The 123,732-nt window shown below is 45.2% G+C and overlaps 4 protein-coding genes across 14 annotated transcripts; 3 read left to right on the plus strand and 1 right to left on the minus strand.

Moving 5' to 3' along the window:
• Window positions 1-1,955: 1,955 nt before the first annotated feature.
• On the plus strand, window positions 1,956-10,279 carry BIRC7 (baculoviral IAP repeat containing 7). 2 transcript variants are annotated; one of them, XM_059480778.1, is made up of 8 exons: window positions 1,956-2,071; window positions 4,230-4,752; window positions 5,726-5,825; window positions 6,411-6,492; window positions 6,582-6,627; window positions 7,529-7,747; window positions 8,575-8,640; window positions 9,139-10,279. In XM_059480778.1, the coding sequence occupies exons 1-8, from the start codon at window positions 2,036-2,038 to the stop codon at window positions 9,336-9,338; spliced, it is 1,272 nt and encodes a 423-aa protein (XP_059336761.1). In that variant the 5' UTR covers window positions 1,956-2,035; the 3' UTR covers window positions 9,339-10,279. The 2 variants fall into 2 exon arrangements, with proteins under 2 accessions (XP_059336761.1, XP_059336762.1); XM_059480779.1 differs by lacking the exon at window positions 7,529-7,747.
• Window positions 10,280-12,873: 2,594 nt separating this feature from the next.
• NKAIN4 (sodium/potassium transporting ATPase interacting 4) lies at window positions 12,874-63,747 on the minus strand. Of its 3 annotated transcripts, XR_009419289.1 has the most exons (8): window positions 63,530-63,747; window positions 38,535-38,672; window positions 38,006-38,086; window positions 29,329-29,526; window positions 21,011-21,071; window positions 17,901-17,985; window positions 14,604-14,676; window positions 12,874-14,152 (listed from the first exon to the last, which is right to left on the minus strand). XR_009419289.1 is itself a non-coding variant. In XM_059480936.1 (7 exons), exons 1-7 carry the CDS (start codon window positions 63,581-63,583, stop codon window positions 14,143-14,145), a joined length of 627 nt encoding a protein of 208 aa, XP_059336919.1. In that variant the 5' UTR covers window positions 63,584-63,747; the 3' UTR covers window positions 12,874-14,142. The 3 variants fall into 3 exon arrangements, 2 of the variants coding, with proteins under 2 accessions (XP_059336919.1, XP_059336920.1); XM_059480936.1 differs by lacking the exon at window positions 14,604-14,676; XM_059480937.1 differs by lacking the exons at window positions 14,604-14,676; window positions 17,901-17,985.
• Window positions 63,748-73,902: 10,155 nt separating this feature from the next.
• ARFGAP1 (ADP ribosylation factor GTPase activating protein 1) lies at window positions 73,903-93,909 on the plus strand. Of its 8 annotated transcripts, none has more exons than XM_059480495.1 (15): window positions 73,903-74,000; window positions 74,219-74,356; window positions 77,722-77,785; window positions 78,629-78,738; window positions 79,535-79,706; window positions 80,610-80,710; window positions 81,388-81,474; window positions 81,976-82,072; window positions 83,431-83,487; window positions 83,681-83,713; window positions 84,895-84,924; window positions 86,707-86,763; window positions 88,061-88,120; window positions 89,210-89,286; window positions 89,695-93,909. In XM_059480495.1, exons 3-15 carry the CDS (start codon window positions 77,726-77,728, stop codon window positions 90,023-90,025), a joined length of 1,272 nt encoding a protein of 423 aa, XP_059336478.1. In that variant the 5' UTR covers window positions 73,903-74,000; window positions 74,219-74,356; window positions 77,722-77,725; the 3' UTR covers window positions 90,026-93,909. The 8 variants fall into 8 exon arrangements, with proteins under 8 accessions (XP_059336478.1, XP_059336479.1, XP_059336482.1 ...); XM_059480496.1 differs by having other exon boundaries at window positions 89,698-93,909; XM_059480499.1 differs by lacking the exon at window positions 88,061-88,120 and having other exon boundaries at window positions 89,216-89,286.
• A 7,787-nt stretch (window positions 93,910-101,696) lies between these two features.
• Window positions 101,697-118,828, plus strand: LOC132078618 (DEP domain-containing mTOR-interacting protein-like). Its single transcript, XM_059480872.1, has 9 exons — window positions 101,697-101,872; window positions 108,454-108,632; window positions 112,104-112,227; window positions 113,522-113,700; window positions 114,682-114,867; window positions 115,231-115,371; window positions 115,652-115,722; window positions 117,402-117,506; window positions 118,585-118,828. Exons 1-9 carry the CDS (start codon window positions 101,787-101,789, stop codon window positions 118,708-118,710), a joined length of 1,197 nt encoding a protein of 398 aa, XP_059336855.1. The 5' UTR covers window positions 101,697-101,786; the 3' UTR covers window positions 118,711-118,828.
• The last annotated feature ends 4,904 nt before the right edge of the window (window positions 118,829-123,732 follow it).

The raw sequence follows: 123,732 nt of genomic DNA on the forward strand, positions 1-123,732 counted from the left end.
AGTGCTTTCAAGCCCTTCATTATGCTGTCTCCAGATATATTCTGCCCCTTGTATTTATTGATTGTTTTCCTTCCAAATCAGGTTGATAATAGCAACCAGATTTTTGGTTAATTATGTTTATATTACTTTCTTCATCAAGTGTTTCCAATCACTGTCTAGTGATGGCAGTGTTGATCATTATCACTGATCTGTCCTGGACTCTGATTGATGTTTACTGAGTCCCACATTTGTTTATCATTAGCTCATGACACTCCTCATTTTAAGAAGCATTCAGAAGTTCAGTAGGACATCTTAGTGCTCTGAAAAGAAACTGAAAATGTATGACTTGCTAAAAAAGACCAGTATAAGTTGCATACAACAGATTACTGAATATGTTATTTGCTTTCCAAATTTTAATGTGCTAAAATAAAACCCTATCGTTTATACATGGTGACTTGTTTTTACTTGCTCTCAGCACCACACTTGGAGTCATTTCATCTTCTTCTGCTACAGTCATCTCACTGGTGGTCCTCAGCTCTCCTTTGTTAGTGAAATGTTCCCCCCAAAACCACATGAGTGTATCCCCTCAGATAATCAAACTTAAACCTGTCCTGGAAGTTTTTATGATAGAAGAATGTTATGTATACAAGAAAAACCCCAAAACAAATAACCCCTACCAGAAACAGACCAATGTTGTCAATTGACTTAGAAGCTGCTTTTGAGATTTATACAGCTTTCTCCTCTTTAACATTTAGGCTGGGACTTCTCCTAAAACAGGTGGAATTGTGCACACCTTTGAAAAGCCAGGTGGTTATAAGCAGTAGAAGATGAGGTTATTGTTTGTAAAATGCTTGTAAAATTCAGAATTATCAATCACTCTTATTGATTAACAGGTGATTTGCTACAACCCATCAGTAGACCCCAAACAGCCTCTGCAGGAGGGATTTTGTTAACTCTGTCCCTTGGAATTTTAGGATGCATTCTTCAAAAATCAGCATAGACTTAGAAAGGATAGGATCCACAGAGTAGAAGATAATGTGCAATTATCTTTATATGTATTTTATTACAGAGAATTTCACTAGGGAGAATAGAATCACCTCCCCAGCACATTCTCTTGTTACAGCATTCTCTAAATGTCATATAAAAGCACTGCCCTCTACTGCTCAGAGGCTTTCATTAGCAAGTATTTAATTAGCAAAAAACCCAACACTTCTTTTTAATGAGAATGATTGTATGGGGTTGCCTGTAAAAAAAAAAAAGGACTCTAGATCTTTGTATCAAAAGAAAAATGCTAATTTATAATTTCTGAGAAACACAAATCACCTATGTTCTTATGTTTATATGGAGAACTGATATTTTTCAAGAGTTTAGAAGAAGCTTTATGCATCTTCTCAGACAGTGGTAAAGGAGAACACATTTTCAAGTAATTGCACCTTTTAAAACTGTCATAAAAAGCCTCCATTTTGTGGAATTGTGGCCACAGGAAGGCAAAGGAATAGGAAGATTTCAAGTTGTGAAGATGCAATTGCAGAAAAAAAAACTTGATTCCTAAAGTAAAGGCAATGCAATCTGTCCAAGCTCTCTGGAGAAAATTCTTGTTGCTATTTATCTGCTAATTTTACAGTACATTTTATTAAGAAACTTAAGGTGCAAAACATGTGAAAACAAGCTGAAAAATATACAGAAATACTGTCAATAGAGTTACAGCAAAATAGGGATGTGACAGCCATTATATCATGGGAGTCAGGATGTCACACCTGGCACTAGACTAGATTTTAACAAGATCTAGTATTTTCTGGAGAAAATTTGAGCTTAACTTTATATCTTTGCTTTGTGACTCCATTTTATAAAGATGAAATTTGGTCTCATTAGCCAATAGAGATTAGAAATTAGCTCATTAGCCCATCCCAACCAACTGGGGGCAACTCAGCATTATATAAATGGCCTCTGAGGCAGGTGGGCTCACTTACTCCTCAGCAGTGCTCTGCTTTGGGGGAGCCATCTGAGGAGAGAAGATTTTTGTGTGAAGCTTGTGATGCTGAGAGAGTTTTAAATTATGGAAGCTTTCTGGGGTTTAGTTAGCATGTTTCAGGTAAAGTTGGGGTTTTTTTAAGGAATTTTTTTATTGTGCTAATTGTTGGTATGAGCTATAATGATATTTTCGCTTTCTATTCCTGTATAAGTAGTGGGTTGTGGTAGAACATTGGGTTTTAGTGGTGTTATAGCTGTTTAAAATTTTAATTTTGTTTGGGGAGTCTCATTAGCAAAGCTAATGAATCTTCTGCACAGTATATGAATGTGCAGGTGAACCATAATGGGCTTCTTAATAAGCAAAACATAAATATATTTGTTCTCCTGCATTGCACCTCATATTAAAAAAAGCCTTTTCTGGAAGAAATAATTTTCTTTGTGAAGACATAAAGCAAAATCTGTGAAGCTTGCTCTCAAGGGCTTTCTAGGTGGAGGAAGGCTAACATAACCTTGCCATCATCTCTGTGCAACCCAAAATTTGTTGTAGCTTAAGAGTTACAGCTTTTCCTTTGTTAAGTCTCAAGATGAGAGCAGCACTGCATATGGAGCTGTGCCTGATGAACAAGCTTCTGTGTTCTGGGAGCAAAATCTGCTGTGAAGGCAAACAATCTGCCTCTCCTCAGGCTGCTTAGCTTGCAGATTCTGCTGGGCATCAGTGACTGATGGCCTCTGAGCTTGTTTCTCTATGGACTTCTCCATATACCAGTGACACAGTTCTTGAGTAGCTTCTTTATTGTATCGAGCAAAGCACAGTTTCTGAAACAGACTTCTAGAGCCTTTTCTTCCAGCCCTGGGTTCTGTCCCTGTCATTATAAAAGGGATTTCTGGTTGCTGATGAACATTCTCTTCCTTGCTACCTTTTATTATAAGAGGCATGTGGTTGAGTAAGTTTGATTTTGCTTTTAAAATCTCACAAAATGTGTAATACCTTGCGAGATTTGCGACTAAAATGATCTGTAAGCTTTTTCTTTCCCTAAATGTGCTGCAGCCCTTAATTAAGAGAAACAGCTCTTCAGAGAGGCCTGAGTGTTTTTTAAGCCTCCTCAGAATCTCTGTGCTGGTGTTTGCTGCAGAGTAGCTGCTGTATCTGTGGTCTCCTCTTGTTTGCGTTTTACTGTGCGCTGCTGTAGTTATCTGTTATTTTAATGTGCTGTACCAGCCTCAAAAAATTGTACCTTTTAACAGTGTGTATTTATATTTTCTTTTCCTGTGTGATGTCTTTCGGTTTGTGCTCTAATAATGCTTAGCCCTGATAACCAGTAAATAGGAAGTTGCACTTCCTTGAGTTGAACTCACCTATTGAGTTGGGTGGGGAAGGGATTTGGAGGGTTCTTAATTTAAAAAAAGAGGGATTGATTGCACCTTTCACTTAAATCACATTGTGTAGGGACTTCTCTCTAAAGGAATTAGATTGTTCCTGGTCCTCAGTTGTGTCACTGTAGGGCCTTTTGAAAGTGTCTTTGCCAGCCACAGGGAAAGTGTTGGAAGCAGTGGCTGAGCTGCAGTTCAATCACCCAGGGAAGGGCTGTGACCTTGAGCAGGGTGAGAGCTTGGAGAATCAAGCACTTGGTAACTCCTTTAATTTCCCCCTTCCTCTTGCATGGAAGTAGCACAGGCAGAATATGACAAAAACTAGAAAATTCTTGATTTAAGTACGCCACCTCATAGAAACTGTACCTAATTATTTTAGGCTTGGAAAAATTCTCTTTTATAGAGCTCTTTCTAGATAATCATTGCTTAATAATCATGACAATAAAAACATGAGAAATGTGATGTTTTGTGTGGTAAATGGGTGATGGAAACATTATTTGTTTGGGTGTGGCTGTTCTCTGTTTTGTCATGACATGCCTGGTTTAGAGAATAAAAAGCAGAGCCTTTTTCATGCTAGTTTAAACAGCTTAGCAAAATGGCTGGGGATATATTTTGCCAAAGGTTCAGCTTGGGAGGCAGCACAGGTTTTTTTTGCCCTCCCCTCTCTGTTCCATCTTTCCTGTAAATTGGCAGAGAGCCTTGGAAAGCTCTGGACTCTTCCCACCAGACACCAGTGAAGGCTCAGCAAAACTCCAACAGCAAAGCACAGAAACACCAGATCTGTGACTGGGCTGCCATTCCCAAACAAGCTGGGCTTTGTTGTGAGCAGGAGCTTTCTGGAATGGGCAACAATAGCACGGGCTGGGAATGCAGCTGACTGCCCTGGGCTCTCCCATCCTCTCTTGCAGAGCACGGCCATGGGGGATGCAGCACCAGCAGAGGAGCCCAGGGCTGCTCGCTGCAGGCTCTTCAATTCCAGCATGAGGAGCGTGGCCAGCAGGCTCAGGACCTTCCAGCAGTGGCCCCGCACTGCCCCTGTGTCTGCCCAGGACCTGGTGGATGCTGGATTTTTCTACGTGGGCCCTGGGGATGAAGTGCAGTGTTTCTGCTGTGGTGGTGTCCTGAAGGACTGGAGACCTGGGGATTGCCCCCTCATAGAGCACATGCATTTCTTCCCTTCCTGTAAATACATCCGTGGGGAGAGTGCTGGGAACCAGGAGCTGCTGTCCCTGCAGGAGATCTTTGACACTGTGGATGGGCAGTTCCTGAGTGTCCTGCAGGGGATAGTCAGTGAGGAGACAGCCATGCCCAATGAGCCAGAGTACCCTGAGATGGTGACAGAGGAGATGAGACTGTCTACATTTGAGAACTGGCCACAAAATTCCAGCATTCATCCAGAGCAACTGGCTAGAGCAGGGTTCTTTTACACAGGTAGGTACTCTGGGGAAATGTTCTTAACTCTTATTTGAGTTAACTTTTGAAAGCTTCACTGTTGCTTTTACAAATACCTGTATGCACATGTATTGTAGTTAAAAACCACATCCTTCCTTCGGCCTGTGCTGTTTCTCTTGCTGCTTGTGCAGAATTTGTTTCAACATTTAACTCCTGTTTGAGTACTGAGGGTCCACTAGTAAATACCTCCTTGCCAGCAGGAGAGGAAAAGGTGATGTGTTTTAAACAGAATGGTGATGTTTTACAAACAGAAAAGTCTGTGCTTTAAGGTCCATTGAGTGTATTTATTCCTTGCATTTTTAAAAGGACTTGAGGAGCTTGCTTGGTGTGCCATGTTTTGGATAGGCTGTGTCTTGCACTGAAGCCTCTTCTCAAAACCCCAAACCTGAGTGAACAGCTGCATGGAGTCAGCCCTTCTGGCTGTGGCTTGTTCCTCTAAGGACTCTTAATTTGAAATACAAAAATCAGATACTTTTTTTGGTTGAGGAAAATTGGCAATATTTATTGTAATCACATACATGTGAATATCAGTATAATAATATTATTTCCTGGTGAGAATGCTTTGCAGGTTAGGTAATGGGTTTGAAGAAATACTCCTCTCTGAATTAACCAGCCAGAGGAAATATTTGCACAATGGCAGATTGTGGTTAGTGAGCAAAGTGTGTTCACAGGTGTAACTAATTACAGCTCTGCTCCAAATGCAGGCTGGGGGGGTTGTGCTTTGGGGCTTAGCTGCTCCCATGGATGCTGCCTGTGAGCTTGTGATCCCCTTCTGGAATCATCTCAGCCAGCTCTGGGAGCTCAGCCTGAGTTCCTGCCCCTGTACAATGTGCACTGTGTTAGTAAATTGTCATGTGTTCATCAGCCTGTGTTTTGTGCTGGGTCTCACCCAGGGTTAGTGTAGGGCATGTGGTGTCTCAGGTGTCACATAATCTCTTGCTCTCCCTTTCAGGACGAGGAGATGTAGTGAGGTGTTTTTACTGTGATGGAGGTGTGAGGAGCTGGTCCTTGGGAGATGATCCTTGGAGGGAACATGCCAAATGGTACCCAGAGTAAGTCAGTTTTGGTTAAAAAATACCCCAAAAAATAGGTCATGCATTTCACACTGATACTTTCTTTCATAGGATAAAAATGTTTATATCCTCTCACCTTAAAAGCAAAATAAAATGCTCAAGCTCAGGTAGAATTGCACAGTTCAGACCTGAGATTCTCTAATTTGACCTAGAGTTCACCATCTAAGAGTTCAATTAAATAACTTTCTTTGGCATCAAAGAAGAGCTTTTATTACTCCTGCTCTGAGGTACAAGAAGAAATGTACTGTAAGCCTTGGTTTTCTGCAGCAGTTCTTGTTTCTTTCCTGTGAACTGCTCTCTCATCACAGTTCCTGTGGTCTGCTCTAAAGCATGTTACAACTGAGCTCCTCTTGGGCCAAAATGAAGACTGAATTAAGGGGGAGGGATCATGATGCTCTTACTGTCAGCCTTTGTGCAAGAGGTGGTGAAACACCTGATACCCTGTCTTTAATGGACACATAGAGGTTTGCTCATTGCCCAACACACCCTTTGCTTAGAAATTTCAAACTGCAACTTTCACTTGGGGGAGCCTGTACTAATGCATTTCAACTTTTCTGCTCCTAGGTGTGAATTTTTACTGCACTCAAGGGGGAGAGAATTTGTTAACAGCATTCAGGGAACCCTTTCTGGCACCCTGCTGGCTCCTGTGAGTCATGAACATTTTGTGTGTAGTGGATTAGGTTTGGTAGATGGGAGAGTCCTGAACACAGGCTTCTCTTTTTGTATCATATTCAGAGACATTCCTGGGACCAGACTGAGCAAGACTCCTCTCCCTCCCAAGGTCAGTGCTGTAATTCCACGGTGTTTTATATTCTGAATGTGGTGTAGTCTGAATTCCACCAGCCCACCTCAGCTGCTCTGCCCTCTGTAGACATGGTGCTTGTGAGATGTTTTGATATTCTAGAAGAGGTTTCACTTTGGTTTTAAGAAGTGGTCTCTAGCTCAAGAAACAAAATTGTTCTTATGGGGCCTCATAGTGAAAGGCCAGGCACACTTATCTAGTCTGGATAATCATGTGAATTTTGAGTACTTACCTCACTTTTCTTTGGCTTTTGATGCTCTTGCTGCTGATGTCTGTTTGTAAAGCCCTTCACTACAACACTTCAAACATGCTTGATAAGAAACCAGAGAACAGTAGAGGGTCTAGATGTTCATGAAAATGTTGTTGCTGGGATTTATCCCATTTATCAGTCGCTCCCAGAAATGTAAGTAGGTGAAGTTTGGCTATATAAGCTCAAGCAGGACTCGAGCCTTTGAAGACACTGCCAGCTGAATTTCCTTCTTCTGTTGTTACTGATGAATGGTTGAGGTAGGAGAGGCTTCAATTGGGATGTTCCACTTGATGCTTATGAAAGCAGTTCTGAGGCTTCTGTTCTGGGATGTGAAAACAGAGATAAGGATTCTGGACTGATGCCAAACACAGGAGACTGTTCACTGATAAAGTGAAATAAACCATCCAAAATAAGTGTCTGGGCTTTTATAAAAATGGCTTTGATTAACTTCCTTGTGAATAATGATTTGAAGTAAAAAAATAAATGTGGAAGTTAATCTAGCTAAGGGGATAGCTTGAGGATCGTTCTAGGGTATACAATGCCATTTTATGTAGAACACCTTCAAGGAATGTCACACTTTTTGTCCAAAGCTCTGCCTTTTTGGTAAGGTACCTGTTCACTGCTTTACAGATCCTCTGAGGAACTGGGAATTGCTGGCTCATCCTTCTGAGGATCAGAGTCTCGTAGTGCAGAATGTCCTGCAGATGGGCTTTGACCCCAGCTGGGTGGCAAACCTGGTAGAGAATAAATTTGCGCTGACTGGGACTTTCTACCTGTCTGAGTCTGAGCTGATTTCAGACCTGCTGCAGGCAGGCTGGGGGGCCAGCAGCAGTGCAGGAGGGAGGAGAGGTAGGCCTGACTCACACCTGGGTGTTTCACCTCTTCCTCTCTGCACCTGGAGCGCTGCTGGGAGTGTCCTGAGGGTCTGCTGGAATTAAGAGGGATAATGCCCCCAAGCCTGCCTTTCCTTGGGAGCCTGAGCAATGAGGCTCTGAGTTAAAGAAACCTGGAGGAGCTGTGGTTGCTGGGATGTCAGTGGCTCTATCTGGCTGTGCTGGGTTTCCTTGGTGTTTCTTACTTCCCTCAGACCTGCAGAAAGTGGCACTCCATGATGTGCAGGCTTGTGCACAAATTCACAGCTGATCCAGGCAGAGGCAGGTGTCTGAAGCAAAGCTCCTGTGATGGATGATCACTCCAAGCCCATTTAAAATGGGAGTCAATAACCTGTTTAGAAGTAGCCATAGTTCTTGTCTAGATAAAATATATTTTCCTTAACTTCTGCCTTTTGTTATCTGTTTTGTGAAGTCTGTTTGCTAAGTTGAAGATTCCAAAGCTCCTGCCTCCACAGCATGGTCTGCCACTTCTGTAGCTAACATGGAAAAAATTCCACAAAACTGAAATTTTGATTAAATAGTAGCACAGGAATGGCCAGCTGATGTGATAGATAAACCACCTTTGAGGAGAGAATGTGATGTGGACAGACAGGCCTGCGCAAGGAGGTGAACTTAAACAGCTGCTGAAACACCGCAGAGAACATCAGCCACGCCAGGCTGAGAATAAGACATTTTTAACCAAATGCTTCTGAGGTCCAGAGTATTTCTGGTTTCCACACAGCACTGTCAGGATAGGGATAAAGGAGGGAGCATTGAATGCCATCTTCTTTTCTGGTTCTACAGGTGCTGTTCAGAGAGAGACTGGAACATCAAGACAAGAAATACGATCTGTGCAGCAGAAGGAACCAGGTGCTCTGGGCTGGCAGTGTGGGGAACTGAGCTTAAGCATGATTGGGAGGAGTTCTAGAATGACAGTATCAGTAGTCATTATGCTAACTCATTTTTTAAATTTTGAAGAGGACTGCTTGCTAGTTTGAGTGGTACCTGAGCACAGGAACCCTTATTTGGGGATTGGAGTGCCCCTGGGAAGCAGCTGTTACCAAAAAATCCACTTTATGGGGATAATTTATGTACCACAGTAAATGCTGTTGATCTGTGTCCCTGCTCAGCCCAGTGAGTGTAGATAAGCTGAACCTTGTGTAGATAAGCCAGTCTACAATAGCTGGAGTTCTTCAGCTTAAATGAAACTTGCCTGAGAGGTACTTTTGCCATCTTCACAGTCTCTGAACAGAACAATGGGCAAGTTGCAGCAGTGTGACTTCTTAAGCTGTCACAACTGGCACTCTGGAGCTGTGACAAAACACTCAAAATTTGGGCTCTTGTTTTTTTTTGTTTGTTTTTTGGTAGAGTCTCAGCTGAGCACGGAAGAACAGCTGCGGCGCCTGCAGGAGGAGAGGATGTGCAAAGTGTGCATGGACAGAGATGTGTCTGTTGTGTTTGTTCCCTGTGGCCACCTGGTAGCCTGTGAAGCATGTGCCCTCAACCTGAGGCTGTGTCCCATCTGCAGAGCCACCATCCGGGGCAGTGTGAGAGCCTTCATGTCCTGAGCCATGCTGCACCCAGGGGGAAAGATAAGTCCATACAACTCATTGGTAACTCAGCAGAGGGAGAAAATAAGTAAATAATTTGCTGGAGCAGTCTCATTTGTAGGGTGGCTTGGCATAAGTGTAAAAACTCACTGCATGTGTCTCCCGTGCACAGTGTTTGTAGGAAGAACTGCTGGTTTGATCTCCTCTTGATTTAGGGCTGCTCCAGGAGAACTCTGCTGGGTTCTTTTGCCCTCCAAAATGAGGCTTTTATTGACAGAGATTCTCTCTCTCCACATTGTGTTCTCAAGTGAATCTTTGCTCTGTGTTGAAATCAAAGACTGTTTTCAGCAGACTTTTTTTTCTCACTTAGCATTTGTCTAGAGATTATTCTCTTAGGGATTCCTTCAGGAAGTTTGATTGAAAATGGGATTATTTTTTGTACAAAATGCATTCCATTGGGACTAGAATACTCAGCAACAATGTGTTATGGGGGAGGGACAATCTACCTTTTTCTCCCCTTTTTGCTGTCTTTCTTTTTTCTCCCCTTTTTGTTGAATTTTCAACAACTGATGAAATGTTTCAGTAATACTCAAATTTGCATAACTAAGTGGAACAGTCTGGCCTAACTCTCCAAGCTCTCTGCTCTCAGCTGACCTCCCCTGGTGGAAGGCTCTGTGCTCAGGGTCACTGGATGGTCTCCTGGAAGCTTCTTATGGAGCTCTTCCCTGGCTGTTGGGTATTATCCTGGTAGAAAACAGCTCTGGAAATATACCTTTTTAGAAGATATCTTTGCTGGCTAAAGTGGTGATTCTTATTTAAAATGGAATACTCTATCATGTAGCCAAAAAGAGTAAGTTTCATCCATGCTGTGCCTTGTTAAGTGAAGGGAAAGGAAATAAGTTTTTAAAAATAAACTGTTCTTTTTCATGGAATAAAATTTTTCCTTTATTTAACTTCAAGGTCTGAGTATCTGATTTGAGTACAATTCCCTACTAGGGGAGGGGTGTGGTGGTGTCCTAAGCTATTGGCGTGACATCAGGTCGTAAACAACATCTGTCCTTCTGTATTAGATGGGCATGAGTAAGAAAAGCAGCTGTTTTACCACCCATCAGTGTCCTTTGGAATTTACCAGACAGCATGTGGGTCATAGAGCCTTAGAATGGTTTGGTTGGAAGGGACCTTGAAACTCATCTCATTCCATCTCCTGCCATGGCCAGGGACACCTTCCACTGTCCCAGGTTGCTCCAAGCCCTGTCCAGCCTGGCCCTGGGCACTGCCAGGGATCCAGGGGCAGCCACAGCTGCTCTGGGCACCCTATGCCAGGGCCTCAGCACCCTCGTGGGGAGAATTTGGCTCCTCAGAATTCTCTTAAACTGCAAAAGAAGGGATAAGGATGAAGGAGAAGGAGGATCTGATACATGAAACTGTGCAAATGCAGAATAATTCTGATCGGAACTCTTTGTAGAGTTTTGGTAGGTGGCTCTTTTTAGTGTATTTGTGGCTCTGGAGCTGCTTCCCTTTGGTTCCAGCTCTGGTTACTAAACAGCTTAGGGGTTGCCTGGGAGTCACTTTAAGGTGTCAGTTATCTGTGGATCCCATGGGAGGACAGCTCTCTTCATCCCTGCCTTCAGAGGAAGGGAGTATTAGCACAGTTCTTGGCAAAGATGAGAGAAATTAAGACTTGAGTGGTTTAAACTCTGCAGCTCTTGGAGGAATTGGTTGGGTCTCTGCCAGACAGCAGCTTTGCTAGGGAACAGAATGTCACCACCATGCCAAATTAGGTCTTGTCTGGGTTCAGGGTATCCTTGGCTTTGTTTTGCCTCTATAAATACAGCACAAACCTACAGTTTAAATAGATGTGCTAATCTGAGGAGGGAAAACACCAGCCCAGTGCTGGAACAGTGTTATTTCCTCCAAACTCACCTGAGTGTGACTGGAACTGAGCAAGGCTGGAACTGCACCAGCTCTTTCTGGAGCTAACCCTATTGAACTGTGTGAAAATGGTGAATGGCTTTTCCAGCCCAGGGAAAGGGAGGAGCTGCTTTGTTTTCCTGCAGGGAAATGTCCCTTCGGAACCAGGTGCCACGTTATTTGGGAAGCATCTCCAGGGATGCCTGTCCCCAACAGAGGGCACTCCGAAACTGGAGAGAAGGGATCCCATCACCTTCAGCTGGGCATGGCAAGGGTGGGGTGGAACGGACTGGCAGCCCCTGCCCTCACAGAGCAGGGTCACTCTGTCACCCTGAGGTACTCAGAGTGAGTCTAGCACAAGCAGACCATGAAAGAGAGAGGAGTTCTCAGGAATGGCTCTGCTAATGAAACACGGAGAAGATAATGAAGTGTGGAATATGACCCTTGGTAGCTTTGTTTCTTCTCAGACCCGTTTTTTTTTGTTTTATGATTAATGTCTGTCGTTGATACTGCGTCTTATAGGCTTACCTGAACACGGGCTTGGTGTTTATTTTACTTCTGTTAATTGGTGCTTTATGCTACAATGAGCACAGGGAATTGAGTGGTAGTTCTGAAGTGACTCAGTCATCACACTTTTATTTCATTGAGCTTTACCAGTGTGTATGAAAGCTCAGGGGCAGTGCTGTTGAGTGCAGAATTTGATGCTTTATCTCTTTAGAGTGCTTGGCAAGTGGTTTTCATCAGTTTAATTGGTGAAAGTGGCATCAGAGCTTGGTCAGTTGGAGAGGTGTAGTGTTAAAAACATGTAGACCTCAACTCATAAAGTTCCCTCCTCTTCCTTCCCTCTCAATTGCTTCCTGGAACTACTAGTAAAATGTTTCAGGCATTCAGAGCTGAAACTGTCCTTTTCCCACCACCTGTGCTGAATTTTGATTGCTCCCAAACAAGGCTGACAAAGACTGCTGGTATCTGATTGATAATATTCTCTCTGAGGAAAAGAAATCATATTAAACCCAAAATGTGTGAACTCAGTGCTTAATGAGAAAAGGAAAGATTAATTTGAAAAGGCCCAAACAAATGAAATCTTTAATGGGAAAATATCATTGAATAGAGGATGTGTATTCTTTTTGTTTTTCTGCCTTTCCAGGGAACATCAGGTGGACAGACAGGAATGACAGTGATCCATAAAGAAAGCAAATAAAGGAGAGGTGGAGAAAGCATTCTAAATGTGTGCACACTATGTGTGATCTCAAAATGGAGAGTAGCTTGTGTTTTATTGGTATTTTTTAATTTGGTAGTGACACAATGTTAATAATAAAGGAGGTACTTGTCTTTTGTCATGCAGAGCTGTCAGGGCTGAGCTTTTTTCTTTGAGGTATTAAACAAGGATGAAACTAGTTGTCTGTTTTGCTCAGTCAGAAGCTGTGGATTTCAGTGCCTTAAAGAAAGGGAAAAAACCACTCTACAGAAAACAACATTTTTACTTGCAGCTGCACCCAAGCAGAACTTGGGATGTGTGAGTATCTGGAATAGAAGTTGCACAGAGGTAAAAAATACTCTCTCAGTGCCTATGCATTTGGGTTTATAAAAGAGGATTTTGCTTCCTGGGCCCTGTGGAATGAGACCAAAGAAAGCTGCATCATTCTGTCTTTGATTTAGCACTTAATGTTTTTATTTTTGTTTTTAATTCTTCCCTCACACTTCTCCCCAGCATGGCTTCAAGCTTGACCCTTCTGGAAAGCATTTCTCAAAAAATGCCAAGTAATCCCAAACAAATTAGGCAAGACAATAATGAATTACAACAGCACTTGAAGTATCAGCCCAAATATGCCAGGGCTGGCTGACAACTGCTCCTTCTCTGCTTTTGACACTTCACATGCTGGGAGACACAGCTAACAAAACTGACTTGGTTTTGTTCTTTGTTTTAATCAACTGCTGCAGCTCATTAATGCAACTTAATTACACTGGCATTCCCCCTTCAGCCCTTTCCCTCCCCTCAAAAAGCCTGTCAGAAATGAAACTCTCCCACCAGGCTGTCACCATGGAATAGGTGTGGCTCTAGGTGAAGAAGGCAGGTGCAAACCCACCTCTGCTCCATAAGGAACTGGGCTTTTTCCAGGGCCTGCAGCAGCATCCAGCCACACCAGGGTTAATTTAATGTAGCTGGGCAGACCCAGATTAGGCTACAGCTGCTCCAGGGACGGCTGGGCTGGTTGGATGTGGGGTGAAGCTGCATGCTGAGTGAGGAGCTGGTGGCTGCAGTGGTTTTCAGCTGTTCAGCATTACAGGAGCCAGGCCACACTGAGCTCCAGGACAAAAGCCTACTGCCATGTCTACAGAGAACGAGCAAGGGGGTCCTGGCTGGGGGCACAAAGGGGGGAAAAGTTCTCACCTATCACTTAGAACCCAACAATGCCTAAGTAACTCGAGTGTAAAGAGCCCCCACCTCATGTTATGCAGGCAGGGAGGAGATGAAGTTGTGTTAGGGGATTTAGGCTCTGTTCAGAAAAAAGGAGGAGACTAACTACAGAAAATATGAAATGTCCCAGGGTGTTGTGCAGTGCTTCCTTCTTTCTGGATCCATGGCACAAGGAAGCAGCTCCAGCTTCAACTGCAGCTCTTGAGAGAGGCTCTTGGTGAACTTGGTCTTTAGGCCTGTGCCATTTCTGGGCCAGTACCAGCAGACTGTGGTAGGAAAGGTTCGTCAGGGCACTTGGAGGATTAAAAACCAACGGTGTGGCCGTTCTTTGATGTACATTCATTGCATTTGAAAAGAAGACAAGGAACCGGAAAATGGAGTGGAGTTCACCATCCTGCATTTCCTCTGCCAAAGATCCAGGCCCCAGGGGACTGTTTCCTGCAGCACCTTTGGTGGAGTGCAAGGTTCATCCATCCTCTGGCTCCTCTTCACTTACGCAGGCCTAGAAGAGAGGGAAAAAGATGAAGGCAGGATGTGAGTGTGGAGCAAGAACTCAATTGATTTCTTTATGTGACAGAAATGGTGTGGAAATAATGAGGACAAATTTTTCTTTCCTCTTCTGAACTTTTAAATGTGATTGACTACAGATGAGGAATAGGATTGAGAGCTCACAAGTAATGTGGTTAAGTAGTCTTCAAGGCTGGAAAGAATGCAATGCACATGTCAGACCTGAATATGCTGCAGTTAGGCTCAAGTGTTAGATCTATGGATCCTCAGCGTTTGGAGCTGCATAAAATGTGGTTAGAAACTTAAAAAGCTAAGGGTCATCTCTAGGATAAAGGAGCTGCTTGAAATTGCAGTGATGTGCTGTTGGTGTAGGTGCAGCAGGATAAGCAGATCTACTTTTGGAGCCAGCAGTAAAGGTGAGTGAACGCTTTTGGCTGAAACATCACCTCTTACACATGCAGCTTCAGGATGATCAAAAGAGTTTGCAAATTCATGTTGTTTGTTTGGGAAAAAGTCTACCTAGAAAGAGAAGCAGAAGTGTTTTGTTGTGTGTTTTTTCTCTCCTCAGAACAAAGTGGAATTTTTTCCTGTTTAAGTTTCCTTTGTAAATTACTCTGCTTGTCAAAATTTGGAGGAGACAGGTGAGAAAACAATTCTAAAGGAGTTTTCCTCCCTCTCCTTCTTATTCCAATGTTTCAGTCTTGGACTTTGGATCTTTGACTAAATGTTCTTTGTGTGCTTGTACATATTGGTGTATTGAAGAACCCACTTTAGGCCAGTAGGGGATGATGGCTGTATGGGGACAAGTCCCTTAATGCTCACAGCTCTTCGTGCCTCTGGCCAGCAGACAGTGGCCCACAAAGATTGATCAGGGAGCATTAAGGTGAGAAATTGCCAACTGGAGCCTCGGATCCCTCAATTAACCAATACCTCCTGTTGCTGCCCTGTCAATACTGAGGTCTCCATCAGAAAAAAGTCACACCCTGTGCCAAAACAGGGCCCTTTCCACTGGGAGATCTGAGGGAAGGAAAGTCCATAAAATCTGGCTCCACAAGTCAAATTAAAGCTCTGAAGCCCCTGAAGTGATGCAGGACTTGAGGTGGAGATCAGCTTTAGGGGCTGGAGCCTCACAAAGGTGCAGCTCACTGCTTGGCCTTGCAAACACAGCCTTGAAAGGCAGGAAGACCTAGTGCTTGTCCCTGTACCTTTTAAATAAACAGAGAGCACCTCCTGCCATCCAGCAGGCTCTGGATTTAGCATTACCTTGTGTACAAAATCACACTTTGAGGCCATTCTGCTTTATAATTGAGATTGCACAGTGCTGCTTTCCAAAACAAATCTGGAGAGTGATGTCAGGAAACTGAAAGGATGCAGCAGGCAGGAGGGGCTGACAAATGCTCAGGATGCTCTGGGTACTTGGCAGGTGGTGCAGGGCCTTGGAGGGAACAGCTTGAGTGAGAAATGTCAAAGCTGGCTTGGCCAGCACTTCCAGCTATTGGTGCAAAAATGCTTTTTTGCCTCAAGTGATGAGAATTCTGTTACTACAAATGAACAAACAAGAAGAAAAGCAACCCAGAGCTGAGGTCCTGAGCTGGGCAGCACAAGGGGGGACAATGGTGCCAGCAGGCACAACCTGTGCCTGTGTTCCAGTTCAGGGAGGAGAAAGAGTTCAACCCTCTCTTCCTAAAAACTCACTGAAAATACTCTCTTTTAGCCTCAGGTAAGCAACTTTGCCTTCCCACAAGTGATTTAGTGTCCTTTGGATAAGTAACACAGAAACTCAGGCACTGAAGGCTTTAACCTATCTTCTATCACAAGTGCTAATACATTATTATTAAATAATTAGTGTGTTGCCTTGATTGGCAAAATTAATTGATTGGTTCACAGTTTGAATACTGAATTTAGCAGCTCATGTCATTGCACTGTGGAGCCTCAGATCTCTAAAATCTCATAAATTCTGTGATATGAAAAAGAGAGACTTGAGAAAAATGCAGGAAAGGGGACAGTGGGAGGAAGGAATGGGATCTCATCAGAAAAGGATAGGTAAAACTGGAGTGAATAGGATAATTCCATTAGGAATGAAGGAAAGTGATCCTGTTAGAGAAGTCTGGCAGCCCAGAAAATGCATCTGACTGCAGCCAAGGGGGTGATGCCATCCTAAAATGAAGGTTCCTGCTTGTAGTCAGCTCCAAGTGATCAGTTGTAGAAGAAATTTGGTTTCATTCAGCATTTCCCTCAACAAAAATGAGTTCAAACCAGAAACCCTATGTCCCTGATCCTTAGCCCTTCTTAAATTTTAAATAAATTGGATGTATTTGTTGTTTCACATCTTCTTGAAGAGAATATAAAAAAACTCAACCTGCCTTCAAGTCATCACTAAATGATTTTCACAGCTGGACAAGGGCATGTGGCAGTCAGTGCCCCAGCCTGCAACACTCCATGGCACCATAACCTGGGAATGAATTATCCCTCACTCCCATTCACACACATGGAGAAGAGGCAAAAGGCTGAAATAAATAATCAAAAATTGCTATTTGGTGGCTGCTGAAGTTTACAGAGGGTCACATTATCTACAGCTCAGCAGCTGTTTTCACCTTCTGTTAGTCTGGAAGAAATATTATTTAGTGCTGGCAGAAGATACCAACAGAGAAGTGATGGGCTAAAGAAAGGGAGGGAGGAGCAACAAAATGATCTGTGGACTTGAGCAGCAGCTTCCCCTCTTACTGAGGCCCTGGAAGAAAGTTTTACATTGCTAACTTCTCTTCATATTACAATCTCCCCATATAGGAATCTTCATTTAGAAGTGATAGCTTCTTTCACAAGCAGAATTGGTCATTTTAAGAAAAAAGCAGCCCAAACCCTGTGCTGTAAAAATGTGATGCTTCTTCAGCACGCTGCTGCATCCAGCCAGTAAATCAGGGAGCTGCTTAAAGGTGCACAGCTTCTGCAGACTATGAAAAATTCCACCCCACTGTGACAAAATGAGAGAGAAATCAATATTTAATCTCCTGTAGCATCCCTTGTAGTAACACTAGAGAACCCCCAAAGTTACAGGGAATTCAGTGGCTTTGCAGAAATTATTTTATTCCTGATCTTTTGCTGCAGTGACAAAGTGGGCAGTAAGTCCTTATGAAATCAGAGGGGCACATCTACCACTCTACCTCAGGGAAGTTTTTCTTCCCTCAGCCCCACTCTTTTCCACCATCCTCACATTCCTCTTTTTGGCAGGATTCTGGTACCATTGTTCCTGAAAAACAGCCTCCCTCAGCAGCTGCTGTAAAAAACTTCCATGTGTTGAACTGCTTCCTGCGGATCAATTTAAGGAAAATAAAATCAGATCTCAGTGCTGCTTTAAACAGACAGAATTGGCCTTTGTGTTTGAGAAGCTCATTAAGAACCAGCTTTTAAGTGGACAGAGTGAAGTTGTGATCTTGTGCCTCAGGGCAGAAATGAGAATTCAACAGTGGCCCTTCATTATTGGGAGGAGAAAAGCTGCTGTGGACAGCTCCCCTTTCTGCTCTCAGCTGAACTTTTGGGCCCAGTTCTTGGAAGCAACAGAATTTAAAATTATTTTGGAACTGAGAAAGGGCAGCTTCACCCCTTTTGGTGTCCATTTGTTCATTCCTTCCATGCCTGAGAAGCCTGTTGGAGAAATCAACCTACAAAAGGAGGGAAATACCCAAACCTGTGGCACCCTTGAAACCAAGAAGCACATGGAGTCTCTTAGCACAGGTGATACTTACAGGTATGTCTGCTTGAACAAAAGGTTGGTGGGTTTTTCATTGACATGGTAGAGAGGAAATGGATCAAATCCACCAATGAAATCAACTGAAAAAAAATCAGAACTCAAATAAACAAACAAACATGGCCAGAAAGTTGAAATGAAATGAAAGGAAGGCTTGGTGAATGTCATGGCATAAACACAAAAATTAGTGACAGAACAGAAAAGTGATTTTTTTCAGGTATGGATCTCTGAGATCTCCTGGGATGGGCAAGCAAGCCAAAGAGGAGATTTCAGCCAACACAAAACTTAAAGCAGAGCTAACAAAGACTCCAGAAAAGCCTCCTTGGGTATTGCCACCATAGTGTGGTGCATGTGAGAGGAGCAGACAAAGCCAGAGGCGAGGGGAGGAAGCTGAGGAGCAGCTCCTGAGCCAGTGCCAGGGAGAGGTTTGGCAGCACAGCCCTCCCTGAGAAGGTTACACACTCAAGTGGGAATTTTCTTGCCCCACTTGTCTTTCCTGCAAGACAACAGCAGCTTTGGAAAACTGCAACCAGCTCATTATCTCCAGCTCTGGTATTTTTTTTGCATCTCCTCTGCCAAGTGAATTTCTTTGAATTGTGCACAAACAGGAACAAAGCCTCCCTTCTCCAGGGCTCACCAGGGCAGCGGGGAGAGCTCCCAGTGACAATTCCCTCAGTCACCGGGCAAGAATTTTCCAGGGCTGGAAAATTCTCAGTTCCCTGGACTCCAGGCCAAGCCTGCAGCCCAGAGCTGGCCAGCACAGGCAGGGCAGGAGGGCGTCAGGGGCTGGGATTTGTCACTGACCTTGCAGAACCCTTTAAAACTGACCCAGTTTGGATCATTTTTTGGTGCCAAGTTAGTACATTTTGTATGGAAGTGTGAAAACCATCCTGTCCAACTGCCATTTATAAATAACTGGAGAGTTTGATTAACTATTTAAGTGCCTGTTTATTTTTCTTTCCTGAAGGTGGCACTATTATTTTAAATTTAAGCTGAAGAGGTTTGAGGTTTTTTTGCTGATCAAATAATAGAAAAAAATATTTACTAATATACTGGATGTGAAAAAATCCAACCTGTTAAAATATATTTAGAAACCTAAGGACAACAGATTCTGACAAATTCCATCTTGATGGACAGCTTCAGGCTGATACTGCAATTTTGGGACAACTGAAGGTAATGGGTGAAATCTGAAGAGATTTTAAGTTAATTGTGGGGATAATTCCCAAATAGTTCCAGTGAAACTTTACCTTTTCTCAACCACTTCTGAAAGTGTTTGAGTACTCTAAAATCAAAACAGGCAGCCATTTTAAACAAAACCAAGATATTAACTTTATCACCTCAGGTGTGGAATGCCTAAATTGGGAAACTTTAAAGAACTGCAATTTTCAGTAACTACTGAGTACCTTGAACAAACACAATTCTTATCATCTGAACACACAAGCATAAGGGCACTCAAAATCCAAGACACTTTAAAAAGATAAATCTTAAGTGTGGTTCCTTGTGATTCAATACACTGCATTAGCACATCTAAAATATTCTTGCCCACAATTCAGCATTAGTAGGTCCCTACTGCTGTGTTTTCTCATGAAAATCACGTTAGCATGAGCTTCCTGATTAATGTGCCTCTGCACTTATAATTACTTCATGCTGCATATCAAAGCAACATTTAAAGGAAACCACAAATGGAAGAGAAAATTAAAACGCAGCTCAAATTTATTCAGGTCACTGGAAGGATCTACCCCTGTGAGTGTGAAATATTGATGGTTTGTCATTGTTAATTATTCAAGCTGGCATTTTAACTCCAAGCTGGGAAACTGGGAGGGAAAGTGAATTTGTTAGGGGGAAAAAAAAATACATATCCTGAAATTACCAGCTCTGTGTTGCCTAGATAAAGCTTCCTCCCATGTTGTTGCCTCTCCTAACAGATCCCTACTATAAAAATTAGCTCTGTCAAGTTATTGCTTTACAATATTCAGCAGGGGCTCAGAACTGGAGCTATTTAGCTAATACAAGAGCTATAGCCTAATTTAAAAAATATTACTATAATGTAGCACCTTTCTCTAAGTGCACTGCCAAGCTCTACAGAAATGATCAATAAAGCCAGGAGAATGAGTTCAGCCAGGAAGGAAGGAAGAAAAAAACCTATGGACAAGGCAGATAAGTAATGCATCTCCTCTCGCTCCTATGAAAACACATTCTTCACGTACTTTCAAATACTCAGTTCAAAGCTGTTGTTTTCCAGCTCTCCTCCATGCCAGCTGCTCTTTAAAACAACAAAGCTGCTTGCACAAACCTAATCAATGCCTTAAAAGAATTGATACTTGGATGTAAAACCTTTGGATGAGATCCTTTGCTGGAATAATCTGGCCTCAACCCAACACATTGCCAAACAAATCTAACTTTGCATTTACTTCATGCAGCCATTTTCTGTTTGTAAAATCATTGCTCTCAAAGGGCTTTTTAGAGGGGCAAAGCAATCCAGGAGCAGTGGGATACCTGCACAGGTCCCGCAGGCCTGTGGGTTTTTGCCCTGACAGGTGTCACAGTGACTGTCACCGAGGAGATTTGTGTACCCAACACGAGGGAGCTGGCTCCTTCCTCCTCGTAACTCAAACACAGCACTTCCTCTGCTCTTAAATTAAGTGCTCAGATTGCTTCTTGGCAAGAACTCTCATGATCTGCTTCATCCTCAGCTGGTGGCACATGAGACTCTGCAGGTCTCCCACTTGAGCCCTGGGCTGAGAGCTTTGTTGTAGGTGCTTTTAATCACAGCAGTAATATTTCAGAGCCATTATTCTCAGGCTACATGAGCTTGACAACAGAGGCAGCTGCCCAGTTTCTCTAAGGCTCAGTCCAGCTGAGAAGCCAAAACCAAGCTCTTTCTGTGCTCTAAGTGTAGCAGAACTACAGCACCTAACACAGAGTGACATGGGGGAAAAAACCCTTACAGCAAAAATAGCTGATCCTTGAGGGTTAGTTAGTGCCATAACACACAGAGGCAGAGATGGAGAGAAGTCTGATGGCAGCTCAGTCCTGACAGACAAACATCTGAGAGAGAAACAAAATTTACTAAAACCTTTGCCAAGGGATCTGTTGATAAATACTTACAGCTGTCTTCTTCTTCTGTAAAAACACTAACCACGTAACAGGCGTACACAAAGCCCACCAGCTGGAAAAGAGAGAGAATAAATCATCAGCCAGGGTGAGCCTGGTCAGAACCCACTGGGCACAACTTCAGCAGGCACTATTTACACTCAGTTGGCAGCATTTCTGTGACTGTGGAGCCAAGCCATATCAGGTGTGGCTGTCAGGGAAGGCACTGATGGAGCACACCCAAAGCTTCAGAAGGAAAACTTGTAAGAGCCATCCTCACCTTCAGAGCAGCACCTTCAGCTGCTTGAATGATTGGCAAGAACGTGGGTTGGCTTTGTTGAAACTGAAACTGCTAAGTTAAGTCTCTGTAGGAAGTGATGGGAATGCCTTGTGGGACAGACAACAATGCACAGGGGACACAGAGTTGGAATGACAAAAACTCATAAACTCAGCATTCCTGTCCTACAGGGTAAATTACCAATTAGAGGTGAGTAGTTTTTATGCAGATGAGATAGAAAATTAGTTAACCATAAGAATGGTGCTGTACTGGCAGAAATGTTCAGACACCAAAATCTTTAGTAACTGGGTAGTTTCTAGAAGCTCTAAAGCATCAGAGCTGCCTCCTTCCTTCAGGCTCACTATCAAGGTGTTCCTCAGCCTAAACAGAAAAACAAACTCCTGCTACTATGGGAATTCCAGATGCAGCAGGGTCTTATTTTGCTTTGCCTTCTTCCTGTTAATCAAATATCCTCTCCATCCTTCATTTCACATCTTTACATAACACCCCACTTAGCGAGATCTTGGTTGACAGTAACTGCATTAGTAAAGTTATTGTGAGGCATAATTGTTTTCCACTGTGAACTCAATTCCTAGGAACAAGAGTCAGCCTGTAACACACAGTGACTCACTCCAAGTGGAGACAGAATGATGCATGGGAAGGCTTGAAAAGTAGAGTCCATTCATTTCTAATATGACAGAAAAATACATCACACCCGAAAACAAAAGGCAGGATAATGAGATTTCTGCTGGGGACTTTTACAATATTTGTGGTTTCTCCAGCTCTCCCTGACAAAACATAACTTGTTGGGAGGAAATTGAATGTTTTTGCAGCATCACTAAACCCTGCTTTTCCTCTGAAGATTTTTGTATAAAAATCTGAAAGGCAGCTCACCGCTTTCCTCTTGGGTCAGCCTGATGGGAGCACATCCCAGAAACTCAGTGGAGGAAGGGCAGCTCTGGGGACTCCCTCATTCCTCTGCTGGGCTTCAGGATAAACTCCTGTGAGCTACAGAGAAACGTAAATCCTCTGGCCACATGCAATGGCCAATCTAATTGCACTTTTAGAATTGTCTCAGAATGGAACTACCATTGTTTAAGGCAGACAAATCAAAACCAAACAAAATTTTAGAGATTTTTCCTTTATCCTATGTAATATAAACCTGGATTTATTTTTTTTTCCTGAAGTTTGTGGCAGTTTTTGGGCAGGTCAGATCAAAAAATCTGGGGAGGGGTCTGGAACACAAGCTTGGTGAGGAATGGCTGAGGAGGCTCAGGAGAAAAGGAGGCTGAGGAAGGACCTTAATGCTCCCTGTACCTGCCTGGAAGGAGGCTGTAGCCCAGGTAAGGGCTTTCTTCCTCCCAAGAAACAAGCAGACAATAGGAATTGACCTCCAGCTGTGCCAGGGGAGGTCTAGATTGGATATTGGGGAACATTTCATAATTAAATAGGTTATCCAGTGATGGAGTCACCATCCCTGGAGGCATTTAAAAGACAAGCAGACGTGGCACTGGGGGACAGGTTCGGTGGTGGGCTCGGGCAGCTCTCCCAGCCCCAAGGACCGCGGGGCTCCCGGCCCAGCCCGGGCTCTGGCCGTGGTGCTGAAGCCCCGGGGCCGCTCCCCGGAGCCACCGCTCCTCCCTGGGCTAACCCTAACCCTGACCCAGGGGCTCTTGGTAAAACCAGAGTGCTGCCTGCACGTCTCAGCACTCCGAGAGATGTCCAACCAACCTTCTGATCTCCAGCATAAAGGCATCTGAACCCAAGTGACAAATTCGGAGTGCGCTCACACACATCCTCTGCACTTGCTCATGCAGCTCTATAATTGCAAGATCCAGCCTCTTACATCAAATTACACACACACAAATATCCAGGCAGAAAGGTGCACCCTGAATACACCCCCTGATTCCAAGGGAACTCTAGGACCATTCTCTCCCTCCCCAGATTTCCCATCACCTCTCAGAGGAGGAACTTTGGGTTAACAGCCATGCAAAGTGGAAGCCCTAAATCCCCTCACTGCAATTATGCTCTATAACAGGTAGACACAAATCTTATGTGGTACCTGTGTCAGGAAACTCTGGCTAGAATTACCAATGAAAGTGATTTACCTGCCCAGTTTATGAGCAGAGTCAGGAGCCATTATCAGCTGTACTGTCACAGCAAACCTGATAAGGCTCTGGGCATTTTTCATGGTTCAGAAGCACCAAGCAATGTGATTGACTTGGGAAGTTTGTTTTGCACAGAAATTAATGCTCCATAACCCTCCACCATCATTCTGCTCACCCCACACATTTTTCACTTTATGACTCAGGTGACTTTTTTTGCATTCAGAAAAACAAACCAACCAATCAAAACCTAGTGAATTAAGTGAACTTTCCTAAATCTCTAATCCCAGCTTCACTGGAGTGGAGGGTTTTCTTTTTTAACTCCTTCCATCTCCTGGCTTTGTTTCAAAATCATCTGCTTGGTGTTTAAAATTTACTTTTTATTGACTTTATAATCCATTCCTTCTTTAGATGCATTTCAGCAATAAAAAAGCTTGTTAATTTAGTGGAACCTTTTATTCAGAGAAGGTTTGTATTGTGATCTGGCCAGAACAGGAGAGTCTCAATGGCAAGGGGGGGAAAAGATGCACACTATAAATATGAATTCCAGTTTTTTTATGTGCTGACCTTACTAAATACTCTAAGGGATTAATCTACAATTAAATAACCTCAAATTAAATAATCTCAAGGATTAACCGAACTCATGGCAATCCCCATGTCTCACCTTCAGAATAAATTAGGAATTAAATAGAGCTAAGGAGGAGAAATGCTGCTCCTGTTGTCCAGTCTTTCCCCTGGAAGAGTCTGCTGCAGTGTGGAACGAGCAGTCTCCAAGAAACACCTGAAATTCCCTTCTGACTGCATCTTTGATAACGATGTGTCAAACCCCCAAACATCACCCACTTTATCAGCAATTAACACACAACAAGAAGCTTCACAGAAGCCAACAATTTGGAATAATTTCACCCTTGCTCCAAGTGCCATCCTGGCTGCTGATTTCAGTGCAAAGGAGGGGTTTAAGCTCTGTATCCCAGGGAAATACCAATAATTCCTGGATCTTTGCAAATTACATCGGGGAGGTGGAAGAGGAGGGAAAACGTCAGCGATGTAAAATGACACTAAGCCACTGCTCTAATTCCCCAAAGAATGTTCTAGGGCTTTAGCCTCTGCTGCTGTTTCTCTGCTTGTTCTGCATGTGCAGTACCAGCTTCCCCAAGCTGCAGAAGGATCTGATTAAGCCTTTTTATGAGGAACACATGTTGAGGGCAGGTGTGTTGTGTCAGCCTGGGAACGCATACGCTGCCCCAAGCACTCTGCAGGCAAACAGAGGGGGAAAGACAGGGAGAGACAAGGGTGCCCCAAGGGAATGGGGGAAACATATGCCTGAGCATCCCCCTGCCCCTCAGCCCTCTGGAGTGAACTTTTTAATAGAGTTGAAAACTGTTCATCAAACAGCAGCGTTGAGTGAAGGCGCTGGAGCCGGAAAAAGTAAATTAGAGAAAAACCTGGAGAAAGGGACCAGCTGGCTGCAAGTGTGCAAAATACACAAAGGATGGGGAGGCAAATTTTAGGAGGTGTTACTGTTACTTGTGTAAGATCTTGGCTTTAGTCTGCCTCTGTCCTAGTGAAGATTCTCCAACTCTTCTCTCAAAATAGACAAACTTGCCACTGCTTTTTCCACCAGAGAATAGGTGCAAAGGCTCTTCCTTCAGGCACATGCATTCTAGGTTTCACTTCTAATCAGAGCTAATGAAAGGTGCACACTGACATCAGTGCAAGAGGGGGAAATGAAGGACGTCTGCTATGAGAAAGCAAAAATCCAGCTTGTGAATGAGCTATTGTGACCAGATAGCCAAAGAAAGGCAATCAAAATCCTTTAATTCCTTGACCTTCTTTACTCTTTGGATGCAATTACAACCACTGAAAATCTACCTTCTGCCAAGAGCAAGGCATCTCTTGCACACTGGTTCTCACATAACATCTGCTGTCAAGGCTTGCCTTGCTGCCTCCCTGGGAACCTTCCAACCTGTCAGTCTGAGTGAAAACAACAGGCAGGCAGGCAGGCAGTGAGTTCTGGCACCTGGGAAGACATTTCCAATTTCTACTCCATTCAGTGGAGCCTCAGGAAAAGCCCAAGCCTCCCCACTCCCAGAAGCACCATATGGAGAGCCCAGAGCTATGCCAGGTATTTCAGAGCTGGGAATCACTCCTCTCCCTGCTGGCTGGCGAGCTGGGGACGTGCAAGATGAATCCTTGCTAAGGGAAAAGCAAAGCAGATTCTTATCTTGACAAAGAAGTTGCTGCTGCATTTCCTACCTGGGTTTGTAGGATTATCTTTACAGTTCATTTCTATACCAGGACAGAATTTTAGATGTTGCCCCGATGAGCTTTTACCTCTCAATTTTGATTGCCTCTCTTTGGCTATCTGTTGTTTTACCTCTGATGTGTTTTGTGCTAAAGCATTGAGAAAGATTTTCAAACTGGGCCCTACAGCAACTTGTATCACGTGTGGTGACTAATATGCCCAAGTTTGATTGCATTCCAGATTAAAGGAATTGCTTTTGCCTTCAAGGAGTACAGACAAGCTCTGAGCAAAAGCAGACTGAGACCTTCTGTATCCTCAAATGTATGCCCAGGAGCAGGATGATATAATCAGCAGGAGTCAAGCTGACAGCCAACACTGTGCTCACCAGATGGATCCAGGTTTGCCTTCCCTCTCCTTTGGCATGCAAGACTGAGTTCAGGGAGCCTTGCCCCAGGTAAACAACACAGCACTACAGTCCCTCAGTATTCCCTCAAGGAATTGGAACTTCCAGAAAAAAAAAATAAAATGCTCACCAATAAAGTTGGGTATTGCATATTCAAACAGAGTTGATTTCACAGTGCTGTATCTGGGGTGAAAACCAAACCAAGCAGAACACACTACCCACCCCACAACTTCTAAAAAACATTAGACAGAGAAAAACCAAACTACTGAAAGCACAATTTTGCCTGTCCCTTGCCCTTCCTAACAGGGAACTGACGACTGTGGTCTCAGACGAGGAGGGAACGAGGTCACATCTCTTGCTGCATCCCCTGAGCCCTCCAGTTGCTGGTTGTGTTTTTGTGCTATTGATCTGTGTCCCTGCCTGTCTGCAGCACTGTACCTGCCAGCACTCTGGGGACAGCTGCCCGTAATAAAACCTGCCTCAAAGTGAGATAAAGAGAACAGAAAAAGAAACTGGCAGGGATCAAAGACTTTGACCCTCAGAGAGTAAAATGGGAGAGAACTGGCTGACTGCTTTCAGGCAAGGTCTGAGGGAGAAAGACTTGCTTTCTGCCTGACCTCAAAGAAGAGGGGAAAAGCTCCATTCCTTCCACTACATGACAAAATTACATGAGCATTTCAGAACTAGCAGCAGTTACAGACCTGGGGCTTCAATACTGTGCTTTTATTACAGGACAAGTAGAAATTTAGTTCACTGCATAGCTCAGCCCATATGGGTTTCTTGCCTACAAGTATTTTAACCCCATTTTTCAGGGTTTAGGACTCAAAAATTTATTGCACCTTAAATATCAGGGTGAAAGAGAAAGAAAGTATTTCCCTAAATCCTATTTTGTCTTACAGTCCCCTCCTGCCTCCCCATCTGGCCCTTAGTGATGTTTTGCAGATGCACAGAGAATATTGTCATGTGCCTTTGGGAAGAAGCAAAGGAAAAGCCACTGTCAGAGACAGAGTTCTATACATCAGAGTGATCACTTAGCCCAGGGCCATGTGCCTAAGTCAGGAAGCTGCCAAAAACCAAAGATCTACTCCAAACAAACTCAGGAGCATTTGCTGGCTCAACCTCTGGCCCAGGGCACAGGGGCTGTGCCAGCTCAGGAGTTCAGGAAGGATGCTAAGAGTGGGAAATCTCTGTGCTCTAAAAGAGGATGGTATGACTGCAAAGTCTGCCCCTGTTTCACCAAACTCAGGTACAGTTCTGTTCCACCTAAAAGCCCTCTCTGAAGACAGCAGGCTGTATTCTGCTGGACACACAGGTTTGCCTCTCTCACACAGGGGCATGGCAGCAGCTCTCAGACAGATCCATGCAGATCATTTGGCCCCAAGGAGAGCTGAGGGGATATTAACAGCCAGCACACGAGCCAGGGAGCTCATCCAAGCCAGGAAACAGGAGCTTCTGCCCCTTCTCTGACAGGGCAAGAAAGGGGCCTGAGCCTTCCCCCTCCCTGCAGTTCCCTGGGTCACACACAGCCCAGCTAATAGGAAATGCAGGATCAGGACAGCACCAAAAACGTGCAGAGAAGTACTTGGCACTCTAGAAACTTGAAAAATCACTGTAATCCTTCAGCATTTAAACAGGGCAAGGTGCCTTTCTTTTTTAAGCCAAAACTGAAAGCCAGAATGTGAATGGTTCCGCAGTTCATGTTTTTGCCTAAAGCTATTAACCCCAAAGTAACAATCCAAAGCAGATTAGAGATGGGGGCTACAAAATGTAAGAGCAGCACCAAAGTGAGGAGCACAATGGATATTTTGTGTTAATTTCACAGAAAAGTGAGAAACAATGAACAGTAAATGTTAGGGATGCTGCATTTTTACAGAGTACTTTCAAAAGCCTGAGGAAGACTGTGATGAGGAAAGAGTGGATGAAAACATTTAGTGGCTATATCTTGGGTATCAGCAGAAGGAAAATAAGCTGCTTACTGCCTCCTAAAACGTGATTTCATTTTCTGGGGATTGTTCACAACAAATGTGCAGGTGTTTGCTCCACCACCCATCACTGAGCCATGGGGAGTAACAGCAATCTTTCACAGAAACATGGAATTAAGGTTGGAAGAAGCCTTTTAAAGCTTCAAGTCAATCATCAACGCAGCATCACCACTACATTCATCACTAAACCATGTCCTCAAGTGCCAAATCCACACAGTTTTTGAACGCTTCCAGGTGTGGTGGCTCCACCACTTCCCTGAGCAGTCTGTTCCAGTGCTTTACAACCCTTTATGTGCAGAAATTGTCCCCCAGTATCCAAACTAAACCTCCCTGGTGCCATTTGGTGCCATTTCCTCTTGTGCTGTCAAAACCTTTTCTTTTAACCCTCCTCCAGAAGGGTCAACATATGAATTCCCACACCCCAACAGAGATTCAGAACCCTTTGTTACTGCATGGTTGCACAGATGCATTACTTCAAGCATCAGGTTGCTGATACCCATTTCCAACAGAAGAATCACAGAATCACAGAAGTTCAAGACTGGAAGAGACCTATAAGATCATCAAGTCCAGCCGATGTTCTAACTGTTCACTAGATCATGGCAGCAAGTGCCACATCCAGTCTTTTTTTGAACTCTTCAAGGGATGATGACTCCACCACCTCACTGGGTAAATGATTCCAGTATCTGACCACTCTTTCTGTGAAATATTTCCTTCTTAATTCTAACTTACATCTCGCTTGACGCAGCTTGAGACTGTGTCCTCTTGTTCTATCCGTTGTCGCCCGGAGAAAGAGACCGACCCCCAGCTCACCACAGCCACCCTTCAGGAAGTTGTAGAGAGCGATGAGGTCGCCCCTTAGTCTCCTTTTCTCTAGGCTAAACAACCCCAGCTCCCTCAGTCGCTCTTCGTATGACTTGTGCTCCAAGCCCCTTACTAGTCTCGTTGCACTCCTCTGGACACGCTCAAGTAACTCGATGTCCCTCCTAAAGTGAGGGGCCCAGAACTGGATACAATACTCCAAGTGAGGCCTCACCAGTGCCGAGTACAGGGGAAGAATGACCTCCCTGCTCCTGCTGGCCACTCCATTTCTGATACTGGCCAGGATGGCATTGGCCCTCTTGGCTACCTGGGCACACTGTTGCCAGCAGTATTTTTCATAAGAGAGAAGAGCAGAACAATCCAACAAAACACATTTACAGTGGCTTTTGCAATCAGGCAATACAAAAAGCGGTGAAAAACCACAGCCCAAGCTCTGTACCTGGCAAAGAACAAAACCAAAGCAGCATCTCCTGGGGAGCTGCTCCTCTCGTGAGGCACTCACCGCGATGAGGATCTGGAAGGAGCTGTGCATGACCTCGATGTAGCGATACTCCAGGGCACAGCCGATGACAGAGATGTAGGAATGGCTATCCAGCCCCTTGATGCCAGACATTGGAGCCTCCTTCCTCACACAGCCAGGGCCATTCTCACTCCACCACGACTGGTGCCGGGAGATGTTGAATGTCAGCAGCTCACTGTCCTAAAGGGAAAAGTTGCAAAGAGAGCTTTGTTTACTCTGAGAGTGTTTCAACCTCAGAGGGCAGCTCCTTTGGGGCAGCTCCCCTTAGAGTCAAAAGGAAAAACAGATTCTGTTGTGGTGTTGGGTCCCCAGGAGGAGGTGAGAGATAGGAATCTGACTCCAAGTTTTCAGAAGGCTGAATATAATAATATAATATAATATAATATAATATAATATAATATAATATAATATAATATAATATAATATAATATAATATAAGTAATCTATATTATATTACATATTATATATATGATTATATTATATACATATGATATATTATATACTATTATATATTATATTATATACTATTATATACTATACTATTATATTATATATAATAATACAACACAAAGCGTTGTTGTTATAATAAACCAACACAAGCACCTGGAAAATATGAACTCCATAACCCCAAAGTGAGTTTCAAAACCCAACAGATCTTCCTCTGTTCCTAGCTTTTAACACATCTGACAAGATCCCGCACCATTTTTATCTGATTTCCTTCCACACTCTTCACATCTGGTGCTTCTGCATCTCCTGTCAGCCTACTCTGCCCAGCTGACCTCACAGTGCTGACTGCAGCTCCTTGTAAACCCTCCCTTGCAATTTCTTATCAACTTCACCTCGAGAGGCTCTTTGTTTTGCTCCCTTGTCTTTCCTAGGTAAATACTTTGAACATGAGGCGGTCACAGAGTGAAATGCCACACAAGGAGTGCAGGGCTTTGGTGTGCAGCCAGGTGCTTATTTTAACATGACCACACTTTCCTCACACTTGAGAAAAGCTCAGTATTTATGGGAACACTCAGAAGAGCTTTGGGATTTTGAGCCTGCAGGACACGGCAAAGGTAAAAGACAAACTCAGGGCTGGCTGAACAGCTGCAACCCTTCATGGATGAGTGCCAAGTGCTGGCTACCCCTGGAGGCCTCTCAGGGCACTTTGATGCAGAATCAACAACTCCTTTTGACCACAAAACAAGGCAAGGGGTTGGAAGTTTTATTCTGAAAAACAGATTTCAAAATTTGAAGGCAAAGAATTTGTATTTCTACAGAGAGGGATGAATGCTGGATATACACACATCACCCACCCATAAGTAAAGGTTTTAGCACCTATCCATAAACTATTTCACACTGCTCATGCCAGTGTCCTACACAGTCCCAGGAGGAAAGCTGTGGCTCCCAGAACAGCAGCAGTCAGAGTTTGGGGTATTCATACTTCCCAACATGGAAAACCTCACACGGCAGCTCCTTTCTGTCAGCTCCCCGTGGAGTCAAAAGGAAAAACAGATTCAGAGCAGCCTATCCAAGCCCCTGCTCCAAATTCCCCTCCAGAGAGAGGGCCTGTCTCCTCAGCCAGCACAGGAGCCAAGCCAGGCAGTCCTGCAGATATCAAACAGACACTGAAAAGCAGATCCAGGGCCAAACTCGAGTCACAGGGCCAGGAACATGAATGCCAGCCAGAGAATCAGTGAACAGCCCCAGCTGCCCCACTCTGCACCTTGTGTGGGGACCCTCCTTGCACTACAGCCACCCCAAACCAGCCTGCAGAGCCCTTATTCCAATCTGCTGCAGGAAGCACGTGCTGAGAAATGTGGACAATGAAGTGAGGAGACAGCTGCCAAGCTCCTGACATAATCACCACAGCAGATGGCATGTGCTGGGCAGGAGATGGAGCAGGGCGCTGGGGCAGCTGAGACAATGGGGAAAACCCTACTAACAGTTGGGAGTTTAGCCCTCTCCTGGGCTTCACCCTTCAGTGGCCCACACATAGCTCAGGAAGGCACCAAATCACATCTTTTCTGCAAAGCTTGCTCTTTTTCTCCCAAGTTTGTGTGTTATGGGCTGATGGATTTTCCCCAGCCAAAGCCAGGCCTCCAGGCTGGGCCCTTCTCCCTCTCACAAGGCACTCGCTGCTTTGGCTGGGGAAAGAAACAAACAAACAGAAATAAACCTCCAGAACAACCAAAAATCCCCCAAGTGAACTCCTGTTTCTTTGCCTGGGGCTCCCCCCATTAGCACTGAAGCAAAGCTGTTCCCAGGGCACCACAGCATCTCCTCTCACCCTCAGTCCCCAGGGTTTTCCTCTCCCAGCTCACAGATGGTGCCTTCCCAAACCTTCTGCCTCACAGAGCCCTCAGTGTCCTCTCCGCTCCTCACAGAGGTAGCAGTGTGTGCTTGGCAAGGCAAGGAACAGGCTGCTTTCCTTCCAGAATCTCCCTTTTGTCAGCCTGCAGAGATTTGGCTCTGCCTTAACTTTGCTGCTCAACTTGTAAATTCAGGCTGGAAAAGCAGAGCAGGTGTGGCTGGAGGTGGGCAGGTGGAGGAACAGGAGGCCCCAACCAGCCCTCACTGCTTTTTGCCTACAATCACACTCCAGCTCTGAGCAAAAAAAAAAAAAGGAAAAAAAAAAATTAAGAAGTTGTACATCAGTGAAGAGCAGATTGGAAAAACGGAGCACATTTGGATTCTAAAAGCACCACAATGCTTTGAACCCATGAGCCATCCATCCCACAGATGTAAAGTGAATACTGATTGCACACTGGGATCAGGGAAAGCCTCTGTGCCCAGAGCCACCTTCCTGAACCTCTGTCTGGGGCAAGGGCAGCACCACAGGGTCTCAACAAGCAAAGCAGAGCTGTTCCTCTGCCCTCGGGGGATACCTGTGTCATGGGGCACAATAAAAAGAGCACTCAGGAAAATCCCTTAATTGACCTCCCGTTGCTCAGAGCTCGATGGGAGACTGCAATAACAACTCCAGGATGTCTCCTGTGGTTTGCCAGCTCCGTTTGTGAGAATGCAGTCGGAGGGAAGTGAGACCATGAACAGAACAGCACAGAAAAATCAGGAGAAAAGAGCCCGTTTTAAGAAGGTTTAGGGAACAGCTGTTTCCCAAAAGCTTTCTGCAATACATGTGAAATCTAAACACACTGAAATGCTCTCAGAAGTGGAATGTGGGCTGGGAGATGTTAATCAGCCCCAGCAGTGAGGCAGCCCTGGTGCAGGGACAGGGATCTGTGTGTGCCTGGCCCCTGCTCATCCCTTGCCAGGGCTGTCACTGCCTCCTTGTGAAAAATGCATGTATTTTATGATTGGCTTTTCGCTAATATTGAAATGAGTATGTGTTGTGTTAGAAAGTAATGCTGTATTAATTCTCTTAAGTACAGTGTTAAATATAGTTTTAGTTTATAAAAATTGTTAAAATAGAAACGATGCTATGTAGGATACTTTTTTTAAAGAAAGGATTTGCAGTGAAATAGCAGCCACAGGACACCTGAATCTTTCAGAGAAAAAGAATTTATCGCCCTCTTATCAGAAGCAATGAACTTCTTCCCGCCTCGAAGGCGCTGTTAGGATTCCGAGGAAGAAGCTGACGATGACCAGACACAATCCTGTATTTGAATGGAATTTATGCATCATGTATGAGGTGTATGAATATGCAACAAGCTATTGCTTTTAAGGGTTAATCCTTTGTTAACTGTGTCCTTTTTCAGGCTCATGCTGCCCATAAAAAGGTACCCGGAGTGTCCGTAACTCTTTGTCTCTATTGTCTCATATTTTCCTAATTCAAATCGTCCAAATTATTATTACTCTAATTTTATTACTATTTTTATAACCATTTTATTACTATTAAACTTTTAAAATTTTAAAAACAAGTGATTGGCGTTTTTCACACTCCTTGACCTCCAGCCTGGGGGGAAACACGAGCCAGGAGCGACCCAAGCACCTTAAAGCCAGGTAAAAACATCACACCTCACTCTGAACTGCTGCAGCACCTGGCTGCCACCCGTGTGCCACCAGGGTGAGAGGGAGACAGGAGCACTGAAACTGCAGCACCCCCATTTCCCAGAGCCTGCCCACGGGAAACTCACACCTACCTCCCACACCCACGGAGCCAGCTGTGCTCCTGTGCTAAAATAGCCTCCTGAAAGCTGCTCTGAAATTATTTGCTAAGGGACACTACCAGAGATGGTTTTACTTCTTGTTGTTAACAGCCTTCTGAACTGCCTCCCCCAAATTTCCTTAATTATCAGGCAAAACCACACTAGGACAGCTCCGGAATAAACTGAACTTCGTTTGGGAGCCACCAGAGCTTGACAGCAGAATCATTTTGAATCTCTTTAGATGGAAATATTTCTTATTAAAATAGGAAATATCATGTTCATCTTTCAGTCCTGCATCACCTTGAGACACAGAGAAACACTCCCAGTGTCTCTCAGTGGGCTTGTTGACAAAGCCACAGCATTTAAAGCCAAATCCCAAACTTCCAAGTTCTACATTTAGAAGGAGGTGAGGGACAGTTTTACATACACATAAATTTATCCATCCTCCTGGTGTTTTAACCAGGTACAAAGCCATCCCAAGATGCCACCCAGATTCTCTGAAATACAAATAACCCCTGTTTGACTCACAAGGGCTGCTTCCATTTCAACAGGAGATTTAGACCACCACGACTCTGGATTCAGATCAAAGCAGTGCATAGACAAGAAAGATTATAAAGGAATGATAAAAAAAAAAAAAATTATAAATCACCATTCAAGAAGAATAATTCCAGAGGGAAAAGACAAAGGAACACATTGAAATACAGGACACCAGTTCCTCAAACCAATTTGAATATTTCTCAAGCACATGATGAAGAGTCAGTCAGCATGGCAGCTGGACAGACATATGCTCACATGTCTTAACGGCAGGATTTTAATAATTAACTCAGACTGAGGGGTTGCAGGAGGGATGTGTTTCACGCTCGACTAGACAGGGAGAAGCTTTACACATTATTGCAAACCCAGCCTGGAAACTGCAGAGCCAGCTCCCAGCAATTCACCTACCCAGATGGACATGGGAAAAGAGGGAGATGGGGCAGGAGGAGGAACAGCAACCTGGAAATTGGGCTGTGAGCAGTGGCACAGCACTTGGAGCTGCAAGTGTGCTCAGGAGTGTGGGCAGAGCCTGTCAGCAAGGCAAGGCTGCCAGGAGCTGCTCAGAGCACATCACCACCTCCTGCCAGTGCTGAGCAGCAGCCCTGCAAACCCAGCCTGCTCCAGCACCCACTGGCATGGCACTTCCAGCAAAGCTGGCATGGGCTGTGTGCCTGGGGAGGCCCTTCCAGCAGCAGGGGAAGAGCTTCCTCAGACACTTGTGCTGATCCACCTGTGCCTGGCCAGCCAAGGAAGTTCTGCTGGGCCATATTTCAACACTCTTACTCCTGCTAAGAGAAGATTCCAAGATAAAAAACCCTGGCAGGATAGAAAGACAGAAATCAAGTCAGTTTAGCTCTTCCAAGAAGTAGGGAATAGATTCAGTGATCAGTAGAATTTTCCTTTCCAACTAAAAATTCAGCATAACTAGTGATTGGTAGCTGGTTAGTAATTAGTTATAACTCCCTGAGCAGGGATGACCAGAACAGCATCTTCAGCAATTCCATGGCCAGGGGACATGGAAGGGACATGCTGGAATAATCTGGAGGACAAAGGAGCACTTCAAGAAATGTGAAAGACAGGAGGAAAGAGAGGGTGAGAACTGGAGGAAAGATACATCAGAGAGCAATTCCTGGTAAGGGAAAGCCAAGAGCCAAACTGCACCTACCAGCCTTTATTCTACTGATGACCTGGAATTTATAACTTAGAGATTGTCCCAACCCCTTTGCCAAACCACCCATGGGCTGACATGGGACTGTGGGGTCCCTGGTTTCTGTTCATTAGGTCAGCCAGGCACCCAAAGCAAGGGGGGCACAACAACAACATCCCATTTTTGTGAACAGCACATCCCTGCTCCCATCCTGTATCCCCTCACCACTGTGAAATCACACCTAGGCAGCAGAGCACAAAGAATTGTTTGCAATGAGTGCACATACCTGCTTCCTCATCTTTTCAATTCCCTGGGCTTTTCTGAAATCTGTTAAATCAGAAACACTTGAATCCTTTCTGTCCTGTCTCGCCCCACCTGAGTTATCCCCTGTCCCAGCTGCACTGGGCTGTCATTACCAGGCACCAAGTTACCAAACTCCATTCTCTGGAGTTCCCTGCCCTTCCTGCATTCTCCCACTGTCAATAAGCTGCTGACAGAGCCTGCCCTGGGAGGCTGCCCTTGTCAGAGCACAGCAGGGTCAGTGCAGGGCTGGCAGCACTGCCACTCCCCCATTCCCCCAGCAATCACACAGGAACAGCACCCTGAACACCTCCAGAGCTCTCAGCCCCCTCAGGGACTTGCACAACCCTGCCCAAGCACTCCAGTGTGTTCATTATTAGAATGAGTTTGTGTTTATCAGACCAGCTCCATCAGCCTCCCTCCACCAAAGCTCTTCTCCCAATATTTGCAGTTTCCCTGCCTGCTGCCAAGCTCATGATGAGCTTTGACTTTGACTCCTGGTCAGGACTGGAGGGCAGCCCCTATCCCCTGTGGGCACCCAGAGGTACCTGCAGCCCTGCTGCCATCCACTCCCAGCTGGCACTGCCCTGTACAGCCAAGCCCAGGTGTCCTTCTGGGGTCTGATCCCACGACCGACATCAATAAAACACCTGCTGCCTTTGGATCAGCTTTCCAGAGATGCAGCCTGTGAAGTGTCCTACAGAAAGTGTCCTGAAGTGTCCTACAGAAATGTCCTGTCCTGAAGTATCCTACAGAAACCTCAGCTCCTGCTCCAGGTGGATCTTTTGGTCTCTTGTGGAAGCAAAGATTTGTTTTGCCACTACAAAGACCCAAATTACTTCAGTGAGAGTGGAGGAGGATGGAAAGCAGCACCATTAGTTTTCCTTACAAAACAGCTTTTTAAAGTGAGAATAACTCATTAAGAACAGAGGCAAGGCTGTCAACTGCTTTACAGCCAAACAAGCACAAATTCTCTCTTGGTTTTGCTGGTTGCCATGAAATGAACTAATTTCTCATTGCAGCATGCAAGTCCACTGAGTCAGTAACAACTTACACTGCAGCCCAACTCTATAAAAAATGTCCCCAGTCACAAGTGTCACCCTGTAGGCTAAATAAAACCTCTCTGTGTGCTGGCTTGGCTAAAATGAGCCCCAGCACAGAGCAAGGTTACCAGGGGAAGCTCCTCTGTGGCACAAAAAAAGGAGTTTGTGGTGCTGTTTGAACTGCAGAACAGCAACCTGATGTGTTGCAGTGCAGGTTGGGATTAGCAAACATGAGGATCCAGCTGGCTGGAAGCAAACACTGGCTCTGAGAAGCTCCCAGAGCAGTTTATCAAGCCAACATTTTCTCTGCAGAAGGGAGCATATAAATAGTTACATAAAATTCTTTTTTTTTTCAGTTGGTCACAGCCAACATCGAGATCATCTCAGGCTGAGATTTCAGATTATGAATAATCACTGTTTTGGGCAAGAACTCCCTCAAAGTTTATTGAGTTAATTGAGAGGGTGAATGAAGATGAATTGAGACATCGGGAAGTCACATTTTCTTATCTGCAAAGGATTTAGGCCTGATAAAACCACAGGGCTATTCCAATTATGAGTGCAACCCCAATGCATGACCTGGAATTTAGGCCAGATGTGGAGTGCTCTGAAATGAACCTGCATCCCACAGTCTGAGCCTGCTGTGCTCCAGCAACACTCATAATTCATAGCTTACAGCCCAGCCTTAATTTAGGGCCTGCCTCCCATTTTTATTTTTTCTGACTCACTCCTCATTAGGCAGACAGCAATATTTAGCTAATCTACTCTTCAAAGAGCTTTGCATATTAACTCACAACAGCCTGGCCAGCAGCCATGGGTAACTACCACTGTACTTAAAAAGGAAGAAATGAGGCAGGGAAAGCATCCCAAGGAGATGAGGCAGATCCCTCTGGGGAGGGATGTTCTCTGTTCTGCAGACAGAGGAGCCTCTCCCCAAAGGTACAACAGGAAACATCTTGCCTGCTGTGGCAAAAACCAGGTATTTATCCCTGCTGCTGGAATGCAGCAAGGCTTCAGCAGGACTGGGAAGCACAGAAACATCAAGAGAGGGGCAGGTGTAGAGCTCCAGCAAAGTCCTTGGGGCAGCTCAACCCAGCCAGCCCCTGCTGCAGCCCTTCCCTGGGACACACTCAGTGCACACATCACACACCTTCTTGCCAAGGTGGGCTCAGATCCCAAGAGGATCAGCTGCAATCTGGGGATCTCCCAGCCTTCCTCATCCTCCTCAGCATCACTGCTGGGAACCTGCCCTCAAACCCCCTCTCCCCTCAGGATGGCTCTGTCCATGTATTATATCACTTATGGCTCTGCTGCCAGTCCTGCTCTCACCTCTGGAAAGCAAATGCACTGCACCTGCTGTGAGGGCAGGGTTTGTTCCAGCCACCACCTGCACCAACCAACCAAGAGCTCCAGGAATCAGCAGTGGCTCCTCAGTTTCCCATGCAAGCAGCAGTACTGCCCATCCCTGGTAAAGCAGCCCCTCCACAGGCAGGATCTGCTCCCAGCCCTGCCCTCCCCACTCAGCTGCACAGCCTGACACTCACCTTTGAGAGCCCTCCCACTTCTAAGTAGAAGCAGATGATGAAGATGTTCCAGGTGACCCAGACTGCAGTCCAGATGGCATACTGGGAAGGAATGGGGAGGGGGAGAGAGAAGCAATAATCATTAGGAAGTCACTGGAATTATTGTGTGTATATATATATATTTATATTGATGTATGTGTGCTCTAGCTGGGGGCAGTGGAATGCCCTGAGTCAGCACTGAAATCCTTTTCCCTCTGTTTGTGTTCCGTATTCAGATGCTCTCTTGCCTGAAAAGCCACATAGGAGTCTGGAGGGCTTTCCAGTTTCTGTGCTGCATTTGTGCAGCCCCTCACCCTCCCTCTCTGCTGGGCAGCCTTTGGGCACAGAGAGAATGATCAGAAACCTCCCCAGCTTGGCACAGGCAGATTGCTGAGCACAGCCAGGCCCTCCTGCTGGAACAGCACGCAGGGCCTGATCCCCCAGGGGCTCTGCCCTGTCCCCATCTCGTGGCACACCCCCAGGGCACAGGCTGTGGGCGTCCCTCACTCACCACCACGATGTAGCGCGGCCGGTACTGGATGGTGCCGAAGAGCCCCAGGATGACGATGATGATGTGCAGGAAGTTGGCGAGGATTGGAGCCCACTGGTAGCCCAAGAAGTCGAACACTTGCCTCTCCAGAGCAGCCAGCTGGAAGGGAGAAGGACAAGGAGAGTCAGAGTCGTGTACCCACTGTGTTTGTGCCCAAGGTTTTCACAAGCTCCCTGAGCAAAGCCCCGCAGCAGCTGAAGGTGGGACTCGGTTCCCAAAGCAATCTGAACCAGGTCAGTAGCACACAAGGCTTGTTCACACATCCCCCTTCCCCTCTGCTCCCATCCCAGCTCCTCTGATGGCTGAGCTCCAGTGCTGTGTGGTGTCGCTGTCATATTTGCTGAAAAATCCCTTCGTCGGGATTTCTTCTCCTGGGAAGCTGAGAAGCCTCAGAGAAAAATGAAAACAATAATTATCTGATTGCTTCTCCTGTGTTTGGCTGCTTTGGAATGTGGTCTGGAGATTGTTTATCCAACAGATGAATGTTTGATTGGTTTAATGTGAATTGTTTTTACTTAATGACCAATCACAGCCAGCTGTGTCAGACTCTGAGGAGTCAGTCGTGAGTTTTCATTATCATTCTTTGTAACCTTCTGTCTGTATCCTTTCTCTATTCTTTAGTATAGTTTTAGTATTTTATAGTATTTAGTATTTTATAGTATTCTTTAGTATAGTTTTACTATAGCATGTAATATAATTTATTATAATATAAAATATATAATTATATTATATATGATAGATATATATTTTATTAAAAGTATTATATTATATTATATTATATTATATTATATTATATTATATTATATTATATTATATTATATTATATTATATTATATTATATTATATTATATTATATTATGTTATGTTATATTACATTATATTGGCCTTCTAAGAACATGCAGTCAGATTCTCAATTCCTCCTTCATCCAGGGGACCCCAAAAATCCCACAGTGTGGGGCATTCCTCTGTGGTGTGCTCTGTGGGGCTCAGGCAGAGGACAGAGGGGAGCAGAGGGATGGTGACATCTTAAATCCTGGATGTGAAATACGTCCACAAAGATGTCAGTGTAACTTACTAGAGCTCGTTTGTAAGAGCCTTCAGCATCCCTCCATCATTCCTGACACCTCCTGCGTCTGCTCTCCAGCACACATCCATCAAAGTGAGGGAGAGGAGGAAACTCTCTCCTCCACCTTCGCCCCTCAGAAAATGCTGCCACCAGTAAGGAAATTCTGCCAGCACATCAGTTTTGCAGGACAGGCTGTGCTCCTCTCCAGCACTAATAACATGGTTCAAGGCTAGTACTGGGTTCTAGGCATAAAACTCCATTGCTGTTGGAGTGCTGGGGCAGATTTTCAAACCACATCTGCATAAATATGTGTTTTTTACCTACAGCCATCATCTGTGTATCAGACAACAGCTGGTACCCTGGCCCTGAGCCCCTGTGCAGCTGAAAGCACACAATGCAATTGTTTGCTCTCCTTTGCATGCCCACAGCCTTTAAATGATATATCTATAGGAGAAATATAGTGAGTGTAGGGGGAAAACTGCTAATGCAGGTTTTTCTGCTGTGCCCAGCCTTGCATGGAGAGATCTTTTCTTTTTTTTTGCTTTATTAACACAGTGCAAGCCCCTCTATGGACCTGTGTCTTCCCTGTCAGTACAAGATTTGAAAATATGTTTAATTATCACAGTAGGCCACAGGGATTGCATTATGACATTTCATATTTATTTTTGGCTAAATAAATAATTACAATTTACTATCGACAGTCAATATTCATTTAACTCCTAATCAGGCATTAACCATGAGTAATCCTGGTCTGCTGTGTGTAATCAGCTCTGTGACACCTTTTCCTGGCTGGGATCTAAGCAGCAGTGCTTCTGTGATGGCTTAAAGCATTTAAGGATGTCAGTGGCTGCAGGTTCCTCTCCAGCCCCAGGATGAGAGAAGCCACATCCATTAAATGGCCATTATTCCTCCTTCTTCCTGGCTCAGGGGGGAAATTGCCTTCACACCTCTCTTGGGCTAGGAAGGTATTGCAATTCCCAACACTGCTTTGAAAGTTCAATGAAAATCTGTATTTCAAAGGAATCTGTGGTTAAAGGCAATCAGTCAGGGAGGGGGCAGGCAGCTTTCCCTCTACAATATCTGATTCCCAAATAAAGAAGGACAGAGGGTGGGGAAGCAATGGAGGCAGTCACCAAATCTCTCTCTTCTGCCAAATAATCTTCCCTTAGAAGCAGCACCCTCTGATCCCTCTGCAGCACTTGGGGATGCTGTGGGGCGAGTGCTGCCCCCCCAGCACAGCAGGTTTGCCACACCAGCCACAGGTTAAACACTTAATCCTTCAGGAGGGATTAACACACATACCTCAACGGCACTGGGGCATTTGGGATCCTGACTGGCTGGCAACGGGCCCCTCGACCGTGCCTGCTTCATCCAATCAGGCATTTAATTGGCTTTGTGTGCTGCAGGAGGAGTGGGAGAGGCTCACCCAGCCAGGGACACAATGGGTGCTCGCTGAACCTGCCCTGCCTCCCCTCCTGCTGCAGGCTCTGAAAATCAGGATGAGCACAGATCCCCCTGCCCAGCCTCTGCCATGAGCTCCCCACTCCAGAATCAGGGCAAGCCCTGTCTGCAGGAGTGTTTTCTTCTCCATTCTCCACCAGTATTTGTCATTAGGCTGTATAAATTCATCCTGCCACAGCCTGGTGATGTCTCCTGGTTTGTTTGAACCACAGAGATTGGGCTGTGAGTGACAGATGAATGACCACCCTGGAGATGGACCTGCCAATCTACACAGCTTCAGATTTGGGCACAGATCCTTGAGAAGTCTCTGGATTTTCCCCATAACCCTGAAAATTATCTTCACACCATGCTTCCTTCTCCCTCACCTTCCTTATCTCCAGGTTCTTTCCATCCTCATTTCCTTTCTTGTGCCACCTTCCCAGCATTATTAAACTGGTTTTGTGTACCTGGGAGCTGCAGGCAAGACTCAGCTGCTCCAGAGATGGGCTGTGCCCATCTGCTGGCTCAGGGAAGGAGAGGGGATGTGGGATGTGCGAGCTCACACAAGCTGTTTCCTCATCTATAAAAAAAATAATTCTGATTTTCTGTAAAACATGTTGGTGACAAGCAAATGCTGCTGATGAAACTCCAACACTGTGTTAGTGACAGGCAGGGAGTGAGTGTGCTGCAATCCAACCATTGGAAATGCAGCCTGAAGTTATCCTGGGCTTCCCCCTGTTCCCTCAGGAACTTACCATAATGAAGGAAATATTTGCTGGAAACAAATTGATAAACAGCCCTTTCACTCATTACTCTGCAGGTCTGTGTGCACAGCTTACTCCCAAAGTGCTGCTGAGATTTGCAGGCAAACAGGGCTGGTGCTGGGGCTGTGCTGGCCTTGCTTTGGGGCTGGCATGTGAAGAATGTCACAGTGTCCTTCAGCCCTGGTCCTTCCAGCCCTGCTCAGAGATGGCAGGGTCAGGGCTTGCCCTGATCTATCTGTGCTGAGCCTCTCTGGGTGCCTCTTGCTGAGCAGGGAATTGCCATCCTTCTCTTGTGCTGCCAGGTCTGTGCACAGCAATATCCTCGCCGTGGTGCTCCTACAATGATTCACAGGGTCCTATTGAGAAAGCCTATTATATTCCAGAGATACTGGTTGTAAAGAGGAATGTCACAGATTGTGGCACAGGTTTCAACCCACTCAAAGCTGACAGGACCTTTCCATCAGGGAGGACAAATTTTTCTTCTTTATGACTGTTCTTATTAAAACCAGGATTCCTTCTGCTCCTTTTGCTTCTCTAACCCATAGTATACTTTTACCTTTCATCCTTTTAAATTAAATGATTTATTGCAGCACTAAAATCAGAAGAGTTGTGGCAGAATTTTCTCTCCTGAAATAAACCCCGTTTCTGCTGATCTGAGTGAAACTGGAGTAGCAAATAACCACGTGAAGCAATTGTTAGCCAGGCACAGGACACAAGCCAAAACTCTCTCTTGGGCCATCACTCATTTATACAGCTGGGGAAGAGCTGAAAGGCACAGGGATGTTCTGCAGCTCATGGAGCCCATCCCACAGCCCACACACAGGAGCACAGAGAGCTCTGGATGTGCTCAGGGCCATCACAACATAAAACTTCTCCTGAGAGGGAAGCTGAGATGAAAGGGTGTTCACAGCAAAATAGCAAAAAAGTCCTAGAAAACACCACAAAACATGGGACAGTTTCTTTTTAGGGGTTGAAACCTTTTCAATGGCTCTGGCAGGATGGTGTCACTGGCAGGTGTCACTGCCAGCAGGACACTCCAAGCTGGTTCAGCATGGCCAGGGGGTGCTTGTTTGAATTCCAGTCCCTCAAATCTTTTCTATCCCCTCAACTTGGTCTTCTGTTGCTCCTCCCCTGCTGATAAGCTGGAGAGTCCAGCCTGCTCCCCTGTGCCCCATAGTGCTGAGGAGGAAGGGAGGCTGTGAACAGTCAGGCACCTGTAATTCCTTAACTCCCTGTCCTTTATAGCCTGCTATCAAAGCCATGTTATCAGCTAGATTTGCTCTTCTTAATTTATTAAGCTTTTAAAGCCTTTAATCTTATTTGGTTTGTATCTGTGTCTTCCACTGCATTTCTGAAATCAATTGGGACACAAAAGAAAAAATGTCAGTCTCAAGAAACGTTGATGCGACTCACACAGACACAGGAAAGGTGCTCAGAAAAGCCCACAACAGGTCCAGTCACACATCCATTTGTATCTGTTTCTGTAAGCAAACCTGCTCTCAACCTTTCCAAGTTAAGCTTAAAAATGTTAGAAATAAATATCCAAGTGGGGAATAAAGGGAACAAATAGGAAAGGCTGATCTTACTGCTGAATAAAAGAAAAAAACCAAAAAACCCCAAATAAAACAAAAAAAAAAAAAAAAGAAGAAAAAATGTTTTACCCCAAAACCCAGGCAATTTTCCACTTGACCTATAAGAAAACAACCTGAAAACTCCTTTGCTACTCCTTGTCTCTCAGTGCTGTGAGGACACAGCAGCTCCAGCTCTTGCTCCTCCTCCAGCTTCAGCTGGGACTAAATTTCCACTTAACCCCCTGTGTGTCCTTTATCTCAGCCTGAGCCCAGCAGAGCCTCAGCTGCAGCCCTGGTCCCCCCTGCCCTGCTGGGATGCTGCTCTGGCTCCTGGCTGATCCCAACGCCCTGATCCAGGGTTTGATTTCCTGCCAAGTGGCTTCACTTTTTAAGATGCTCTTTCTTTGTCTGCTGTGCAAACACCATCACAGCTTTCACTGGAAAAGGCCTTTTCCTGAGGAAAAATCTGCACTGGTTTCCTGAGGTATTTTGGCCATGGGATGTGATGGCTTGAGCTCAGGGCAAAGTCTCAGTGCTATGACCCCAATGATGGAAATTTACATCCTGCTACCTGAAACAGCAGGAAGAAATTTAAAAGTCTCAGATTGTATAATTTGGAAAATATATCTATTTAGGTTTTGAACACAAATATCTTTCTTTTGGTTCTTCCATATGGTTTAAGTTTGGCAATACCAAAGACCTGTCTGCAGTTTATCATTATTAATATATTGGTATTATTATGATATAATGTTTAATTCTACACAGCTTTCTGTATAATTCCTTTGACTTTGTAAATGCTGAGACAATGCTAGAACTAAAGAATCCTAAACCCAAGCTGTTGTGTGCTGAAACTATCAGAAGTGAGCAAAAAAAATCCCTTCTGTGCCAGTGCTTATTCAAGGTAGAGAAGATTCTGTGAGTAGAAAAACAATTAAACAATGTCTGCTTTTACCACAGTGGCTGCACTTCTAAATAAATACGAATGGTTTCAATAGCTGTTTAATTAAGTTTATCTGGAAAAGCAGCTCAGTGAGCCATTATTTCCCATCCCCAAATGGAGGGGCTGGTTCTGTGAGGTGCCACGTCCTTGTCTCTCCCAAAGTCAGCCTCTCAGTGCCCACACCCGCTGCATTCATGAAATCTCATTTTTCTTCAGTAAGTGTTGTCAAGGAAACCTTCCTTGGGGCCTTGTGATCCACAGCTCCTTTCCCAGCATCCCTCTCCCCACCACAGAGGTCAAGAGACTAATTGCACAGGAGGTCTCTGTTTGTCACTCGGTCTCTCAGGCAGCCTTGGTCACTCTGGCCACTGTGTACAATGTGCCCCATCCTCTGCTCCTCTGCTCTGCTTTCTCCCCAGAAGCTGCTGAAACCTCTTCTGTTCACACAGACATCAGAGGGGCCTCCAACAGCAGGGCTGATACCTTGAAGTCATTTATACTATATTTATATTTATATTTATATTTATATTTATATTTATATTTATATTTATATTTATATTTATATTTATATTTATATTTATATTTATATTTATCGCCCTGATTTTTTAAGATTTTCTAAGCTTTGTTGACATTCTTGGAGGGAACATTCTCACACACCTTCTGTAAATAACTCATTGTTTTGCATTCCTTTATAGAAGAAGAGAGAGTTGATAGACTGTCAGTTTGACCAGTGTCATTGGAGAGGTGGCACTGTCACCCTCCAATCCGTTGTCACTTTTGGAAAACTATAAATGTCGAAGTCAGAAAATCAACTTCCCTTTTTTCCTTCACCTTGAGAACAGTGGTGTGTGCTTGTGTTCTTTCGTGTCCTATAGTGACATATATATTTATATTTATATTTATATTTATATTTATATTTATATTTATATTTATATTTATATTTATATTTATATTTATATTTATATTTATATTTATATTTTGGAGGAAAGCTGGTCACTGTGCTGGCCCTGCCAAAGGGCCCCACGGGGCAGCAGGTGCAGTCCCCATCATGGTCCCACACCAGGTCACTCCCTGCAGCTCTCCAGCAAACACAATTTTTAGGCTGCCTTGTGCCACATGCAAGGATCAGGACTTCTCCCAGCCCAGAACCACCCTGTGCAGAGCCTGGGCAGGGGTAAAACCCTCCCTGTGTTCATCACAATTTCTCTGCTGAAGCCTGGAGCGTGCTGCTGTTAACCATGCTGAGCCCTCACCTGCTTATTGCCCCTGGGCTGGCACCTCTGAGCTCTCCCCTCCCAGCATCATCCTGTGTGTGAGCAGTGCCACTCTCAGCAGTGCCACTGCTGTGACCTTGAGCCCTGAGCTTTCTGCTGCCAGAGCCTCCCAGAAACATCTGAGCTGCAAAGATATGCCACTGCTCAGTCCCACACGCCCAAATGCTGCTTAGCATTCCAGGGAAGGCACAGTGCTGCTGAACAGAAGGGATGAGACTGGCACTGAGCAGTGCAGAAGGCTGGTTGTGTCTGGAGCTGAGGTTTCCTGAGTGCATCTCAGAACCACCAGCTCTGCTCAGCTGAGACATGGGCCAGGCACAGCAATTCACAGAATCATGGGGTCCTTTAGGCTGGAAAAGCCCTTTGAGATCACTGAGTCCAACTGTTCCCTCAGCACTGCCAAGCCCACCACCAACCCACGTCCCCAAGTGCCACATTTGAACATCTTTTAAATCCCCCCACAAACAGTGACTCCAACACTGCCCTGAGCAGCCTGTTCCAATGCTTGACAACCCTCTTGGTGAAGAAATTGTTCCTCATTTCCACTCTAAACCTTCCCTGGAACAATCTGAGGCACACATCCAAGCAAACCTCTTAAGCCTTTTTACTCCAAGTGCTGGACTGTGCCACGGAACTGGCAAAGCATCAGGAGCTGGCAGTACTTTTTGTAGCAAGGGAGCACAGCCCATGGCACATCCACAGGGGCTCTCTCCTGATCCACAGCCTTCTCAGCAAGACAGTGAATTAGCTGAGGTTCTGAATGGTGCTCAGAATCCAGCTCCTGGCAAAAAGCAGGAGGAATGCTTCCTAGGAGGAATGCTTCAGGAAAATTATTGCTCTGGATTGCCTAGGCTTCTCCCAAATCAGGGCCAGTCTGATGAGGCCTGTGCTCTGTTCCCCTCACAGCCTCTGGCCTGTCTGGTTTATGGATCCCACAGGTGCAGGCAGCACTGGGTATGGGAGCTGCTGTTCCCTGTGTCTCCTGTATCACCTCAGCTCTGCTGTGATTGCTGATTGCTGAGAGCAGCAACCAGGCTCAATTCATAACCAGGTGCCTTTGTGATCCAGGCAGAAAAGCACTCTGACAGGAATGACAAACTTGTTTTATTTGCAACCCACATCAACACTCCAACCTAAGTTGCCCAAACATGATTAAATTAATCTGTTATGCCCACAATGTTCTCCTCCCTCAGTTTCATGGCTCAGCTTTGAGTCTCCAGCTTTGGGACAGAGAGAAGAGGCATTGGGCTGGAGGGATGTGACTGCATTTGCAACTGACATAAACCCAGGGAGTTTCTTCAAGTGCCTGACATTTTTATCAGGCTCCACACTCCTGGCTTCCCCATACCTGTTGAAAACTTGCTGAGCTATCTTATCCCACCTCACGCTGCTGATCCTGGGCAAAAATCCCAGCTGCTCCCCTGAACAGCATCCTGAGTGTGGCTGACAGCTTCAGCTCTGGGGGAAACCTCTCCCACCAGGAGCACAAATTTCCCTTTTGCATGAAATAATATATATTAAATGTGTGCCATTAACTCAGCAGCCATTTCCCTCTGGAGATCTGCTAGCAGTTATGAACCCATCTAAACACTCCAAAGGCTGTGAGGCAGAGCAGTGCTGGAGATCAGCAGGAATTTAATTTTCTAATAGAGAGATTTATTCCCTACCAACGGGGCTTTATATTGTGTGATCCCTGCCTCTGCTTATGAAGGCTATCTGAAGTTTGGGCTTGTTCCCACGAAAGGGATGCAGGGAAAAAAGTGAAAATACTTGAAAATTAGCCAAGGGCTTGTTGTGTTTAGGGAATATAACCTATATCCTTTTGACCTGCTATCCTAGGCATCACCTGCTTAGCTAACAGAGGGAAACCATTGACAGGGATGGCACAGAAGGCACAAGCTGCCCTGGAGCAGTGCTTGGGCCAGCACTGCCCAGCCCTGTCCTCTCCTGATGCAGACTCTGGAATCTCCTGGGTGTGGGAGCAGCAGAGTGCAAAGAGCTCAGAGATCCCATGAACTCTCAAGTGTCCCAGAAAGACTTTCAATTATTCAGGGGTCTGACCAAAACTCTCAGTGTGTATAAAGCCCATGAGACACCAGCTGGACTCACGCAGTTTAGAAAAAAATCTGTTTCTCTTTGCTGTTTTATAGGCACTTACTGCAAACTGCAATTTTATTTCACTGCTGTTTACCCCAAAGCAGAACTGTGGCTGTAAATACACCACTGGCAGCTTCCCCAGGGGAGCAGTAACTCTTGCCTCAGGCTCAAAAAGCCAAGCTCAGTTTTCCCTCTGTCCTGTCCACACACAGCCTGACTAAAGACTCACTGTGACAAAGTGACACTGAGACCACCCCCTGCTTTTGGCTTTCAGAACAGGAATGTTCACTGGCCAGTCTAATTCATGGCTGGCACCTTCTCTTCAGGAAGGGTCAGCTGTGGCCTGAGTGACAAAAAGGGAAAACACCTGCAGAAAGCCACCTGAAGCCCTCTTTTCTCATACAGCAGAAGATGAGGGTGAGAGTTTTTTGGTGGCCATGGAGCACAGCCAGCAAAGCCCCACTCTCTGCACAGGTCTGTGTCACAGCAGCCCTCAGGATGCTCCCAGCACATGGGGAAAATGGCTCCTGCGCTGATGGACTTTTGAAAGAACAAAGGATCACTTTTGTAGGACCCCTTGTGAGCCCCAGGTCCGTGCTGTGTCCCCTCCCTGCACCCCCAGCTCGTTCCTGCACATGGCACTGGGAGCTCCAGCAGCTGATCCCCTTAATTAGGTCACAAATGGATCACGTGTAGAACACTTGCACCAGCCAGATCTTCTGGAGGAAAAACACGCAAACCCTGCAACCGGGGTAAAAGCTGGGGAGAGGAAAGATGCCAAAGCTGAAATTACTCCTCAAAACTTTCTCTGGAGGAGCCTTGCTTCAGTTTCTGCTCGACAGCTGGGCCCTGCTCCCTGACACTGGAGCTAAGTGGTAGCTTTGCTTTAATTTCCTCTTGCTTCTGCTGCAATGCCAAATTGCTTGGATATTCGTAAACAGAAGGAATTTAATGAAAATTATAATTAGAGCCCTGCGGTGCTCTCGCAGGTCGCCTTTACACTGGGCTGCCTATTTACATTACAAATCAGGCTGGTGTCACTGCAGAGTCTACAGCAAGAGAGGAGAATTCATTAAAAGGGAAGCACAGGGTGGGTGAGAAATAGGGAAGAGAAAGAAAATGATATTGTTGTTATTAATAATCTATGAAATTGGGATCTGCCACTGGCTTGCTGCAGCTCTGCTGCTCGAAGGAAAGCTCGTCCTAATCAGCCTGGAGCAGGAGGGGACACAGCACAGTCACCCAGAGACTTGCATGGCAATTACTGTACAAATGGAGCCTTTCTTCATAGAGCAAGGCTTTCTCACCTCACCATGACACAGAGAAGTGCTCTTAGCACCTAGCCGTCAATTTGGGGTGTTAGGAAGAGACAACCTGAAGCCAAAGGGATGTAATTCCCATTATTTTGCAGCTTTCCCTTTCCACCTACCAGCAGCTCCTTATGATGCTTTTTGCCTCCTGTAATGCAGCAGCTCCTGCTCCAGCTCCTTCCACCAAAGCCCTCCAGCACAGCTGGGGACTCTCTGTCTTCCCATCTATGCAGTGAAATTAGGAATAACAACCTCATTTTACACAGAGGATTGCTGGAGGCTTGCAAAAAGGTTCTGCAACATTCCACACCAACAATTCTGCCTCAGCATTAAAAGCATCTTCACTGCCATTGTGGTTTTTTGGACACCTACCTGCCTGTGATGGCAAAAACAGATGGCTTGGGAACTTCCCATAATGACAGCAGTACCAATCCTAACCCCTCACCTTTCCCTTCACTGTCACATTCTCAGCATAGAGAGGTGAATTCCCATGCCTGCATCCCCCAGATGAGAAGCTGGAGGTATTTTAGAAGTTGGGCTGCAAATAGGCCAAGTGGTTTGTTTGCATTTCATCCACACTATCATCATATAAAGTGACCCATATTGTGACAGCTGGGTTTTAATCATCACCAGTAACACTGATGTTTGTGCTTTCCCAAAAAAAAACCTCCAACCAAACACAAAAATGTGTTTATATCAGTTAAGAAAAAAGACGAAATGAAAAATTATAGTTGAAAAAACATGTAGACATTTTTTCAGCTGAAAAATAGATATCAGTGAAGAAATACTGACCAACTCTCCCCTAATGAATGTACCAGCAAATTTCCAGGCCTGTCATCAGAGCATGAAATAAAAAAAGAACTGGGAAGAAAATAGTATTTTGGAGAAGAAAGACATTTAGCATTTCAGCTTCTGGTTCCAGTAAAATGCTTCTGACAGGAAGAGTTTTAAATTGGAACAAACAGGAAAACAACGATTTTGTTCAAAACAGGGATTGTCAGAGGCTTTCAGGGTATTGCAGGAATTTTCCAATAACCACAATCCCCACAAAGAACTTCCCTCTAAGAAGTGGATAGAAAATGAATCAATCACTATTGATTCTCATCATCTGGTTGCTTCTCTGGAAGAAAATCAGTCCTACTTAAGCAATTGATTCGTTACCTTAGCAATTGCAAGTAAAAACCCTGGCTTTCCTTGCCTCCTTCAAGGCATGCCAACTAGGGATATTCCAGTTTTCCAGCCATTTCAGGAGGCAGAGCCAATTTTATGTGATCAAAGATGAGTTCTGAGATGTCACCAGCACCCTCAGCATGGTCCCTCATAGGTTGGGCAGCTCCTGGGCTTCCTCTTCAGCTGCACCTCCCCACGAGCACTGCTGATGCAGAGCTGAACCCCAGCTCTGTTTTCCTCTAATAAAAGCAAGAAAACAGAGACACACAAAGTGCTCAAACACATTAATCAACTAAATACCTAAAGAGGGAGCTGGCAAAAAGTTTAGGCATGATTTGAGGCTGAAAATGTGCCTCTCTCTTTCACGGGTGATGGAGCAGTTTGGGAACTGCAGTCTGCTCTGGGCAGCCACGGGAGGGTGAGGGCACAGCTCTGCTGCAAAACATGTCTGAGTGCTGGGAATCAGGGCTCCAGGGTGGATTTTCTGGGATTCACAGCGTGAGAGTGGCTGTGGGGGAAGTCACTGTGGTTTTCTCATGCCCACTGTCCCCTGCACCGCTGTGTTTCTGCTAGACTTGAAAGGAGCTCAGCAAAACCAAAGATCCTCATCAGGGATTTACCAGCAATACAGAATCATGCTGAAAACCCACTAAGGTTTACCAGATCTCCCACTGGCGCTGACACCATTGACCACCTCACTTTTGGTGCTGCATGCCCTTTGTTTTCCCCTCAGCCCAAGTGGATGATGAAATGAGAGCCGTGACGTTCACTTTGATGGAGGGAGCTGCTGGCTCTCCAACAGGGTAAACAGGGATTCAGTGCCTTTTAAAAAGCATGATTTTTAAAGGAAAGCCCTTTTGAGTGAGGGCTAGAATGGGGTTATTTTCCACATGACCAAGCACCAAAAGGAAAGCAGCAGCCCAGTCCATGCTCTTATCACCCTCCCTGAGTCACCCACTGGATAGATTTGTCACAAGGTGAAATAAGAGCAAGTCCTCAATTTATTATAATTTTCTACTTGTCCTCCTTAATGCAGTTCCTGCCAGGATGAGTTTGCTGTGGGAAAGTGGAATGAAACCAGGCCTTTCAGTTTGCTGCTAAATGGGACTGGGGGGAGGAGGCTTCAGGGGGGAGGGAAAATCTTCCTCATTAGAAGGGGAAAATGTGCAACGCAGAGTTTTCATCAGATGCTGCCCAGCCTCCCAATTAGGGTGGTTGGGACAAACAGTGGTGTTATTATATGTAACTGTTTATCCAGTGCCACTCAGCCATTGTTTATTTCATGAGCATAATTTATCTCCTCCGTTGTGCTACCCAATTTGTTTGCACTTTCAGTCCACTCGAGTGTCTCTCTTTCATTGTACACATCTTTTGGCCTCCCACCAACCAACTCTCCAAGTTTCCAGGAGTGTCACACAATGGCCAGGCCCCTCCTGTGTTTCATTTTTCGCATGACATTTTTGTCCCCTTATTTCTGCGCTGCCCCTGCCCCTCCCCTGCTGCAGACTCGCAGCTCCTCAATGGCTCATGATTTATTCAACAGCAAAGCTGAATTTCTCTTTTCCTTCTCTTTCTCCACTTTCCCCTCCTTTTGGAAGCAGAGGCTGGTCAATAGATGCCACTCTGGCAGCTCTGGAGAACAAAGTTCACTTGCAGCAAATCTTTGTGATCGTGTCTCCACAGGGCAAGAGTTTGGTGACCCTGAGGGGGCTGAGTCCCAACCAGCAGCTCACCCATGGGGCCCCCACAGCCTCCTGTGTCTCCTTCAGCCGTGAGAAGGGACAAAGACTTGTCCTCTATTAGTTTGTGACACCAAAGCTTCATCCACAGCTCTGCTTGGAGGTGTGAGATGATTCCTCATCCCTGGAACAATGGCATCTTTGGTTTGCTCCTACTCCAAACTTCCCGAATTTTTCCCCCCCAAGTCCTCTGATCTCCCTGCTTCTGGGTCTGACTGCAAGGATTAGCTAAAATAGAAAAGTGCTAATCCCCATTATAGAAATTCAAATCCTTGCTGCTACATTAAGTAATTTCAGGGAGGTTTAATCTGGCAGGACTCGGAGGTGGCTCCAGACAGAGACAACACCACCTGTGAATCACCTCTTCCTCCAGCCTGGTGACACTGCAGCAGGAAGATGCATTTTCCTCCTCCTTGTAGCAGAACCCAATTTCTGATGGGTTCTGATGAGCTCTCAGCCCTGGCCTGTAGCTGAACCTGGGGTTTCCTGCTTCAGCATCCCCATTGAGTGTGCCAGGATTGGGATTCTGGGATTTCTGATAGAAAATCTGGACAGTATCTCAGCACCAAACCCTGGAGCTCCATCTGAAATGCCCTTTGTTTATAGATTAGTGGCCAAAACTGGGAGTGAGGAACTTTCCATAGCCCAGGGAGACTTCATGAGGAAAAAAAAAGCTGGCAGCCATGAAACCTGGGCTGCATCTCATGCAAGGAAAGCATCCTACAGGACCCTGCCCTGCCACCTCCTGTCACTGTGAGCTGCTCCAGAAATTCATCGTACTCGAAATGATTCACTCAAGTGTCCATTCAGTCCCAGTTCATGGATTGCAGAGCCTTTATTGCACACCCATATATTTAGCACTGGGATGGTTCTCAGCAGTTCTAACAGCCCTGTCATCTAAGGAATAGAACAAAGAGCCATTATTCATCACAAGGGAGACACAGTCTTTATCGTCTGGAGCCATGGCAGAGTTCTTCTATCACCCTATCTATTCTTTCTCACTGTCACACAATTCAGCTTTAAGCTGTCTCAGTGGCAGCCCTGGAAGCCCAAATGTTTTGCAGTTTCTCCCAGAGAAGTGCCCAGATAATGTTGTGTTGGACTGACCACAGGAACGACCCCGAGCTTCCAGGAGCAGGAGGGGGAACCTTTCTAGAAAAGCTTGAGGTGGACATTCATCTCTGCTAGGTCAGGAGTAAAAGGCAAGCAGGGTTATTTAAAGACATGGGGAAGCACAGCTACAAGGAGAGATGGATGGATGTGAATTTTGGGCACTGATTACACCCACAATTTCTGGGTTCGGCCCTGGCTGATGGCAGAGCTGTGCTGGCTGTAGGACACACCAAGCTGTGCACATCACCTGTCCCAGCCTCCCTGCAGCCCTCCCAAACAGCCTCAGGGCTTCCTTGGTGGACCTGTGTCCAGCACACAGCTGGAGGAGCCAGCCTGGATCTCTGGATCTGGATATGTGGGGATTAATACCTTAGGACCTAAGCATGAACCACCCTCCATGCTTAGCATCTGCCTGACTTGCTCTGTGCCTCTGGGAAAAGCAGGCCAGATTTGGGGCTACAAAACCCCCTCAGGCCAGATTTGGGGCCACAAGACCCCCTCAGTGGTGCAGATGAGCCTATTAAATGCAAACAAAGCAGCACCATTCAAAGAACCAACTACATCATGGTCTCCACAGGCTTCAGGAGCATTTGAGGTTGTGCCTGGCTCAGCACAAGGCAGAACAAGGAGTAGAACCCTCTGAGAAGGTGCTGTGTGGGGGCTCTCGCCGGCTGTTTGCAGTAAGGCAAATTCATCCTTCCCCTGGATGTCTCTGCTCAAAATAATGAGATGGGAAACTTGGAGACCCACAATTCTAAAAAGTGTCAGACATCTGAAAAAAAAAATTGCACTTTCCCAGCTTTTTAAGTTGTTTTAAGGTTAGCAGTCACATCTCCAAGCATCCAAGCTCACTTTTCTCCACATGCCCAGACAGCAAAGGGCACAAAACCTGTGAACTCCCATCACACTTCTCCCAGCACCCGCTCTGCTCCCTGCTGAACAGGCAGCAATCTCCCAGGCTAATTAGCCAAACGGTATTCTGCACATATTTAGCATTTCTGAGTAATTAGGATAATCAGATTTCTCCCCTAATTCTGTACATCCACAGTATAAGCAGGTGTGCTGCCTTTCCCACATTGATACCACAGAAGAGTGTTTGCCTGCCAGAGCCAGGGGTGCCAGCAGCCTGGCAGCGCCCACCCCAATCTCCCACATGGTCACGGATTACCAGCAGCCATGGGGAATTGGGAACTGGCTTTGTGTTGGCTGAGCAACCAGAAATTCAGATATCCATGCAAGTTATCTAAATGCACAGTCCTCAAACCTGGCCAGAGATCCAACGTTCCCTGCACCATCCTCAGGGATTGGCTGCGGGAGGTGTTTTGTGATGCACTGAACAGCAGCAGGTGCTTGGCCCAGAACCTCTGAGGTGTTTTGGGTTCTGGGGAGGTTCTGGGAGTCTGCCCAACACTCAGGACTCGGGTCTTGGTCATTCTCCATGAGATCTCATCAGCCCATGGGCCTGGTCCTTATCTCTGTGAAACTGTGAGCTGGCAACCACTCATCTGTGTCTGTGCCACTTCCAAGGTCTCCTGAAATGAGTGACCTTAAATGAAGGCCCAAGACGGTCAGGCCAGGCCAGCTTTTCTTGTCCTGCTGAGGTTGGTCTTTGATTCAAGAGGAGATTTGCTTCCAGCCAGCTTCACTCAGTAATCCCTTCTCAGGGAAGCAGAAAAATTTTGTTTGTTTTTTTTTTTTAAGTGCCCATGAATATATCCTGGTTCAAGGAGCATTCAGATGTGGTGCTTCCACAAAAGTGGGAGTTCTTAAAGGAGTATCAATGATCTAGCATCTCTCAAAGAAGGAAAGGTTGCTCCCAAGCCCCACAGCACAGAGTTACACTCTCCCAAGTATCTGGACCATGGCAGTATCTGCTGAGCTTCAGGTAGAGAAGAAGTTTGCTTGGAGACCTTAGAGTAGATCCCAGTGTACTCTCAACTCGAAGTTTCTAACATGCAGGACAATGTTCTTGTAGTAGTACTTTACAATAACATCCAAACTTCCTAAATATAAACAAACCTGAGTTTGTTTAAGGCCAGGACTTAAGATTTCTCCTGATCTCCAAGTAGGTGAACCATGCTAGTACTGAGATTGAGCTTTGGTTACTACAGAGGTAATGCTCAGGTGGAGCTGAAGATAGACAGTGACAAACTGTTAATTGTGGGGAGCCTGTTTACCCATGATGGATGACCACAGCACTCAGAGCACGCCATGCAAGGCTACACTCAATATTCTATAAGTTGAGTGTGGGTAATAAAATGCTCCATCCCCTTCTTTAGTGTTCTCTATCTCACTTTCCTGTTCAGATGAAATGGTGCTCACAGATGAACTGCCCCCAGGGAACAGCATTTAGAAAATATAAATCGGCACCAAATTCTTTAATGGGTCCAAGGCTGTTGTGAGGTCACCACACGCACAAAACAGGTCCCTGGTCCCCTGAGAGGTGTCACAGGAGGCATCTTCCCAGGCTTTGTATATTTGCTGTAACTGTGTTTTCATCTGAGCATCTGAATCCAATTTTTGTAGAGGTTTTAGGACTTCAGGAGAAATGGAAGTGAACTATCCTCAGTACTGTTCAATTCTTGCTCTTTCCTCTTAGCCCAGGTGACCAGCAGGCCAAGTGCTCACCAAGGAAGGACTGAGTGTGTCCTGTATCATTCTGACTCAGGTCAGTGATGTCCCATGTCACAGGAGTGGCACAATGACACACAACCCAGACGGCTGGGCACAGGGATGGCTCTGCTGCTGAAACAGGAGCAGCCTGTGCTCCCACACCCCTGGACATCAGGGCTGGGCACACATCTGTGTGCTTGCTCCACTGGTTCAAAAGAACACCATGAGGATCCTGGTTTTCTTGAGTTTTGAGCATTGGACTGAAAAAATGAAAGGTTAAAAAACAAAGGAAAGAGGGAAGAAAGCAGATATTTTGCTGGACAAAGAGAGCCTGGGGAGCAGGTGGGAAGCTGCCTGCAGGGCTGGCCAGGAGCTGAGAGGTGGCAAAGGAAGCTGGCACAGCAAGTCCTGACGTCTGCCCGCCTCGAGCAGGTGATGAAGACAAGCTGCTGCCTCAATTCCCACAGTATATTTTCATTAGGCCCAGGCAGATGGCAGCTGAGGTCACTGCTTCCACACCATCATCCTTTCAGCCCAAAGGTGTCAGGGAATCTGACATCTCAATTACTAAACCTGGAGTCACCCAAGCAGCACCTGATGGATGATTGGGGAGAGGGGATCAGAAAAGCTGCGCTCCTGATTTCCATGAATTCTCATCTTTGAGAGAAAATCTGGGACGTGCACTTCCCTGATAAACAACATATTTGTGTCCAATGTTCTGACACAAAAGCAGCTGTGCTAAGAATGAGCCACGGACACCAGGAAAATGGCAATTAAGCCCTTGTGGAAAACAGACCAAAAAGCACCCCTTGGAAAAGACATTTGATGTTAATGAGCTACAGCAAAGTCAAGGGAGGAGATATTGATCTTGCCCCAGCAGAGATCTGCTGCTCGCTCCTCCATAGCTGGTGAAGCTTCAGAACACAGAGCAAAATAAAACTTCTGTTCTTCACAAGGACTCTCAGACGTGGGGCCAGGGCTTAGCTAAGGCAGGAGGAGCCAGAGCAACACCACCATTGACTTTTCTGTGCTCAAGGTGAGACACAGTTCTGACAAACTGGTGAGAAGCAGCAGCTCTGCTGAAGCATCATCTCAGAGATTTCTGCCAAATACTTCACTCATTTCAGCTCTTCTCCTCCCTGTTATTACCACCTACTCTCCTATTATTACTTTACTACTACTGATTCTCAACTTTTTACTCCTGTTAATCCATACTTTTGTAATCCCTACAATTATCCCCACCAAGAAGAAGATGAAATAAGATTCTGACTCTTACCAAAGATCAATAAGCGAAAAAAGCAGAAGTTGTTTATTCCTAGTCTGAAATCTCATGAACTTTAAGGTAATATTATGACTCTGGAATGATTACAAAATATCTCAGATTCCAATTTCCACAGGGCGTTTATTCATTGAGTTTCCTTCTGCAACAAAAATACCCCAAACCACTGTGAGCAGATGAGTCACTGCAGCAAAGCACCACCCTGAGCAACACCCAAACCTGTGCTTTCCCCTTGAGGATTTTTCTCCTTAAATCCCACCATGAGCTGGGTTTGGGGGAGACATGATGATGTCAGAGATATTTGAAAGGTGAAAACATCCAGGGTGCACAACCCCAATGGAAAAAAACAACAAACAACCAACTTCTTTTTGGGGAGACTTTTCAGCTGTTTTCAGCAGTGTTTTCAAGCTTCTGTAAAAGTTCAAAATATTTGGGGTTTGGCACAATGAACACCCCCATCATTTTCAGCAAACGTTGCTAAATGCCAGGGTATTTTCTTCCTTTTTTGTCCAGAAATGTCATTTTTTCCCTCCTCATGTTCTTTAGACAGGGAAGAGGTGAAGAATGTGCTGCTTCAGAGACAAAAGTTTCCACTTGGTTAAAAACTCTCTTTCTACCAAACTGAAATACAGAGACACAACCTGTGCAGTTGGCTGTGCTCATCACATGTACTGTGGGAGAAGTGGGAAAAAGGGAACACTAAATCACAAATTATCCCTGGTTTTGGGGGGTGTTTTCACAAGAAAGAAAGGTTCAGTTCTACTGACCTCAGACACAACGTTTTGTTAATGGGAAAGGCAATGCTACAGCTGGGGCACTTGCTGCTCCCTGGATAATCTGCATTTTCTTAAGTGCTCAAAAAGCAATGGGCTAGTCCAGAGTTTTCCTGGAGGAAAAAAGATCACAATCTGGCCTTTGTTATCCAGTTTGTTCTCCAAGAGTTCATACTTGAGGGCCCCTGGAGCGGATTCTTGGAAAAGCTCCACTTTGCACCCCAGCCAAAATGATCTGAGTTTCCATATATTATTAGCACACAATGGAGCAACGTCAGCTCCCTTAACCCCACACCAGCCAGAGGGAGAGGGTCCCCATCAGGGAAAACCAGATCCTTCTCTTCTTCTACTGAGAGGAAAAGGGGAAGCCAAAGGAGCAGAGAGCGACCGGGAAAAATCAAAGTGGTCAACAAAGTCACTGTGTCAGCCGAAATAAAACCCCAGTTCTCCAAGGAGAGTTGACTTCAACACCACCCTGCCCTCAGCTGCTTTTTTGGCTTGGCTTTGGCCAAATTTCATTGCTGGTCTGAGTGGGTTTGGTTAGAGGACACAGTTCCTGTGAGTCATCTGCAATCTCCAGCACCACCATAGGAAAGGCGGATGTGGGGAGCCAGGAGACCTGGGCACGTCTGAAACACAGACCCCAAACTGCTCCTCCCTTGTTTGTCCCTTGGGCTGCAGGGTACTGACTCCAGCTGCTCAGGAAAAACAGGGGGGAAAAAAAGAAATATCTCATGCAAAAATTCAACTTTTTGTAAGAAAAGCTCCACCACTCCAAAATTAAAAATGTTTGCCAGCACAGCAAACATTTGCCAGCACATTTTTGACTTTTTGCCAAAATATTCTGGCCAAAACTTGGGAGAAAAAGTCAGGATTGTCTATGGAAAGCAGATACTTCTCATGAAAATATTCATTTAGTTAAATCCCCAGGTTTCTACTGAAAGTCAGCTTCAGTGGAAAATGCTGACGAGCTCTATTATTGGCACAGCTTTAATTTTCCTTTGTCTGGAACAGACACGGAGAAGACAGCATCTGTCAAACGCAGCCTTTAGTCTTACGTTATTATTTAGCCTGGAATATTGTTCAAGGACTTCAGGATAGGCTTGAGCCATCACAGAGCTGGGTGCTGGGCACATCCACCAAAGATGGCCCTATCCCTGGAGGGATGGTTAGGATTTAAGCACAAGCCATGGAGAAGAAGATAAGCAGCTGGGGAGAGCACAAGGTAATTTTGGAGGGGTCCTGAGCAGCGTGATGAGCCAAGGGATGCTGTGCTTCCCCTTGCACCTGCTCTTCCCCCCAAGGCTTTGTGCTCAGCCACATGGCAGCTGTGCAGGCTCACAGCTCCCTCAGGGCAGCCCGACTCTGCCCTGGCTCCAGAGGCAGCTGCAGAGGAGGGGAGAGACAAGCCCTGCTCTCCTCTCCCAGCCTCCAGCCCAGATGATCCCTGGGGTGGAGAGGAGAAAGCCAAGCAAGTGATTTCTATAGCTCCCAGACACTGCAGTCCTGTCTCCTCCTCACCCTGCAGAGGGCCATGCTCTGCCACCCTCCCCACTGCAGCCCACGTGTGCTGAGGGATCAAGTCAGAAAATCGGGATCACAGAACCCAGGTTTGGGCTGGAAGGGACCTTAGATCATCTCACTGCCACCCCCTGCCAGGGCAGGGACACCTTACACTGACCCAGGCTGCTCCAAGCTCCATCCAGCCTGGCCTGGGGCACTGCCAGGCATGGGGCAGCCACAGCTTCTCAGGGGCTCACTACCCTCAAAGGAGAGAATTTCTTCCCAAAATCCAATCTAAACGTACTCTCTTTCAATTTATAGCTATTGCCCCTTGTCCTATTACCATATACCCTTGTAAAAAATCCCATTATTCCAACTATTTTAAATCACACTACATTTGTGCCCAGATCCAGCCTTTCCAGGGCATCCCACTGCCAGTCTGCCACACTCCCCTTCTGCCCTCACTCCTCACGTGCCCTGCATCATTTTATGCTTCAACCAAACCAATACAACCACTTCCAGAGAGCAGTTAGAGAAGGATCTGTGCTGTTTCAAACAGCTTCCAGAACTGGTCACCCTCTTCTGTAAGAGATTAAAAAGGAATCACTAAGAAAGGATGGAGGCAGAAAAGAAATAAATAAATAAATAAATAAATAAATAAATGTATCTAGTTACTTTTGGTTAGCTGGTTGTGCAGTCCCATCCCAGGGCGCCTTGTTCTGCGCTCATTTGAAATATTAGCCACTTTTTCCATTAGAAGCTGTTATTCTAGGGGGATTTATAATGTATCTGTAAAATTGTCTCCAGGCTTTGCCTGGCATCTGAGCTCTCAATCCATGGACAGAATGTAAAGAAACTAGAGTTGTTTGATTTATAGGGACAGGGCACGGGGAGCCAGGGAATTTTTCCATGCTCAGTGGAAATAAATTCACATAGTGCCTCCGGTGCACAGGCACTTACTGCTCCAGAAAATTCACCAGTTGGGTGCAATCTCACACTGGCCGAGAGGAAAGCAGCAAATCAATTATTATTTCATATCTCCCTGCCTCAGACCCAGCCCTGGTCTGTGGCTCCCCACCAGGACCCACCCAGCCCACTGGTGGGTGTGACAGCCTCATTCCACTCGGGTTCGGAAATCCTGCCCTCGGCAAACCCTTTTCAATTCTAATTCCAACACAGGGCATTTCTTAACCCACCACACAGGCTCCCTGATAGAGAACCTCATGATTTTTTCCTGGGGCGGCCTATGGCTCATTTAAACTTTGCTCTTGTTTCTTAATAAGCATCTGCCCAAAGGTTGGGAGGGATGAGGAAGGGCTGGTGGTTTGCTGTAGGTGACAACAGCTCCTGGATGGCAGAGGTGTTTGGGCAAAGTGAGAATGGGGAGGGGGCAACCCCTTTGGGAATCACAAACCCTGGAAAAACACCCCAACACTTTGTTGATGGTCATCCTCTGTGCCATCCATGGCTGAGGAGAAGCTGTTTTGCAGGGTAGCCCTGACCTGGGCCAACTTTCACCCAAACTGCTGCAGGAGGTAGGACTGGACTGGGAAAAAGGGAAGGATTAGGGACAGGGATGCACACCAGGACAGAGGGAGGGAGAGCCAGAACCTTCTTGCAGCTTCCCTGCAGCACCGCTCAGCAAAGCACCGAGCCTAGCGTGGACGCTTCAAGGAAACAATAATCTAAAATTGGAGCACGGCAAATTATTTATTCAAACTACAGCCTTCCCTCCCCCCTTGATTAGCAAACCGCTGGGGAGTCAGCCCTGATTTTCCTCAGACAGATGCAAACGCTCTCCTCTCTCCCTGTGCCACGGCTCAGCCCGTGGGGGGCTGAGGAGCTCGTTGGTATTCGCATTGTGTAGCAGCTCCTTCAATTCACACGTTGTTCTGCTCTCCGGCTGGAGCACAAACTTTTTCTTTGGGAGCACACACTGCAAATGATGAATTTGTTTGTTTTCTGCCTTTTTTTTTTTTTTTTTTTTTTTCCCAGGGAAACATTTATACTGCAGTGTGCAAACACTTCCCCGCACGCTCACTCAACTATTTGCACCTAATAATAAAACGATTCATATGAAGCATTGCAACTCAGAGTGCCTGAGTCGAGTTTTTTGGGGGGTTGCTCATGTTTCCATTCATCATTTATATGAAGAGCCCTGTGAAGCTTTGAGGAACAGACACCAGAGCATGTAACACATCTCAGGGGTGTGCTGCAGAACTGAAGTGGGAGATCCCAGCACTGAAATCCTCCCTCCACTTGACTCAGAGGTAAAACGTCCACACAAGAGCCAGAATTTCACCCCTGGGACTCCAGCAGTGGGAGACCCAGAGCTTGGCAACAAACAGGGAAGGCTGTGAAGGGTTCAAAGTATCAAATGAGGCTGAGCAGAGACATGAGATGAACAAAGGAAGTTCACGTCATTATAATTTATTGATGATCTCGGCCTGATTGCTTCAGTGTTTTGTCTTAGCAGAGCCCACCCCGGGCAGCAGCGAGCCCTGCACGTCGCTTGGCCGTGCGGATGTGGAAGTGATGTGATGATTTACAGACAAAGTTTGCTCAATTAAATAAGAACATAAATAACAAAGCACCACGCTGGATCTCACCCTCACCCAAGCTCTTGTTGGGAACTGGCCAGCATCTCCTGACCTCACCCCCCACCAGAGCACAGCCCCAGAAATTCCCTCACCATAGTTCACATTTTTCCAGCTCTACCAATTCACCCAGCAAGTGCCATGGGAAATCGCTACGGCTTGAGGCATCCAAACTTGCTTAAGAATGAGCCAAACTGATTCTTTTCTTCAAGAAGGAGGGTCTTAAGGAAAATAAAATGCTGGGGGTTCTTTGTCCCCGTATCTTGGATACAAGAAAACTCCCACGCTTGTCAGAAATCAGAACAGCACCAGCAGTTCATGGCTTTTTCTTTTTCTCATTCCCTCCCTTTCTTTTCCCCCCAGTGTGTGAGTGTGTGCTTAGAGCAGGATGACACAGTGATGGGTTTAAGAGACAGTGAGTGCTGAGACACCAATTTCTAATGTAATACAGGGTGCAGCTTCTTCCTTGTGTCATCACGGGTGAAAAATCAAAAGAAATAATCCAGGAGACTAAACACACTCCCCAGCCATTCAACTCACTCATAAATATGCTGAGCAAGATGCTTTGTGCAAGAAAACCCCATCGCTTCTATTCTGTATTTTGTTTAATGATGAGTCAAATCCTCCACACTCGTCTTCCAACTGTGCCAGTCTGGGTTCACAGGGGTGCATTCCCACCCTCTTTCCTTGCAATTTTAGGCTGTTGGGTATCATTTCCAAACTAGCAGGTTCCCAGTTTTCCTCTCCCACCTTCAGTCCTGGGTCTGCTCCCTGACTCTATGCAGGAAAAGAAATGTTGTCACAGCACCCAACTCCAAAACAAAGAGTTTTAGCTAAACTCACCCCTTGGCACCAGCAAACTATTCAAAAGAACTTCACAGGAAGCCTGCCCTTTCCTGCGCGCTGCTAACGCTCCAAAATAAAGCAAATTTGGGACACGGCAATGAAATTAAACCCCTAGATGCTGTCATTTCCTTTTTAAGGCTGGAGGAGCCCTGGAGCCCATTAGCTATTGACAAGAAGGGGACCCTCCGGACCCAGGCTGGATGCGCAGATACTCAGGGAACAACCAGACCTTTGTTTATCATCTATGCAGATGTCATAAGGACCAGGAACCCGCACCCGCCAAGGACCGACCCGTGCCCACCAGGGACCGCGCTCTCCGCACACTGGGAAGTTTATTCCTACATAAATACATTCGTAATAATAGGCACATTCTATCCAAAACCTCCACTTCATCCCGAGGAGGTTTGAAATAATTCCTTCCGAGCCAGCACAAACCCCAGCAGGAGCGACCACGGTGGGATGCGAGTGGACCTCTCCATGAAAGGGGCTGAAGGTACCGGTGGGTTTGTGCACGTACCAAGTTTGGTTTGGTTTGCAACACCGCCACCGAGCCGCCGGGACTCCTCTCTAATAGTAATTTACTTATTTTTTTTCAGTTGTATTTTATAAGCACAAAGTTATTAATTGAAAACTACTTTTTCCTCCCCCTTTTTTTTTTTTTTTTTTTGAGTTTTAAGCACGGGTAAATCCTCCCCAGCGTCCCCGGAGCGCAGCCCACATCCCTCCACCTTGCTGCTCCGAACCGAAGTTGCGGAGGAGCGCAGCCCTGCCCGGGGCAGCGGGCACCGAGGCGCTTTTGTCCCGGCGAGCCGAACCCGCAGGTCCCGCCGGCTCCCCGCGATGCCGAGCGGCTCCACTCACCAGCTGCAAAGTGCAGAGGAAGATGAGGGTGCAGCGGCCGGTGCAGCATCCCATGGTCCCCGAGCAGCGGGGGCAGCGCGGGGGCAGCCCGGTGCCCGCGGCCCCGCCGCCGCCCTGGGGCTCCGCTCCGTTCCGCGGCCGCGGAGGTCGCTCGGTGTCGCTCGCTCGGTGCCGGCTGCCGGAGCCCCTCCGGGAGCCGGGGAGGAGGCGAGCGGGGCCACAGCTTAAAAGGGCAACGCTCCGGCGGCGCTGCCGTCCCGCAGGCTGGGCGGGCTGGCGGGGCGGGGGCTGCCGCCAACGCCGGGATGCGCCCCCCGGGCCCCCGCAGGCGCGCTGGGATGCTCCGGCCCCGGCCCCGGCCCTCCCCCGGGAGGCGGGGGCAGCTCCGATTCCCCGGTCAGGGCAGCGTCTCCTTTTTCTCCCGGCCAGACGCGGGAGTGACCGGTCCGTGCTGGGGCACAGGGCTGTGCTGGCCAGGTGTGCGCGCAGGACGCTCGGTCTGTGGAGATCCACTCCTCTTTCCACCCCGTGCAGGTGCTGGCATGTTCACCCTGGACATTGTGAAGCCCCAAACTAACCTAAAACGCAATGGTTTGTCAGAGAGGATGTACATGGAAAACAAACTCCTAAAGGGCGATAAGACACGGGATTCTTTAAAATTCATGTTTATGGGTATTTTACAGTGTACTCAGGCTTGAGAAGGAATCCCAGCTGACTGGGAGCAGAGGGATGTAGGAGAGCATCGCTCTACTTCCAAAAGTGCTTCAATCTGAGCACCTTGTATGCACCACTCGCTGTACCTTGCAGATGTAGAAAAGCAAGTCAGTCGACTTAAATTGTGAACAGCACAGCAAACCCACAAGCACAGAACCACCTCCTTTATGTGCCCGAGTCCTCCCTACTGCCTCCCCTGCCAAAGGAGAAGCAGGATCCAGAAGCCAAGAAGAAGAAGCAGGATCCAGCCCACCCTGTGCACGCACTTCACTTGTGGCCGGCCTGAGGAGCAGGTCACACACCACACACTGTGACTGGGACAGACTTGCTGCTAAGCTCAGCACAACACGATAAGAAGCTTTGGGAGAGCCTCATCTGGTGACAAGGTCGTCTCTTGGCAATCTCCAGTGGCCCCAGCGTCTGCACAACAGTTTGTTCTGTCGCCTCTGGCTGTCCCTTCTTCCTCTGAAGAGAGTCAGGGTTTCATTTCTGCCTCCCAAGCAGGGTGTGACTCCCCAGCAGCAGTGATCAGCTCCACTTTCATTTTAAATAAGTACAGCCCGCTGCTCCTTGCAGTGGGGTGAGAAGGAGGTGGCAGCTGAAATCATTGCAGCTCTGTCATTTCACTCAAGGAAAGCGCTGTCTGCCTCTATCCAAAGGAAGCAGGATTGGTCTTCAAGTGCTTGGAATGTTTAAAACCTTATATTAACAACATTATTGTTATTCACATCAGCCACAGGGAGAAACAGAACAACCGAACAAACCAAGTTTGAATACCTGAGATTAGAAGGCAGACTCTGAATTGATCACAAATCCTTCTGGTTTTAAATGGTAAAATATATTGATTATCTGACCTGTGCACTGTGCATAACCAAGGCATCAATTAATGCAGTCAGGTACAATAAAACATATTTTATTATGGGTGAAAGGAAAACACCCAGAGAAGAAACACCCAAAGAAGAAACCAATTTATTTCACCCAGAAAACTGTGGACTGAGGAAGCCTTGGCAGTATTAATATTCCCCAGAAGGTGGAATTTTGAATGGAAAAGGCAATGGAGCAAAGATCAGTTTATTTTTTCATGAATGCAGATAAAACATTCCTTACAAACTGCACAGGGAGGTCTCACTCTGCACTGTAGGGTCAGACAACTGACATCAGAATTAGAACAGGAGCTCAAGTTGGCCAAAAGCAGCCTGGGGTTAGGCTGGACTTGTTACATGCTCTGGAAACTGCTGGGAACAGTAGGGGAAAGCTGGGATGCAGCCATGCAGGTTAGAACCTGGCTTTTCTGCCAATTCTTAAGGTTTTCTGCATCTCTTGTTCCACCTCCTGCTTCTAAAAACCTCCTGTAGGCATTGCTATTTTCCAGCTCAGTTGTAGTGCAAAGGAGACACAGTGTGAAACAGCAAAAGGTATTGCTGCTGAAGGGCTAAGCGTGACAGAAATAGGATTTTTTCCACCTGCATTTTTATCTTGATAAGCTGTGCAGAAAACAAGCATGGCTTGGCTAGGATTCCACATGCATGTGAAGGAAAACACAGATTTTGCTGAGCTTTTTAATAAGGGTGAGGCCACAGCAATAACCCAAAATGTATTTCAAAGAGGGACTTAAAACTCCCAGAGCCTAATATTATAATCTTCATTCATATGATTTCTTACCTGTGTATCTGACCATCTGAATTCCTGCACGAGTGCTGCAGGACTACACATCTACCTTGAAAGTTTAATTCATAAAACCAACTACAACTTTAATTTAGCAAAGAAAGAAAGAAAATCAAAATTGCTCAGTATCCTGAATATTTTATTTCCTGAAGTATAAACTCACCCTCAGCTTTCAATGGATTAAATGTTGCTTTCAAGAGTCCATTCTGAATGTTAAGAAGGATTTCTCCTGATTAAGAGGTTCTGGATGGGGTGTGAGTGATTCTTAGCAGAGATATTGGTGTACAGGGATATGTGTACACAGGGCAATCACAGGCAGCTGCATCCCTCACCATCTGGAGAGGACCAAGGACAAAGAATTGGTCAAGCAGTCATTACTGAAACCCTCTCTAAAATCCCAAGGCACAGGGATGTTTAAGAGATCCTGGTTGTTTCTTTTATCCTCCTTTAATTCCTGAGGATGTGCCTGTATTTTAAGAATCTGATGCACATCCTGACTTCATGGAGGAAATGGAATCCTTCCATGGGATGAGAAACATCCTCAGGTTCAAATGATGCTCCAAAGGTTGAATGTCTCTGCTCTTAGACAGGATTTGAATCGGGAACCTCTTCTCATCCAAATGTACTGTTGCATGGATCCAGCTGCATTGCCAGGGGTGATTAACCTTAGATAGTGGGACCTTGTTATCACCTGTCTGATTACATTCAAATTTCTGGGAGAAATCACTGGTTTACCTTAGAAGAGAAATGAGAAACAAAGTTAGCACACTTGAAACAAAGCAGCAGCACCTTACCACAGCTTTTTATCTCTAATTCCTGCAGCCTCCTCACTCTGACAGATCAAGAAGAGCAGTAGAGGCTAAAAGTATTAGCTGGGGACGTGTCTCTTCACAGCCAAAGCCTGTAATTGTCACAGCTGCTGAAGGCTGGAGGGGCTCTTACATCCCACAGTACCATGGGGTGCATTATTCCACTCAGTTCATTTCCATCCACCTCCTCTCCATTTTAATAACATCAGCTGGGTCACGGTGCCTTTGCAGATGTCTGATCAAACACAGAGGTGTCAGAGTGTTCCAACCTTTCCATCCACACCCCAAAGGCAAAGCCTGCCTGGCCCAGAGCTAATCAGCCAGCCCACTCCCCTGCTCCAGGGCACACAGCAGCCTTCCCAAGGGGGAATGTCACATCCTATTTCTGCGTCACAAGTAGAAGTAAGCCCTACTGCCAGTGGCCTGAGGGATGGCAGCTCAGCACTGCACACAGCAGGATTTCCTGCAGACACATCCAAAATGATCACTGGCAAGTCTGCACATGCAAGGTGGGTGAGCTGTGAAGTTTCCTGCCACAGGACACTGTGGAAGTTTAAAATGTACAATTGAATTAGGATAAATCATCTTCCTGCATGGGAGAAGGAAAGGGCTCTCTCCCATCTCCTCAAGACTAATGTTGGAAGCAGAGAGAGGATCTAACTACTGGTGACTCAAGGTTGCCTCCAGTCACCTTGGGCAGCCAGCTCTGGCTGTAAAAACTGGACTCTGTGATGTGTCCCACGTGTCTTATTGAAGACTTTCATCATAGAGAAAGATTACTGAACCAACTAGAAAGAGAATATGAAAAAAAAGACAAGAACTCTTGACCTTCTAATTTTAAACTTGTAATTTTTCAAACCTGCCGTTACCCCGGCTAATAACTGCAGCTCTGGGACTGAAGCCAAGACTATCATGGAAGAAGACCCAAGAGAGGTGGCAATAGCCCAGACATGTCCTTCTTCTCTCCAGAGGGACCAGAGAGGCAGAGAAGCCCAAGCTGAGCAGCACCACAGTGGCACAACCTCAGCAGGCCATGGCACACTGATCTTCCTTTTGCAGCCTGGAGAATTAATTGCTGAGGAAAACAGTCTGGTGACAGCAAAGCACAATGTTTCAGAAATTGTTCTCATCACTGCACAAGAAAGGAAAAATTCTCAATGATTTTTACGCTTTGAAATGGTTTCCCTGCAGCCCAGGGCGATCTGTAAAATTCATCAGAACTGGTGTGTGAAATCTGTCATTTTCTCTCTGATCCCTGTGAAGTCTCCAACATTGGGGGGAGGCAGCCCTAATCAGGGCTTTTTGGCATTTTTACACCACCATCCTCTGCATTTCATATTTGTAATTCTCTAATATTAACTTGCTGGGCTGCACAACCAATTCTCATCACTCTTTGATGAGCAGGTGGAGGATGGCAGAGGTAGATGCAGATTCACCAAAGTTCTCTGATATATCAGAGTAACATCAAGGGGAATAATTTGTCCATATCTGGCTGATGCAGCTGTCCTGTTTGTGAGATCAAGGCCTGTATGAAGGAAACCTGACTGGTTCAAACACATCAGCAGCACCCATTTGGAGTCAAGGTTCAAATTCACACATTTATAGCTTTGCTAATGTGGTAATTCTGCCATAACATCCCACAAACAGCCTCTCACAGCCTTCTTTGCTCTATTTCTCCATGGCTATAAAGGAAAAACATTGATACAGATACAACCTGGAGGCTGCCAGCATGTTTGTTAGCCTGAGATGGTGCCTTGTGCCACAGACCACCTCACCCAAACAGCAGCACTGAAAATCCTCCCTCATCCACTGAAATCCCTCACCTGTCTTATTGGTCTGGACACCAAAAACATGTAACAACTACTGAACTTGAGAAAGGCTGCTCAAACTAGTGCTGTAGTAGCTGTGGGGATGGCATGTGCAGGGATAGGACCCAGGGAACAGCATGGAGTTGTGTTAGGAGAGGTTTAGGTTGGATATTTGGAACAGATACTGCCCAAGGGGGTGGCTAGGCATTGGAACAGCTTCCCAGGGAAGTGGTCTTGCCTCCCAGACTGGCAGAGCTCACGGAATGTTTGGACAATGCTCTCAGGCACATGAAGGAATTGTTCTGTGCAGGGCCAGGAGCTTGATGGACCCTTACACCTTCCCACCTATGATATTCTGTGATTTTATGTCAGCATTCCTGACAAAACAGGCACAGCCTGGAGCAGAGAGGAGGCAGTGCCTGAAGGGTTAAACCCTGCAGGAGAAGCACAGCTGACACCCCAGCACCTCAGCCATGCAATCCGAGTAGCTGGCATGACTGCAGCCACATTTCCAGCCGCAGTTTCACTAGGCACTGTGACCAAGGAGTAATTCAATGCAGCTGCCAAGGTCCCTGGGTATTGATACCAAGTGATTATTCAAGGTTTCCATGCAACAGTTGCATTTCTCAAATGATATGACAAAAAAGAGAGCCTGAAGGGTGAGAGCAGTCTCTGGTTTCAGGCATTGGCTTAGGGTGCTCTCATTTAGAAAAGCTGCTTCCCCATTTGCTTAGGAATAATTTCTTCCATGATTACAAACTTCCCTCAGCCAATTTAACAAGTCTCAAGTGATGTGATGGAGAAGAAATCAATAACAAGTTTCTTTTAGCATGTCTCTTGAAGGGCATCTGCAGCAGTGTGGGTGTGCAGTGTCAGGAGTCCTGCCCCGAGGAGGAATGGAACATGCAGCCAAAGATCTTCCAAAACATACACACACAAACCCAGCTATTTTTCTGCTGTGTTTTCAGTGATATTCTCTCCAATCCCAGCCAGGGAGAGCTAATGCTTATTAAGAAGTCAGCAGTGTCAGGTGCCACCAGGCTGAGGGAGCATTTTTTACACACATTTACTTAAGAAAGACTTAATTACCTTGGAAATAAGCCACTTGAACCAGCCTCCCAGAGTTCATTCTGAATATCCACAGAGTAGATTCAAGCAGCACTTCCAGGCTTTTTCCCTCTCCTGGACTAAACTGGCCACTTTGACAGCTTTGATTGACAGTGCTACAAACTGTGATGTGACACACATGGATGTGACATAAACACAAAGTTAAGGCTGCATGGAGTAACAGCTGCTTTTAAAAGAAACGGTTTTGCTTTTCTGTTTGCTGTTCTTATATCAGAGTAAAGCTTCCTGTGGTCTCATGTAAAAGCCTTCCAAGTTTTGTTCAATTTTTGAAATGAAAAAAATGTGCACAGGGAGAAGAACTGATGGGGGTTTTAAATACAAGCATTTGCTTAAGTTTTGTTTCAGCTCCAGCTCTGAGGTGGAAAAATATAATGAAAGGATGCCTGAATGACCTGATGGGTAGCAGAAATACACACATTAAAATGCCCTCCCAGCTGTGTGGGGGAGTGGGCACAGGGAGCTCAATCAGGAGTGAATTCCCTATAAATATGTAGAGGAAGGATGGGGGCTGATTGCTGTCCTGATCTTGTTTGTGCTTTGAAGAGCTGGACATGAAATTCAGTGCTGGAGCCTGTGGTGTGTGGTCATGGCATAGGCAGGACTGTGATTTAGCTGTAGGACTAAAGCCCTGCCTAAACTCTGGCTTCTGGTGCCTGACCTGAGCCGGGCTGTGCTGGTCATTAGATGGAGTTACTCATTTGTGTCAGTGTCAAGTAACTGAGGAAATGTATCAGAAAACACTGGTTTCTCAGCTGAAAAGGAAGCAAAACATTAATGTTCCCTTGTACAAGGAAAGGGAAGAGACTGTTTTATTAAGTGCATGTGACATTTCTGTAGCTTAATGGCAATACTTATTGTAGCTGGCTAGGTTTGCTAGACTGTGGCTGCCAAATGCAATGAGTATCAATAACCCCGAGTGCTATGATTAATAAAAATAAACCTTATTCATTCAGCATAATAAATAATAATATAAAAACAAACATTTAATAACAACTGGTGTTTCATCCTGTGGCAGAAAATATGTCACATACAATTTTTCTAGTATGTTTTTGTGTAATATAATGTTAATAGGAATCTTCTGTTGAGATTTACAAAAATAAGACCCTCACCAAAGTCACTGAACTCTCAAGCCAGTGAAGTTGAAAAAGGTGAAGCCTTTGGTGGCTCAACCTGCAGTTCCCAGGGTGCTACTCAGAGCAGGCAACACAGAAGTACCAAAAAACCCTGCAGGAAAAGGGTGTTAGCACAGCCCTATCAATTAACCAGACCTCTCCTGGTGCTAGAAGGGCTGAGTTTGGGATGGCATTATTATTCACACAGTTACAGACACAGCTCTGAGTTACAGACACACTTCTGTGTTACATCCACAGTTGTACTTTATTCACACAGTTCCATAAGTCACACCCAGTGATAATGCAGAACTCCAGTGGTGACATTTATCATGCAAACAGGCCCATTCCTCGCTCCTTGCTCCTCAGATTTATTAAGTAGATTTATCTAAGAAGGGATCTGCATTTCTTCTTGTTCCCCCTCAATTTAAGTGTTGTGACATCCTGATATAGTGGCTCATCTCAGGTGTGTTGGGAGGGAAAAAGGCAATAAAAAATCACAGTTTCTCAGTCCATGACAAGTGCTGCTTCTAGTGAGGGTTGTAATTCAGCCCACATAGGCATCAGTAAACAAGTCCAAAAAGGCTTTTGCCTTTAATATTTGAAGCTCAGGCTGTCAGCTATTCTAGAAGAGAATTTTTCAGGTATTTTTGTGTGATTTAAACCGAGAGATAATGCCACTTCACTAATGTCAAGGATTTCAATATTTAATAACCAAAATCTAGTCTTATTAATAGATTAAAAAGGGTTTAGTAAATCTGTAAAACAGGAAAAAGTGAAAATGCATGCTCTTTGGTATAAATCCTCTTCCAGAGATTCTTTTTCCCCTAAGAAGTTTCAAAGCCATCATACAAAATCATTAATTTACCAGCAAAATTGCACACTGGGTAGCTTATCTTAGTAAGTTTCCACTTGCTGTTAGTCTTCTTCAGTGCAATTATGGTGAACTTATTCATGAAATCTCTGCAGAATTTGGCTCTAGCTGTTTTCTGTGCTCTCAAATCAGACTGACCTTTACATGTTTGCATATTGTCCTTTTGAAGCCAAGCAAAATGATTTGTATCTGGAAAATCTCAACATGGAAAACAGCTCAAGGATACTGTGCCTGCCTGGTATTATTTTATGCTGTAATTTGTTCCTTATCATCATGTTTCATATGTTCTTGACATTGGGCATAACAATTATAACAATGGCAATTGTGCTAAAAATATTTGTCATTTAGTTTCAAGCTAGAAACAGCTCATAAGCAGATAAAGGGAACAAGTAGGGAAGGCAAAGCTGGCTGCCTTTGCAAATGTTTTTGCTTGGCATTATCTATTATCTCAGAATAGACATTTGCCACACATTGCAGAGATGGGGAGAGAGCTATGCACCCATCCCAAATTCCAGGAACGGTGCAAACCAGACTTGCCAGGCAATGGCACACATTTATTTGCTTGCTGGGAAAGACAAATGTTTGTGGCATCTTTTCATTCCTGCTGCACACCAGACAGCCCCATCCTGCAGCCCTCACGTAGAGTCTTTTCTACTCACTCTGTGTCTGGGGTTGAGGATGACTCCTGGTTCAGGCTGTGAGCACACACATTCACCCAGAACCACTGCAGAGCCAACACAAATCCCTGGATTATCTCCCAATTATATGGAAAAACAAAGATTAATATGCTCATTAGACCTTGTAACACAGCATTTGTGTAATGGGAACCTCATTACCTGTTGGTTCACGTTTACCAGAAAATGATGGTGCTTATGAGAAGAGATTACTTTCTTCTTAACTGGAAAAGCAAGTTATTTAAGCTGAGTTTGCTTTATATTTCATACCCCTTCCTCTGTCAGCCTTACACACGCACACTTAAGGGCCCATTATCTTCTCATTGATGTGAGGGCATTATGTGTGTAGCCACCATTAATGGTAATGAAAATGGCTCCTGTTAATCTCCCATGCGTTGATAGTCAGATAATAGCCTACTTATTAAGTACAGAGGCCAGACTAGGAGTTGCACTGAAATGAGCAGCGTATTGTCTCTGTGGGATTCAGATGTAAACACTAAATCATTGCACTGTGCCTACAGCTGATGATTAAAAAGAAGTTATCAGTAGCATAAATGTGCTCACCTGCCCTGTGCGTACAAGCACCACAAAGCAACTCTGGGTGCTCTTTCCTTTTGATCTACCCTCACCTTTGGGAGGATCTCGAGACAAAGTTCTAGCTGGAAGGGACACACAAGGATCATTGAGTCCAACCTGGACTTTTTGGTGCACAGGAAACCCCAAAATCCCACTCCGTGCATCCCTGAGAGCATTGCCTAAAAGCTCCTTGAGTTCTGGGAGCCTTGGGGCCGTGACCATTCCCTGGAGAGCCTGTTCAGCACCCAACCACCCTCTGGGGGTAGAACTTTTCGTAATACCCAACCTAAACCTCCTCTGACACAGTTTCAGCCATTCCCTTGTGTCCTGTCACTGGTCACCAGAGAGCAGAGATGCTCCTCCTGTTCCTTTCATGAGGAACACAAACCTCGATGATGTCTCCCCTCAGTCTCCTTCAGGCTGAACAACCCAAGGACCCTCAGCTGCTCATCTAATGGCTTTCCCTAGACCCTTCCTTATCCTTGTGGCCTCTTTGGGATGCTCCTTAGTAGCTTTAGCTCCTCCATATATTGATCGGGGTACGCCAAACCATCCCACAGCAGTGCAGGCAGAGCTGTATGTGAAGCTGGGGGAGGCCTGGGGGTCCAACCAGCCCATCCCCATCTGCTATTCCCAGCTTGGGAGCAACATGGGCTATCATCTGAAAACCCTGCTTTGCTCACATCCATAGTTGTGTGAGGAAAAAACACGTAATTCCACATAAAGTCTTCCCTCAGAGACCCCAGGGGTCGATATTGCAGCCTGGAACAGCACGGAGAGCAGCGCGCCCGCACAATTGGCTGTAAATCTTTATTTCAGCTTTGCTCGGTGGAAACAAATCCCTTCAAATCCCTTAAACTTCTCTCTGGAGCACGGGAGTTGGACAGAACCGAATGTTTTGGGCGCTCCTGGCCCGGACCGGCCCGCAGCGGGTTAAGCCGCGGGCCCACAATCCCTCGCGCCTTGCAACGTCGGCGGCGCCGGGCGGGACCGGGCCGCGGCCGGGACCGGGATCAGGACCGGCACCGGGATCAGGATCGGGACCGGGATCAGGATCGGGACCGGGACCGAGACAGAGACAGAGACAGGAGCAGCAGTGTTGCTCAGGGTCGTGGTGCGTCCCCGTGGCTCCCCGCGCCGGCGCTCGCCGTGCCGGGGCCGCCCGTGTCCCCCAGCGCAGCGCTGAGGTGGCGGCGCTCGGGCCCGGCCCCCGCACTGTCACACAGGACGGTGCCGAGGGCGGGCGAGGTGCGGGTGCCAGGCTGGCGTGGCGGGCAGGAGGCATCACTCTGCCCGCTATTTCAGCTGTTTCTGCGTTATTTTCTTGCCTAGAAAGCAGAGGCCGGAGGGCTCGGCGGAACCCGGCCATGTTCTGAGGGAGGCTGCAGGACGCCGCTGGGATCCGGGTAGCGCAGGTGCGCCCGAAGGAATCGCCCTTCTCTCGGCCCTGCGAGGCGCTGGGTGAGACGGGTGAGTGTGAAACCACTCGGCTTTAAAAGTGTGCAAGTCTTTGATGTATTTGCGGAGGAGAACCGTGCCAGCTCCATGGAGATGGGCGCAGTGTGAGATTGCAAAGGTTTCTTCAGCCTCTGTGGCCTTTTTGCACTGGTGGGACTCGCAGGGAGCCTTCAGGACCATGAAGTCACCAGGCCACGTCACCTGCTGACTCTCCGTGTGCTGAATTGCAAAGCCCTTTGCAGGTTGGCTTTGAATTTGCTGCTGTATCAGAGGAGCAAAGTCCTGTTAGGTGTTATTTTCACTTCTAGTCCACTTGTTCCTTTTTGCTTATTTAGCAAGTTTCTGGTTAGTTTCATAACCAGAAAACTCATATGGTGTACATGTAGTTTCTGCTCTGGGAGCTGGTTGGCAAATAAGAGTGTGAGATTGATCTGTGTGAAGCTGTCTCTTTCCACTTCAGAATCCTTGTCAAGAATATTTATATTCTTCAATGGAAACTTACTCAGAAACTAAACATTTCCTTCACTGCTTATGTCCATTTCTGCTAGATCAAAACAATGTATATTTCTTTAAGGTGGCTTCTTTCTTCGGTATTTAGTAATGAAACTTAAACAGCACAGTGGTTATATGTCCAGTCAGTTACCAGACTCAATTTTTTGGTGGTAATCAGTGATAATTTGAACCCTTAAAGCTTTGTAGGAAAATCATTAAAAGTAAACTAGGCACCTCTAAAGATATTGCCTATTAGAAAGCTTAGAACATGACATTTTTACTTTGTCTTTTATTTCCAAATGCTTTGTTGGAGGAGGACAAGATGAAAAGCTGGTGCCTTTAGTTACCTCCTCCTTTTCTTGGATGTTGTGGTGTGGGTGAAGCTCTGCCTTCCCACCAGACAGACATGATTTGGGCAGGGAACTTGGTGCATGTGGAGTGGGTGTATGTTCAGACTGCATTTGGCCAAAGTCTTTCAGTTTTTGTTTAAAAAAAGGTAGTGATGGCAGAACCAAAAGCAATCACTTCCTCTGTCACCTTGGAGCTGGAGATCTGAAACTTGTGTATAAGCCCTGAAGGGGGCTGGATATTGGCTGTTGGAGGATGGATTTAACTTTCTGCTTTGTAGACAATTCCTGGCACGTGCAGAGCTGGAGTGGCAAGAGGTTTTCCTGTTCAGTGCTCATCCATTGAGGCTGGAAGATATCTGCATGTAGACTGCCTCTGTTGGTTATTCTGATTGAAAATCTGTAAAAAAGGAGGAAAAGTGCTAAAGGGAGGGTAGGGGTAAGAGGATTGAACATCCAGGCAAAGAGAGGAGCTTTGGAAGCTGTCAGTAATGTACAGGAACATGCTGGGGAAATTCATTCCTGAGGAAGAGATGTTGGCATGCAAAGAGCAAGCAGCAACAATGGCAGAGAGGAGGGCCCAGAGGCTGCACTGTTGTCTGGCTATTCCTGCTGAGTTATTTACTTAATTTCTGTGCTGCAGAGGAAGAATTCTACATTATCTCACCAGGGACAGATAGTGAAATTGAAGACAGAGACTGGGAGTCATATAAATGTGTTTATGGTTGTTATTTAGGACATGAGCAAATGCATATAGTGCTATCTCCCTCCCTGCTCACATGCATATGAGTAAGTCAAGGAAGGCTCAATGTTATTGGAATGCTGTTGGAAAAAGTCTGTTTCATTAAATGAGGAGTCACTTGACACACTTTCATTCTCCTGTTTTTAAAGTTACACAGTTTTAATTAGATTATTGATAAAAATAACTGTGCTCAGTTTTAGTTTCATACAGGATGGCAGGAAGATTTTATTCCCCACTATTTGCAGTAACTTTTATCACAATTACCTGGTTTTGCCCAATAAAACCAGGCTGAAAAGGTGGCACATTCTAAACATCAGTGAAAGCACTTCACCTTAAATTCCACAGAATTAAGCATTGTCAGCAAGATGTTTACAGAGGAATAAATGCTTTAGATAAAAAGCAGTGACTTCTGCTACAAACACCCTCTGCTTTTAGCACTGGCAATACGTAGGTTCAACACTGAGCTTCTTCTTTTCTGAGTCACAGTATCTTAGTGGGTGATGCACAGAACTGTTTATTGTACTGCTTTGCTTTAGAGGTTGAACTTGATGTCAGTCATACAAATGCAATTTTTCCTTACCTGGAGCATTTTACCTTTTTAACCACCCTTCCTTTATTTATTAAAGATAAATCCTTCCTCCATCCCCTAGGGCTGTTGTATATAACAATCATTTACCTTCTAAAATTATTGTGAGATTGTTAATTTTATCTGCTGTTCTGATTATTTTTCAAATAGCCCAGTGAAACAGTTGCATAAAGGCATTTTTTCCTCTCACACCAATGTTTGGTGAAAATATCAACCTGCTGTTTTATGCTTTGTATCTGCCTGGCCAATAAGCTTGACATTTAGTAGTTGGTGCTGTTTCTAGTCAGCTTGGTGACTTCTGTCTTTTATTACATCTTAGAAGTTTGTTTTCTGGAGTAGAAGTGATAAGATGGAGAGGAAGTAAAAAGGAAGAACAGATGTTGTTTATTTATTTTTGATCTAAATTGCAGTCTTATGCTGCACCCTACCCTATAGTTTTTCACATCATGAGTGCTTTGTGTACTTAGGGTTTTTCCAGGCTCTCTACTGTGTGTGAATCACATTTTTTGTCTTAATGTGAATTTTATCCATAGCTTGACACTACTCCCTGCTGTTTTCTGCATCATGAAAATGAGAGTGAGATGATGTGGTCTGCCAGCAAGACATGCCTGTTGAATTACAATATTATTTTGTGTAGAAGGTCTCAAGAATTGCCTTAATTTCTTAGAATTCAGTTGACAAACAAACTCAATATTTCTGGAAAATTACAAGTTCTTCTATCATCTAGTAAAGGGCTCTTTTAGCAACATGTTCTGCACTCTGAAGTGTAAGAGTTTCTGCTATTTTTTGCATAGGTCTGATGAGTTGTGTGCATGTGATCTGGTGAAATCATGGATGTTAGGAAGTGCTTTCAGGAAGGGTTGTGGATGGGCCTGGGAGCAGCAGCCAGCAGAGTTTGTTTTGATACCACTTGTGTCATAGAAGAATTCCTGTGTTTATCACCCCCTGCCCACTTTTCAACCATGACTGAGTTACACCTTTCCACTGGTGGAGTTAAGATGAATAAACACTCCAAAAGTGCAAAATAAATGGAAAAACCAGATTGTGGGGTTTCTGGTGGTTTGGTTTGTCTGTTTTTCCTCTGCAGCTGGTTGTGAGTCAGTGGTTTAGATTGCAGGCTCTTTGTCACAGAGCTGTGCTTGTGAGGTACTGAGTGTCCTACCAACATCAATCCCTCATCATGACTTCGTTTCTTTTTCTCCCTTTGCAGAATCATGGCAAGTCCAAGGACAAGGAAAGTCCTCAAGGAAGTCAGAGCACAAGATGAGAACAATGTGAGAAAATTATAATCTTTAGATCAGTTTTGTAGGATTGAATTTGCTTTTTACCTACTCTACATGTATGCTGGGGTCTGCTACAGCTGCTGTTGTCTTTGTGCTGTGGCTCACTAAAACTAACAAAGAAATTTGGATATCTCATGTATGCATTACAATACATTGCTGAATATTTGGCACAAGTATTTCAGAAGTTCTAGTAATGCTGGAACCCCTGGGATATTTTCAACAAGTTGTGTCTGGGGCACAAATTAAATTAAAATAGTCCCTTTCAAGTAGCTTGATTATACCTTAAATGTGATAGTCCATGGAAAGATTCACTTTTCTTTATATCAATACATTAAATCTTGAGTGGTAAATCCGATCGTAAAACTGAAGTTGTTGCACTGTGTGAGCAATAAAGCTATTTCTAAAGAAAAAATTCTGTTTAGATCTGCTACCATTTACTGCCAAACTGTAGTGTGACTGAAAAAATGTTCCAAACTTTAAATATTGCATTTTTATTTTGCCAAGAAAACCTCAAGAATTCAGTTTGGTTACTTTCTTTCAAGGCAATAGAAATGAAATCAAAATGAATTCTTTGTATGGTAATTTCCATTTGCTTGTCTGTATTTCCTCATTGGTTTTTGATAGTTGGTGCAGTAATTTTTATAATCCAAGCAGCATAAATAAATATCTGAAAGAAGTTTATGATAGCAGGGAAGGTGTTTCCAAACACTAAGAACCCTTCCTTCTGAAATTATTTTCGGTGTGTGATGTTTTAATGATTTGCCTTTTTGAGCTATGAAAACTTCCCATGGGCAGTGATGACAGATTGCAGAAGTAACTGTTTTTCTGTCACAGGTTTGTTTTGAGTGTGGTGCATTTAACCCCCAGTGGGTGAGTGTGACCTATGGAATTTGGATCTGTCTGGAGTGCTCAGGAAAACACCGAGGCTTGGGAGTTCACCTCAGGTCAGCCTTTCCAACACACCAAGGACTGAGTTGCAGAACCCCAGAGTTCCTTATGGCTGTGAACAGCATGTGTTGCTTTGGAATGTATAGAATGTCACAAATCCAACATTTCACTGGTAGTTCTGCTTCATGCTCCTCTCCAAAGTGGGCTTTGCTCTCTGTGCCTTGTCTGTAACTAGTTGCTTGTAAAACTTTATTCTGTTCAGGAGATTTCTTTTTTCTTTGTAATATAAATGATAGAAAGGAGGCCATTCAAAAGTACATTCTTTGCTTTTCCAGGGGTGATTTGAGGCTCGTTAGTGAGTAGAAGTTGCATAGGAAAGGAGCCTTTGAACTGTTCTGTATGTGGCATGGAAGAAAAGATGAAATTTCTGAGATGAGGACATAGAATCATAAAATTGCCAAGGTTGGAAAATACCTCTTAAGATCATTGACTCCAACTGTCAAAATACATGATAATAGACAGGAAAAAAAATCACAGAGTGAAGTATGGGAAAAGTTTCTGTTACATATTTCTGGACTTTGAAGGAAGCTGCTTTTTCAGTCACTTGCCTTCTGTTGACTGTCTCCTTTAAATGCCAATAAATGACATGATTTTGGCTTATTTCAGTGAGGATCTGCCCACCTTCTTATGATGATCTGTCTTTCTGTACTTGGAGAGTGTTCTCTAAGATGTTTATACTCTCAACTTTAGAGATAGGTTGTAATAAGCTTTTTTTTTTTGTCCCTGTTGATACAGCATGAAATTATAACAAGCTGTGATCTAAATTTAATTTTTTTAAAACCTGCTTTTCAGTTTTGTACGTTCTGTAACCATGGACAAGTGGAAGGACATTGAGCTGGAGAAAATGAAAGCAGGAGGTAACAGCAAATTCCGACAGTTCTTGGAGTCTCAAGATGATTATGATCCATGCTGGACAATGCAAGAGAAATACAACAGCAAAGCTGCAGCTCTGTTTAGAGACCAGGTAGGCTCAGTTTTAGGTGTTTTCTCACCCCTGTGATCTGAAAATATCACACTTGGTTTTGAAAGGAAGGAAATTGCAGTTTTTTGAACCTCTGCAGTGGTTCCTGAAAAGGTATATGTGAGAGTGAAATCCTGGAAGAGTTAATGTAAACCTGAGTGAGTTCATGGCTCAAGTATTTGGCAGAAGAGAAAAGGAATGTTGTCCTGCCAGGGAGATAAGGTGGGGTTAAGAAAGAGTGTCTTGGGCAGGCAGGAACTTTTCTGGACTAACTTCCTTATTTTGAGTAACTCTCTCTAATTTAGCCCAAGGGTATCCCAAGGGTCTGGTACCTCAGAGCTGGCAGTCCAGGACTGCCTTCTTAGGACCCTAAAGGTCTTAGAGTGCTTTTTCCCAAGTCTTGTAAGAGTTTTCTATTGAGATTTTCATTTCTGCATTTATCTGAGGTAGCTCTGATTTTCAGTGCTGCAGTTTGTTGCAGCTGTTTAGTCATTGGAGCTGTCTCAGTCCTCAGTTCACTGCAGTTTACTACTTCAGCTGTACAGTTCTATCCAAAGTGATTTGATAAATCTTTAGTGTATGTAGTAACATACAACAATAATGTAGTTCTGTTCCTCCATTACTCTGTGATTAGTGTTTATATCTCTTCATTAATCCAGTCTTTCCTCTTCAAACCAATCCTGCCTCTTTGAGGAAATTGTCTAATTTTCTATTTCAGTTGCTTGAAATAAAACCAGTGTTCAATTCAACATCACAGCCTGGGAGTCAGAAAAAAATCTGGTTTCTTGTGAAAAGAAGTGATCCAGCAGCAGATTGGAAAAATGACTTGTCCTTGTGTTACAGAAGCAGTTTATAACTTGTATGAAATCTCTGACTTGGCATTCTTGATTATTCTGCTTCTTGTAGGTAGCTACAGTAGCTGAAGGCAAGGAGTGGTCCATTGAAACTTCTCCTGCCAGGAACTGGACCCCACCTCAGCCTAAAATGTCTCTGTCTTCTGCTCACCGGTACGTGCCCTGCTTACCCTGCTACTGTTGGTACAGATACAGCATCAGATACAGACACAGCATCAAAACCTGATGGTTTCATGTCTGCTGGGTTTACCCTGTTGGTGCTGGTGTCTGAACAAGCTGAAGTTATGGAGTATGAGGTAGCAGGACTTTGGTTTTGTAATAGTTCTCACCCCCTGCACCTTAACCTTAAATGATGGCAGAGAGAGGTGAGTGAGAGCAGGGAAGAAGCCATGCTTGTTTTATCCTGGCTGGTAATGCACCTGAAATTGGACATTTGTGTCACTCACAGGTAGTGTGTGGCATCCTCACTTTAACTGTGGTGCTGTGCCAGTTTGGGGTTGGATGCCAGGGAAAAAGAAACAGACTTTTCCCTTCTGCTGCTAATTACCAGGGGAGCATCAAAGCTCTGTACCACAGCAATTCTGTTGTTCTGCTTTTGCATGTAGTGTTTGTTACTGTGTGCACTAAAGACCCTAGTTAACTGCAAAAGCAGTTGTAAATCAAAGGAACAGAGCTTCATGCCTTTTAGTGGTTGCATTAGAGTTCCCTTCTTGATAGATGGAATAAATAATCAATTTCTAACCTGTATTATGGTGATATACATCAAGCTGTACTGCTGAGCTGGTGGGTTTTGCTTAACATGGCTTTGATTCTTCAATGTTTTATTTCAGTTCTGCTGGACAATCTCAGACTGCAACTGCCTCTTCTGACAAGGCTTTTGAAGACTGGTTAAATGATGATGTCAGCTCCTACCAAGGGTAATGCAATATTTACTGACTTTCTGAGTGCCTCTCTCTTTAGCATAACAAAATGTTTGAAGCATTGAAGAAAAAGTTTGTAATTTCAAATAGTATTGTGGTGGGTTCCAAACCAGGGAATTCTGTTTGTATGTTGTACCTTACAGTGATTTGAGTTAAACAGAGGCATTTATAAAGCTTCTTTCATTCCTTTTCTCATTTTCATGTGTCACTTTATTAGGATTTACTCAGCTTTCTGATGTCAGTGATTTGTTAAACCTGGAGAATCATTAAGACCACATTAGCATGCACAGAGGAAATTATATTGTGGTAGGATTCCTCAGTGGATCCTTGGTGTTTTTATGAAGTGAGTAGTTTTGTATTTTGGGTGCTGGGTGCTACAGGACTTTCTTTTCCAGGTGCAAAAACAATTGCCATCCTTTCATGCTTTTCAGTTCTTGTTTAATGTTTTTCATGGCTGCATGCTGATACAAGGACTGTTTATTCCTCTTCCTGTGGCAGTGGCCAAGAGAATCGCTATGTGGGGTTTGGGAACACAGTAAACCCTCCAAAAAAAGAGGATGACTTCCTGAATAATGCCATGTCCTCATTGTACTCGGTAAGGAATTGCTTGGAGCTTTCTGAATTACTGTTTTCTTCTGGTTTAGCCCCTGGTATGGGAGAACATTAATGCAGAGGAGATACTAAAGACTGCAGGTGGATATGGAGAAATGCAGAGTATTGTTTGTATTCTCAAAGAGTGAAGAAGATACTGGTGGACTTTAACAGGCAAAATGGAGAAACTTGAGCAGAACTTAATTATGTCTGGTATCAGTTCACAGAAATAAGTGAGAATATAGCAATGGATTAAGAAATAATAATCGAGGGGGCTGAAGGTAAAAAATGTAATTACCTGTAAAGAATAGCTCTAAATCTGTTAACTATATTAGGGATGTTCAGAGGAAAACAACTGAAATGTGTGTTTATGTGGGTGCCAGAAGCCCTGAGCAGTGATGAAAACATTTGAAATACTTGTGACAGGGTGTGAAGAGATAACAGCATATGGCTGAACAGTTGTCGTGATTCAAGTAGAGATAGTGAAAGATGCATTGTTGAAATAAAATGGGAATAAAGTCAGAGGCAGTCAGGGCCATACTGCTGCTTTGATAGGCTCAAAGTCACAGTGCTGAACAATATTTGGGCTTTGGAGTCATATGGAAATACAGTAAGGTATTCTACCAAGGTTAGTGGCCAACAGCCCCTTTGTAGAGCCTCACTACCTAAATACACCAAGTCCCACTGTTTATTTAAAAATAAATAAATGAATAATTTCACTAGAACTTACCAGAGAAAAGTAATGCCTGAGCCTTTGAACAGGTTGGTCACTATATTCCAGGTGATCCCACAGGTCAGCTAAATATTTTCTGGGTATCTCACAGTTTTAGGCCAAAGAGTTCAGATTAGAAAGCACATCTGCAGTGTGTTGCAGGTGAGCTAAGACAGCCAAGGAGAGGCAGCATTGTTCCTGTTCCTGTGAGCCATTCTGTGAGTGCAGGATCTCCCTGAATATCCTGGCTGGAATGCCCTCATGTGAGCACAGACACACATTGCAGTGTGTCCTGAAGCCCTGTATTTCTGGGAGGCTGAGTTCCTTGCATGGCTGTTCATCCTGGAGAGGAAAACAATTTGTCTTCCACTGCATGGGATGATTTTTTTCCCCACACTTGTACATATTTTTAGCAGAGTAACATCTGAAACACTCTGGCTCATTCAAATTCACACAAATACTGGAAGTTCATCACTATATTTCAGTTAAATGAGAGGCTGTAATTTTTCTTTCAGTAGTAGGTAGTTCTTAAAACTACAGGACAAGCTGTATTAGCGTATTTTGACTTAAACTAGTCTGTTTTAATGAAAACTTGGTTATTTGCTCTTATTATTCATATGTAGCTCACAATTTTCTTGCTTTCTTTAAAGGGATGGAGCAGTTTTACAACTGGAGCAAGCAAAATTGCCTCAGCTGCTAAAGAGGGTGTAAGTAAATAAAATGTGGTTTAGTTAGCAGTGGAATGCCAGAGGTGGTGATATGGGTATTCTCTTTTCACTGTGAAATTCTACTAAAGCTCCTTTACCTTGGAGAGTATCATGCAGCATTTCTAAATGCATGTCTTTAAAAATCAAAGGGTTTATTCCAGGTAAACCTGCTTGTATTTGCTTCTCTTCACAGGCTACCAGATTTGGATCTCAAGCAAGTCAAAAGGTGATTATAGATTTAACTCTTACTCCATCTAGTTGTCTTTAAGTGCTATGTGTTTGCCTGCATCAATTGACTTAGATTTGATCATCAGCAGACCAGTGTGCTTTTCCTTCTTAGTGCACAGTAGTGTTTAGTTCTGGCTTTTAATTCCATGGGAATTGCAATCAGCTGCAGTGATCAAATTAATCAAGAGATAAACAGGGATACTCTGCTGTTTGTTCCTGTTGGATGTGTTGGAGAGGCTGCAGAGCTTGCAAACTTAACAAACCCCTGATTTACTTCTGTGAATCTTAAATGTGGTCTAGATTGAAGTAGTTTTCTTTAGTGATCTAATACAATGCAAGCCAGCTTCCCATGGCTAAAGCCTAATGAGATGTTACAAGTGTGAACTGCTCAATATTATTAATAAATCAGCTAGCTTGCTTGTGTGTGTTTTAAAAAGTAGCAATGACAAAAGGATTTCATTTGTCAAACTGGGGTTAAAACACAGAGACAGTCAGACCTGATTACACAGAGCTCTGATATAGCAAGATCTGTCTGCAAGGACAAGTTTTAAATTCAAATGTAAAAGTGAAAAAAGAATGTGATTCTTAATTTGCCCAGTTCTGAGCGAGATGCAGATATTTATAGGTATTCAGAGAGGTCTATGCACTGGGATATTAATCCTTCAAATGGCCAAACTTGGGCATATTTGCAACAAAAATGTCTTGTTAAAGCACCCAAACTTCCTACTTCAAAGCTTTGAAATTGCTTGGCTTAAGAAAAGCTATCTTTTCTCCAGGTCTTCCTCTTCACTCCCTCCAGCAGTGTTCCTTTTGTAATAAAAGCTGCTCTTTCTTTAGTATTACTAATAACTATAATATTAAGTTTAAAAGCTCATCACATCTACTGACAAGGACTACAGCAACATGATGCTCTACAGTCTAAGCTGTGTTACTGAAGGTTAAATTTTGTTCCTTCTGACCCATTGCAGAACAGATTTAACACATTTTTAAGGCACTGCATTGGTTAAAAGTTTATGTGGGGTCCAGTGACCAAACACATTCATTCTTTCTCTTGTCAGTAGATGTTAAAAGTTGAAAAAGGTTTATGATACTTAACTTGCCTGGAAAAATGCTGCCAATTTTTTGCTAAAAGCTGCTTCTACCTTCCTTGCTCTTTTCTCTTTTGCTCTCTGGGTAAAGTTTTGGGGCTACAAGCAGCAGCCAGAGCCGGTAACACCTCACATCTGTTCTTGTGCATGGACTCCTTGTCTGTTCGTGCTGAATATGTGCATTTGCTCCTGAGCTGTCTTTTCTTTCTCTGCCTTACATCAAACCTGTTTAGAATAATGTTGTGTGTTTTGTATGGTAACATTTCTTCAAACCTATTTAAAATTTGTGAAGTTGGATAGAGATACCCAAGCTGTGCACTGTCTGAAAGTTGACTGTGCGTGCTGCTGTCCACACTCTGATGATTTCAGGATTTCTGTTTGCATGTCTGCCCCAGGAATGTGCCAAGAGCTGGATGTTGCTGGAAGGCAGACACTTGAATGAGGTGTTTGTTATGGTGGTTAGAGTGCTGTCTTAAATTCAGCAACAGGAAGAAGGATGAAATGATTTAGATGAAAATACAGTTGTACCCAAATCTTTCCATTCCACATCTACAAAATTATGTGGCTGAGTAAGAGATCAGATAAGAATTCTTCCTAATTCTAGCAGTGTCTCCACTTGGACACCTGAACTGTTAGTCTGGGTGTGTTACACTCTTTATTACCAAACATAAACACTTTGCTGGGTTCAGTAGACTCCAGAGGGTTTTTCAAAGGTGAGAACACCCCTTTCTTGGTTTTCTTAAACACTTTGTAGCCTCACTTCCAAAGGTAACAATCCCTTTGAGATTTGCATTCATGTTTCTCACTAGGTGGAAGTGGAATTTCCTTTTTGCCTTTGCTTAGCAAAGAATTTTTATCCTGTAAGGAGTAGAAGTACTGGAGCTAATGGCTGGGAAAAGGGGAGATCCTGGGAATGCTGTGGCTTAGGGAGAGGCTTCTTACACACCTGGGAGTCTGTGGAGGAAAGATGTTGAAGGTGCTCCATTCCCAAGAAGAACATGAGTAGCAATGGTAGTAATCAAATATAAACCCTTAGGAAATCAAACTTAATTCTTGGCATATTGGCCCTTTTGGATTAACCAGGAGAATTCTGGAGGCACTCAGTATGACATGGCACTTCTGAAGAAAGTTTAGATCTGTAAAGGGCTTTTCATAGTAGTAGGGCAAGGAATGATTTCAAACTCTTCTAAACCTGCTGTCCTTGTCAGCTTTGCCTTAGGAAAGTAATTTTGTGACTTGGACTGTGGGCTTACATTTTTGTCAGCTGCCTCTGAAGTACAATATCCTTGTGCATCTTGTTCTGGATTGCAACAGATTTCTGCAGTTCATTGTTTTTGTCCCTGCAAACCTGGAGCTTTAAAGAAAATAACAAAAATCTTCTGTCACAGCTTTGGCTCTTGTGTATTGCTCAGAAGCACTTGGGCTCTTACTAACAGATGATAATTGAAGCACTACAAGACAGAGAAATTGGGGGAAAATCAGCCAAAAAGATCTACTTCTATGAGTAATTTAATTAGTATGGAAAAATAAGGGGGAATGAGGACAGTTCTTCCAAATATTCAGCTGCAGGCATTAGCAAGGGGCCCATCCTCAAAACTGTTGCTGGTTGCACCATTGCTTCTGCTTCCAGTGCAAGGTCAGACTTTGCTTGGGCTCTTGGCATCTATTGCCATGTGTATCTGATTTTAATTTATTGTCTTTTAATGTCTTCTGCAGCACTTTGTGTGTGCTTTTCAGCTTTTCATTCTGCTTGTATGAATCAAAGCTAAAGCCTTCTTGTGTTTTTGGAGATACTGCTGAGAAATGAGCCTGCAGAAGTTGTTGGCTGTGGGTTTTTATTTTTTTTTTTTTTTTTTTGTAAAGAAATTATAACTGACTTTGTTTTTGTTTTGCTTTTAAATAGGCATCAGAGTTAGGTCAGACATTAAATGAAAATGTTCTCAAACCTGCACAGGAAAAGGTAACTTTGGACCTAGTAAATGGCTCGCAGAAAAATGCTTGTGCTCACTCAGGGAGTGGTTGATTCCTGCTGCCACAGCTGCCCAGGTTCTCAGGGGGTCTTTCTGTAAAAGGGAGACATCAAATGACTCCAAGTTAGGCTGTTATCTGAGAAATGTTAATGAGGGTAAACTCCCTCCACCTACCTCTCTCATGTCCACCAGAGTCTGTCACATTCTCTCTTGTTAAGTACCATTTTATGGATTTCATGCTTTCAATAATGGAAGATGGAACAAGGGGAAAATGCACCCTAAATGGATATAAAATCAGTTGTTTAAATATATATATATTTCTATCTATTAGTAGTTGTATCTTGGAGTGTTAAGTTCCTAGTGTTTTACCTACCTGCCTGCTTTATTTTAATTCAGTCAAACATCTTTGAGCCATTTGAAGAGAATGTTTTAATCATATTGCAAACTAATTCCTCTCCCATTACCTTTATTAATTTACCATTCTTTACATGGCATTTCAAACCACAGGAGAAGACTCTAATTGGTTTTCTATTCCCTGGAATTATCCACAGCTTATTTCAGAGGGCTTAGATGCATTATTTTCAGGGTTATTTTTTAGGGTGCATTTCCTTGAGCTGCTTTTTATTTTGTAGGACAGTTTAATGAGAAATTATGCATTTTATGTTAAAAAAAAAGAGACCCATTTCCCTTAGGATGTTGTGCTGTTAGTTCTAAATAAGTGTTACTTTCTGAAATAATTATTCTCTGTATGGTTATACAAAATCACTTGCTTTGGAACAACTGCCATTTATTAAGTGGTGAAAGGTACCTCTTGTATTTTGTTCCACCAAAATTCAAAGCCCTTTTAATATTTAAATAAACATCTATAAAAGAGAATAAAAGGGATCTGCTATGTTTCTTAACACAATCTTTATATGCAGTAGAATATATTGATAAAGCTTCATGTTTGCAGATGTTTTTTGTACTTGTGTTTCATTGCTCAGCAGTGGTGTAATGATACCTGAACTGTGTTTAAATGATACCTTTCTCAAACTGGGTGTGATACCTTCCTCAAACTGGGTTTTTAGCCACAGAAAATTCCCACAAACTCACAGGACTGAGCTTCACTCTACTATAAATAACAGACTTCATATATAATTTTCTTAACTTAGTTTGACTTAAATCTATTTTGATTCAGTTTGGGGTTGGGTTTCTTGACATTTTAGCTGTTAATCACAAATGAGGCTGTATGAAGGTTTCACTAATACTTTGTTTTATGACTAATTACCAATACTTTGGTCCACATAGGTGAAAGAGGGAAAAATATTTGAGGAGGTCACCACGGGGGTATCACAGTTGGCCAGCAAGGTATGAGGTGGCCTGCCTGGCTTTAAGGAGGCCAAACAAGTCAAGCCAGTCTCCATATTCTCATAAAAATAATACAAAACCCCAAAAATAATACAACCTCCCAAAGTGCAGTTTTGGTCTATGCTTGTGCTGAATAGAGAAATTTGGAAAGTGGAATTTTTCAGCAGGAATTTTCTGTTGGGGTGTTTAAAGCTGCACAGGCATAATGGTGTCCTCTTAATAATTTGAATGAGGACTTGAGGTGGTTATAAACAGCAAAGAAAATGTGTGAGGGAATATGGAGACAGCTTGTGTTCCACTGGTACAGTAAAAGCTGCTAATGCTCTGCACCTTTCTCCTTTGCCTTCCGCTGCTCTCGGTGACGTGGTAAGTGTGGCTGAGGCTGCCAAGCACAGAAATCTGCACAAACTAACAGCTGCTGGGGTAACTTGCATGGTTTTACCCAGGAGTGTGTCTCTTCTAGCACTGGGAAAGTCAGCACTGGAAACTCTCCCATAGACCAGCTCAGTGTCTTAGGTTTTGGTACTGTTTGAATAAAATAAAATAAATAATGTTATGTGTTCTGTTTAGAGCCTGGAAACTCAGGCTGAATTCTGGGATTCACTCTCCCTTTCTCTGTCTCAGAATAGTGCCTTCCATGGTGTCACTTCAGAAGTTGTATTTCTAATCCAATTCTAGGACTCAATTTTAGGCCTGTTTTATGTGGGCAGTGAAATAATGCTGAAACAGAGTGAAAGTAGCTGTGTAGAGCAGTAGAAATATAAATACAAGTTACATTAATCATAAAACAGCAGTGCTTTCATTAAGTTTAATTTTATGTAAGGACTAATTCCAGTACTTTTGTCAAGGAAGTCTAGGAGAGGATTCATAAGGTGTTACAATTCCCACCTCTTCCATCAGCACAGTGCTGTCAAATGTACGTTCTTTACATCCACCATGTAACTGCCCATCAGAAACATTAATGAGCTCTGAGTTAAATGTGTTTGATTTATGGGAACAAGTGGAGGAATTTGTCTGGCTTTTGCTATTGCACTTGGCAGGGGTGTTGGTTCAGTCCAAATGAATGGAGTGTCTTTTTTTTTTCTTTAGGTTCAGGGAGTTGGGAGTAAGGGATGGAGAGATGTCACCACTTTCTTTTCAGGCAAAGCAGATGATAATTCTGACAGGTAATATTTGTTCTTGCTTTCTATCTCTTTTAACACATAATTTTATCTCCTGTATATTCTCTGTAGTGTAGTAGTGAAAGGTAATTTTTCAATATTAAGAACTTATTCTATAACTTTGCATATAACTGTTTTTAAACTGAGAACAAAGCAGTGCACATTATTTTGGATTAACACTTGCTCCACATGCACATTCCCTTTCCCTGGGCTTGTTAATTCTCTTAACAAAATCTGTGAATTAGACAACAAGCTTATGTCATTTGGAGCAATATTTAGTTCTTCCTTTATCATCAAGGGATTTTTTTAAGCAAAGAGCAGTAGAATTACAGTTTTCTTTGGGGTAATTTATTTTTACTGTTACATTTGGCATAACTAATTTATTTCTACCTTCCTTTCTCCCCCATCCCCCAGTAGACCAGCTGAGGGAGACAGCTACCAGAACAGTGGAGGGGAGGGCTACCAGAACAATGCTGTAGATCAAAGCTTCTGGGATACCTTTGGCAACTCAGATGCACCAAAAGCTCATAAATCTCCAAGCAGTGAGAGCTGGACCTATGTGGACAATTCCACAGAGAAGAAGAGCTCGGATAGCTGGGACGTGTGGGGCTCGGGAACGGTCTCCAACAAGAACAGTAACAGCGACAGCTGGGAAAACTGGGAGACCAACTGGGAGAACACAGGAGGGGAGAGCAAGACCAGAAAACCTCCTAAGGCAACAAAAAATGCATGGGATGACTTTTAGAACTCTGTTAACTCTGCTCTGCACAGCTGGGAAAGGGAGGCTGTGCTGGTTGGTGGAGGGGAGGAAGTTTTACACACACCTGGAGTATCATGGCTGACCTTTCTGATCTGTTTGTGCTTCCCATTCATTCTCCTTCCTTCTACCCCGGTATAGGGAAAAAAAAAGTAGCATCTGAATCTTTTCTTACATAAAAGTGGCTCTCCCTTTTTTAAGGATAGTAATAAGTATATTCTCCTTGCACTATTGGAGCTGGCTACAGCAACTTTCTTAACACAAATGTTAATGGAGAGAAACCAGTGCAAGGACACTTCCATGGCACAACCTTGCATGTGTAGGTTAATAGGTGTTCATCCAGTCCTCATCTGAGATTTGGGGTGTTTAATGCAAACAAAGGACTGGGTGTGACTTGGAAAGACAGCCATTAACTGGGCAAGCTGCAGTTGGATACATCAAGTTCTAATGCCTTATGGATTGCTCTGACTACAGGAGGTCTGGCAATTCAAGATGGTCTTTAACATATTTTTTATTGAAGCTTCTTTGTTTTTAAACATTGTGACATTAGTTTTTTTAGTAGTTGAAAACTTATTTTTCTCCTTTAGAATTCAGAAGGAATCTAGAGCTAGATAATAATTTGTGTAAACTTAAAGGATTGACCTGAGCTCTCAAGGGATATCCAGAATGGCTTTATTTGCCCACCTTACTCAATGGATTGAGTTTGCACTCAATTGTAGTTTCTGCTACACAGAAATGCAAAGCTGGGGTGTTTTCCTTCCTCACCTACATCCTTGCCCCAGTTTGAGTTTTTTATGTACTCTTTTTTTCTCTTTCTTCCTTCTACCTGTGTAGTATTTTATTAATGCTGTTTAAAAAATGAAGTCTTTCTGCTGCTTATGTCCTTCTGGACATCTGTTTGGCAACCTGGCAGCAAAAAAAAAAAAAAAAAAAAAAAAAAAAAAAAATTATAAAGAAGATTCCAGCAAGAAAAAATGGGTGGAAAATACAACATTGAGGAAAAAGCCTGGCAGCAAGCCCCTTTCAAGATGAGTAGATGTCTGGATTTAATAGTAAAATTTAATTTAAGCAGATGTTTTCCAAACGGTTCTTTAGTGTGTCAAGCTGGATCTCTGTTTCTGTCATGTATTTCTCCACATTTTTTCCTGGATCTTGTTAAAGAAACACTATTTTGGAAACATGAGAACCTCTTTGTCAGCATTAAGGACTGGAACAGGAGATTCAGTTATGTGTCAGTTTTGACCCAGCAAATCTCTTTGCATGACACAAACCATAACTTCTGGAGAAGAATTGTGACTTTTAACATCAGAGGTATCATAGGTATCCCATTTTATTTTGGGGGATGGGTTGTGAATGTACCCTCAGCACGAAAACAGTCAGCTCACTTGAAAACTCAAATCATGGTGTTCTCTGTGGTCTGCTTTTCCAGCATGGAGTTCTTTCTGTGAACCCTGTAGATCCTAAAAAGCCTTTTCTTTTTAAAACTGGTTAGTTTGTTCAACAACCAACTGAAGGTGTCAAAGTTACCTTAAATAACACTCCACTTCTTTTACTTCTCACAGAGGTTTTTGAGCAGATAGTAATATCAACAGTTTAAAAAGGAAAGAAAATTAATTTCCTCATAAGTAGCAGATTTTAAAGGCTTAAGTCTGAGTAGAAGTAGCTCTGTTTACAGCCTGAGTCTGTATTTCTATTCCCAGGATCTTTCAGATGGTGAACAGAGTATTTTTTCCAGTCTCCTCTCACCTTGTTCTGTGAGAGTTGGGATTTCTTTTTGCCCCCTTACCTCTCCTGAGAGCGTGGTCTGAAGCTCGTGGTCTCTGAGCCTCTGCACACCCAGAGCTGCTCAGAGCCAACTGCTGCTCCAGGCTGAGCCATTCCCAGGGTGTCCCTGCTGCCACAGACCCTGTGGAAGTGCCAAAGGCACGAGAGCTCTTGGTTTGCAATGCTGCTCATGGAACCATTGGCAGCAGTTCACAGCCTGACTAAAACGAGGAATTTTTTCTACTTTTTCTCCAGTTCCAAGTATAACTTTGTCATAGCTTAGCTGCATGTCAAACATAACTTTGGTTTTTTATGCTTACACCTCTGTTGCCTCCTTGTCAATGTGTCTGCTCCCCAGTCTGAAGCTGGTTCAGCTTTTGTATAAGTTTATTACAGTTTCTCTTTCATAAACCTCCTGAAATGGCTTGTGGCAGGAGAATCTTTATTTCAGCCCACTCAATCAGTGGTGTTATGATGTGTGTGTGCATGTTCTCCTCAGCTGTGAGCTTTGCCTGGGACAAAAGTGATTTATTTATGTATCACTTGCAGCCACGATTGGCATGAGCCATTTGTTTGTTCTTCTGATTTGATTTTTGTAACTTTTGAAACTTTTATGTTCTAAATCGAACAGCCAGAGCCCTGCTCAAGCAGAAGCTTTGAGTGAGGATTTTTCCTCCAGTTGAGGAGACAGGGACAGAGCAGTTGCCATCTCTCTTTCTGCAGTGTTGCAGGGAAGCAACAAAATGCTACAACTGACAGAAAGATGTTACTGGGAGATCCAGATAAACCAATATAATGGCAGAAGGTGTAACTGCAGACACAAACCAGTGTGCCAGCTGGTCAGTTTGATGGGCATTTTTTAATGACTTATCTGAGCCTGAATGTGTCATCATGCCTTCCAGAGGAGAGAACAAAACAAAGGCATTTTCTTTTTTTGCACACCAACTGTTTTATTGAATTTTACTTACTTTCAGAGTAGGTGGCTGGGAGGTTTCTGCACTGTGAAGAAAATCCCATCAAGTTGCATGTGCGGAGCAAGTGTTTATGAATCAGACTTTTTTAATTTTTAATGCCTCCTCCTACTCTCCCCAAATCCTCCCCTTTTGGCCTGATAAGGAGCAGAGGCATTGAGTGCAGGCTGCTGGAGCTGAGGCTGCCTGACTGAGGAGGATCCAGCCATGAATCTGAGTGTGTGGGGTGGCAGGGCTCTGCTCCCTCTCATCCCACTCCCTGAGTCACAGGTTTAGGTCATACAAACTGCCAGGAGATGAAATTGCTTCACCAATTGGACATTGCAATGGCTGGTTCAAATCCCCTGGGGACCCAAGCTTTTATTTCTCTGTATGGCTTCAACTTTGGAAAATACAGAACAGCTGGATTCCTGCAGGTAGTCTGATACAAGAAAAATGTCAAGAAATCAAACTAAGTGCCACTTGCAAAACAGTGAAAGTCTTGGAGAATGCTTCCAAACATAATCCTGGGAATTAGGGATTATTTTTAAATGTTTGATTTGTGTATTGAAACCTGTTAATAATTGGTACAATTCAAGAAGTGCTTGGCCAGCTCTCCCTCATGGTTGAGACCTCAAGGATAATGCTGCTGCTTTTATTTTCCAGGCCAGACTGTAACATTCCATGGGTTCATAATGTACTTGTCAGTGTAATGGTCTGTGCAATAATTTAACAAGTGTAGATAAAACCTTTGTTTAATCCAGGATACATTTAAAGATACAGTGGTCCTCTTGGAGAGTAGCAGTCTACACAGCTTATTTTGGCTGAAATAGTAAATTTCAGTGACCCAGGTAAAGGTTTGAGCAATCAGTGATTTAAACAGAAATCAAGAAACATTTCCATTGCCATTATTAAGAGTTTGATCCTAATGGCTGAGTGGCCTCTAGCTGCAGAACCCTCTTTCATTTCCATGCCAGCAGAAACTTGGTCAGTCTGGAGTACTGTATCTTTAATTTTCCTGCTGTGTTTTTTGTGAAGTTCACAGGAATGGTGATTTCAGTGAACACTATTCATTGTTCTGTAGAGTGGTTCTGGACTTGAACTGCAGTGTCATCTTTTAAAGAGTATTCTAATAAAGCAAAGAGATCTGGAGCAGAATGGTGGTCAGCCCTTTTTCAGGACACTTCAGTTAATTTTCATCCCAGGTGCTGGTGTCAGGCATATTCTTCCCTGGCTGTAACAAAGGAGAAAGCAAGCTGCCAACATTAATAGAGCCAAAAACTTCTTTGTATTTCATTGGAGTTTCACAGTCTAACTTCACTCTTACTTAGGAGCAGTTTGGAGACATTGTTTGCCTCCTTACTTAAGGAGAACTATAAATAGAAATTAAAGTGCAGATAAATTTATGTACTCTGAAATTTTTATTAGCTGTCTACAGAGGCACTAATTACAGCAGAAAAAGGTAACTTTTAAAGCAGTTTTCCTGAAAGAAGAGAGTCCTCTGAGAAATCCTTCAGCTGTGGTGGGCTTCCACATTCAGATTCCAGTTTCCTCCATGAGCCAAACAGCCTTGTGAGTACTCCAGGTGACCACACTTGGCTTTGTGCAAATTTAAAATATCTTCTATTATGTTCTTGGTCAGCAGGACTGAATCCTGCTTGCTGTGTGGAAGTAATTTTACTGATTTTTACACCAAAGAGGCCATTTGTGTTTGATAACATCACTGCTCTTATTCCACAGACAGGCTGTGTCTATTCTTCCTATAAGGGCTGCTATGTGGGGTGCAAAGTTTTCACATGGGATTACTGAAAGTAAACAGCACATGCTGGTTCTGGAGAGAGGATTTGGGCCCTTTATTCTCAGAACACCCAGAGTTAATGACCTAAAACCAAAACACCAAGGAAGCAGAGATGTGTGTTCTGGATTTCAGACTGAGCACAGTCAGTAAAAGCTGATAGAAAAAGGGGAGTCTAGACCAGAAAACTGAGACCAGGAGACACAAGGCTTGGCCTTGAGGGAGGACAGGTCAGTGCTGCATTGCCATGTCCCACTCTGTGCTCTGATCCCAGACCAGCAGCAAGTGCCATTATTGATCTGTGTAGGTGTCCTCCAAGGCAAATGCAGGCTCAGGAAGTGACTCTGGGCTCACTCACTCCACACAACCAAACACTTGTGGCCTCTGAGGTGTGGAGCAGGCACTGGGGATGTGTCCTGCTTTCCCTCCTCCTGCTCTCCTCTGTTCCAGAAGGTTTGTCCACAGCAGCCATCTGCAGCAGGTTTGGGCTCAGCAGCTTCACCATCACCCTCCAAACTCCACAAGGACCCCCTGAGGCTCTGCAGCTGCCCACTGCTTTGGCAGAGGTTTGCAGGATGCAGCCATGGGGTGAAAACTGAAAATCCCAAGAGGAAAACAAGATGGATCTGTGTTATCCTGCAGGGAAGCTGTAAACCCTGCTGTGTCGCAGACATTTCTTCACAGAAATCCTTTCTTTCGGGTTTCTGTGTCTTCTGGAGGCCAGAGGCCTCAGAAGACAAGGTAAACAATTATTATCAGATGCTGTGGAATGCAACAGGGACACCTTGATTGGCTCATTTTCTATGTTTATAATTAAGGGCCAATCACCAGTGCAAGCTAGGGGACTGAGTCCTTGGACAAAACTTTGTTATAGATTCTTTCTATCGATTCTTCGCCTAGCCTAGCAGCTCTGCAAACCTCTCTCTATATTCTATTTAGTATAGTCATAATGTATTATATATAATATATAAATAAATCAGCCTTCTGATCAAGAAACAAGATTCACCGTCTCTCTCTCACCACCAGCGACCCACTCAGGCGCAGTAATACTGCTGCTCTGTCAGACCTGCAGTGTGATCATTCCTGCTGGTCAGTCACGGATTTGCAGGAGGCCAGGAGAGGCTGCCTGGCTGTGTCAGCTCCAGCCATTTGTGCTCTGTCAGCAAGGAGCTGCATCTCCTCAGGAAGGCAGGAAAAGAAAGGTCAGCTCCTGCTTTGAGCAAGGCACTGATGTTTGCTTTAGGTGAGATGAAACCACCCTGCATTTATCCTCAAGCGCTGCTTTGCCTCCAATGTGAATTTCACCAACACTGCCCTGATGGCAATGTTTAAACTGGCTAAAACCAGAAGAGATGAAAAAGATTCTGAAAAGATCTCCTAGGAGAAGCCTCCTTGTACTTGCAGTTGCTGAGAATGAGTGGGAGTGACTGAGTCTCTGGCAGGGCTGGCTGCAAGCACTGCCAAGAACAGTCATGTTGTACCTCACCAGGATCATGACTGCTGCTCCAGCAGGAAAATCCAGTGCTATCAGCTCTGCACACTTTGGAAACCAGTTCTTGTCTGTCCCTATAAGCCCTGCCAAAATGTGCTCCCTCAGAGAGGCTGCTCAGCGTGGCTGAGGCTGGTGAATTTTACGATAGATAAATCAGCTTCTGCCAGGAAAGGCAGAAAGCTTGGAGTGTGTCTTTTATGAAAAAAATTCACCACTTCTGATTGAGATTGGTATCAGCAGTTTGCACTGGATTGCTCATCTTGCCTTCAATGGAATGGTGTTTTACTACCTAGAACAAAAACCACTTGGATATACATTTTTTCCCCTACTCTGCTGACATGGATGGTTAATATATGTAAATTGATGTGCCAGCCTATATAAAGGCTGTTGTGATCAAGGTCAAACGAGGAATTTTCCTCCTTACAGAACCTCTTCTGTGTGTTGTTGTTTCATTGAAGCTTGATACCATTCAAGAGGGAATTGCTGTTTTAATTCTGTGTTCACAAATTGCCTATTGACTCCAGCCATCAGCTGTCACCTTTGGGGAGCAGCTCAATGCACTGGACTTGAATTACAAATCTAATCTGCCCAGATAGGGCTTCACCAGTCAGGTCAGGCTGCCCAGTGTTGCTGCAGGACTGGCAAGAAGAGATAGAATCGGAACCTGAGGCTGCTGCAACTCCCTGAAGCTTCTTGCCCACACCAAGGTGTGTCTCTAAGCTGGTCCCAGACCTTGGGAGGGAGCACAAAGCATAACAGAGAGGAATTTGTTGAGGAATGGGGAAGTGGAGGTGACAAAGTTCTGTGTCTTGTTGTGTAAGAGCATTTCTTTTGTTGTCATTTTTTCTTTGTTGGTTTTCTTTTTTCCCAATGAAAACTTTTATTAGTTAATAAAGAAGGTGAGTACTTGGTGGTGTTTTCATTGAAGCTGCAGGTCCCGAAGCAATGCAATCATGGGAGAATTTAATTTTGCAGTGTTGTTTGTTTCTTTCTTTGTTTGTTTGTTTTCTTGTTTGTTTTCCAAGCTGAAGTTCTATTCCTTGTAGTTCTGTTCTGGAGAACCAGGACTGAGCTGTATTTGTTTACAATTTTAAGGACAACAAAGATCCCCCCATTTGTTACTTTGAAGCCAACCAAACTATTTTGGCTTCCACTTAATTACTTCAGGTTAGCAGCCTCTCCTTTCTGTAGAAATATGCAACATGTTGCTCAAACACCCCAATTTGTTTTTCTGGAACAAAATGAAGGACACTCAATGACAGGAGAGCTCCAGCTCAGATTTATAACTGAGTAATGAGAAATTGCTGAATACCATGTTCATTTTCTGCCACTAGATGGAAATAAATCTTCCACTTTTCTCTGAGAGCACTGCTGCCCACTCCAGCCCAGGAGTGCAGGATTCTCCAGGGTGCAATGTGCTTCCCTGGTGCACAGCAACCTCCAGGCTGGCTTTACTGGCTGCAGGAGCATTCCCTGGCTGATGTGGATGAAGGATGTCCGTGCAAGATGCCCCCAGAATCGCTGATGTGCTTCTCCAAGTGTTGATGCCAGGTGGCCTCCGGTGTTTGCTGTGGCCTGGGCACCAATGAGTTAAGCACAAATAGCCCGGGGGGAGGCCTGTGACCTTTACTGGAATAGAAATAACTTTTCCAGAAGCAGCAGGGAGGGCCTGGCTCCCAAACAATGCTGGGCACTGCTGCCAGCCCAGCTCTGGGCTCCAGCCCAGGTGAGCACACCTTGCTGGGGACAAGGACTTGCCCCGGGGAATTGCTCTCTGGCAAGGACAGCTGGCCTGGGGAAGGGATTTTATTGCATTGATGTTGGCAGTGAAATCCTTTTAAAGTTTTTTAGGGTTTTTTTTTGTTTAAGTGAAATCAAATTTGGTGTGTGGGGCAGCAGCGCTGGCTGGCTGCAGCCTGCTGCCATCAGATGGGCAGCTCAGAGCAGGAAAAATCTGCACCTGATCTTGCCAGACTCTGCTCCCCTGCATGGGAGATTTCTCCAGCTCTCTGCTTGAAATGCAGGCCTCAAATGCCACTGAGAGGACAAAATTTAGGCAAAGGACTAAGGCAAGCTTTGCAGCCAGGGACAAGGATGGCTGTGACAGCTCCTGGTGTCCTCCGTGCTCACTCCTGGCAAGATTTACAAACAGCTTTTTACAGCTTTTCAAAACAAACTCATCTTATTTGTTCCTGTCTTTTTCTCAGCTCTGCTAGGGAAAAAAGGAAACAAAAAAAAAATGAATGAGTACTGCACCTTCTGTTTGATGTAACAAAGTTGGGAGCTGAAAACAAAGATATTTGGCTGTACCCAGAGGTGCCTCTATCTTTTCTGAACACTTAATGAGTCAAACTACTTCCTAATCTATTGAAACAGAAAATTCAGACACTGCAGTTCCTCTGGAGGGGAGACCTAGGTGAAGGGACTCTGCACATCCATTGTAGATTGGACTCCAAAGCCATCCTGTGCAAAGCAGTTTTCATCTGCAGATGGAGCTGATAACTAATTCAATCTAATTAATCCCTCCATGGATGGGGAGTGAAGGAGACATATTTAGGGATTGTTTTTCTCAACCCTGAAATTCTGTCACCTCCAGGATGGAGTTAACAGCAGCTTGCTGGCTGTATTCCCTACATTCCCTTCAAAAAAGGGAACAAAATGCTTTGGGGGAAAGCTCAGATTTGCAAAGCACTCTGCTGAGGTTAAAGAGCTCAGTGCTGTGAGCACAGGGTTTTGGTTTAACATCCCTTTTCTCATGAATTGGTGAGGTGCTCTTCCCATTAAATGTCAGTGTGAAACCCCTGGGATTGTGACATTCAGATGTTGAGCTGAAGAAGAGCAGAAATTCCTCCAGGCCTGGATCCCAGCTCTGGTGTGGACCAGTAGCAGAAATCAGGGAAAGAGGAGAAGAAATCGTGAGTGACTTTTCCACTAATAATTTCTTGTAAATTCCATCACTGAAAACAGAAGTAATCACCTGGATTTCCATGTTCAATACCAAGACCTATCCTTCATTAGGAATTTACCTAATTCTTTTTAAAAATTAATTTAGATTTTGAGGCTTAACATCCAGTATTGATAATTTGCACAATTTATGCATCTGAAGGGGAAAACCCTCCTATCAAGGAGTTTGTCTCAAGGCTGCTGAATCATTTAATGATCTTGGCCCTGGTCCTTGTTGGGAAAACAGACACTCCAGACACCTCCTCTAGGACAGCTGCAGGTTCACAGTGGTGCTCTGTGCTCTCAGGAGAAGTTTTAGTCCATCGCCCTGCCCATCATCCTTTCCATCCCTCCATCCTCAGCAGCCCCAGATATCCCTGCCTGCCCTGCCCTCACTCTGCTCCCTTGACTGCTCCCCAAGCTTGACATGGGGAGATAATATATTTTATATTTCTCTTCCTTTTTTTGTGTATCTCAAGTATAAACATTAATGTCTAATTTAAAGGACACATTTTACAAGGCTATTTACTGGAGAAATAAGTTTTTCCCTCCTGTGTTTTTTGTTTTTCATGGAAAAAGCTGGCAGGAACTGAAATCCTTTTTACCTTGTTACTGTAAAACAGTCTCAGGATTGGAGCTGAGTATTTATATATACATATATATATATTTTTAAGGAAGGTAGCTATATATATATATATATATATATATATATATATATATATATATATATGAGTGTGTGTGTATATATATGTATATATATATGTATATATATGTGTGTGTATATATATATATATATACATATATATATATATAGGAAGATAGTTACTATATATAATTTTTTTAAAGGAAGATACTTACTATATATATTTTTTTTAAGGAAGATACTATATATATATTTTTAAGGAAGATAGTTACTATATATATATATTTTTTTTTTTAAGGAAGATAGTTACTATCCAGTGATTGAAGATAGTTATGATGATTAAACCAGCAGCAGTTTCTCCATAGCTGAAGCAGCACGGTGAGCAATGGGGGGCTCTCCCCACTGTATTCCTGTTGGGAATGTGGGAATTTTTTTAAGGAAGATAGTAATTTTATATATATATATATATATATATATATATATATATATATATAATTACTATATATATATAATTACTATATATATATTTTTAAGGAAGATAGTTACTATCCAATGACTGAAAATACTTATTATCACGTGATTGAAGATAGTTATGACGATTAAACCAGCAGCAGTTTCTCCCTAGCTGAAGCAGCACTGTGGGCAGGGATGGGCAGGTTTGGGGGGCTCTCCCCTCTGTGTTCCCGTTGGGAATGAAGGATGTGCAGCAGGGCAGGACCAGCCCAGCCTGCCCTGGGAGCCCCCCTTGAGCTGAGCCTGGCTCGGCCAGCCCGGAGGGGGCTCCAGGAACCTCCAGGGCACACAAGGGGAGCCTGTTCTGCCTTTCTGGCCAGGGGACACGGGCAGAGCTGCGCCGGACAGAGGATCCTTGTTGGAACATCCCATTCCATCCCGCTGCTCCGCTGTTTGCCTTGGACGGCAGCGCCGAGTTCTGCCCAGCCCAGCTCCTTCCCTCCGCTGCTCCTCCACCAGCAGGAGCCACAAGAAACCCAAGGCGCCTCCATCTAAGGTGGTGCCTTTACCCCGTGTCCCCTGCTCCTCATGCTGCTCTTCCCGCGCCCCCAGCCCAGGTGGGTGGATTTAGGAGCATTTATGGGATTTATGTAGCAGCCTGGAAGTCTGTGCTGATGGAGACAACGGCAAACTCACTGCCTGCTGATGAATTACTGCTACAGAGGAGCTAATTAAGACATCGCTTAGTTTATTGATGCTTTATTAGACTTAAATTGAAGCAGAACCTCCTTAGCTGATAAAATTTCCTTCCCTGCCCTCACACTCATCTTCTCCACACTCTCTTTTGGTAGGTTTTGTGTTTCTGAGGTTTGATCCCTTGTGCCAGGCAGTATTTTTCACTCCTGATTGAACTGATGGAAGCATGATTTTACAGGAACCTGACAGTAGTGATGGGTGTAATTAACCCTCTTATATCCCACTTCCTCTGCCTTTTCCTTTGCTGGTCACCATCACTTTCAGGTCAGCTCTGGCCTTGCAGAAAGTTCCTCAAATATTGGGAATGATGAGTGGTAGAGGCACATTTTAGAGGTGGTATGAGTGTCAGCTTGGCGCCAGTGGAGCTCACCCATTATTCCCATTATTAGAGGCAGATTTTAGAGCTGGCATCAGTGTCAGTTGGCTCCAGCAGAGCTCCAGACTCACCAGTGCCAGATCTGGATACTTACAGCCTGTGCTTCTCCATCCAGCCTGCACAGAGGTGGCTCAAGCTGCTCCGATCGCCCTTTGGCAAGTGCTGGCCGCGGTGTTGGATGCATCCCAACCCGCGGAAAGGCACAGAGCCCTCAGGGAGGAAGATGGGAATGAGGCACACAGCTTTTCGTGGGGAACAGCGCATCTTTAACCCCCGCAGGAAGGTTACAGCGTAAGGAAGGAGCCGCTGTGTCCATCTTTGGCTCATCCTCCATGCGGTGAGTGCCGGAGCCCGCCAGAGCCATCCCCGGCCGCGCAGGGCGCCCCGCGGGCACCTCCCGGGCTCGCAGCGAGGGAGCAGCCGGCAGAGCCGCGCTCGGATTGCAGCAGGCTCCTCCTCCGGAGCCTGCCCAGGAGGAGGAACAGCGTGGGGCCGCAGTCAGCAGCTCGGGCTGCCTCACCTGCCCCGGGGGAGCCGCATCTCCCCAGCCTGCCCATGGGGAGCATCCCGGCCCGGCATGGAGAGCCTGAGCAGCAGCCTCAAGAAGAAAGCCACGGAGCAGCACTACAGGGCTGAGGTGATGATTGCTGGAGAGCAGCTGAGGTAGGAGGTCCCGGGCTCCTCCTGCGCACAAGGATCTGGGCTGTGTCCCGTTAGCAGCAGGCTCAGAGCTTTATCCTTGAGCGAGCTTTCCCCCTCTGCAGCGCCTGCTGATCCTTCCTTCATCCACCAGAGTGCTGAGCCAGCTGCTCTTGTTATACCTTGTCCTGCTGCTCCTCTCTGGCGTCTCCCACCCTTCACCCCCAGGTACCAGGGCACCGATGGGTGAGTTTAGATGGCCGCAGGTTTTTTTTGTCCCTTTCCACCTTCCCCGAAGCACAGAGAGTGATGTGGTGGCACCCAGAAGCCCCCTGACCCTGCCTGGATAAGGACAGCAGCACTGCTGGGGATGCTTTCCGGGTGACTTGGAAGGGCATTCCACGTGCCTGAACTGGATCTTCCCTTTCCTGAAAGTCTCTTTTGGGAACTTCTGTAGTCCCAGGCCTTCAGCAGTTTCTGAGGGTTTTCTTCTTATGAAGACAGAAATCCATTCTGCTTTGCAATGTGTGGCTGAGAAAATGTGTTCTTGTCTATGTGCGGTCAGAACCCCGTCCTTGCTTCCGAGCATCTGACTGTGGGCTTTCCTAGCTCTAGAGCACTTTGCTTATTTGTATCTGGAGCTGTTCTGGTTTGTTATGAAATGTGGGTGGAAATAGGAAATATATCCTTGATAATGTAAATAGTCCAGAGCCTGAGTGTGCTATCATCAGAGCCCTAAAATTAGCTTGCGGTAGGTTTGTTGTCCTTTCTTAGTGAGCGCTGTTAGCTTTACCTTTATTATTTGTACTCTACCAAGGACTGATAATTTCCACCTAAGGACTGGGGCCCCATCTTGAGCATACAGCCAAGGAACAGAGCAGGTTTATTCATATTTGTATTTCCAGTAACTTATCTGGAGTGACTGAGCTTTAAGTTGAGCTGCATAGCCTGGGCCAAAGGAAGGGGTTAGATATTAAGAGAGAAAACAAAATATTCAAGCTGTGTGTTAAAGCTGTGTTCCATTTGTGGGGGGTGATGTGACTTCCCCATGCCTGTGGCAGGACGGGAGCAGATCAGACCCTGGACAATTTGGTGATTGTGACTGTAAGCATGAGTAGGGGATACAGTAAATTTGTTTGTGAACAGAACTCTTCCAGTACGCTGCAGACTGGGCTAAAGTTGAATAGAAAGCCCAAAGTTTATGTAGTTTTGGGGACATCCATAATTCTTTTTTATTTATTTATTTTTCCCCCCATAGCTGTAGTGCCTTGAAGTTTCCTGGTTTGGGGAGCTCCCAAAATCTGAGATTTCCCAGTGAGGGAGAGGATGGTCCTTTTTCTGGGGCTGGGCACACAGCAGTTGCATCCTTCTGCTTTGGTCTGGGCAGGAGCCTGTTCCTGGTGCACAAGGATGGGAAGGAGCTGTTGGTGTAAAACCTGAGGAGGAGAATGAGGACATGGACACCAGCCTGGAGCTGGGCTGCTGCTACACTGAACCTCTGCTGGAAGGAGAATTGAGAATTGAGGCAGAACACACAGAGTTTGAATTTGTCCCTTGTGTTTTGAGGATCTCACAGCCTGGGAGTCAGGAGTTAGTGGTGTGGATTTTCCTGGATAGCTGCTGGAGAGCAACAGGGAAACTGAGGCAGAGATGTTGGGTGATGTGTCAGACAGCATCAGATGGACAGGGATAAATTTCCATGTTGTGCTCCCCTGCTCTTCCCCAGATGTGGAATACAGAGGCATGGAAAGGAGCCTGCCCTGACTCAGTAAACCTCCATCAGCAAATAACGCCGCTGTATCCACACGAAACATCAAACATTTGTTTTTCCCTGCTCCCCGCTTCCTGCCCTGCCTCCCCACTATTACATTAAATCAAACAAACCTTTGCTCCATCTTTACAGTTCTTTGGCTCCCCAGCAAGTTTGCAAATGCCTCAGAGTTTGGTTTGGCCAGAGGGGTGAGTCTGTTCAGTGTCAGGATGTGTTTCCCAGCCAGGAATAGCTGCACAGTGAGGGCTGGAGGAACGCTGCCTGTGGATGGCTGGGAATGAAGTGGATCCTGAAGGAATCAGTGGGAGATAGGCAAACCCAAACCTCCTGGCCAATCTGCCAGGGTCCCTCTAATTCAACAGCTGCCTGGTCCAGGGAGGGGGGAATAAAACTTGTATTTTGGTCTCTCTTCACCAGAAAGACAAAAATAAAATTTTCACTGATATTTTGGCCTTGAGTCTGACAGAGCTGCTGGCTCAGGCTCATTCCTCATGTCTCCTGTCATTCCTCTTGTGTCAGACATAAAAACTTGCATGAAAATCACATTGGTTTTACTGGGCGTTGTGTATTCCTGGGTGGCATTCTGTAAGAGAGGCCCAATTAGTCACTTCTAATTGCAACAAATGGCTTATCTGCACAGAGAGGTTCTGGAGCAGCTTCCTCGCTTTGCATTCACACCCTGCTGTAATCAGAGTTCCTCAAGTATGGACAAGCCCTGGTGCACTCTCATCTGGGTATTCCCATGGTCAAGAGAAGCAGCTGTGCTCTAATAGCTCTGCTAAGCTTCATTAATCACTCCTAAACATAAAATATACTCAGTAAATTTATATCTTGCACAGGAAAAGTGAGAGGAGAAGGAAGGTTTTTTTCCTACAAAGAATAAAGTTGCAATTTCTGCCACTGTCCAAAACTTTCAGAGCTGGCTAGTGTTTTATTTGGATACTCAAGCTGAAATGCTGTTAAATAAAATGCTCATTCTTTGATGCTCTGGAAATTGAGCTCACTAAAGGTGTGTGGCTGAACAAGCCAAAATTTGTATTCTTGCCCAAAAGTCATTTGTCTGCAGGAGGTTTGGTGGTTCTCTGTTAGACTTGGATCTCTTGAGGAGAGTGTGACTTCCTTGAGGAATCATGGGCCACTGCTTGATGTAACAGTGAACATTATTCAAAGATGAGACTTCATGGTCACAATGACCTTAAAAAGCTAATTATTCAATTCCAGCACTAGTAAAAGGGAGGAATGGGAAGTAGACTCGTGCTTGCTGGGATTTCTTTCTGAGATTTAAGTCTTCCTATACTTATATTTAAATACAAGGAAAATGAAACATCTCAGTACCACTTTGGGCTGTCACGGGTGTGCAAAGCCTGTGTCCCCACATGTACTGGTGCTTTTTCAGACTGGGGGTGATGCAAACTGGGCTTTGCTGAGCCCATTTACAGCAAAATGTGCAGTGTTTGCAGCAGCTCTTTTGCCTGATGTGCCTCTCCAGCAGCAGCTGCTTTGCAGAAATGCTCCTGTGGCTGTTGCTGCCCTTTAGTGAGCACTTAGTTGTTTGTTGTTTTGATTTCTTTTTTTAATTTGCTTTTTGTTTGTTCCTGTGAAGATAGGAACAGAAAAGATCTTTTGGATGAGGCATCTTTCCAAGGCCGCTCATTTGTGCTTAGCTGCTGTGGCACTGTGAACTGGAATTAATATCCTTGAAAGATCCACCTTGTCATTTGAGATGCTCAAGGTTTGTTTACATGGGAGGTGAGGGAGAGTTTATTCCTCTTCTGTTTGGATGTCCCTTTCCACAAGGTTACCCAGGATGAATAATGATGGCTTTGTAGTGACCTTGACAAAGAAACAATTTGCTTGCCCAACACAACCTTCCCAAAGCAAACGCACGTGGAGGCTCTGCCTGCCAAGCCAGGAGTGTTTCATAAGAGCCCATTCTCATGTTCCAGCAAGTGTTTCATCCTGATCTTATTCTGCTTTTGGTTTTTTTTTCCTTTTGAAGAAGTAATATGTCCACAGGGTGGATTTTGCCATCTACAAAACTCATAATATTGCATATTATTATATATTTCCTTAATCTTATTTATCTGGAAGCATGATTAGAACCCGCATGGTTTCACCAGCTTTGTTTTTGTAACGTCACACAAGAGCTGTTACATCCTGTGTCTGAAGGACAAAGTTTGTCTCTTCAGGGTTGACAGGAAACAGTAAACAAGAGGAAAGTGAAAAGTCTGCAAGGACATTCCAGCCGAGCCTCTTCCGCTGCCCTGAGTCTGCAGGACAGAGGGAAAACTCGTCACAAGTTTAAAACAGCCCTTAAAGGCCCAAGATGCTGCTGCAGAGGTGCTGAAATACCTCTTAATTCCTGTCCTGGCAGTTGCTCCCAAACAAATATTTTTAGAATAAATGTATTTTTAAAATTTTAAAATATCATAACTTGGCAGCATTGCTTCCTAAAAATATTTGCTTTTTAAATTTTATTTATCTCCTTCAGAATCTCTGCATTGTTATAATATACTCTGAAACATGCTCAAATAAAAGGAATAAAATAGTGAAAATGGTGTTCTCCTAACCAGTTTCTATTCAGACTTTGTGTTATAAGGTCTATGTATTATTATATGTATAGGGGGTGTATGTGAGTGTAAATATATATATATATATAGTCTATATATATAGGAGTCTATATTCTTATATATAGACTTCTATATATATTCTATATATGGACTCCTGTAGACTCTTGGTGGCAATAGAACACTCTTGGAACATTTCTTATCTTTTCCAAATACTCCTCCAAAGTGCCTTCCCACTTTTTGATTGTGAAGGAGAGAAAAATAAAATTGGCTGTGTCTTCCTCCATGGGTGGGGATCCTCTCTTTGCAATCACTGCTGACTGTGTCTGGTTGCGTTTTGACAGTGGACCATGAAATAAAGGAAGAAAAAAGACAAAAACTCTAAAAATAGCCAGGCAGCTGTCTGTGGAGTGTTCTTTCTGGGTAAAATCCATCTGCAGAACGAGTGCTGCTCACACGTGGGAATCAACCATCCAGGTAAAGAGTGAACACTGGATATGGATCTCAGGATTTGAGAGAAGTCTGTGCAAGGCAAGGCCAGGAGCAGGTTCTGCATGAATATTTAGTCAGTATTTTAATTAGCAGGAAGATCTGAAAACTTCTGTCAACTTCTCGGCATTAATTTCAGCAATCAATTACTAATTATTCTTCTAACAAAACATTTGATGGTAAAACTTTTAGGAACTTAGTATTTATAAATCTTTCAATATAGGATAATCCACTGTAAGCTGAGAGATTTTTAGCGTATTCAAACTTCTTGTGAGGTACTTAAAATTTTGTGCAACAGGAAAAAAGAACAAAAGAACTTGAGGCATGAAATAACAAAAGGCTGCAGTGTTTAATGCCCTAGTAAAATTCACTGGCCTGGGGCGAAACTGGGAATTGCGAGGAATAATTTGAAACAAAAACCATCCTGCAGTTACAGAGATGTTTAATTAACATCTCCCCTCGGAGCCTGCTGCACACACTGGGCATTTTCCAGCGCTGGTGTTTTGGGAACAGCCATGGCCACAGGGCAGAGTTTGGCCCCCGGACAGATCTGCTGCCAAGGTGGGCTGGCTTTGGCTGGAGCACAGAGGAACTCTGTGCCTTGTGGCTCACTCACTTGTTAAGGTCCTTTTGAAAGTCAAAGCTGGGCTCACCTGAGTAACCTTCCCCCATCTACCTTTCCATCAGAGGTGCAGACCAGCCATAACATTGGGGTTGTGAGGAGAGGAGGGTTGTTTTTGGGTAAACTCTGTCCCATTCAATCCCAGCTGGAACCAGAAAATGCCAGGACTGTTCTCCACTGCTGCTGTGGGTTAGTGGGTACAGGGATCAAGTGGTGCTGGGATCCACTTGGCACTGTTTGCTTGGACAGGAGAAAGGAGAGCTCCTGTTACTGCTCCCACCTGGAGTTATGAGTAAGGCTCTGTCCTGGAGGCAGCTTTATTCCTGCTTTCGTGGCCATGGGGAAGGAGAACTAGACACAGAATCATGCCAAGAGACATATACAAATACAAATGTGCTATTTGTACGTACAAATACATGTACTTTTTATTATCTGAGTTTGTCCCCTCTTCACCCTCTTTGCTTGGCTGCTGTGGGTTTTAGGGGCTTGTTTAGAATGAAAATACATGTATGGGTCAGACTACATCTGCTCAGGCAACCTGAGTGGTGGCAGGAGGGGAGAAGGGGATGGTGGAGAGGTGTGATTTTGTTCACAGGGGTCTTAGGATGAGGGAAGAGATGAAGATCTGACTCCGTATTTCCGAAGGCTTGATTTATTATTTTATGATGTATATTATATTAAAACTATACTACAAGAATAGAAGAAAGGATTTCATCAGAAGGCTAGCTAAGAATAGAATAGCAAAGAATGATAACAAAGGCTTGTGGCTCAGACTCTCTGTTGGAGCCAGCTGACTGTGATTGGCCATTAATTAGAAACAACCAACATGAGACCAATCACAGATCCACCTGTTGCATTCCACAGCAGCAGATAACCATTGTTTACATTTTGTTCCTGAGGCCTCTCAGCTTCTCAGGAGGAAAAATCCTAAGGAAAGGATTTTCCATAAAAAGATGTCTGTGACAGAGAGTCTCCCTAGGATTGGCTGATGCAGCCTGGCAGTGCCAAGCGGTTTGGTTGAATTGATCATTCCCTGGCTGCTTGGCACCGGCCCCAGCACATCCAGGGTGGTCTCTGCAGGCTGGACAGATCTGGGCCATCAGGCCCAAGCTCCCCTGAGAACCCAGCTGTGCTCAGTGGCTGCTGTTCCCCCCAGGCTCCGTCTGCACGATGGGAAGCTGATCAAGGACAGGAGGTTCCACCTGCGCACGTACCCCAACTGCTTCGTGGCCAAGGAGCTGACGGACTGGCTGGTGGAGCACAAGGACGCGCCCGACCGCGAGACCGCCATCCGCCTCATGCAGAAACTGATGGACCACTACATCATCCACCACGGTGTGTGGGGCTCCTGCCACCCCCAGGGCGGGCTGAGTGTCTGCTCAGCCCGTGTGTCACAGGGCCGTGTCCCTGTGTGCCACCTGCCGTGGGTGAGGGCTCCTGGAGAGGCTGGGGAAGGATGGATGGGGCTGGGTTGGTGGGAAGCTGTGCGATGCCTTTGGGGGTGTGCCAGGTACTCGGCACTGGTGAGGGCACACCTTGAGTGCTGTGTCCAGTTCTGGCCCCTCAGTTTGGGAAGGATGTTGAGATGCTGGAGTGTGTCCAGAGGAGGCAACGAGGCTGGTGAGGGGCTGGGAACACAAACCCTGTGAGGAACCACTGAGGGAGCTGGGGGTGTTCAGCCTGGAGAAAAGGGGACTCGGATCTGACCTGATCACTCTCTACAACTCCCTGAAAGGCGGCTGTACTCAGGTGGGGTTGGTCTCTTTCTCCAAGCACTACTGACAGAGCCAGACGTCATAGTCTCAAGCTGATCCAAGGGAAATATAGGCTGGATATTAGGAAAAATTTTTTTACAGAAAGAGTGATAAACTTCTGGAATGGCCTGCTTGGGGACATGGAGGAGTCACCATCCCTGGATGTGTTTAACAAAGCCTGGATGTGGCACTGGGTGCCAGGGTTTAGTTGAGGGGTTGGGGCTGGGTTGGACTCGATGACCTTGAAGGTCTCTTCCAACCTGGTCATTCTGTGAGTTCCCTGCCCACCAGAGGAGCTTGGGCTGTGCACTGGTAAAACGACATCTAAAGTGTCTCCCCTTTGAAAGCAAGCCCAGTAACACCTGACCTGTATTCCTGTACAGCAGCTGCTCTGGCTCATGTCTGTGTCACACAGAAGTGGAAGCTGAATTATAGCACATTTCACCTCTGCACCATAACACCCCAGTACTCCTCAGTTTCCTCATGCTGGGACAAAGAGGGTTCTGGAGTCCACATCACTCCAAGGAAAATTTAATCTGTCACCTGTGAACCTAAAGATGAAGCAATCCTGTAGGAAAGCCTCCCTTGGGATTTAAGTGTGTGCTGATATTACAAAGGCTTGTCTGTGGAACCTGATTAAAAAGAAATTTAAAAAGGAAGGGAAAAAAAGGAAGTGTGGAGAAAAAGCAGCTTGATGCTCAAGCCCAGCTCTTAGCAGTACTCAGTTTTTTTTTTCTTTTTAATATTTCTTTGGAACTTTCAGGAGTTTTGAATTAACTCAGGTCACATACTGAGCTCTGTGCTGCAGAGCAAGGTCCAGCCCTTGGTCCCGATATAACAACAGAAAACAAGCTGTGCTTCAGATGGGCAAAAAGCAATTCCTGTCCATGCGGTTTTCAGACCCAGCCAGGAACAGAACCCCCAGACTCTCAAACATCCCTGGAACACCTCTGCCATGAGTGAGAAGGGTTGAGCTCCCAGGGCTTTGGGGTAGGAGATAGGTGCTGGTTTGTCACACGAGGATGTAGCTGAGGAGACAGAAGCAGATGATGACCACACCAAACCAAACCAAACCAAACCCTCTCCTCCCTCCTCTTTTCTGGGGTCCAAAAATAGCTGCCTTTGACCACTGCAATGCAAACACTCCCTGTTGCTATCTGCTCCTTACTGAGGGTAATGCCCTTTGCATTAAACTGCCTAGAATAAAAATAAACTGCTGCTGGGCTTTATCACAAAAAAAAATGAAGCAGGGAGTTCTTAGTTAACCATTAACGCTTACACCTGATCATTCTTCCATTTCCCCAGCTGACAGTTTCAAACAAATCCATTAGTTAATTAAACCTGTGCAGCACTGGGTGCCAGCACTGTTTTGATTGCATATTAAGACATGTCCCTCCTGCTCCTGTGACAATTCCTGGCAGGACACAGAAGATGACTTTCCAACTTGCCTTGTGTCCATTAATTTTGTTAGTCCTGTGGAAAGAGGGCTGCCAGCACAGTGCTGGGTGCTTGGCAATTGTCTGGCTGAACTGTTTGCCCTCTTCTCCCCTGGCATCCAGATAATTATCTCATGAAGATCATTGTGCTGCCTCTTAATTGTCTGGTGTGCTCTGAGCTTTGGTTCTGTTACATGCTGGAAACACAATGAAATTGGTCTTTAAATAGAAAAAAACTGCTTTGGTTTTCTATGGGCACAGTCCTGTAGGCTTTTTTGTTCTATTTCTGGTTGCAGTGGCTTTGGAGTAGTTGCTCCTTGGGACTATGAGGCTGCAGACTTTCACTTAAAACAAAGGTTGTTAAAACAACTTTCTCATCCTGCCCTCGTGCTTGGTGAGTCACAGGCTTTGGAGTCCTGATTGCATCTGAGACAGCTGCACTGCAGGAATGATGAGCCCGAGATAATCTGACAAGTTTTGGCATTTTGCTGCTCACCTGAAGGGGAATGTGGTTTTGCCAGTCTGCTCAGAGGGATGAAAAAGAGTTAAAATTTTCACAAGAAGTATCTTGAATGTTTTCAATTTCACTCTAGTGGATGGTGTTACTTTAGTGAGGAAATATTTGTGGTTTCTCTTTTTCCCTTTGACTAATTTTCTTTGCTTTCCAGGCATATTCTTTATTCTGTTTTTTGTTGTTTGGTTTTTTTTTTTACCACTTAAATTTCTTCTTCTTGCTTCAGGTGGGTGCAGCTGAAGGCAGGCTGACTTTTAAGAGCTGAACTATGACTTTTGGGTTGGGTTTTTTTGGTTTTTGTTTTAGTTTTGTTGTTGTTTGTTTTTTTTTTTTTTTTACTTGTAGTCTAGGAGTCTGTTTCAGGCAGGTTTATCTCACATATTTATTTAAATATTTGGTATCCCAAATATTTACCTGCTAAAGCTTACATGAACTATAGAGCCATGCATTTACAGAGTGTGTGCCCATCCCCAAGATGAATCCCAGGCTTTTCATACAGATTTAATTATTCCAGTTGTATTGCACCTGGCTTTGAAGGAAAGTTTCTCTTGAGGTCAGTTTGCCATGCAAATGAATTGGGCAGGGTTGGCACAAAATTATGTGGAAAGGTTCGTGCCATTTTTTTTTTTTTAGCTTATGAGTAATTTTATTTGTTTGTGAGTATTTTTGATAGACAGAGGTAATTTTATGGGGGTTTGAGTGCAGTATGGTTTTGTTTCCTCTGTCCTCTAAGTCTGCTTATGTGGGGCTGTAGCTTTTAAAATAAGTTGATTGAGGCATTTCTGTTCATCCTCTTTTAGTCTAAATTGAAACATTAATACTTAAAAAGTCCTGTTTTTTCTAATGAATGTTTTAATGTTTGGGACAAAACGCTGCCCCCAGCTCCATCTTTGCCAAGGTCTGTTCCTTGGGATTGACCTCTCCCAGCAGCATGAGCTTCAGGTGTTCACGGGCAGGTAATTTTTGGGGATTGGGGGCTCGGATGCCGATTGTTCCATGGGATGAGGGGCACAGGGAAGGACATGGCACGAAACCCTGACAGCTTTTAGCCACGAGACAACACCCTGTGTGTCCCTGACAGCCCTGCCCTGTGTCCCTGCAGTCTGTGACGAGCACTCGGATTACAAGGATGCCAAGCTGCTCTACCGCTTCCGCAAGGACGACGGCACCTTCCCCCTCAGCAAGGACGTGAAGGTGTTCCTGCGGGGGCAGAGCCTCTATGAGAAGTACGTGAGTCCTGCCTGGCCCTGGGGCACTGGGACTGTGCCCTGCTGCCTGTGCTGGCTGCAGCTGGGAGCCCCTGGCTCTGCTTTTCCTTCTCTGCCCTCCCTTCTGGGAAATGCTGCATTTCCTGAGCCCTGCCACGGCTGCAGGATAACCAGGGCATGGGACTGGAGCTTTGCTATGAGCCCATGGATGCTTCCAAGGGCTCCAGCCCACGTGCAGGATCTGGGATCTGCTGCAGGGAGGTGCAGTCTGAGTGCTCCTGGGATGGGCACATCCAGGGGCATTCCCAGCATTCTTCCAGCCTCTTGGTGTGTGCTGTGTTAGGACTTATGTTCCACCAAAATCAGCAAGGTATGGGACTTTCAGCACCCTCGTGGGCCTGGGTCCATGCCCCTTTCTTAGCTTCGTTCCCAGCACTCTTCCAGCCTCCTTGTGTGATCTGCTTCCAACAGCTGTGTTAGGACTTATGTCCCACCAAAATCAGCAAGGTATGGGACTTTCAGGACCCTTGTGGGCCTGGATCCCTGTGCCTATTAGCCTATTTAGGCTATTTCTTAGCCTAATTTGCAAAATTTGTAATGGAAAAGGTTATTGCCAAAGAGTAAACTCCTTCCACCTCCAAGTGTTTAATTTTCATTGTGTCACTTGTTTCTAGTTCTAAATCCAAGCCATCTTTCCAGAGTTTAACCCCGGCCCACTCTCTGGACCCGTTTCCTTTAACAGCCTCTTCACAGCTTCACATCCTCCCCATTCTAGCAACGAGAGTCACAAACCGGCCCTGAAGGAGGGTCCTCCCTCCGGCCGGGGGTGATTTTGGGTGTTTCCCTGCCCCTGTGCCAGATGCGCATCCCTCGTGCTTCGCTCTTGGTCCGCAGCCTTGCCCTGGGATGGGAGCGCATCCCTGCGCTCTGATGGCTGAGCCGGCTGCACCCTCTCGTGGAGACACCGGATGGAGCTCTCACTCGCTGCCAGGGAGCCCCTGCTGGCTGAAATCCACCTTGTCCTTCCATCTGGACTCTCTGCTCTCTGTTACCCTCATCAGTCGCTTGCTTGGCTTTCCCTGCGATCTTTACCTGAGCTCACCTGGTTCTGCTGGAGCTGCTGCCTCGCTGTGCTGAGGATTTACAGAGGTGCCCGACTGCAGCTGCGGGTTCCTGCCTCCCTTCCCGCTGCTCTCTGGCAGCAATGTTCTGGCTGCAATGCTTTGCCCACTCCCCTCGGCCTTGCTAAACCCGGCTGCAGCTGCCCGGGGATGTTTGGCATCACGGCAGCCTTGTCCCACCTCTGTGCCAGGCTGGTGAGCGTGGAGGAGTCAATCCTGAAGGTGAGGGAGGAGAACTCGGTGAAGTACCAGAGGACTTTCCTGGGCTCTGAGATGATCGACTGGCTCATTCAGGAGGGAGAGGTGGAGAACAGGCAGGAGGCAGTGGAGCTGGGCCGGGCCCTGCTGGAGCACGGGATCATTCAGCATGGTGAGCGAGCCCGGGGAGCGAGGGATGAGCGGAGGAACAAATCCCCATTCATGCCATGCAACAAGCGCTGGTCAAGTGCCCACTTGGAGATGGCAATGGAGCCTTTGAGTTCTATGTTTGGAGCTGGTGACCTTTGAAACTGGAGCAGTCTTTACCATCCACAAAGGCTTTGAGATGAAATCTGAGCTCTTGCTCTTCAGTTCTTCAAAGCCGCCGGCCACGGGGCTGGGCTGCACCCCTGGGTTTGGAGGGCTGGGGCGTGAGGATGTCATGTTTAGCTCCTCTTGGCTGGAGATCCTATCTATCTGCTATAATTAAACTGTAATTCGGAAGGCAGGGAGTCCTCTGAGTGTCTTGGGACAGGGACAGGCTGTGGCACTGGGAGATGGCACCTCTGGGGGTGGCCCCGCTGTTCCTCCCTCCCTGCAGGCAGAAAAGCTGCAGTGCAGCACAGGGGCATTAAAAACAGTTCATGAAAGACTCTCAGTGTCACTATAGGACACAAAATAACATGATGCACACACACAGCTTTTTTAAGGTAAAAAAAGCACTTTTAACTTCTGATTCATACATTTGTAGATTTCTAAAAGTGACAGTGGATTGGAGGGTGAAGGTGCTCTCTAATGACACTGGACAAACTAACAGTTTACCAAATCTCTCTTCTTCCATATAAGATTACAAAGCTTTTAATTTCTGACTCTAACATTTATAGATTTCTAAAAGCAACAGTGGATTGGAGGGTGACAGTGCCACCTCTCCAATGACACTGGACAAACTAACAGTTTATCAAATTTCTCTTCTTCCATATAAGAATGCAAAACAATAAGTTACTTACATAAAGTGGGTGAGAAAGTTCGTTACAAGAATGTAAACCTCAGAAGGCTTAGAAAAACTTAAAAAATCAGGGCAACACCCCTCAGGATATTTATTATTTATTTTTCCACCCCCTCAGCCTCTCCCTCCTCCCCTGTTCTCTCCTAGTCTCCAACAGGCATCACTTCTTTGACAGTGACATCCTCTACCACTTCTGGATCAACTTCCGCCGGCGGCGGCGTCTGACGGAGCTGCTCAATGAGAACTCTGCCCGTGCCCTCTCCGAGAGCCCCGACAGCCCCTTCTGCCTCCGAAAGCTCAACCCAGAGCCTGGCAACACCAGCTTCCTCTCTGGTAACCATGGGTGTGAAAGCAAGGATTAGTGACCAGAGTATCCATGGATGAGGGTGTCGCTCCAGCAGAGTTTGAGAGGTTCCTCTGGGCACCCCATGAATGAGCACCCATCCCACTGGCTTGTGGTGGATGTCACAATGCACTGGCAGTCTCTAGCACGGCCCCCCGTCCCAGGAAAATAACTCAGCTTAGCATCAGATCGGCTCTTGATCTTTCTTTGAAGCTGGTTTTACTCTATCTCAGCTCAAATACTTTCTTCTGTGCACACATACCTTTCAAGTGTAGGTCAGTCTTGGGGGGAAGTTTGTTTTTATTAAACTACTCTGTTGTTACACAGAACATTTTTTTGTGTGCCTCTTGCAGTCCAGACCAACAAGGAGATCAAAGTTGTCTCAGCAGTTCGAAGGAGCAGCATCACTTCCCTCTCTGGAAACTCCAACACCTACTTCAGTGCTCCTCCTACCTTGGTGTTCCCTCCTGTGGCTGAGTGCAACCCCAAATCAGGTCTGGGCTTCTGCATTGCCCGCTTTTGTATGGGAGATATCAACTCCTTCAGGGCACGGTCCCAAACCAAACAAACCCCTCAGCCTCACCTCTGCACCTTGATTTGAAAAGTTGTGTGTGTGTTTGGAAAACCATTGAGATGAACTCAAAGGTTTCTGTGTGCAGGAACTGTGGTTCTAATATCTGTTTTGCAGCCCAGAGTGATGCCCAGGCTGCCTTGTTATGCACTTTCCTGTACAAACCCCTTGATTCTGATGGAATCTGTCACCTTCTGCTCTAGTGTTAAAGAGACCCGTCACCACTGAGGAGCTGCTGTCCCCTGGGGCCCCCTATGTCAAGAAAACACTGACTGTGAGTGACCATTGGGAGTGGCATTGCTAAAGCAGCAGTACCCAGCTCCCTGCCTGCTCTTTGGTGCTTTTCTGTTGGCCGCTCTGACCTCTCCGTGCTAAAGCTTTGTCTGCTTGTCACATCATCCTGGCTTTTTGTTGGTGACTCTCCAGGGGTTGATGTCTTCACACATTCTTGTGGGTTGAAATGTGCTCAGCCCCTCTGAGAGCAGGAAAAAAATGCTTTCTGGCCAGAAAAAATCTCCCATTTTGGAATGTTTTTGCCATTGGTCAGGCCCTGGCACAGGGTTCCCAGAGAAGCTGTGGTTGCCCTATCCCTGGAAGTGTCCAAGGCCAGGTTGGATGGGGTTCGGAGCAACCTGGGATAATGGAAGGTGTCCTTGCTCATGGCAGGAACAAGGTGATCTTTAAGGTCCTTTCCAATCCAACCCATTTTAATATTCTGTGATTTCTGTTCCCTCCAGCTCCATGCAAGCTGTAGGATCAGTAAGTGTTGTGATGTTTGGGACTGTGACACGCACCCTCTGTCACACCCTTTATGCACAGCTCTATGCACATTTCAGGTCCCTCTGCAGATCAGGGGTGCTGATTTGATCCACAGCGTCTGATGGAGCTGCACTGGGTGGGGGGAGCAGCCAAGGGCCACTCTTGCCTTCCCATGTTGGGCTTTTTACATGGACAAATCTCCAGATGGTGCAGACAACTCAAGAATGGGGCTTTGCTTTTCAAATTATTTCTAAAGCTGTACACTGGTCATGTCAGGGCTGGTGGGTGGAAATATTGCAAGGCAGCTCCTGCCCTGTGGATCCTGTTGCACTTGGCTATTTTTGTGTCTCACCCCTTCACTGCCCACCTCTGAAAGGGGCAATCTCACAGGGAGCAGTGTAGGAAGCGTGAGGGCTGCCTTGCCATGCTGGTTTGGCACCAGGAAATGTGGATCAGGTTCCCAAATTAAGTGTGCTGTACAAAGGGGTGGGAAGGAGCAAGAGAAATCAAGCTGGTGACTGGCCTGGCACATCTGAGGAAGTGCTGCTCATTCTCCTCCTGAATGCTCTTGCCCTGCCCTTCAACTCTGCCAGCCTGGCCCTTTCACGGCTCATTTCCTCCTGCTTAGCTCTGCAGTTGCTGTTATTTATTTATATGGGCCATGTGCAAAGCCCCTTGGAAATTCCTTTTCTCTTTTGGGCACTTCAGAGGGCTGCAGTGCCACAGCAAGCTGCTCTGGCAGGCTGACACCAGAGTGTCCAGGCAGGAGCAGCCCCTTCCAGCCAGGAAATGCTCTGCTGTGCCAAGGAAAAGGCTCAGCAGGTGTGTGTGTGCCCTGGGAATGGTCTCGGGCGTGCTCGAGGTGCCTGCCTTGCACTACAGCTTGGTGCTGCTTGTGATTCTCCTTCCTGCACAGGCTGACAGGGAATTAATCAAAAATTATTAATTAATTAGTTAGGTAATTAATAAAAAATTAGAAAGCAGCTTTGCAGGGAGCAATTAATCAGCTCTGCATCTCACTTGGTGCTCAGCCTTTTCTCTCCTGCCCAGAACAGGTTAGAATCATCTCTATCTCTCTGTCTCTCTAGGAGCTGTTGCATCTCCTCTCTGCGGCCCATTCCTTGGTTTTTAAAGGAATTTTTGTTTTCCTTGCCCATTCCTTGGTTTTTAAAGGAGTTTTTGTTTTCCTTGCAGATCGTGGGGGATGCAGTGGGCTGGGGGTTTGTGGTTCGAGGAGGAAGACCTTGCCACATCCAGGCAGTGGACCCAGGAGGACCTGCTGCTGCTGCAGGGATGAAGGTACCTCCTACTCATGGAGAATAAACAGAGACAGGATTTGTGTCCTGTTTGAGCTTTTTGGGCTGAGCACATCCTCCAGGATAGTTCCACCTGCTGCCCTGGGGATCAGACTGATGGAATGGCACATGGAGCTCTGGGAGAGATAGAGGGAGGGAGGTTGCGGGCAGCTGAAACTTAAAAAAAACTTTGTCAAAAATAAACCATCCCTGTGCCAGACTTTGAAACTGTCACAATGGTTTGAGCCACTAAAAACAAAGCACAGAATTCCCAGTTCAGTTCCAGTGATTTTATATAACCCCAGGGAGGCAGGGAAGGAGCAGAGCTTTGTCCTGAGTTACAGTTCCTGGGATGCTCAGCTCCTGAGCATTTTGTTTCCCTGCTGTTGACAATGAACTTCTCCATCGAGCTGTTTTCCATTCACACAAAACTTTAATAATATCAAATTGGTGCCTTGATTTGATTCATCAAGTAACTTGCAGTATTTACAGCTCAGGAGAAATGAACTTGGAGCTTGAAACTCACTTTAGGCCCAGGCATGTGAGTTTGGTGTGCAGTCTTAGGCATGAATGAAAGAAGTGTTGTTTCCCTACAGAATCCCCAGCAGCAAGGGAGTAAATTCTGAAAGCTGATACAAGTCTAAAGTCAAATGAATATTTGAAACAATGGAATTTTTCAGAGGCAGAGTGTGACTCCCTGTTTGCTTCAGGCAGGATTGGAAGGGGATGGATGAATTTGTTTCATTTACTCAAGAGCCCAGTTAATTTCTACTTACCTAATCTCATTTGCTACCAAATTGCTGGATGTTAATATTGTGTTTCATTTCCATCTGTGAAACGATCCCCTGCTCATAAATGAGTCTTTTCTTTCCTCTTTTAGCTCACAGCCTAAATCCCTTTGGTCCCATTTTTATGTCACAGTGATTGCAGCACTGTGATTATTGGTGTAGCTACAGGCTGGTGATGCCTGAGGCTTTCCAGCATTTTGACACGAGTTATTTGCACCTCAGCCAGCATTTCCAGCTAATCCTGGGCAGGAGGTGCTGTGGGGCTGGAGGTGAGCTGTCTCTGCTCTCTTGCAGGTGTGCCAGTTTGTGTTCTCAGTGAATGGGGTCTATGTTCTGCACCTGGACTATCAGACCATCAGCAGCCTCATCATGACAGGACCAAGGACTCTGGTGATGGAAGTCATGGAAGCCATTGAATGAGCCAAGGAGGCTCTTGGCAGGGATGGACTGTGGGGAGGGACCATGCTCGACCGCTCACTGTGATGTGTTACCCAGGCATTTTGATGTATTTTCAAATAAACACATTCAAATGAACAAATCTTGGATTTTTATCCTCTTGAAATATTTATCTCTACCTGCTTTTTGAGTGTCTGAGCTCTTGCAGCTCCTTTTCAGTGTGAGAATCCAGCCCTTGATGAAGCCCCCTTAGAGCAAGCTCTCCACCAGCCAAGCTGAGGCAGGTGGCAAAGCTGGTAAAGCAGCAAGAAGTTTACACCAAGTGAGTCTGTCTGAGCTGCCCTGAGCTGTCTGTGCACTCTCCCAAGAACACAATGTGCTCTCCAGATGGCCCCATAAGCTGTGCCAACGGCTCTGTCAAGAAAATAAGGAAATGGATGCAGGAATGTGTGTTCCTTGTAAAGTCTGAGGCTCCTGCTACTCTCCTGGCTTAGCCACGCTCACAGCCAGGGCTGGTTGCCGTTCACAGCTGTTTCTTGAGAAGGTGACACTTCCATGATTGCGCTTTTTGTGCCCCCACCCTTTAATAATGCTTAATTTCATTAATCAGCTTCACCTCAGCAGGGAGGCAGGCAGCGATCCCCAACATTTAGGCTGCTAGCAAACTAGTGGGGAGCAGTGGGTAAAGGAGGAAGCAAAACCAGAGTGTGGCCAAAAGGAAATGTGTCCTGGTCTGAATGTAGCTCTGGGGAGGAACAAAAATGAGTAAAAGCCACCAAAATCCAGCCCCCTGTCCCCTGGTGCTTGCAGGATGGCTGTATTTGCAGCCAGTGCAAAATACTCCTTGAAAACTACCCTGAAAGTGAGCTAAATATAGAAAAGCAAGTAATAACAAGAAATTAGGGAGGTTTCCTTCTTTCCAGCTCAAAGAGCATCCTGTTTGTGATTAGCCTGCTGTGCTGTGCATGGACAGGATGATTGCCAGCACTGCTGCTTAGGGCAGGGTCCTCAGTGCAGCTTCTTTGGCCCCAAACCAAGCCCTAAAAACACCCCAAAAAGGCCAAAGACAGTAATTTTGATTTGTGTAGAAATGGGGTTGGCTTTCTTGGAGAATCTGCTGTCAGCTGTGCATCAGGTACTGCCCTACTGCTGGCTGCCTTTTTTCCCCTGGGTATAAAGGGATTTCTGCTCCCCCAGAGCTGGTGCTGAGGTAATGGGACAACTTGGAGCACAGAATTCCTGGAAAAGGGTCCAGGCAAGATGTTTGCATTGATAATTGGGGTCCTTCCAGCCCCTAAGTGGAACCAGACCATCTCCTCAACAAACTCGCAGTTGTTATTTGCAGCATTCAGTGCATGAGTTCAGCAACCTCCATCTGCCTTTTTGCTTTTTAAATTCTCTTTAGGGAGAGTTTGGGTGTCTGTGATGTCCCAAAGGTTGAACCCAGGGTGCTTGGCTTGCACTAAGGTCAAATCCAGAAGGTTTAGGCATGGTGTGAGCGCCTTGGGAAAGGCTGGTCAGGAAACAACACCCTGAACACAAGCACTGAAAACAGCTCCAGATTTTCCTGTGTCAGAGCAGGGATTTTAATTCTGGAACTGAATTCCTTGAAAGCACATGAGATAAGTGCTCATATCTTTCTCCTACTTTTAAAGAAAACTGTAGCAGCTCTGAGCAACATCAGCAACCCAGCAGGAATTACAGAAGAGGTAATTTGTGGTATTTACACAAAGGACAGTGAAAACTCTCCATGGGGTACAAAATATTCTGTGCTTGGTTTTATGAAGATTTGTAGCCTACTTTTTGCCCAGGGAAGCTGTGGCTGCCCCATCCCTGGAAGTGTTCAAGGCTGGGTTGGAGCAACCTGGGATAGTGGAAGGAGTTCCTGTCCATGCAGGGGTTTGAGTAACATGCTCTGTCATGTCCCTTCCAACTTAAATCCTTCTGTAATTCTATTATTTAAGTGCTTCCTTAGTGGAAGGAAGTGTGGAAGGAATAGTGGTTGGAATAACATGCTCTGTTATGTCCCTTCCGACTTAAATCCTTCTGTAATTCTATTATTTGCTTCCTTTTGGTGTCATCCTTTGGTCTGTACATTGTGATGTTTTTAAGTACTTACAAGATTATAAAACAAAACTACAAAGAGTTAACAAAGGTTTTTTTAATGTGCAAAATATTTTGAAAACTATTATTTTTTCCCCATTTAACTTGACAATTCCAAAGGTATCCGTGTTTCTTGCTGAATGGCAATGCAAGTATCTTAAACCTCAGTTGTGATGGGAGGCTGATGCTGACAGCCCCGCAGTTGCAGCTGAAAATCTGTCCCCTGTAACCAGAAATGTCACTGTCAGTCGCTCCCTCCTGGAACGAGGACAAAATCCATCCGGCAGAAGTTTTGGCACACTGGGGGTCCCTCCCAGGAGCTCCCGGCGCTGGGCATCCCTCCGGCAGGGCTGGATCTCACAGCCGAGGAGCTCCAGCTCACGGTCCAGCCTCTGGCCGTGCAGAACTGACAGATGTGCTTCATTTCGCAAAGCAGAGGGAGCGCAGCTGTGTGCGTGCAGCCCCCATCCGTGCGCGCACAGCCGTGAATGGGAGCGAGCGGGGCTGCGCTCAATTCATCCCGGCCACTCTCGGGGTGGGAGGGAGCCACCACTTGTTGCTGCCTTCTAGGAAATCAGCCTGCAGCCTCCCGCACAGAGATTTTATTTGATTTCGTTAGCAAAGCCCCCAAAACCCCGTGTGCTCCTGCCCGTAGGAGCAGCCTCCTGCTTTTCACGCTTCTTTTTGGCCAAGCCGTGCGTGCGGAGAGGGAGGTGGGGGAATCCCATCCCTCTCCCCCCTGTTCTCCCTCCCCTCCCCGATCCCTCCCGACCGCTGGAGTTGCGATCTTGAATCGCTCCGAGGAGCGGAGGAGGCGCCGGGGCAGCTCCTGCCCCTGTCCCAGGATGTAGCCGGAGCTCCCAACAGGTCTGTGCCTCCTTCCTTCCCCTCGGGGCTGGCTTTGCAGGGATGCCCAGCAGGGATTTGCTCTTTTGGGGCATGTGTGGGTATAGCAAAAAGGGAATTTCTGCAGGGTTTTGCTGTCTGGGCAGCATGGAGCTGGTGCAGTTCTTAGTGCTGGGCAGGGGGGACAGGACCCATCCTTTAGGGTGAGGTGGCATCAGGGCACATTCCCTGACATCAGCCTTAACAAACCAGGATCTGGGGCTCTTCAGGGGATGTGGCTGTGAGAAATGCACGTTGTTTGTTGGTTTGATCTCTTTTTTCCTTCTGTTTTGTGGTTGATAGTACAAAACTGTATTATCGTCTAGGATACTGTAGAATATCCTCTAAAATATTGTGTTATCTATCTAAAATACTCTACTATTTAGGATATCCTCTAAAAACTGTACTATCCTCTAGGACATTGTAGGATATCCTCTAAAATACTGTACTATCTATCTAAAATACTCTACTATTTAGGATATCCTCTAAAAACTGTACTTTTCTCTACGATATTGTAGGATATCCTCTAAAATACTGTACTGTCTATCTAAAATTACTGTTTAGGATATACTCTAAAAACTGTCCAATCCTCCTTAGGATATTGTAGGATATCCTCTAAAATACTGTACTATCTATCTAAAATACTCTACTATTTGGGATATCCTCTAAAAACTGTATTATCATCTAGGGTATTGTAGCCAGAGAGTGCTTGGAGGGGTTTGTCACCTGTGTGTGTTTTTCCCACCTGGAGGTGTGGGTGGGTTCAGCCTGATGAGCTGGGGGAGCTGCAAAAGCTCAGCCTACAAATGGAACTTTTTCCTGACTTTTTTTTCAAGTCTGGTGCTGCTTTTGTTCAATAGTGGAACTGAAATCGAGGAAGTTTCCAAGAGAAACTAGAAAGGGGTTGATGAATTTGTGGTTTTTAGTCTGTTTTAAAAAAGGTCCTTTGACCAGCAAATCACTCAGGGAATGTGGGACAGATTTATTCCCTGCCTCGGGCAGTCCCTGTCTCCTGCAGGGCTGTCCCTGGCACTGCTCCTGTGCCCAGCAGTGAGTGGGACACGAGGTGACATTGCTTCTGTGCAGAGACAGGGATGACCTCTGACATGAGGAAACGTCCCCAAACTGTGGCTGTGGAGGATGGAAATAATTCACAGTGCCTGCAAATCCTCACCTTTAGTCCTGATGATTTAAATATGTGGCTGACATTTTTTTTTTTTTCTTTAACTAAAGCGACTACTTCTAAAGTTTCCTGTACAAAACAAAAAAGACTGCTTTGACTGCCTTAACCTCCAAATCTCCTCTGAGCACACAACTGGAGCAAGTGGAAAGTGGTGTGATCCCCACACACCCCTATTTTCCAGGCTCTGGAAATACTCACCACTTGCTCCATGTGCTGCTGTCTCCACATTCCTTCCCTGGGGTGAGTAACAGGAGAGAGGCACCAGCGTGCTGTGGGCTCCCTGCCTGCTGTCCCTGGGCTCCCCTCAGCCCCACACTCAGCCTGGCTGGCTGCTGGCACCACTGAGGGCAGAAATGGATGGGGAGGGACCACAGGATCCTGGAGTTTGGGCTTGGGATGTGGCAGGGGAGCTGTGCAGAGGGAACTCCTCCAGATGTGCGACTTCCACCACTTCAGACAGGTGCATTTCTTATTCCTGATTTACAGCTAGGAAAAGGAGTGTTGGAGAAGAGGCAGAGTGGTGATGGGTTTGCCTCTGAGATGGCAGAATAGGTGAAGTCTCTGTTTCTTGCTTTAGTCAGAGAAAAGACCCACAGCCTGGGGTCTAACTGTGCCCAGTCTGGGTTAAAACCAGGATTACTGTGAGGGTGCTGAGGCCCTGGCACAGGTGCCCAGAGAATCTGTGGCTGCCCCTGGATCCCTGGAAGTGTCCAAGGCCAGGTTGGATGGGGCTGGGAGCAGCCTGGGATAGTGGAAAGTGTCCCTGCCATGGCAGGGGTGGGATAAAATGAGCTTTAAGATCCCTTCCAACCCAAAACAATCTGTGATTCTATGATAATATTGAACTCATCCTTACTGACACAACAGGCTGGAAG

This window comes from Ammospiza nelsoni, chromosome 12 (assembly GCF_027579445.1).
Source record: "Ammospiza nelsoni isolate bAmmNel1 chromosome 12, bAmmNel1.pri, whole genome shotgun sequence".
NCBI classification, from domain to species: domain Eukaryota; kingdom Metazoa; phylum Chordata; class Aves; order Passeriformes; family Passerellidae; genus Ammospiza; species Ammospiza nelsoni.

Excerpts from the sequence above, each read along its gene's own strand:
- BIRC7 (XM_059480778.1), top strand. The coding sequence starts at position 2,036 with ATGGAAGCTTTCTGGGGTTTAGTTAGCATGTTTCAG. Across the intron at positions 4,753-5,725 it reads AGCAGGGTTCTTTTACACAG|GACGAGGAGATGTAGTGAGG; the intron begins GTAGGTACTCTG and ends TCTCCCTTTCAG. Across the intron at positions 6,628-7,528 it reads AGACTCCTCTCCCTCCCAAG|ATCCTCTGAGGAACTGGGAA; the intron begins GTCAGTGCTGTA and ends ACTGCTTTACAG.
- NKAIN4 (XM_059480936.1), bottom strand. The coding sequence starts at position 63,583 with ATGGGATGCTGCACCGGCCGCTGCACCCTCATCTTCCTCTGCACTTTG. Across the intron at positions 38,087-38,534 it reads GGCCGCGCTACATCGTGGTG|TATGCCATCTGGACTGCAGT; the intron begins GTGAGTGAGGGA and ends ATTCCTTCCCAG. Across the intron at positions 17,986-21,010 it reads TACAGAAGAAGAAGACAGCT|TTGATTTCATTGGTGGATTT; the intron begins GTAAGTATTTAT and ends ATTTTTTTTCAG.
- ARFGAP1 (XM_059480495.1), top strand. The coding sequence starts at position 77,726 with ATGGCAAGTCCAAGGACAAGGAAAGTCCTCAAGGAAGTCAGAGCACAA. Across the intron at positions 80,711-81,387 it reads TCTCTGTCTTCTGCTCACCG|TTCTGCTGGACAATCTCAGA; the intron begins GTACGTGCCCTG and ends GTTTTATTTCAG. Across the intron at positions 88,121-89,209 it reads TATCACAGTTGGCCAGCAAG|GTTCAGGGAGTTGGGAGTAA; the intron begins GTATGAGGTGGC and ends TTTTTTCTTTAG.
- LOC132078618 (XM_059480872.1), top strand. The coding sequence starts at position 101,787 with ATGGAGAGCCTGAGCAGCAGCCTCAAGAAGAAAGCCACGGAGCAGCAC. Across the intron at positions 115,372-115,651 it reads TGAGTGCAACCCCAAATCAG|TGTTAAAGAGACCCGTCACC; the intron begins GTCTGGGCTTCT and ends CTTCTGCTCTAG. Across the intron at positions 115,723-117,401 it reads ATGTCAAGAAAACACTGACT|ATCGTGGGGGATGCAGTGGG; the intron begins GTGAGTGACCAT and ends TTTTCCTTGCAG.